This window comes from Pygocentrus nattereri, chromosome 4 (assembly GCF_015220715.1).
Source record: "Pygocentrus nattereri isolate fPygNat1 chromosome 4, fPygNat1.pri, whole genome shotgun sequence".
Classification (NCBI taxonomy): domain Eukaryota; kingdom Metazoa; phylum Chordata; class Actinopteri; order Characiformes; family Serrasalmidae; genus Pygocentrus; species Pygocentrus nattereri.
The window spans coordinates 20,974,397-21,118,575 of NC_051214.1; the positions used below are offsets into that span (position 1 = coordinate 20,974,397).

The 144,179-nt window shown below is 43.0% G+C and overlaps 5 protein-coding genes across 10 annotated transcripts; all 5 read right to left on the reverse strand.

The window, feature by feature from the left end:
- Positions 1 to 15,016: 15,016 nt before the first annotated feature.
- Positions 15,017 to 95,618, reverse strand: LOC108415822 (E-selectin-like). Of its 6 annotated transcripts, none has more exons than XM_037537869.1 (15): positions 95,541 to 95,618; positions 95,366 to 95,417; positions 94,789 to 95,175; positions 93,530 to 93,637; positions 93,182 to 93,373; positions 92,864 to 93,055; positions 92,490 to 92,663; positions 92,198 to 92,389; positions 91,588 to 91,761; positions 89,791 to 89,982; positions 88,020 to 88,199; positions 87,786 to 87,902; positions 87,599 to 87,617; positions 16,596 to 16,682; positions 15,017 to 15,662 (listed from the first exon to the last, which is right to left on the reverse strand). In XM_037537869.1, exons 1-14 carry the CDS (start codon positions 95,598 to 95,600, stop codon positions 16,625 to 16,627), a joined length of 2,097 nt encoding a protein of 698 aa, XP_037393766.1. In that variant the 5' UTR covers positions 95,601 to 95,618; the 3' UTR covers positions 15,017 to 15,662; positions 16,596 to 16,624. The 6 variants fall into 6 exon arrangements, 5 of the variants coding, with proteins under 5 accessions (XP_037393766.1, XP_037393767.1, XP_037393768.1 ...); XM_037537870.1 differs by lacking the exons at positions 15,017 to 15,662; positions 16,596 to 16,682 and adding exons at positions 86,243 to 87,253; positions 87,396 to 87,480 and having other exon boundaries at positions 88,020 to 88,196; XM_037537871.1 differs by lacking the exons at positions 15,017 to 15,662; positions 16,596 to 16,682 and adding exons at positions 86,243 to 87,253; positions 87,453 to 87,480.
- LOC119263235 (E-selectin-like) lies at positions 24,803 to 31,308 on the reverse strand. Its single transcript, XM_037537873.1, has 11 exons — positions 31,170 to 31,308; positions 31,002 to 31,056; positions 30,496 to 30,882; positions 30,112 to 30,219; positions 29,757 to 29,948; positions 29,466 to 29,639; positions 29,171 to 29,356; positions 27,924 to 28,103; positions 27,697 to 27,813; positions 26,937 to 27,055; positions 24,803 to 24,902 (listed from the first exon to the last, which is right to left on the reverse strand). Exons 1-11 carry the CDS (start codon positions 31,170 to 31,172, stop codon positions 24,825 to 24,827), a joined length of 1,599 nt encoding a protein of 532 aa, XP_037393770.1. The 5' UTR covers positions 31,173 to 31,308; the 3' UTR covers positions 24,803 to 24,824.
- On the reverse strand, positions 59,821 to 76,892 carry LOC119263237 (E-selectin-like). The gene is made up of 8 exons (XM_037537881.1): positions 76,785 to 76,892; positions 76,107 to 76,173; positions 67,554 to 67,922; positions 65,470 to 65,577; positions 64,931 to 65,119; positions 62,822 to 62,872; positions 62,206 to 62,319; positions 59,821 to 60,059 (listed from the first exon to the last, which is right to left on the reverse strand). Exons 2-8 carry the CDS (start codon positions 76,171 to 76,173, stop codon positions 59,884 to 59,886), a joined length of 1,074 nt encoding a protein of 357 aa, XP_037393778.1. The 5' UTR covers positions 76,785 to 76,892; the 3' UTR covers positions 59,821 to 59,883.
- Positions 95,619 to 107,708: 12,090 nt separating the features above from the next.
- Positions 107,709 to 117,409, reverse strand: LOC108415823. The gene is made up of 4 exons (XM_037537883.1): positions 110,727 to 117,409; positions 109,646 to 109,664; positions 109,460 to 109,539; positions 107,709 to 107,853 (listed from the first exon to the last, which is right to left on the reverse strand). Exon 1 carries the CDS (start codon positions 114,403 to 114,405, stop codon positions 113,434 to 113,436), a length of 972 nt encoding a protein of 323 aa, XP_037393780.1. The 5' UTR covers positions 114,406 to 117,409; the 3' UTR covers positions 107,709 to 107,853; positions 109,460 to 109,539; positions 109,646 to 109,664; positions 110,727 to 113,433.
- A 211-nt stretch (positions 117,410 to 117,620) lies between these two features.
- On the reverse strand, positions 117,621 to 123,791 carry LOC108415037 (E-selectin-like). Its single transcript, XM_037537872.1, has 11 exons — positions 123,638 to 123,791; positions 123,470 to 123,524; positions 122,964 to 123,350; positions 122,580 to 122,687; positions 122,223 to 122,414; positions 121,932 to 122,105; positions 121,637 to 121,822; positions 120,410 to 120,589; positions 120,176 to 120,292; positions 119,416 to 119,534; positions 117,621 to 117,720 (listed from the first exon to the last, which is right to left on the reverse strand). The coding sequence occupies exons 1-11, from the start codon at positions 123,638 to 123,640 to the stop codon at positions 117,643 to 117,645; spliced, it is 1,599 nt and encodes a 532-aa protein (XP_037393769.1). The 5' UTR covers positions 123,641 to 123,791; the 3' UTR covers positions 117,621 to 117,642.
- Positions 123,792 to 144,179: the final 20,388 nt, after the last annotated feature.

Genomic DNA, 144,179 nt, shown 5'->3' on the forward strand with positions numbered 1-144,179 from the left:
TGCTCTGTGAGGGTCCATGGGGGTCCTGGCCACTGAAGAACAGGGTAAAAGGGGACTAACAAAGTATCAGAGAAACAGATGGACTACAGTCTGTAACTGTAGAACTACAAATGTGACCTATATAGTAAGTGGAGCTGATAAAATGGACAATGAGTGTAGAAACAAGGAGGTGGTCAGAATGTTATGCCTGATCGGTGTGTGTGTGTGTGTGTGTGTGTGAGTGATGATGATGTTGAGGCCTAGACTCTGGGATGGCATAGTTCATGAATTTGCTTTTGATTTTTTTTATGTTTTTGATGTTATTTTATATTTGTATGTAGGGTTTATATATAATATAGTTTTATAACTTTGTCATTAATTGTTGCTTGTTGTCGTATTTCTCTGCAGATGATGGCTCAGTTACCCCCACTGGCCTTTTCTATTCCATTTAATTTATATTTGCAACATAAACACAAGGCATTTTAATATGGCATGCATCATAATACAAACAGTAAGAAGGAGCTCCAGTACTTTGTTATAGCTTTGTTATAACTCTATAAAAATAATCCAGGACTCCAAACCAGAATGTCCACAGCCCTGATTATCAGCACCACTAGTGATTGTATTTTTTGCAGTTCTGCTTTCTGACACCGCCTGACACCAGTTCCCTGTCAAGCTTTAAAACGGTCTCTAGGGGGCGATGGAGCCAGTCTAGGATGTGACACACTACTAGTGATCACTGCACTGGCGCCAGCTCTGCAGTGTCCAGTTGGCAGACAGAATTCCTCCCCCAATGTGGATATCTGTGTTTATTGCCTGCTTTATCAACAATATCATATCTATGATGGGTTTTGTTGCATTTTGAAAAATTACAGCTCACTTTTTTTAGTTAAAAAACAAAGAACCAATCAGAGATTTTATAATTTTATTTGCACAGAATTTATAATACATTATACTGTACAATACAATTAAACATGTGTTTTTGACAGTTAGTGTACTGTTGCACTCAATGTGACCCAGTGTCCTATATTGAGATTCACAGCCAGCTAAACTCTCTCCTACATCACCCCCTCCAAGGAACAGGCATGTGTTGTAGTTGGACAGGATTTAATGTAAAAAAGTGTGAAACTGAAACAATACAAAATACAGAAAAATTACTCAGTATACAAATTATCATATGACCACTTAAATCAAATAAACATCTCCTTTGATATATAAGGCACATTAAAGGGCTCATTTCAATTTGGCGGTCGCACTGCATGAACTCAGATTGGATTCACTAGATTGACACATATAGCACATTAAAACATCTCAAACTTATTTGAATAATCACATGCATAATATCTTACGAACACATACAACTTTGGAACTTACTCATATTGCCACTCAAAGGGATATGAAGGAGCGGATAGCTTTGGATTGGCATAGATGCACCATGCTTTCTCTACCTCCTGAGAAAAACTACTTCCGTTAACTTCTTCTCTTTACAAATCAGCCCAACATAGCGCATTGTGAAAACCTGCGCCCCCCCACAGGCTCGGAGAGACAACAACACAAAAACAGTTCCAACACACATTATCGTAAGAATGCCACTATAATCTATTTAAACATTGAACTAATCTCTTAGAGACAAATGAAGGATACAGTCCGAAATAGGTCTATAGAAGATCTTGGTAGTCTTGTCATGTGTAACCTTCACTTCCACTTTCCTCACAACTCCATCTCTACTCAGAAGGGTCTTCACAATGACTCCCAAGGGCCATTCATTTCTTTTTAGTTGCTTGTCTTTTAGAAGGATCACATCCCCTTGCTTCAAGTTTGGTTTGTTGCGCTGCCATTTCTGATGACTCTGGAGCATGTTGAGGTATTCTTTCTGCCATCTGGCCCAGAATGTGTCAGCAAGGGCTTAAACTTTCTTCCACTGATGCTTATACGTGTCAGCCTTTGTGAAGTCCCCAGGTGGAGTTGGGATTGGACCAAACTTCTGGGTGAGTAGAGTCGAGGGGGTCAGGATCAAAGGGGCCTCTGGATCTGAAGAAACAGGTACCAAGGGCCTCGCATTAACAATAGCCGTGACCTCGGCCATCAATGTTGTCAGGACTTCATGAGGTAGAGTAGGGTTCCCTGCTTGTAGGAGCACTGAGTCTAGGATGCGTCGTGAGATGCCTATCATACACTCCCAGGTGCCACCCATGTGAGATGAGTGGGGAGCGTTGAACACCCAGGAACACCTCTGTTTGTGTAAGTAATTCTCCACACTTGTCTCAGCAGGCTTGGGAGGATCCAGCTTCAGTTCCTTGGAGGCACCAATGAAATTGATTCAGATTCAGATTCCTTAATTGATCCCAGGGGGAAATTGCAGTTGTTACAGTTGCAGCCATTTATGTAAAAATAAACACTTTACTAATAATTTGAGACAATATAGAGAATTTACAGTATGTACACCAGATTTAGGTACTCAAGAATATAGTAAGGTGGCGGTGATTTTGATAGTAATATGAAACATCAGGTATAGAGCAATTACAATTATTTAAATTATTTAAATTAAGTTAGTGTCCCTCTTGAGTTATTGCACATATGACCAGCTTCGTATTGAGTTTTCTGAATCACACACTGAGGGAGGAGTTATAGAGTTTGATGGCCACAGGTAAGAATGACTTCCTGTGGCGCTCTGTGGTGCATTTTGGTACGATGAGTCTTGAGCTGAATGAGCTCTTGTGTCTCTTCACCGTGTCGTAGAGTGGGTGGGAGCCATTGTTCATAACGGCCCGCAGTTTAGACAGCATCCTCCTCTCCGACACTGCCGTCAGCGATTCCAGCTCCACACCCACAACATCACCGGCCTTGCGGATCAATTTGTTGAGTCTGTTGGCATCTGCCACCCTCAGCCTGCTTCCCCAGCATGCAACAGCATAGAGGATAGCACTCGCCACCACAGCCTCATAGAAGATCCTGAGCATAGTTCGGCAGATGTTGAAGGACCTCAGGCGCCTCAGAAAATAGAGACGACTTTGGCCCTTCCTGTAGAGGGCGTCAGTGTTCTTAGCCCAGTCCAGTTTATTGTCAATATACACACCCAGATATTTGTAATCCTCCACAGTGTCCACACTGACCCCGCTGATGGACACAGGGGTCACCGGTGCCTTGTCCCTCCTCAGGTCCACCACCAGTTCCTTTGTCTTTGTCACATTGAGCTGCAGGTGGTTCCGCTCGCACCATGCGACAAAGTCCTTCACCGTTGCCCTGTACTCATCCTCTTCACCCTTGCTGATACATCCAACTATTGCAGAGTCATCAGAAAACTTCTGAAGGTGGCAAGTCTCTGTGCAGTAGCTGAAGTCCGTGGTGTAGAGGGTGAAGAGGAAGGGAGAGAGGACCGTCCCTTGTGGGACTCCAGTGTTGCTGACTACTCTGTCCGACACACAGTGCTGCAGGCGTACATACTGTGGTCTGCCGGTCAGATAGTCAACAATCCAGGACACAAGGGGGGCATCTACCTGCATCACTGTGAGCTTATCGCCCAGAAGAGTGGGCCAGACAGTGTTAAATGCGCTGGAGAAGTAAAAAACATGACCCTCACAGAGCTGGCTGGCTTATCCAGGTGAGCATAAACTCTGTTGAGCAGGTAGATGATGGCGTCTTCAACTCCCAGGCAGGGCTGATAGGCAAACTGGAGGGGATCTAGAAAAGGCTGGACCATGGGTCGGAGCTGATCCAAGATGAGCCTCTCCATGGTCTTCATGACATGAGACGTCAGTGCCACTGGCCTGTAGTCCTTGGCGTCACTGGGTCGTGGCGTCTTTGGGACAGGAACAATGCAAGATGTCTTCCACATCATGGGGACCCTCTGGAGACTCAGGCTCATGTTGAAGACATGTTGAAGTACTCCACAAAGTTGGGTAGCACAGGCTTTAAGCACCCTGGGTGGAACCCCATCAGGGCCTGCAGCCTTGTTTGTGTGGAGTCTCTTCAGTTGTCTTCTCACCTGGTCAGCAGTGAGACACACTGTAGAGGAGGTGGGTGGGGGAGGGATGGAGGTGTGAGATGGGCTGTCACACGAGGGGGGCAGGCTATCAGGAGGGGGGATGAGTGGAATGGTCTGCTGAGGACTGGCAGCAGGGGAGTCAGGCTGGGGGGGGACAGAGCCTGCCGTGTCAAATCTGTTAAAGAACAGATTTAGCTTGTTGGCCCTGTCCACACTGACCTCTACTCCTCTGTTGTTGTTGGACCTGAAGCTGGTGATTGTCCTCATCCCATTCCAGACCTCCCTCATGTTGTTCTGCTGGAGTTTCCACTCCAGCTTCCTCCTGTACTTGTTCTTCGCCTCCTTGATAGCTGTCCTCAGTTCCCTCTGGATCGTTCTCACCTCCACCCTATCTCCAGCTCTGAAGGCCCTCTTCTTCTTGTTGAGGAGAGCCTTAATGTCCTTTGTTACCCATGGCTTGTTGTTTGGGTAACATTTAACAGTCTTGTTTGGGACAGTGGAGTCCACACAGAAGTTAATGTAGTCCGTGATGCACCAATCAGTAGCCTCGAAGCAATCCTGCAGTGCCTCGTAAGTCTCCACAGACCATCTACTCACTATCCACTTGGTCACAGGCTGACTCTTCACCAGCGGCACATAACAGGAGCTGAGGTGAACCAAGTTGTGGTCTGACCTACCCAGAGGGGGAAGGGGGGAGCAGCTGTATGCATCCTTAACATTAGCATACAGCAGGTCCAGTGTTCTTTCCTCTCTGGTGGACAGTCCACATACTGCATGAAGTGTGGTAGTGCCTTGGCCATAGTGACATGGTTAAAGTCACCTGATATGGTGATAAAGGCATTCGGGTGGTTTGCGTCTGGAGACGTGCTGTTGTTGAATAAATGACGTCACTTGCCAACGTCGGGTTGGCAGAGGGGGGAATATAGACAGTCACGATGATGGCATGCGAATACTCGCGTGATAAATAATATGGCCTTAGTCCGACAGCCAACAGCTCAATGTCCGGGCAACAGGTACGTTCCTTGATGGTAATGTGACCAGGGTTACACCAGCGGTTATTGACTAGCACAGCGAGCCCACCTCCTTTGTGCTTACCACTCTCGGTGCATCCCCGGTCGGCCCGAACAGTCTGGAAGCCATTGATGGAAACATGGTCATCCGGGATGTCCTGGTGTAGCCATGTCTCCGAAAAGCACATTAGACTACACTCCCGGTACTCCCTCTGACTCCTGGCTAGTGCTGTCAGCTCGTCCATCTTATTCGCCAGCGACCTCACGTTGCCCATGATGACGGAGGGGAGACACGGCTTATATCCCTTCTTCTCCATAAGCCTCCGCCGTCTCTCCCTCGCTTTCGCAGTGCACTGTTAATTCCCCCTCTGCAACCCCTGTGCGTCCGTCTCCAAAGCTCTTTGGGGATGTTCGTTGTCCTGGTCGCCATGCCGACCGGCTGCAGCGCGATCAGCTGATCCTGGGTGTAAAGAAAGCAGCCATGCTGCATCGCCGTGGCGTACACGGGGAGTGAGTGAAAGTAACGCTTTCACGGCAAAAAAAACAGACCAAAACTCTCTCTACTCGCATTTTTCGAGAGGGCACAGTTTCCCTAAATTGTCTCGTTAAATAAATAAACTATTACAAAGGTAAAGAAAAGTTACGAGCAAAAACGAGAGAACATGAACGGGAGCTGCTGTCACAGGCAGTATGCACGTTCGCGCATGCGCACTACTGCGCAAATTGGTGCCGCAGTCTGATCTTAACTGCTTAGCGGGGCATCTGATTGCAAAAAATCTACGAAGAGCATTGATAAAACTGGATGAGCTCAAAGTTTCAATCACTTAAATATGAATGGCTCTTGTAGACATGCAAGTGAACAAGACTGCCCATCTCTTGCTGTTAGCTTGACCACCTTTAGTGCGGCGTGTTGCAACATCCCACGGATCAAATACATCAAGGCCAACAAAAGAAAATGGCGGACTACTCTGTAAGCATTCAGCAGGCAAGTCTGCCATAATTTGTTGCTCTGTTCTGCCTCGAAGCTTTCTGCAGGTGACACATTTGTGTATTGCACTGCTAATGGATCTCTTTGCACCAACTATCCATACGCCACTTGCTCTCACAGCTCCCTCAGTGAAGTGTCTTCCTTGGTGCTGGTCAGCTTCGTGGTGATGTCGAATGAACAGTGTAGCAATGTGATGCTTTCCTGGTATCAGAAGAGGGTTGGCTTCATGACTTGGCAAGTTGGACTCTGCAAGTCGTCCTCCTACATGCAGTAAGTTTTCATGATCAATCATGGGATTGAGTTTATGAAGGGAACTGTTGCGTGGTATGTCTCGTTTTGCCATGATACACTTTATTTCCTCTGCGTAAACTTCATGCTGGACACACCTGATGATTGTGTGCTCTGCTTGATACCACTGGTCTGGTAGGGAAGACAGCTTGATCTTCTGTACATGATTGTTTGCATATACATGAAATCTTCTGTTTTGATTGTTAATTTATCCCAACACCACTTTACTGTCACTGTAAAATGTTGTCCTGTCAATCTTCATTTTCAGTTCTTCCTTGAGAACCTCCGACATCTCCACAGCAAGCACTGCTGTGCAAAGCTCTAGTCTGGGAATGGTGAGCTCTGATACAGGAGCCAGTTTGGCCTTACCCATGACAAACCCAACTTCGTTGTGCCCATCTTGATGTGTGACCTTCAGGTAGGCCACTGCTGTGATGGCTTTCACTGAAGCATCTGAGAACAGACAAACCTCGATGAAGGTGGCTTGTGAGATGGAGAACGTGACATGGGTATGAGGAATGTGTAGGGTGGTGAGAATCTGCAGTGAATCGTGCCATCTTCTCCAATCAACAAACATGTCTTGTGGCAATGGGCTGTCCCACTCAAGGTTGCTGCTGGAGAGCTCTCTGAGAAGAAGTCTGCCTTTGATGGTTACAGGTGCAAGCAAGCCAAGCTGTTCACGGAAACAAGCTGTTCACGGTCGAGAGTACACCATGGTGAGTGAAGGGTTTCTGCTCCTGTGGAACGTGGAATGTAAACGTGTCTGATACGGGGTTCCAACTCACTCCTAAGCTGCGTTGGACTGGAAGCTCATCAGTTGTTAAATCGAGATCTTTGATATCTTTGGCCCTGTCCTCAGGGGGGAAAGCATTCACAACTTCCACTTTGTTGGAAATAATCTTGTGGAGACGTAGATTTGAGAGGGCAAGCATTTTTGAGCTCTCTGTAAAACATCAATAGCCTCAGCTTCGGTTGAGAAGGACTTTAATGCATCGTCCACATAGAAGTCTTTCTCTATGAAGTTCCGGGCATCAGTTCCGTATTCACTTTCTGCCTCCTTTGCTGCCATTCTCAGCCCATAGATCGCCACTGCCGGGGAGGGACTGTTACCAAAGACGTGCACCCTCATTCGATAGTCTACTACATCCTTGGTGAGGTCGTTGTCTTCGTACCAGAGGAAGCGAAGGTAATCTCTGTGATTTTCCTGGACTACAAAGCAGTAGAACATTTGTTCGATGTCAGCAGTGATGGCGACAAGTTCTTTCCTGAAGCGAAGCAGCACACCCAATAGTGTGTTGTTCAGGTCCGGGCCAGAAAGCAGTATGTCGCTGAGGGACACTCCATCAAACTGCGCGCTCGAATCAAACACCACACGTATCTTTCCTGGCTTTTGTGGATGGTATACACCAAATATCGGGAGATACCAGTTCTCTTTTTCTTTGTTGTGAGGTGGTGCAAGTTCTGCATGTTGGTTGTCGAGCATTTTCTGTATGAATTCAATGAAGTGTGCTTTCATTTCCGGTTTCTTGTCGAGCGTATGTCACAGGGACATGAGCCACTGGTAGGCGTAGGACCGGTTGTCAGGAAGTTTGCGTCTGGGGGTTCGAAATGGAAATGGTGCAACCCAGCTGTTAGTGTCGTCTTTGAAGAATCCCTCCATCTTCTTCAGGAAGATCATGTCTTCAACAGAATGAGCGAGCTGGTTATCTTTATTGGTGCAACAAAACACAGCCTCTCCTAATTTCTCAGCTGTGAGCTTTTCGTGTGGGTGAACAGGTAGCAACTTATTGGAAATGGTTTTGGCTTGGCACAGACTAAAGTCCTCCACACTGAAGCGAGTGCTGCAGGGAGTGAGATAGCTTGGGCGGCCATTGTCCAATACATGTGTTTTCAGAGCGTTCACTTCACTTGGCTTGTGAGCATTGCCAAGACACACCTCCCCGATGATGACCCAACCCAGGTCAAGCTTCTGTGCAAATGGGTCATTGTGTTTGCCATTAATTTGCTCCCTCACCTTGTGAACTCTCAGAAGGTTTCGTCCTATTAGCAACAGTATATCTGCACTTGGGTCAAGAGGCAGTATTTCAGCAGCTATTGCTTTCAAATGGCGGTGGTGTAAAGCAGCTTCTACAGTGGGTATCTCTTCTCTATTGTTGGGGATGGCATTGCACTCTATGAGAGTGGGGAGAGGAAAACTCATTTTTCCATCTAATGACTCAACTATGTAGTCACACGCTCTTCTACCAGTCACTTGCGCTACACCACTACAGGTTTTCAGTGTGTATGGTTCAATTGGGCTTTGTATATCAAATATGTCAAAAAACTCTGTCTTTGCAAGAGACTGGTTGCTTTGATCGTTGATTATTGCATACATTCTTTTGATGTTGTCTCGCTGACCTTTGGGATAGACTTGCACCAAGCAGATCTTAGAACAGGATTTTCCTGCGATTTCGTTTCCACATACCTCTGTACATGTGGCAGTAACATCTGAGTCCTGTGCAGTTGTTTGCTCCCCGCCATGCTCTCTATGGAATAAGGGAGGCTTGGACATCTGTGGAGCAGGGCCAGGGTGAAGAGCTGCCAGGAGTTTCTCACTGTCACACTCTTCACATTTAATCGTGACTGTACAGTCTTTGGCTTGGTGGGTGGTGGAAGCAAGGCAGCGATAGCAGATGTTATTGTCTTTGAGCAGCCTTTTCCTGTCGTCAAGCAGCATAGTTCTGAAGCCCCTGCATCTTTTAAGTGGGTGGGGTTTGTGATGTATAGGACACTGTATTTTAATGTCTTCACCTGCTTCTTTGGTCCTGCATACCTCTGATGCTACGTCTGTCTTGTGCACTGTGACTGATAGCTTTTGGTTGTAGTTACATGTTGATTTCCCCTTTTTGTAGCTGGATGTGTGATTGGCAGGCGAGAGAGTCATTGTGTTGAAAGTTGTGGCAAAGCTTGGGTCATTCCTTGCTTTGGCTTGACCTTTCACAAATTCCACAAAGACTGAGAAGTGTGGGAAGCTAACATGGTGGTCTTCTTTAAACTTTGAACCCACCATTGTCCATTTTTCTTGGAGTTAGAAGGGCAGCTTCTCCACTATTAGGCCTACTCCCCTAGCTGTGTCAAGGTAACTTAACCCTGGTAAATATCCATCTAGTTTCACCACCTGGAGTTCACACAGCAGATCTGACAGATCACGAAGCTTGTGTGGTTCTTTACTGGAGAGCCATGGAAAGCTTTGTATCCTAGCAAACAGGGAGTTTTCTATTGCCTCTGATGAGCCATAACACTCTTCTAGTCTTGACCATATCATGTTCAAACCGGCAGGTGGATGTATTATGTTAACTGCTTTCAGTCTCTTGGCATGTTCAGAAGACTCAGGTCCCAACCACTTTATGAGTAGATTCATTTCTTCACTGGCTGTAAGACCAAGGTCCTTTATGGTGCTCTGAAATGTGGCTTTCCAGCTAAGGTAACTCTCTGGCTTATCATCAAATTCTGACAGTCCTCCAGTTACTAGCTGGCTCTTAGCTAGAAATCTGGCTAGGTCACTTGTTGTGCTGTCAGCATTATTGTGTGGGCTTAGTGCCCATTGTGGCATAAACGGGTATTGCATCAGTTCTTGTTTGGGACTGCGAGGTGTGTACACTACTGGTCGTTCGCATTGTTTACTTTGATAATTGCGGTCATCATGCTGAAATGTATCTCTATCGTCTTGAGCCAGGTCAGTGTAATTTTGCTTATTCACATACTCACTTACTTTTTCTTCTGGGGTCATTTGTTGAGCCAAAAATGGCAACTCCTCCTTCGGTTCCGCTATGCCAAATTGAGCTGCTGCTGCCTCCATCACCTCTGCTTTAGCCACGGCTGCATCAGCTTCTTTTTGGAGATTGAGTACGTCAAGAGACGCTTCCAAACGGGCCTTTTCTATCTTGATGCTCATCTACTTTTCCGCATAGGCTAATCTGGCTTTTGCTGCTTGCGCTTTTGCTTGTGCCCGAGCTGCCTCCATACTAGCTCGGGTCGAGGCTGATGACCTACTTGAACCCCTTGCTGATGACCTGACGGTAAGTTTCCCTGAAGACTTTGCAGATGCCACTGAGTGAGTGGACTTGGTTTCCTCGTTGCCTTGCTCTGCAGCATCTGACTTTTCCATGGTCAAGTCAACTGCCACTCGTGGACCCTTGTTGAGTGCTATGATTTCACTGTACTGTTGCACTCAATGTGACCCCATGTCCTATATTGAGATTCACAGCCAGCTAAACTCTCTCCTACATCACTCCCTCCAAGGAACAGGCACGTGTTGTAGTTGGACAGGATTTAATGTAAAAAAGTGTGAAAATGAAACAATACAAAATACAGAAAAAGTACTCAGTATACAAATTATCATATGACCACTTAAATCAAATAAATATCTCCTTTGATATATAAGGCACATTAAAGGGCTCATTTCAATTTGGCGGTCGCACTGCATGAACTCAGATTGGATTCACTAGATTGACACATATAGCACATTAAAACATCTCAAACTTATTTGAAAAATCACATGCATAATATCTTACGAACACATATAACTTTGGAACTTACTCATATTGCCACTCAAAGGGATATGAAGGAGCGGATAGCTTTGGATTGGCAGAGATGCACCATGCTTTCTCTACCTCCTGAGAAAAACTACTTCCGTTCACTTCTTCTCTTTACAAATCAGCCCAACATAGCGCATTGTGAAAACCTGTGCCCCCCCACAGGCTCGGAGAGACTACAACACAAAACAACACAGTTTCTTTATAAATCTGAAGGACAGTATTATTTTTTTTTCTTAATGGCTGGCCAAGTCAAGTCAAAGTTTATATATATATGGTGCTTTTTACAACAGTTGTCATCACAAAGCAGCTTTACACAAAGATCTGGGTCTGAGCCCTCATGAGCATCGCCAGTGGCGACAGTGGCCAGGAAAAACTCCCTACGAGCAGGAGGAAGAAACCTTGAGAGGAACCAAGACTCAAAAGGGGAACCTATGCTGCTCTGGTCGACACCGGACAGCAAACAATATCAGCAGAATCAGGTTTAAGGTTTGATCATTGGTATAAATATAAGTTATGGAAAAGGGGAAAAGTAAGACAAGCAATATGTGGGATTACAAATGCAGCCATATCATCAGGAGCGTCAGTTCATGCAGGTGAGGTTTGTATTGTGTTGTACATTGAGAAGCTCCATGGTGGTCAAACTGGTCCAGAAGGCTGGTGAGCAGTGGGCACCTGATCAAGCAGAAGAAGCAACAGCATCAGACCCACAGGATGGGCAGCTGTTCATCTCATCAAAGAAAAAGTAACACACAGAGAATCAGTACTGTAAAGAGTGAGTGATGACAGATTACAGGGTTAACAGAGCAGCAGAGACTCCGGCAGGTCTAGATATTACAGCATCACTAAGGAGGAGAGACAGAAAGGTAACAGAGACATGATGCTCCCCGGCATGTCAGTGCCCCTCTGCTCCACCGTCAACAAACCTGAGTGAGTGAGTTAGAGCAGCGGGATGACGGCACCAACACTGCCAGTTTACCATAATACTGTATGACCATGAACCCCCAGATCTGCACCTTTTATCTAACAGGAAACACTAATTACCAAAGGCTCAACTAAACAAGTGGGTTTTTAGTCTAGACTTAAAGTCCCAAACACTGACTGGAAGATTATTCCATAGCTGGGGGGCTTTGTATGAGAAGGCTCCACCCCTGATGTAACTTTATTGATTCTAGGTACTGATAGTAATCCAGCACCTTGTGATCTAAATAGGTGTGAAGGTTGATAGTAGGAGAGAAGTCCACTCAGGTACTGAGGGGCGAGTCAGTTTAGAGCTTTATATGTCAGTAAAAGAATTTGTACTTAATGCAAAATTTAACTGGCAACCAGTGCAGGGTTGATAAAACTGGGCTGATATGGTCAAACTTTCTGGTTCTTGTGAGACTCTGGCTGCAGCGTTCTGGACTAGCTGAAGCTTGATAAGGCTTTTGCTGGAACATCCAGACAGCAAGGCATTACAGTGATCCAGCCTTGAAGTCATAAATGCATGGACTAGCTTTCTGAATCCTGTAGAGATCATGCATTTCTTAATTTAGCAGTATTGCAAAGACGGAGGAAAGCAGTAATAATTGCTTGCATTTTGGGCTACAATCTGTTGCATCTTCAGTAAAAACAGCCCACTTCACTGGCTTTTCCACAAGAGCAGCTGTTTGGTCTCCAGATGTTTCTTTATTTTTTAGAGCTTAAGTGGCTCACTGGATAAGAGTGAAGCTACTCTCTACACCCTGGGCTTTTGGATCAGCATCCTCCCAATGAAATCCAATCAGTCAACCTTTATTTAGCCTCAGAGAACATTGAGGGTGACCCTCTTTAACAGTGTGGCCGAGTTGATACAGGAGAAGGGATTGATAATGTGTAAGATCATATCAAATTATAAAAGTAAATTTTATTTAAAAGTGACTCAAATCAAATTTAATAATAAAAATACAGTAGAAAATTTAACCAACAACTAAAACATAGCTAAAATGTAAAAGTTAATAAAATAAAAATGAAACAAACATAATAAACATAAGAATAAGAATAATAATGAATAAGTAATAAAATAATGAAAATTAGACAATAATAGCATAAAATCAGGTAAAACAGTATCAGTGGAGGTGGAGTGGAGGTGGTTAGAGAGTCTGACTGACCCAACGAACTGAGCAGTAGTGTTTCCTGTAGTGAGGGTCCAGTTCACTGGTGCACTGGGACTAAAGACAGATTTTCCTGTGATCCAGCCTCTGGAGCAAGTCTGATAAACACCATTATTTACAGACGTCATTGAAGTAATATATCGCTGTTGTCTGAAAAAAATGTTGCATCTCCAAAATGGTCATTTTACAGGAGAAGGAAAAAACCTGCATTACTTTTAATGTAAGTCAATGGAACCAGAATTCATTTTGAGCCATTTCTTTTGGTCCATTCATCATGAAATTCACACACAAAAATGAGGTCAAAAACTGAAAAACGACAAAAACAAAGGTTTTGTTCCGACAACAGTGATATGATGGCATACAGCAGGAGAGCGTTCTATAAATAAAAATAAACCAGTGTGTTTTCCGCTGTGTTGATAGTGAGGGCCGTCCAACGTTTTCATCCAGTCTGCAGTGATGAGTGTTATAAGGGTCTCCAGTAATGAACCTCAGCACAGAGCTACTGAGTCCAGTGGCTTGAGGGAACTGGCAGATGCACGTTTGTAAATTACATCACTGTGGTCCATGTAGTTCTTGCATACATGGGGAAACAGATTCATTTCTATATAGGTAACCGAGCTTCTGTTTACATTTACCAATCAGTTTGTTAATATGGGATTTAAAAGTGAGTTTATCATCCAGCCATATATCAAGATACCTATCACTGTTGTCTGAAGAAAACTTCGTATCTGCATTTTTGATGTTTTTCAGTTTTTGACATAATTTGAAAATGCGTGTTACCCTTTACATGGTCTGTAAATCTCATGATAAATGGACTGAAAGAAATGACCCAAAATAACTTGGAAAAAACGTCTGGTTCCATTGACTTATGTTGAAAGTAAAGTAGGTTTTTTCCCTCTCCTGTAAAGTCACCATTTTGGAGATACAAGGTTGTCTTCCAACAACAGCGTTATACTCTGTGACTCTTTCGATGCTGGATCCTGCCAGGGTAGTGATATTTACAGTATTAAAATCAGTATTAGTACATCCACTCAGATTGCTGACAATCAAAACAAAGAAAGCACATGGACAAGACCAAAACAAAACAAAAGCACGTGGAGGACTGGGAGGGGCCAATCGTGACAAGACTCAGTAAAAGAAAACTCTTCTAGGCTGCTGTATACTATACACTCACCAGCCATTTTAATAGGTACACCTTGCTAGTAAAAGGTTGGACCCCATTTTGCCTTCAGAACTGCCTTAATTCTTCACGTCAACACGGCATTTTCGTCCACACAACGGCCGCTCACTGGATATTTTCTCTTTTTCAGACCATTCTCTATAAACCCTAGAGATGGTTGTGCATGAAAATCCCAGTAGATCAGCAGTTTCTGAAATATTCAGACCACCTTTCTTCCCCCATTCTCCATGCTCGGTTTGTACTTCAGCAAGTTGTCTTGACAACTTCTATATGCCTAAATGCACTGAGTTGCAGCCATGTGATTGGCTGATTAGCTATTTGTGTTAACAAGCAATTGAACAGGTGTGGCTGGTGAGTGTACATGCGGTCCTAAGCATAAGAGACACCTGAGGCCAAATTATATAAATTTACATGTTGATTTTCTAAGTGAAAATAAGTTAACATACTCCCCACAGGGAACTAACTTAAATATGTTTAATTAAAGTTTAGTGCACAATAAGTATTTATTTAGTAAGAGGTTAATATTGGAAAATACTGAAACATAGAATATGTTGTGATCTCTGGATTGACGGAGCTCTAAGGAATATCTTTGGGATGAGATGAGTGGTTTTTGCAATCCTGCAGAACTATCCATCCAATATTAGTACCTGACCTGACTAATGCTCTTTTGGCTGAATGCAATCAAATCCTCACAGCAATGTTCCAACAACGTTCCAATATCTAGTGCCTTTCTAGAAGACTAGAGTCTATATCTGCTGCAAGAGGGGGACAAACAGCCTGTTAAGACCTTTAATTTCAGAAGAAACACTGGATGAGCAGGTGACTACAAACATTTGGTTTACATCTTTTATTTGTTTAAAAATAAATTCATACATCGGCATCAACTTCAGGGTTTTTATTTGTCTTAGGAAAGTTCAAACATTCATGTGTAACACAAAAATAAATAAATAAACGCACATGAGGCATATCTGAAACACTAACTCCTATATATATATATATATATATATATATATATATGTAAGCATATATAAAACCATATATAAATAATATTTCACTCGGCCACATTTTAATCATGTCTGATGTGTGTTGTGAGCTGCTTTTCTGCCATTTAGAAAATCACTAGTCAATACGGACAATGTACGCTTGTAAATGGCTGAACAACATTAGCTTAGTTGTTTGAAACAAATAAATAGATTACAGTTCTTAGGATAAGGTACAGTAGTCGTGGTAACCGTTATAAATATATTCAGAAAAATAAAAAGTCCCGAAAACAAATACACAACATGTCATACGTCTCAAGATTCATGTATCTACTCACAAACAATACAGAACAATATGTTCAATAAGTTATGAAAAACTTCCATTAGGAAGAAGACAATATTTTAAATAATCAGTGACGTCCTTTCCAGTCAATTCATTCAAGCATAGTACAGAGAACCAAGGATCAACCTCAATGTGTTCACTCTGTTATTCATTTCTTCATTCACTCTGAAGAGGACTGACCGGGTCATCACAAGTAGGGCCCTCTGTAAAGAAAAGAATGGAAAAACTCTAGTACCAGCTTCATTCAACATCACTGAATCACCAAATAAACAAGAACGCTAGACTGTGTTAAAGTGCAACTCTAAGGCCCAGTCCCATTTCACCCCTCGCCCCTACCACTGAGCCCATAACCCTCTGTTTTGCACGTTCACGTCTAGGGGTAGGGAGTCCTGATTCTTGTTGAGACAGAGGGGTAGGGTGAAGTGTTGGGGCTATATGACCCTCCAAACAGAGAGATATGAGAAAACAATCACTAAGATGGAGCACAAGAGACCAAAGAAACCCACAAATGTGGGAATTTTCTCCGTTAAAAATGACAATAATCACTGTTTTATCATAGTTTATGTTGTTTCAGTGTATTTTGGTCATTTTTCTTCATAACAAGCATAAAAAATCACTAATAGTGCACTAATGTCTCAGTAGCTAGCTGGCTAACTTTCCCGTTCCACCTTAAATAGTCCAGCAGTTCTGACGCCTGAGGCGCAAGAATGTAACTGCTGCTCCATTTAAGGTGGAACGGGAAAATCCGAACAAAAATCTGGTGAATATCTGACTTCAGCTTCATATCACTGAAGAATTAGTGGTGGGTGATAATAAATAATTGCCCCCCTCTTTAAAGGCGTATGATGCCCTAAATGTAACTAAAGCCCAGCAGTGAGGAGCTGAACTTTACCCTCCTCTGCTGTCACTGCAGACGGGCAGGGTCGCCTACAGAGCAGCACTAGTAGCTGTTAATGAAGTGATGTTTTTTAATTTGAGGGTCCCATTTCGTAGGGAAGATTTCAACCACTACCCCTTGTAACTCAGTTCCGTGGGTGACACTCAAAAACAAGGGGTAGGGGTAAAGAGAAGAAATGGGACTGGGCCTAACTGTGTGTTACTACATTTAAGGCTATTATTGTGATCATTATACTCACTTAGTTTGTAGTTTGTAGCCACAGTTTCTCTATATTAAACTGTCGATGCTCTTGTATACTTGGGAGGGCACATCAATGTCCGAGTTACTGTAAAAAAAAAACATAAACATGGATGAGTCCAACTATAGTGGCTGAGACGAATAAAGATTTCAGGTACAATAAAAGTTGAGGTTGTGTAGGAAGCCATAACTTACCTAAGGTCAAACTTTTCAGGTGTAATAGAAAGAAAAATGAATATAATTGTGGTTTCTTTAGTTGCGATGCTGTAAAGGTGTAGGAACAAACTCTTCGGTGACACCCGTCTCTTGCATATAAAGATGTTTATTAGCATTGAGAGGTCGAAGTCACAAAACAAGCCTTCGTGAAACAGCTTGGAGAGAACAGCCAATAGTCTCTGCCACATACATTTCAGCTCCTGGTTTTATACCCGCTGTGGACGTATAGCCCACATCTGGTTTCTGTCAAGATAGCCTCAGTTCGATGTATGGCTGCTCTCAAACCAAATTAGGTATTTAACCTAATGTCTTCTCCAAAATGACCCTGGTCGTCTAACCCCATATGTGACCTTATTAATCATTCAGGGGGCCCCTTTCCTGTCCAGATGCCTCCTTCATCAGCTCGACTGAGACCCTATTGTCCTACTACTATTTCAGTCAGAGGCCCACACGATAACTCAACCAGGATCTTACACAGTATAATAACCAATATGATAAAAATTAATGTTACGACTATAGAATTAATAAGATCAAATTCACCACAGTTCCCCCCTTTTTTGTGACATTTACGTCTCAAAAAAAACAAGGAAGGGTTCTTACTTGCATACTTTAAGTACATGGAGTGCGAGAACGAAAAACCTGTCAGGCAGCTTTCTTTCTTAAATGTCCATCAAACAATCTAGACAGGAAAAAGTCTCTCGTGGTCCTCCTGCCCTGAGCAACCACCTATTGTACTCCAAGTCAGTCTTAAAAGGATGATAACAAATCACTTTGGCAAATACATTTGGAACCTCAGAAAATAAAATAAAAAAATGTCCACCTTCCAGCTGGTCAACCCATCGGACTTTCCAGCAGACCTATCCCTGCCTAGCAACCATATCCCTAGCCATCGAGAAAAGAAAAAAACATCTGAGGTCCCAATGTACTTACCCCATAACAGAAACATCATTCTTCAAACAGGTACAATAAACAGAATATCACCAATTATAATATAATGGAACACAAACAAATACTTGTAAAGGTATACATAAACATGAGAATATGTCACACTGAAGCTCCTCCTTGACTCTGGACAGCATCGTGGTGTCAATGATGTCGTGAATAGGAACATCCTCCAGTCCATTTTATTTTCTCTGTCGGGACAATTTCCTTCAGCATTCCCAGTAGCCTTTCTCCCCTTTTTCTCATACTAGAGGAAAGAAAGAAAGCACCAGCCAGTATCTTTTTTGCAAAACCACAGACATACAGTAATATATTGATTAATACATTAGTTAATATAAATCAAATAAATGGAAATTAATTATCCCATTACATAATGACAAAAGACAAGAATAAATGTCAAGATTATAGTAAGCTCAATACTCAAATTGGATATTTATCCATCAATTTAGGTGTTATCACTTCTTCCTCTTCTATATCAGTCATCTGTAAGACTGACAACTGACCATTTTCCCCTGGCATCACAACTCCTACCCATCTCAATATCATAGCTTTCGCACAGGTCAATATCAGCGTACAAAAACAAAACATTGCACACAATGATATAACCACTGCTATCAAAACCTGAACTATAGCTGACCCCAACGGACCCAACTTCTCTAGTAACCAAGCATTAGCTGACCATCCAGCTCCCTCAGAAGGACCAAATGCATCTCTTATATGTTTCAATGCATCTATAACATTAGTTATGTTATCAGTGCTATCAGGAATTAAAGTAAAACAGTCGTCTCCTGTCAAATTCAAAGCCACACAAAGACCTCCTTGTTTAGCTAAAATGTAATCAAGCACCATATCATGTTTTAACAATGTCAACCTATGACTCTTTTGAGCATTGGACAAATATTCAAAACCTTTTATTGTTTCATTTGCAAAACCTTGTAATGTATAAGTAATATTATCAATATGATCAGCCAAAAACGTCACACCATACCATGGAAATATTCCAATTCCCCACTTCTCTCCAAGACTTATTCTCCAATGATAGGCCTCCAAGTTATGAAATTTTGCCATCTCTCTTTTCCTCCTATTTCCCAAACGACCACTTGATGAGTTCTCACGAGGAGCTTGTCCTATCCCTACAGTAAAAACTTCATACGGTAGCTTTAACGTTGCCATATAACAACAACCTGTCCATCCATATGGCAAAAATATATAAGCTTTATCACCACAAACCCACCAAATATCCTTAAAATTCCCAATAGTTACATTTCCTGGTGAAATATGATTCCTTACCATTAAAGTTACACTCGACTTTCGCTTTGGTAAATGAAAAACCACTTCATATAAGTTTTCCCAAGGATACTTTGTACGATCACCCAAAGTCATCATATATGTCTTACACTCTGATATTCCCATAAACACCCCTGGACCTCCATGAGTATTATTTGAGCAAAAACACTTGTCAGCCTGCACTGGTTTCACCTCTATTGCCTCAGGAATCGCCGTCGTCACATCCTCATGCTGATCACGTAAATTTATGTATGGCAAGTTACTTAACCAAGCACATTCTAACTGAGGTCTAAACAAATTCGATGATATAGCCATCCATATATTATGTGGCGAGTGTTGATGATATAACAACCATGATACTACATAATATTGACATTTGATAGCTAATGGTTCCGGCACTGCTTCTAAAATTAAAGACCATGAACCTGGTGCTGGAATCTTCACTACACATGGACCATCCACTTTACTCACTGATCTCACAGAATGAGTCAACTGCTGAAACTATAAATTTCTCCCCGCAAATGGGTCTGCTATTTTCATTGCTGAGGAATCAAATCCAAATGCTTTCCACTTAACTTCTCTCTTCTGTAATGCACGATAACGGTCAATCATATCTTCTGATATCCAATCAGAATAAAAAAACTCATCATCCACCATTGGTTCTCTAATTTCAAAAGTCTCATTGCTAGTCTTCACACTAGACTCTATCTTTAGCATAGACTTCTGAGTTACATTTACCCCCTCTTTAAATTTTAATGATGTCATATCAAATGTCTGTGTCACATTTACAGAGTTCATAGGCAACAAAGATGTTGTCTCTGTTTCCTTAGCCAAAATTAGCCTTGTCCTAACTTCACTTGTAATGTTTCCTGAAGTGACAATAGTAGAGGCTGTCACCATTGCTGTAGTAACATTCAACCCCTTCAGAGACATATCTAAAGTAGTAGTCTGTGTTGATGTATTAACACTCTTAGTTATTTCCGGAGCTAAAGTAGTAACCCTCATCTGTGTATTATCCACCCTTGGAGTGGTTGCTGTAAGTAATTCCCCCTGAACACTCTTCACAGCTGTAAGTGCTCCAGTAGGACTCACATCTTTTAACACAACTACAACCTCACGAGTTATGTAGCCTTCCCATTACTAAATGGCACAAACTTAAAATGTGGCTTGAAATAAGTACATGTATATTCTCCCTGATCTTCCCATGTGACATTACGCACAAAAAGTGAACAATCATTCTTAACTTTGAACCACCTCATAGCATTATATAAAAGATACTTCCTCTTATTATGAGGAACTGCATCAACTTCAGGTCCCTCTAACAGCACATCTTCACCACGACTATTTCTCCACCGAGGAGGATTACTACCTCCAACATTAAATCTCTCACATCGACAGGGAAGATAAACCCCTCTTCCTATTTTAGCTCTAACTACCGTCTTTAAAGGATCTGGTGTTGTCAAAATTATCTGAGAAGCTGCTGTAGTTGAATATGATTCATCTAGCAGAGTTAAATTATCTAAAATCCTTTCTCAGTCAAATCTCGTACCGTTTGGGTCTAACTCTTTTCTGAACTGGCCTTGGACTCCTCCTTCTAACTGAACCCCCAAATGCTCCTGCAGCTGAGTTACTGCCATTTGTGGCCTTTGACGCTTCCCACTCCATTGAAATAGGTTCTGCTGTTTCTGGGGCATATTGGAAGTCAATGTCACCAAACCTTCTTTCCTGTCCATTAACTGCAGAGTCACTTCTGCCATCATCAGAAATGTACACAACATCATCAACATCTTCCACCCCATGGACAATCTCACCTTCTGAAATTTGACTCTGGAAATCTTTATGCATTTCGACTTCTTCTCTTCGTTCTGCATTCTCTTCTGACTGTTTTGAACCCTCATCATGACTCTGCGAACATGGCAACTCATCGCTTGGTGCTTTAACACAATGTGAGAAATGATACCACGTTGGAGACCCTTTAACATGGACTGCGGTTCCTGTACTGCGAACAACTTCAAACGGTCCTTCACGTCGTTCATTATACCACTTCCTTCTAAACACCTTCACGAACACCTTGTCCCCCGGTTGTATTGTGTCCCTCTTTTGCTCATCAATTCTCTCCTGCACCTCCTCTTTCTTTTGCCTATCAGAAACATACGCAGATATTTTTTTATGCAAGGTCTCCATATATGTAACATATGCTCGCATCTCATCTTCTAAAAGAGATAAGCTTGGACCTTTCCCACTTGTACGTAAACAAGACATTGGCATCCGCCTTCCCGTAAGCAACTCATGTGGTGTCATATGCAAATCACGCAACTCACTTGATCGGCATACAATTAGCGCCAACGGAAGCGCCGCTACCCAATTCAATCCCGTATGCTGACAGATCTTAATAATACGGTTTTTCAGAACTCCATTCATTCTTTCACAAATTCCCTGACTTTGCGGATGATAGACTGCACCAAACCGTTGCTTGATTCCTAATTTTTGCAAAATCAGTTTCATTGTCTTATCCACAAACTTGTCGTCCATTATCCGAAGATATTCGATCTGGAAGTCCACATCTACTTATGACTTCCCTACACAGAAACTTAGCCACCGACTGAGCGTCTTTTCGCTCGGTTGGACATGCCTCAGGCCAACGCGAAAAACGATCAACTACTACCAATAAATATCTCTTACCTTCAATTGGTTTTATCATATCAACAAAGTCCACAACTAACTCACGCATAGGACCCCTCGGAGTTGGAATATGACCAGGAGGAACCACTATTCCTCTCCGAACATTATTCTTTAGACAGATAATACACCTGCCTATAACATAGTCAATCTGCTCTAATAAGCATGGAGCCCAAAATCCATACTCCTTTGTGATTTTTCTCCTCACTTCACCTCTAGCCACATGAGCTAAACCATGTGCTTCATGAATCATCAAACCTAACAAATCTGAGGGTGCTACTATCAACCCCTCATGATTTCTCCAAAGACCAGTAGAATCTTGTGTGGCACCTCTCTCTACCCACAACTGTTTATCTACTGCGGAAGCCGCTTCCTGCATTAGCTGCACATCCTTAAGTGTAATCTTATCTTCCAAATCCACTTCATGAGTAACCAAGAAAACCTTACCCAATTTATCCGCTCCTGTAACTGCTTTTGCTGCTTCATCAGCTGCTTTATTCCCTCGTGTAACCTTTGACATATCTGCTTGATGTGCTGCACATTTTGCTATTGCTATTTCTTTAGGCCTCATCATAGCCTGCAACAACTTCACTATTTGAGCATGATGCTGTATGTGAGATCCATCTGTCTTCTTAAACCCTCGGCTCTTCCTCTTCCTAAGATTCCTCGACCTCTTCCTCTCCAGGTCTGTTCCTGACCAAAGACTGGCTGTGAATTGGGAACAACTGGAACTACTGACGATGGTTGAAACACTTGTGGCTGGCCCTGATTTTGCTGTGGCTGTGATGCTAATTGGTTTCTTGAGAATTGACTCTGCATCACTACCGCTTGATTCTTCTCCTTCTTCTTACTTTCTGTTAATTGAACTTGAGTGAGTTTCCTCAAAGTCTCTTGGTCCTGTTCTTTTTTCTCCTGTTTCTTTTTCCTATACAGTTCCACTTGATGTGCAATATGATCCATATATATACCCTTGGCCATGCTTCCAAGTCCAACAACTTCTGCCAATTTACTTCTCACTGACAGGGGCAAACCCTTCTGTATCTTAGCTCTCAGAATTGACTGTTCCATTTGCTTCAAATCTGGATCATTTCCTGTAACATTTCTCCACACATGATGAGCTCTTGTCACATACGCTCTCTGGTTTTCTTCCTGTCCCAATGGCTCAATAAAGATAATATCGGGATGCACGTTGGTTGGAAACGTTTCCCTCAGCGCTCTCCACATCCGATCTCTAATCGCAGAGAACAATTCTGGATCATTCACAGCAGTCCCCACATATCGATCAAGTCCAGCTTTCTGTAAAATTTCTTCCATAGCTGGAACACCTAGGAGATTAGCTAAAAGTCTCTTAATATCTCCTATGGCAGGCTGTGTCCCCACCATAATCTCCTCCAGCTTCGAAATCCAAGGATATGCTCCATTCTGAAGAGTTGCCAGCTTCTCAAGAATATCTGACATATCTGTATTTTGCCAAGGCTTATACTCCAAACTCTGTCCCCGAATGACCACTGGACACATCTTCTCAGGTTTCTTCCCTTTTCTGGAGCGCAGCACATATTTCATATCAAATTTTTTAGAGCCTTCTTTTTGCAACATTTTCTTCTGCATCTGCAGTCCTTCTAATTGATTCTCCAGTGCTCTTCGGCTTTCAAATCCAGTAGATTTGTCCAAATAAGACAGGCATTGCTCTATACTTCTTTCAACCTCTTTTACGGCTCTCTGTCTGTCCTCCTCCATTCTGGTACTGGATATTGCTGGAAAAAATGCTCTTGACGAAAATCCCTCACTTTCTGGATCCTCATCACTGTCTCCATTCTCACTTTCATCAGAGCTGTCATCTCCTGAATCCTCTTTCCTCCAAGTCTTGTCTCCTCTTTTTTCCGCTCTAGCCAGTATCCGCCTCACTGCTGGGTCATATCCACCTTTGATCTCACAGTCACTCTGATCACCCTCATCTCCAGATTCCATCCTCATGATTCTCAAGTTACCCTTTGTCTCAAAACATCTGTTTTTTCTTGCTTTTGGAGCTCGTCCTGTTTCTATTGTTCGATCATCCACATCTCTAATATGATAGTTTCCCTCTTGACTGATCACTGGAAGCTGGGGATAGATATCCTCAAACTTCACTTCCTTCTCATAAGGTGGAGGCTTCTTTACAGAGTCCACATGTGAAAAAGGTGTATTAACTTCTGCCATTAATTTATCTGTCTCTCTTGTATTTTGCCCTATTTCTTCTTCACCTCCCTTTCTCTTCTCCTGCGCAGCTTTCATCCGCTTCTGTCCCTCATGCTCAAACAGCTGTAGCATACCAAGCTCTTCCTGTCTCTTTTCTTTACGCTTCTCCCCTTTTTTACCCTTCTTTTGATCTGCCTTGTATGTAGACACAAGCACCTGCATTGTTTTAATTACATCTAAATTAATTGTCCCCTCTACTGGCCAAGGTTGGTCAATATCAGGCCAACGCTTATACCATTTCTCTGATACCTTTGTTATGCCTTTAATTAAAGGATTGATTTTCTGTACCACATCAACAGGAGTAATTACCTTTGAAACTTGAGTAACCTGTTTTGACATTGTAACAGCCCCCTTATACTCCTTCTAATTAAAAACTACTTGTTCAGATATATTACTTAAACTATTTTAAACTATTTAACCCTTTTATTTGTGTACCACTTTCACACTACAGAACTTGCCAAACTCAGAAGAATCAAAAAGCCCATCAATAAGTGCCAAGTAGTAACAATACCAATACCTCCAGTGAAATTTCAATCCAATTAAAACCCCAACAAATTAAACAATCAGGCTCACACCAACAACCTTGAACCAAACAATTCCTCAAATAGGATAGCTCAGTCTGTTGCCAAGTCTTTATTTTCTCCCTTTTTTGTAATAATTACTACAACATCATTACTACTACAGCATACATTAAGTTACTCATATGTGAACAAATTAATGTGCAATTTAAACCCAAACTAAAAAATGCTATTATTATTTTCCACAAAAGCTAGTAAAATGTGTATCAGAAACAGCAATTATCATTTAGCATGCATTCAAACAAAGAGTCTGTGGATGAATAAAAAAACTGGCCTTTTTTATCCGTGTGGAATCAAGGGCTGGAGTCAGAATTCCATCCGTAAGTCTCCACGTCACACACTCTCCGCACTGCCTCCTCCTCTTGTGGCTCCTCCCCCCATATAAGGCAGAGAACAAGCAAAAACATCAGTACATTTCACAGAACAGAACCAACCACTTCACTCTCATCAGCACAAACCTCCCAATTCATGCACAGCAAGCACACTCCCACAGTTAACTCCACAGTTAAACAATTCTACACCACTCATAAAACAGGAGCTTAGCATATCTCATGCACCCACAGTTTCTCATGCACATCACTTCCACACTGCTCCTCTTTTCCAAACTCTCAAGAACAAAACTTTTCACACAACCCTAATAATTCTCAAATCTCAGGGGCTTATAGGGATCACTTAACTTACGTGTCTTTTCAAAAAGGCAAATTTTCTATCAAATCCCCCTTGAAAGCTCATGGTTTTTATTCCTAATTTATTAACAAATACTCTCCTCATTTACCCTAAACAATAAAAGTCCTCCTTAGGGCTCATGAAAACTCCTAATTCATCCTTTGTGGGGCTTATAAACTTTAATCTCACTATGTCCTCCTTATAAGAGGCTCATAAATTTATTTCTATCAAGTCCCCTACAAAGGCTCATCATCCATCCATCCATTTTCTAAGCCGCTTCTCCGTTAGGGTCGCGGGGGGAAGCTGGAGCCTATCCCAGGAGTCTTCGGGCGGAAGGCAGGATACACCCTGGACAGGTCGCCAGTCCATCGCAGGGCAGACAGACAGACACAGACTCACACACTCACACCCAGGGGCAATTTAGCACGCCCAATTGGCCTGACTGCATGTCTTTGGACTGTGGGAGGAAACCGGAGAACCCGGAGGAAACCCACGCAGACACGGGGAGAACATGCAAACTCCACACAGAGAGGACCCTGGCCACCCGACTGGGGAATCGAACCCAGGCCCTCCTCGCTCCCACAAAGGCTCATAGATTTATTCATAAAGTACACATTAACAAATTCTAAACTGTCCCCTTGGAGGCTCATAAAATTTCAACAATACAAGCAGTGCACACACTGAGAAAGAAGCAGAGGAGGGGCACTCAGCACACACAGAGTCCTGCTCTGAACACACACACACAAGTTAACTGGCCCCCCTTTTTTCACAGAAAGAGAGAGAAAAAGAATAACTAGATTTTTCACAACACACACAAACTATTTCAACAAAACACATACAAATTCAACATAAAAATTCTCACACACAGGGATTGATCATTTCCCATTCATTCATACAACCTAGAAGCATATGCTTTATGGCCGCATTCCCTTTATTTTCCATATCCTTTTTTATAGCCTAAATTTATGCTACCTTTGAGACAAAGTTATCCTTACGACAAGACAGCATCAATCCCGAGTGGCCAACAACAGGCGAGTTGCTTCTTTCTACACCGGATTTGCAACTTTAAACTCCAGTTTTATAAACTCATTATAAAACTGACCTTGGAATCAACTAATAATAATCAAGGTTTTTATCGGCCTGCCTATTGCAGCCTCTTACAAGAGGGCTTTTTTTCCCCATTTGCGGCCCCTTTTCCCTTTACTCTTTTCCTTTCCTTATTTCTCTTTACACTTTACTTATGTCCTCATTTTCCTTTTTACACTTCACTTTACTTCTTCTTTTTGTTCCTTCACTTTGCTCTATTACCTTTAACTACCGAATTCCCTAGGCCCAGTTCTCCCCCAAATTTAGACTATTACATTTCTCAAGGCCCAAGTTTCACACTGTGGCGAATGGAAAACACATGACTTACTGTTAATGAGATAAAAGTACCCTAATCTGCGTTACACTTGCATGGTGTCAATCAATCCCACTTCTAGTGTTACTCCTAGGGTATTAACTTTTTCTTAACTCTATTTACTCTTTTCTGCTCTTTTTTCCCTTTATTCTACCATACTCCCCCCTGTTGCGGCGTATTACAACGCAACAAAACAAAATTTAGAACGAAGAGGCAAACCCACAACCAAGACAGCATGGCACACCCACACAAAGCTCTTTAACGGTGCGACCAAACAGCACAACAGAACAGCACAGCCTCACCGAATGGACCAGCGCTCACACATGTGAGAAAAACTCACCCTGTTCTGCTGGCAACAGGAGCAGAGGTAGATGCATCGAGGCAGTCGTCTGCACCTGCAGGCCACAGCAAGTCCGAGGTTCATGACGCCAAATTCTTGTGCTTTCTTTAGTAGCGATGCTGTGAAGGTGTAGGAACAAACTCTTCGCTGACACCCGTCTCTTGCATATAAAGATGTTTATTAGCATTGAGAGGTCGAAGTCACAAAACAAGCCTTCGCGAAACAGCTTGGAGAGAACAGCCAATAGTCTCTGCCACATACATTTCAGCTCCTGGTTTTATACCCGCTGTGGACGTATAGCCCACATCTGGTTTCTGTCAAGATAGCCTCAGTTCGATGTATGGCTGCTCTCAAACCAAATTAGGTATTTAACCTAATTTCTTCTCCAAAATGACCTTGGTCGTCTAACCCCATATGTGACCTTATTAATCATTCAGGGGGCCCCTTTCCTGTCCAGATGCCTCCTTCATCAGCTCGACTGAGACCCTATTGTTCTACTACTATTTCAGTCAGAGGCCCACACGATAACTCAACCAGTATCTTACACAGTATAATAACCAATATGATAAAAATTAATGTTATGACTATAGAATTAATAAGATCAAATTCACCACAATAATTAACACCAGTTTTTAGTTATTTCACATTAATACACTATTACAAACATTATTTACATATTTTTGCCTAAGATTAACCCCACCTTCATATCACTGGGTTACCAAAAGAACCAAAAATTTATGAATACATTTAAACTGCTCACCTTTCTGCCTGAGTTTCTTCATTATCCAGAGAGCCAGAGCGAGGCTGGACAAACTAACACCTCCTGCTACGGTCAGGCCGGTCACCAAGAGTGGGCTCAACTGGGGCTCAGGAGGAACTGGACCAGAATAAAAGGAGAATTAAAGAGAATTAATATGGGCTCTTTATTTTGCTTCATTCTTTATCTCTTTTTAATCAGGCAGCTCAAGCGTGGTTTGACTGCCTTACCTTGACACTCAGCTGCTGCTCCAGACCAGTCACCGGTGAAGTTACATGTCACCACCTCATCGCCGAGAAGAGTGTAGCCATCTAAACAGCTGAAGGAACAGGAAGTACCAACGGTGGCCTCCTCAGAGGAACAGTTCATGAGGCCATTGTCCGGCTTCTGGAGGTACAGACATGTCACTGCTGTGGAGGGACAGTAGAGAGGGGGAGAACTTTAATGAAACTCAGAGAAGCTCTCAGCATATTAGTTTACTTGCAATAATCAATAACCAGCCTGTTACACTGTATCAGTGTAATTTTCATTCATGTGGAAACGATGTAAACATTTTAATCCAATAAATGAAATCGAGTCACCGACAATGGCTCATTATAACGAGCTAATATCCTAAACTGTCTTTGCATTTTATTTTTGTCCTCGGAGATGCACTTTTGACTTTAATGTACCAAAAGAGGCATAATTTATTTTGTATTACCATTTTCCAATCTATCAATTCTCTAGAACGAACCAGTTTTTTTCTACCATGCGTTTAGATTAAATTAAGATTAAGAGACCCTTATTAGTCCCACAACGGGGAAATTTCACCTCTGCATTTAACCCATCCGTGCAGTGAAACACCACATACACTCTAGTGAACGCACACAAACTAGAGGGCAGTGAGCACACTTGGCAGGAGTGGTGGACAGCCCTATCTGCAGGTCCCCGGGAGCAGTTGGGGTTAGGTGTCTTGCTCAAGGGCACCTCAGTCACGTATTGTCGGCTCTGGGGATCGAACCGGTGACCGGGTCAGTTCCCTAACCTTCAACCCATGATTCCCCTTTAAAGTGTGTATATGTAAATCTTCTCTTGTCTCTTTTGATTGCCTCTGTTGTGAATTATTCAAAAAGCAGTTCAGACTGAAACACTCTGTGTAACATCTACTTCAGCGGACGGGGCTGAACTGCTATAGGCTGTATGAGTGGATGTATGACTGTGATGTCACAAAAATGAATTCTAAACAGGCTGGTTTTGCAGATTGGACTCTATCTATGGACCATAGTTTCCCTGTTTCCTTGGTTATGGGCCTTTAAATGCCCATACACAGTACATCAGCAGCAAAACCAATAGTTGTATGCAGGAAGAGGCTCTAGAAAGCTGTTTATTTTTTTCTAAATGTACTTTATTAGCCTAGAAATACTTCAGGGTTAAACATTCCACTGTCAACTATAAGTTGTGTAAGATTTTGTTGTGTAAGAGTGATATTCTACCGTACCTGTGCAGCTTGGGATGGCTGTGCTCCATTCTCCTGTCACTGTGCACTCAGTACTCGCTGGCCCCTGGAGCTCAAAGCCTTCGTCACAGCTGAAGTAGCAGGTTAAGTTGACTGTGTGGTTGTCCGAACTTCCGCTGCATCCAAAGTTTAGGGGAGCCTGCACATCTGGCAGCTGGCATCTGATAGCTGGGAAAACAAATGTACACATTAGTGATGGTTCAGTTAGTAGAAAAGATTTTGGGCACGTTGGCTTATGTATATATAAACTTATTAGAGGGCAGGTTCTGCTTCTTACCTTCACAGTAAGGTTTCTCCTGGCTCCACACTGGAGACTCAGTGCAGGTAATTTCTGGCGCCCCCTGAAGGTTGAACCCATAATTACAGCTGAAGCTGCAGCTGCTGCCAAAACTACCACCACTGCATTTCATCCTGCCATTCACAGGGTCCTCAAGAGTTGGGCATCGAAAAGCTGTGGGACAGAAATTATAGACTATATCAAGCTGATGTGCATGTGCATTGTGAAGAAATGTCAGGGTAAAAAATTTTTATAAAAAAAAATATTATTATTTAAATGAAGTCTACTCACGTTCACATGTCGGTGGTTTGGTTGACCAAGCTGCTGAGGCTTTGCACTGTGTTCTTTGTGAGCCGACGACCTGGTAGCCCTCATTGCAGGTGTACTCGCACTGAGAATCGTACGAGAAATTGCCATTAGGGTGGACGCAGTTGACGCTGCCATGATCAGGAGCAGATATTTCCTCCGCTTGACATTTCACAACTGCAGAAAAGAAATAACTAGTTAAAAGATTCCCTTCCAGATAATAATGAAAAATCAGTGATCGTAGAAGTTGGCTATGGTTTGGGCCCTCATAGGTGGGAACTGTCCCTTTAGGTGGGTAATAGAAGTTACTCTGGACAGTGTTCTGACCGCTGCCACATACCGTGCTGGCACTCTTCTCCATAGAAGCCCTCAAAGCATTTACACGTGTGGTTGTTGATGGTCTCCACACATTCTCCATGGTGGCTGCAGGAGTCTTTCTTGCAGGATGCTGAGAGAAGAAAGGACGTTTTATTCACCACTTATTTTTCTTTACTAAAGCAGTTTTTCTTACTCCTGGTGACCCACAGCAACTATTCCCCACCCCAGTACACCTGATTTAGCTCATGAAGGGCTCAATAATGAGTTTATGAGCTGGATTAGGTGTATTTTTGTTAAGGACTAATTGAAAATATGCCTTTCTTGAAATCTTAAAGCTTACTGGAAGTAAGTTCAATCAAAAATGCTTCTTTTATGGTGTTGTTTCTAAAATAACCAGCGCACTTACCAGTGTAGCAAAGTGCAGTCTTCTTCTTTGTGCAGGACTCATCGTTCCATTTACCCTCATCCATTTCCCTCTTAATGTAGATCTCCACACAGTCTTCGTTGTTCAGTCCATTATTGGGCTCCCCTTTGGCCCAGTTCTTGGCCTCCTCCGTCAGATTCTTGTTAGTGCCCACCCAGGTCCAGCTGTTGTTGATCTTGCGGAGGCCGATCCAGTAGTATCCGTCTACTCGAGGAAGGTTGGTGTTGAGGTGGCTGATTTCGCCGTGGTTCTGGATGGCCACCATGTCCGTGAAGCGGTCCCTACACCACTGACGAGCAGTATTCCAGTCCATGGTGGTGTTAGAGTAATGGTAGGACCAGCCTGCTACTGGGGTCCACTGAGGTAGCACTGTGTGAGGAAGCAAAAGGAGAGGAGTTTGCTAAAGCTTTCATTCAGACACATCATTGTATTACAAATTACATCCAATACACTCAACACATGACATTCAGTGGGTGAGTATTTCTTACTTATTAAGAGGATGAAGGAGCTCAAAAACCGTAAGGTGCTTGTCTTGTCAAAGTCCTGTAAAAATGAAGCAGAGTTATCATGAAATTAATGGTCCGTTGACCTTCAATGTTCTAAATGTCCAGCAAAATGGATTAGAACTTCATAAGAGCTGCTTTCCATGTACTTACCATTGTCAGCGATGTAATCCTTTGAACTGTGAACAGAATACAGGTGATGCGTCTCAGTCAAAGAACTGTCTGGTTCTGAGCTCAGAGCTGCTGTGATGCTGTGTTTAAATAGATGAATCACCTCCAACCAGGCGTGCGTCCATTCTTCCTGGAATGTGTGTGACATTGACCTGCAAGAGCTCAGGAATTCTACTCATGAGAAAAACCCTCCTCTTTTCCTCAAGAGGAGGAGACTTTCTCCTCTTCTCACTTTCCTTTTTTCTCTGTGGAAGAGAGGAAGCAAACAGCCTGTCAGGAAGCTTGCCTCTGTTTTGCACATTCACATCGAGGGGTAGGGTGTCCCAATTCTTGTTGAGATAGAGGGGTGGGGTGAAGTGTTGGAGCTACATGACCCTCCAAACAGAGGTTTTTCAGAGACTCCAAACAGAGAGATATGAGAAAGAAAAGAAAAACAGGCAAGATGGAGCACAAGAGACCAGAGAAATCCACAAATGTGAGAATTTTCTCCATTAAGAAATGACGATAATCACTGTTTCATCTTAGTTTAATGTCATTTCACTGTATTTTGGTCGTTTTTCTTCACAACAAGCATAAAAAATCACTAATAGCATGCAAATGTCTCGGTAGCTAGCTAACTAACTTTCCAGTTCCACCTTAAATAGTCCAGCAGTTCTAACGCCTGAAGCACGAGAATGTAACTGCTGCACCATTTAAGGCGGAACGGGAAAATTTGAACAAGAGTCTGGTGAATATCTGACTTCAGCTTCATATCACTGAAGAATTAGTGGTGGGTGATAATAAATAAATGCCCCCCTCTTTGAAGACAGATGATGCCCTTAATGTAACTAAAGCCCAGCAGTGAGGAGCTGAACTTTACCCTCCTCTGCTGTCAGGGCAGATGGGTAGGGTCTCCTACAGAGCAGCGCTAGTAGCTGTTAATGAAATAATTTTGTAGGGCAAGATTTCTACTACTTCCCCTTGCAACTCAGTTCCAAGGAGTTAAGGTGACACTCAAAAACAAGCAGTAAAAAGAAGAAATGGGATTGGGCCAAAATATTAAGCATCCATTCTTTTCAGCTTTCTGTTTTTTTCAAAGAAATCTGCAGCGATTTTTTTCATACCTCTAAAGTTCAGTTTTAGTAGTTGGTTGTACTTTTTGCATTTTCAAGTAATCAAAGAAACATGTTGAGGTCAGGACTCTGGAGAGGTCAGTTCACTGTTGTAAAAATACCAGCAGCTTTGTTTGATTCTCAAATTTCCTTTTTTGGCTATTTTCTTTTCTCAGTGAGTTTCTTCTTAAACGGCTACACATCCTTTCAGACCCACAGCGCTGAGTGGTCTTCTCACAGTGGAAGGACGGACAGAAACACCTGTGGATGTTTTCAGATCTGAAGCAGCCTGATTTTCTCCTCTCTCTGAAAGATGAAAGCTGTAAGTCCTGTTTATCTGATGGGGGCAGTTTTGGGGTTGGTCTTCCAGGTGGTTGTTAGGAAAACTTTCTCTGTAGCTTTTAACCATTTTTTTAAACTCCAGCTTTGCAAACTGAATTAATACCATAATTGATAGACTATTTCATAAATTAGTTTTTGGGAATTCAATATTTTTTATGTTATTTTATGATCATATATAGAATATATCATATAATACATACAGACACAATACAGACACAAATCATATTTAATACAGCACTCATCATACTTACAGTAAAAAGAAAGTACACAATCTTAAAGAAAATATCTCCAGGATATTGTCATTCACGTGTAATGAATTACTCTAAAAATAAAAATGAACAACTCTATAAAAAAAGTCCAGGACTCCCAGAATTGCAACATCCCTGATTTTCTGCACCACTTGTGACTGCATTTTTGCAGTTCTGCCTGTTGACACTGCCTGACACCAGTTTCCTGTCAAGCTGTAAACTAAACGGTCTCTAGGGGAGATGGAGCCAGTCTAGGATGTGACACACTACTATTGACCACTGTATCGGCGCCAGCTCGGGAGCGTCGAACTGGCAGACGGAATTCCTCGTCCTATTTCACACAGAAATAATTAAAAATGAATGTTAAGTAAGAATATCTGTGTTTTTCTATGCATTTTCAGAAACATAGACATAAGAAAGCTGAGGCAGCTGTATTAGGAATTATATATAATAATTATATATAATAACTGCTGCTGTCATTATGTCCATTTTTGTCATTTTTCTCCGTCAGGGTCATGGGGGGGTGCTGGAGCCTATCCCAGCAGTCTTCGGGCGGAAGGCAGGATACACCCTGTACAGGTCGCCAGTCCATCGCAGGGCAAACAGACAGACACAGACAGTCACACCCAGGGGTAATTTAGCATGTCCAATTGGCCTGACTGCATGTCTTTGGACTGTGGGAGGAAACCGGAGAACCCGGAGGAAACCCACGCAGACACGGGGAGAACATGCAAACTCCACACAGAGAGGACCCTGATCATCCACCCTCCTCGCTGTGAGGCGACAGCGCTACCCACCGCGCCACCGTGCCGCCTGGGCACTGGGGACTGGGGAAGCCATGGCAAAAAAATCTGTAGTCAGTAAACCATTTTTGTGTTGATTCTGAGGCGAGTTTTGGATCATTGTCCCGCTGGAAGATCCACACTATGGCCCTGTTTAAGCTTCCTGGCTGAGACAGTGAGGTTCTGACTTTATTTCTGCTAGTACTTGATTGTGTCTTTGATACCATGTGTCCAAATAAATTGTTGAGGGTCTTTGGAAGAAAAGCAGCTACAGAGTATCACAGACCCACCACTGTACTTCACAATGGGGATGGGGTGCTTTTCTGCATGGCTATCTGTGTCCATGTCAAACTCACCTCTGCTGTTTGTTGCCAAAGACTTCTGTTTGGTCTAATCTGATCATGTAACTCGGTCCCACTGAAAGTTCAAGTAACATTTGACAAACTGTAGGAGCTTGTGTTTGTTTGTTCTTGACAGCAGAGCTTTTCTTCTGGCAACCCCCCAAAACCACCTGTGGTTAAATAGGTGGTGTTTGATTCTAGTTTGAGAGACATTCTGACCCCAAGACCTAACTAATGTCAGCAAATCCCCATCTGTGACCCTTGGAGATTCTTTGTCTACGCGATCTACCCTTTTCCTGGGGTCAGTAAGGAAAAACGTCCTCTTCCTGGCAGATTCTTAACACCTCCAGTCATTTTAATCTTCTTCACTATTGACCTGGTAGTGGAAATAAACGGTTTTAACTGTTTAGCTATTTTCTTGTAGTCATTTCCTGATTTGTGCAGCTCAACAACCTTTTGGCGTACATCGTTGCTGTTTTCTCTGGTCTTTCTCACTCTGATGGACGACTCAGGGAATTTAGCCTGTGTTTCATCTCATATATATTCCACAGTGGATCAGGAAGTCATGGCTGACCGTTTAAGTGATCCTGATCATTCAGGCAAACTTTAAAACATTAAATATGAATGGAAATATACTTCAGCTAGATTCTTCAAAAGTTGTAACACGTGTAGAATTTCACTCCAGCCATCACAGTGTCACGATTGGCCCCTCCATGTCCTGTCCATGTGCTTTTTTACTTTTTTCATCCATGTGCTTCTTAGTTCAGCCCCCTTGTTTCATGACTCCCCCCTGATTGTTGCCACCTGTTTTCCGCCTGTCCCTCGTTATCCCTGTATTTTATAAGCCCCGTGTTTGCCCTGGTCTGTGTTGGTCTTTGTATGTCTTACTAGTCTTTGTTTGCTTTGTATGCTTATTTGAATTGTTTGTATGTCCTGTTGGAGGTGTTTTGGTTTGTGTATTTCTTTATGTCTGCCTATTGATCTCTCAGTGTTGGTTATATGAACCTGGACTGTCATAAACACGACCCTGGATTTGCCCTCAATCAAAGTCGCTTATCTCAGCATATGCGTCCACCTCCTCGCTCCCCAACGTTACACACAGAGATTAATTTAATTCCACCAACAGCACACTTGATTGAATTAAAGGGAGCACTGATTAGCCCAGGGGTGGCCAACCTTTCAGACACCAAGAGCCAGAACAACATGCTCATTACTTCTAGAAGCCACAGGTTATATTTAGACAAACATTTATAGTATTTAAACCCATTTTCGTACCTGTCATATAGATAAGTTTAGTGGGACTTCTGACATTTTTTGTTTTCCACAATCCATTTCAAATCTGGCTTTCACATGTAAGAAAAGAGCAATGGTTTGATTTCACATTTCAGGCTGGAAAATACTGATTCACAAACATAGGTTGAGCTGAATATTGACAGGAGCTTTAGTGCAGCTTGTTTTACATTGGGATACTTCTCCACAGGCACGATTTTCCAAAATTCAAGGGTTCCCTCACTCAGAACAGACCTGAGCCTGTCATCTTCAAAAAGTTCAATCATCTCCATTTGAGATGTAGCTTCATCTGTCACCAATGGGGCTTTCAAACAGTCTGAATCAGCAGTAAAAGGGTTAACAAGGAATGTAATGTGGTATTTTCAGCTGTAGATCATGGAATCTGTCCTCAAAGCTCTGTTGCAGACTTTCAAGAAGTGTTGCATAGTGTGCAGTCCTCCCTTTTAGGACCTTCGCTGCTTGGGCACTTGCATTTGACACAGACTGGAAATGTGTTAGTTCTCCCTTTTTAAGATGAGTTTTAAACCACGTTGGCGTGCAGTGAGGTAAAGTGGCGCTGAAGATTGTAAGCTTTAAAATTGGATAACGATGTTTGGCATATCAAACAGAACGGCTTCCCTTTCTGCTCAATAAAAAATACAAATCCTCCCACTCTGGTAAGAAGGTTTTGTGTTCATCTTCATATTTTCGTTTGGCTTTACATTTCCCTGACGCTGCCATGTTTCGGCGATTGGATAGCTAGTAGCCTGGCTCAGCGCGTGGTTCTGCTGCGACGTTCTCAATGCAGGGGGAGGGGCGGGGGTGTAGCATCACCGTGGCAACAGACTTTGGCTTCTTCCAGCGCGGAAAATATGCCAACGTATGCTACAAGCGTGCAACATAATATATATATATATATATATATATATATATATATATATATATATATAGTCACAAGAAAAGTTTTAGACCATGATCGGATGCCACCTGTGCAACAAGTCCAGTTGTGAAATTTCCTCACTACTAAGCATTCCACAGTCAACTGTCAGTGGGATTATAACAAACTTTATATTATATTATATAATATTAATTGGGAATGACAGCAGCTCATGTAAAATAACAGCGCGGGGTCAGTGGATGCTGAGGCGTATAGTGGGGATTCTGGTGTGGGGTTGTTTTTCAGGAGTTGGGCTCGGCCCCTTAGTTACAGTGAAAGGAACTCCTTAATGCTTCAGCATCAAGAGATTTTGGGAACGGCCCCTTCCTGTTCCAACCTGACTGCGCACCAGAGCAAGTTTGGTGTGGAAGAACTTGACTGGCCTGCACAGAGTCCTGACCTCAACCCAATAGAACACCTTTAGGATGAATCAGAGCGGAGACTGAGAGCCAGGCCTTCTCGTCCAACATCAGTGTCTGACCTCACAAATATGCTTCTGGAAGAACGGTCAAAAATTCCCATGAACACACTCCTAATCCTTATGGAAAGCCTTCCCAGAAGAGTTGAAGCTGTTGTAGCTGCAAAGGGTGGCCAACATATTAAACCCTATGGATTAAGAATGGGATCTCACTCAAGATTATATGCGTGTGAAGGCAGATGACTGAATACTTTTGGAAATACTTTCCCTTTGAAAGGAAAATTCCATTCAGAGAATTAAACATGATTTCACTGACATTCACTGATTTCAACGTCACTGACATTGAGCTTTGTTCATAAACAGGCCAACCACTGTGTTGTTCTCTGGCTGCAGCTTTAAGACAGGAAGCTTTGTTCTGAAGGTGTGTTACATGCTGAGGAGAATAGCAGGATATCAGTGCTATTAGTGGAGTACAGGTACTGCTGCTACTGGAGGGACCCCCTTTGGGATTTCTACATGTAGTGTGGCACGTCAAGCACATCAAGCACGTCAAGCACGTCAAGCACGTCAAATAACATGACTGTAAAGTGACTTTATATTCTCCCCTTATTTATAGCTGGAGTTCTCACTGTCCGATTTGTGTCCCCCTACTTTCAGAGTTAGCTAGAGGGTCTGCTAAATAGGAATATCCTGGTGAACTTTTACCGCTGTACCATTGAGAGCATACTCACCAACTGCATCTCTGTATGGTACGGCAGTTGCTGCGCTGCTGACCGCAAAGCACTCCAGCGGGTAGTAAAAACGGCGAAGCGCATCACAGGCACCGATTTACCCACCATCGAGGACATATACTACAAACGCTGCATGGGCAGGGCAAGAAACATCATCAAAGATGTTACCCACCCAAATCATAGACTTTTCAGCATCTTACCATCTGGCAGGCGTTACAGGTGCCTCCGCTCCCGCACCAGCAGGCTTAGGAAAAGCTTTTTTCCTGAGGCGGTTATCCTGACGAACGCTACACAGTCACTTTAAAAAAACTGCACTTCCTACACCTTCTGCACTGATGACTTCATTCATACAACTTTCATTTGTATTGCTGCTCCCTGATCTGTACAGTATCTACTACATCTACATGTCTATATTTGTATACGTATGTGTATATAATAACCTACATTCATATTACTGCATATCTCACTTTATGTATGTTATGTATATATGTATATTATATACTATACATTCAATATGTACACTCCTGTATATAAACTTAATACACAGATATATAGATACATATAACACTGCATATATAACACTGTATATTTTGTATTGTATGTTTCATATTTTATATTACATATTTCACATTTCACTTGTACACACATGTATATAACAGTTATATTTATGCACTGGTCACTGTTACCACCGCACTTTATGTAAATAATGTTATATATTGCACTTCTGGTTAGATGCTAACTACATTTCATTGGCCCTGTACTTGTACTCTGCACAATGACAATAAAGTTGAATCTAATCTAATCTAATCTAATCTAATTTAATCTAATCTAATCTAATCTAATATTCTTAATTTTAACATATGGATCAGTGGGCTGTAACCACTGCTGTGCTTACGTAACACTGTTCAACGCAATTACGGTGAAGAAGCAGAGGCAAAGAAATTTGTAAGACATATTCAGAACTCCTCTCCATGGATCACCACCTTATCGTGGTGGAGAGGTTTGTGTGCTTGAAGGACCCTTGGAGCTATGTTGTCTGGAGCAAAAGCTCCTGGTAGGGTCTCCCATGGCAAACTGGTCCTAGGTGACAGGCCAGACAAAGTGTGATCCATAACCACCCCTATGAGGACAACAAAACAGGACTTGTGTACCCTGCCCGGATCACCCTGGAGCCAGGCCTGGGGGAGGGGCTCGCCAGCGAGCGTATGGTGGCCGGGCATTCACTCATGGTGCCCGGCCGGGCCCAGCCCGAAGGAGCTACATGAGTCCCCCCTCCCATCGACCCACCACCGATGGGAGGGGCAGTAGTAGGGGTGCGGTGCATTGTGGATCGGGCAGTGTCCGAAGGCGTGGGCCTTGGCGTTCTGATCCTCGGTTGCTGAAACTGGCTTTTGGAACTTGGAACGTTACCTCACTGGCGGGGAAGGAGCCTGAGTTGGTGCGCGAGGTTGAGAGATACCGGCTAGATATAGTCGGGCTTACCTCAACACACAGCTTGGGCTCTGGGTCCAATCTCCTTGAGAGGGGCTGGACTTTTTTCTTTTCTGGAGTTGCCCATGGTGAGAGGCGGCAGGCAGGTGTGGGCTTTCTCATAGCCCCTCGACTCGGCGCCTGTATGTTGGGGTTTTCCCCGGTGGACAAGAGGGTAGCTTCCCTACGCCTTCGGGTTGGGGAATGAGTCCTGACTGTTCTCTGTGCTTATGCACCGAACAGCAGTTCAGAATACCCAGCCTTCATAGAGTCCTTGGAAGGGGTGCTTGAAAGTGCTCCTCCTGGAGACTCGATTGTCCTACTGGGGGACTTCAACGCTCACGTGGGCAATGACAGTAAGACCTGGAGGGGTGTGATTGGGAGGAATGGCCTCTCTGATCTGAACCCGAGTGGTGTTCAGTTTTTGGACTTCTGTGCAAACCACAGTTTGTCCATAACGAACACCATGTTTGAACACAAGGATGTCCATAAGTGCACATGGCACCAGGACACCCTAGGCCGCAGTTCAATGATTGACTTTGTAGTCGTGTCATCGGACTTGCGGCCATGTGTACTGGACACTCGGGTAAAGAGAGAAGCTGAGCTGTCAACTGATCACCACCTGGTGGTGAGTTGGATCAGGTGGTGGGGGAAGATGCCAGTCAGACCAGGCCAACCCAAACGTATAGTGAGGGTTTGCTGGGAACGTCTGGCAGAAGAACCTGTCAGATTGATCTTCAACTCACACCTCTGTCAGAACTTTGACCAGATATCGGGGGAGGTGGGGGACATTGACTCAGAATGGGCCATGTTCCGCTCCTCCATTGTTGAAGCGGCTGACTGTAGCTGTGGTCGCAAGGTAGTTGGTGCCTGTCGGGGCGGTAATCCTCGAACCCGGTGGTGGACACCCCAGGTGAGAGATGCCGTCAAGCTGAAGAAGGAGTCCTACTGGACATGGTTGGCCTGTGGGACACCAGAGGCAGCTGGCAGGTATCGACAGGCCAAGCGATCTGCGGCTTCAGTCGTTGCCAAGGCAAAAACCCGGGTGTGGGGAGAGTTCGGTGAGGCCTTGGAAAGTGACTAAGTCGGCTCCGAAAAGATTCTGGCAAACAGTCAGGCGACTCAGAAGGGGAAAGCAGTGTGCCACTAGCACTGTATATAGTGGAGATGGTGTGCTGCTGACTTCGACTGAAGACGTCATTGGGCGGTGGAAGGAATACTTTGAGGACTTTCTCAATCCCACCAACACGTTCTCCAGTGAGGAGGCAGAGCCTGGGGACACGGGAATAGGCTTGTCCATTACTGAGGCCGAAGTCGCTAAGGTAGTTAAAAAGCTCCTTCGCGGCAGGGCTGCAGGGGTGGATGAGATCCGTCCCGAGTTCCTCAAGGCTCTGGGTGTTGTGGGGCTGTCTTGGCTGACATGCCTTTTCAACATTGCGTGGACATCGGGGGTGGTGCCACTGGATTGGCAGACTGGGGTGGTGGTGCCTGTTTTTAAAAAGGGGGACCGGAGGGTGTGTTCCAACTACAGGGGAATCACACTTCTCAGCCTCCCTGGTAAGGTCTATGCAAGGGTACTGGAGAAGAGAGTCCGGCTTATAGTCGAACCTCGGATTCAGGAGGAGCAGTGCGGGTTCCGCCCTGGTCGTGGAACACTGGACCAACTCTTTACCCTCTCCAGGATTCTGGAGGGTTCATGGGAGTTTGCCCAACCAGTCCACATGTGCTTTGTGGATTTGGAGAAGGCATTCGACTATGTTCCCCGGGGTATTCTTTGCTACGAGCCATTCAGGCCCTGTACAAACAAAGCAGGAGTTTGGTTCGCATGGCCGGCAGTGAGTCAGACTTTTTCCCAGTGAGAGTTGGACTCCGTCAGGGCTGCCCTTTGTCACCAATTCTATTCATAATTTTTATGGATAGAATTTCTAGGTGCAGTCAGGGGATGGAGGGTGTCCGGTTTGGTGACCTCAAGGTCACATCTCTGCTGTTTGCAGATGATGTGGTCCTATTGGGGACATCAGGCCGTGAACTTCAGCTTTCACTGGATCGGTTTGCAGCCGAGTGTGAAGCGGCCAGGATGAGGATCAGTACCTCCAAATCCGAGGCCATGGTTCTCACGCGGGAAAGGGTGGAGAGCCCTCTCTGGGTCGGGGATGAGCTCTTGCCTCAAGTGGAGGAGTTTAAGTATCTCGGGGTCTTGTTCACGAGTGATGGTACAAGGGAGCGGGAGATTGACAGGCGGATTGGTGCTGGGTCAGTAGTGATGCGGGCTCTTTACCGGTCTGTTGTGGTAAAGAAAGAGCTGAGCCATAAGGCAAGGCTCTCGATTTACTGGTCGATCTACGTTCCCACCCTCACCTATGGTCATGAGCTTTGGGTAATGACCGAAAGAACGAGATCGCAAATACAAGCGGCCGAAATGAGTTTCCTCCGCAGGGTGGCTGGACTCTCCCTTAGAGATAGGGTGAGAAGTTCGGTCATGCGGGAGGGACTCGGAGTAGAGCCGCTGCTTCTTCACGTCAGGAGCCAGTTGAGGTGGTTCGGGCATCTTGTTAGGATGCCTCCTGGACGCCTCCCTTGGGAGGTGTCACAGGCAAGTCCACCGGGGAGGAGATCCTGGGGAAGACCCAGGACACGCTGGCGTGACTATATCGCCCAGCTGGCATGGTAGCGCCTCGGAATCACTCCCAGGGAGCTAGTGGAAGTGGCTGGGGAAAGGGAGGTCTGGGCTTCATTGCTCAGGATGCTGCCCCCGCGACCCGAACCCTGGAGAAGCGGAAGATGATGGATGGATGGATGGATGGATATTCAGAACTATCATAAAGCAAAAGAATATACATTTGTAGGTCATTTATTGATTAATAATCCATTCTATCAGCCATAACTTCAATAACCTTACAGTTTTACAGATCTAAGTCCAAGCTATAGATGCCTGTAGACACCTGCTCTGCCAACGTTTATTCTCAAATGAAGAATATTAATAAGGGGTTTGTCCTCCTGCAGTAACAGCCTCTACTCTTCTGGGAAGGCTTTACTCTAGATCTTAAAACATTCCTGTGAGGATTTGATTGAATTCTGGCACAAGGTACTCAGAACCCCTCAGGTATTCAGAACTAATCATCTAACTCCAGGTACTGATGTGGATGATTAGTTCTGGATAACAAGCAACTCTACAATCCTGAAGAAAGGTTCTACAATCCTGAAGAAAGTTTTATTTTAGCTTGAAAGCTGTAGGAGGGTTAAATCTTTGATTTTTGACCCTAATATAAGAGGAACTCAAGGAACTGTAAGTTGACTTTTTCATGCACTTTGTGATGCAAGTTTTCTTTCTGAACACACTGACACTGAATCATACACCTGAAATGTCTTATGCAACTACTCTATGTTCAGTACACTGGGGTCACATCCCGTCCATCAGTGCTGGCAGTAATTGCAGGAAAAGGCCAGGCCAGAGCAGCCTGGAAATCAAAACAGTGTTTCAATGCATTCAACAGACTGCTGGCTTTAGTGATACGTATACTAGGGAAAGAAGGACAATACAGTAAATCCCCCTCGCACGATCGTTTTAAACCCAATCAAAATGCACTGCCAGTATGTGAATGAATTAACTAATTTTGGCTATATATATATGTGAATTGTCTCTCTCTCTCTCTCTCTCTCTCTCTCTCTCTCTCGTTCTTTCAATTACAATGAAGTTGGGAAGTTGTGTAAAACATAAATAAAAACAGAATACGATGATTTGCAAATCCTTTTCAACCTATATTCAATTTAATACACTACAAAAACAAGATATTTGATTTTCAAACAGATAAACTTTATTGTTTTTTGCAAATATTCAATCATTTTGAATTTGATGCCTGCAACACGTTCCAAAGAAGTTGGGACAGGGGCGTGTTTACCACTGTGTTACTTCACCTTTCCTTTTAACAACACTCAATAAGCATTTGGGAACTGAGGACATTAATTGTTGAAGCTTTGTAGGTGGAATTCTTTCCCATTCTTGCTTGATGTACAACTTGAGTTGCTCAACAGTCCGGGGGCTCCATTGTCGTATTTTGGGCTTCATAATGTGCCACACATTTTCAATTGGAGACAGCTCTGGACTGCAGGCAGGCCAGTCTAGTACCCGCACTTTTACTACGAAGCCACGCTGTTGTAACACGTGAAGAATGTGGCTTGGCATTGTCTTGCTGAAATAAGCTGGGATGTCCCTGAAAAAGACGTTGCTTGGATGGCAGCATATGTTGCTCCAAAACCTGTATGTACCTTTCAGCATTAATGGTGCCTTCACAGATGTGCAAGTTACCCATGCCATGGGCACTAACACACCCCGATACCATCAGAGATGCTGGCTTTTGAACTTTACGCTGATAACAATCCAGACAGTCCTTTTCCTCTTTGGCCCGGAGGACACGACGTCCATAATTTCCAAAAACAATTTGAAACGTGGACTCATCAGACCACAGGACACTTTTCCACTTTGCGTCAGTCCATCCGAGATGAGCTCAGGCCCAGAGAAGCCGGCGGTGTTTCTGGGTGTTGTTGATATGTGGCTTTCGCTTTGCATGGCAGAGTTTTAACTTGCACTTTTAGATGGAGCGACGAACTGTGTTCACTGACACTGGTTTTCTGAAGTGTTCCTGAGCCCATGTGGTAATATCTGTTACAGAATGATGTAGGATTTTAATGCAGTGCCGCCTGAGGGATCGAAGGTCACGGCATTCAATGGTTCTCTGCCTTGCTGCGTACTTGCAGAAATTTCTCCAGATTCTCTGAATCTTTTGATGATATTATGGACTGTAGATGATGAAATCCCTAAATTCCTTGCAATTGCATGTTGAGAAACGTTGTTCTTAAACTGTTGGACATTTGCTCACGCAGATGTTCACAAAGTGGTGAACCTCGCCCCATCCTTACTTGTGAATGACTGAGCCTTTCATTGATGCTCCCTTTATAGCCAGTCATGACACTCACCTGTTTCCAATTAACCTGTTCACCTGTGGAATGATCCAAACAAGTGTTTTTTGAGCATTCCTCAACTTTCCCAGTCTTTTGTTGCCCCTGTCCCAATTCCTTTGGAACGTGTTGCAGGCACCAAATTCAAAATGAGTGAACATTTGCAAAAAACAATAAAGTTTATCCGTTTGAACATTAAATATCTTGTCTTTGTAGTGTATTCAATTTAATGTAGATTGTAAAGGATTTGCAAATCATTGTATTCTGTTTTTATTTACGTTTTACACATCCCAACTTCATTGGAATTGGCGTTGTATATATATATATATATATATATATATATATATATTCAGATTCAGATTCAGATTCCTTTATTGATCCCAGGGGGAAATTGCAGTTGTTACAGTTGCAGCCATTTATGTAAAAATAAACACTTTACTAATAATTTAAAACAATATATAGAATTTACAGTATGTATAATTTAAAACAATATATAGAATTTAAAGTATGTATGTGCACCAGATTTAAGTACTCTACACACACAATTGTTATTGCACATATGAACAGTTTTTTGAATCACACACTGAGGGAGGAGTTATAGAGTTTGGTGGCCACAGGTAAGAATGACTTCCTGTGGCGCTCTGTGGTGCATTTTGGTATGATGAGTCTTGAGCTGAATGAGCTCTTGTGTCTCATCACCGTATCGTAGAGTGGGTGGGAGCCATTGTCCATAATGGCCCGGAGCTTAGACAGCATCCTCCTCTCCAACACTGCCGTCAGCGAGTCCAGCTCCACACCCACAACATCACCGGCCTTGCGGCATCTGCCACCCTCAGCCTGCTTCCCCAGCATGCAACAGCATAGAGGATAGCACTCGCCACCACAGATTCATAGAAGATCCTGAGCATAGTCCGGCAGATGTTGAAGGACCTCAGGCGCCTCAGAAAATAGAGACGGCTTTGGCCCTTCCTGTAGAGGGCGTCAGTGTTCTTAGCCCAGTCCAGTTTATTGTCAATATACACACCCAGATATTTGTAATCCTCCACAGTGTCCACACTGACCCCGCTGATGGACACAGGGGTCACCGGTGCCTTGTCCCTCCTCAGGTCCACCACCAGTTCCTTTGTCTTTGTCACATTGAGCTGCAGGTGGTTCCGCTCGCACCATGCGACAAAGTCCTTCACCGTTGCCCTGTACTCATCCTCTTCACCCTTGCTGATACATCCAACTATTGCAGAGTCATCAGAAAACTTCTGAAGGTGGCAAGTCTCTGTGCAGTAGCTGAAGTCCGTGGTGTAGAGGGTGAAGAGGAAGAGAGAGAGGACAGTACCTTGTGGAACTCCAGTGTTGCTGACCACTCTGTCCGACACACAGTGCTGCAGGCGTACATACTGTGGTCTGCCGGTCAGATAGTCAACAATCCAGGACACAAGGGGGGCATCTACCTGCATCACTGTGAGCTTATCGCCCAGAAGAGCGGGCCAGACGGTGTTAAATGCGCTGGAGAAGTCAAAAAACATAACCCTCACACAGCTGGCTGGCTTATCCAGGTGAGCATAAACTCTGTTGAGCAGGTAGATGATGGCGTCTTCAACTCCCAGGCGGGGCTGATAGGCAAACTGGAGGGGATCTAAAAAAGGCTGGACTATGGGTTGGAGCTGATCCAAGACGAGCCTCTCCATGGTCTTCATGACATGAGACGTCAGTGCCACTGGCCTGTAGTCCTTTGCGTCACTGGGTCGTGGCGTCTTTGGGACAGGAACAATGCAAGATGTCTTCCACATCATGGGGACCCTCTGGAGACTCAGGCTCAAGTTGAAGACACGTTGAAGTACTCCACAAAGCTGGGTAGCACAGGCTTTAAGCACCCTGGGTGGAACCCCATCAGGGCCTGCAGCCTTGTTTGTGTGGAGTCTCTTCAGTTGTCTTCTCACCTGGTCAGCAGTGAGACACACTGTAGAGGAGGTGGGTGGGGGAGGGATGGAGGTGTGAGATGGGCTATCACACGAGGGGGGCAGGCTATTAGGAGGGGGAGGGGGGATGAGTGGTATGGTCTGCTGAGGACTGGCAGCAGAGGAGTCAGGCTGGGGGGGGGCAGAGCCTGCCGTGTCAAATCTGTTAAAGAACAGATTTAGCATATTGGCCCTGTCCACACTGACCTCTATTCCTCTGTTGTTGTTGGACCTGAAGCTGGTGATGGTCCTCATCCCATTCCAGACCTCCCTTATGTTGTTCTGCTGGAGTTTCCACTCCAGCTTCCTTCTGTACTTGTTCTTCGCCTCCTTGATAGCTGTCCTCAGTTCCCTCTGGATCGTTCTCACCTCCTCCCTATCTCCAGCTCTGAAGGCCCTCTTCTTCCTGTTGAGGAGAGCCTTAATGTCCTTCGTTACCCACGGCTTGTTGTTTGGGTAACATTTAACAGTCCTGGTTGGGACAGTGGAGTCCACACAGAAGTTAATGTAGTCCGTGATGCACTCTGTGAGCCCGTCGATGTCCTCTCCGTGCGGCTCACAGAGTGCAGACCAATCAGTAGCCTCAAAGCAATCCTGCAGTGCCTCGTAAGTCTCCACAGACCAACTACTCACTATCTGCTTGGTCACAGGCTGACTCTTCACCAGCGGCACATAACAGGAGCTGAGGTGAACCAAGTTGTGGTCTGACCTACCCAGCGGGGGAAGGGGGGAGCAGCTGTATGCGTCCTTAACATTAGCATACAGCAGGTCCAGTGTTCTTTCCTCTCTGGTGGGACAGTCCACATACTGCGTGAAGTGTGGTAGTGCCTTGGCCATAGCGACATGGTTAAAGTCACCTGATATGGCGATGAAGGCACTCGGGTGTTGCGTCTGGAGACGTGCTGTTGTTGAATAAATGACGTCACTTGCCGACGTCGGGTTGGCAGAGGGGGGAATGTAGACAGTCACAATGATGGCATGCGAATACTCGCGTGGTAAATAATATGGCCTGAGTCCGACAGCCAACAGCTCAATATCCAGGCAACAGGTATGTTCCTTGATGGTAATGTGACCAGGGTTACACCAGCGGTTATTAACTAGCACAGCGACCCCACCTCCTTTGCGCTTACCGCTCTCGGTGCAGCCCTGGTCAGCCCGAACAGTCTGGAAGCCATCGATGGAAACATGGTCATCCGGGATGTCCTGGTGTAGCCATGTCTCCGAAAAGCACATTAAGCTACACTCCCGGTACTCCCTCTGACTCCTGGCTAGTGCTGTCAGCTCGTCCATCTTATTCGCCAGCGATCTCACGTTGCCCATGATGACGGAGGGGAGACGCGGCTTATATCCTTTCTTCTCCATAAGCCTCCGCTGTCTCTCCCTCGCTTTCCCCGTGCGCTGGTTAATTCCCCCTCTGCAACCCCTGTGCGTCCGTCTCCAAAGCTCTTTGGGGATGTTCTTTGTCCTGGTCGCCATGCCGACCGGCTGCAGCGCGATCAGCTGATCCCGGGTGTAAACAAAGCGGCCATGCTGCATCGCCGCGGCGGACATGGGGAGTGCGTGAAAGTAGCGCTTTCACGGCGAAAAAACAGACCAAAACACTCTCTACTCGCATGTTTCGAGAGGGCACAGCTTCCCTAAATTGCCTCGTCAAATACATAAACTATTACAAAGGTAAAGAAAAGTTGAACATATGAACATACGTATATATATGTGTGTGTGTGTGTGTGTGTGTGTGTGTATGTATGCATATATGTATGCATATATATATATATATGTGTATATATATATATATATATGTACACACACACACACACACACAAACACACACATATATACGTATGTTCATATGTTCATTCCATTCACACCTGGAACCTTGTAACTCTAACAAGTCACATGACACCAGGGAGGGACAACGACACAATTTGGCACAATTTGGACATCTTCACAGTGAAGTGACTCACTTGTTTTGCCAGCTGTTTAGACATTAATGGCAATGAGTTCTTTTCAGAGGACAGTACTATATATATATATATATATATGTATATATATATATATATATATATATATATATATATATATATATATATATATATATATATTGTGGACGAAACCAGTCCTGCGTGTTCGTTGATGCAAAATAAATGAGACGAGTAGATCAGACTGCCCTCCCATCGACCCACCACCAATGGGAGGGGCAGTAGTAGGGGTTCGGTGCGTTGTGGATCGGGCAGTGTCCGAAGGCGTGGGCCTTGGCGTTCTGATCCTCGGTTGCTGAAACTGGCTTTTGGAACTTGGAACGTTACCTCACTGGCGGGGAAGGAGCCTGAGTTGGTGCGCGAGGTTGAGAGATAGATATAGTCGGGCTCACCTCAACACACAGCTTGGGCTCTGGGTCCAATCTCCTTGAGAGGGGCTGGACTTTATTCTTTTCTGGAGTTGCCCATGGTGAGAGGCGGCGGGCAGGTGTGGGCTTTCTCATAGCCCCTCGACTCGGTGACTGTATGTTGGGGTTTTCTCCGGTGGACGAGAGGGTAGCTTCCCTACGCCTTCGGGTTGGGGAACGGGTCCTGACTGTTGTCTGTGCTTATGCACCGAACAGCAGTTCAGAGTACCCAGCATTCTTAGAGTCCTTGGGAAGGGTGCTTGAAAGTGCTCCTCCTGGAGACTCTGTTGTCCTACTGGGGGACTTCAACGCTCACGTGGGCAATGACAGTTAGACCTGGAGGGGTGTGATTGGGAGGAATGGCCTCTGATCTGAACCCGAGTGGTGTTCAGTTTTTGGACTTCTGTGCAAACCACAGTTTGTCCATCACGAACACCATGTTTGAACACAAGGATGTCCATAAGTGCACATGGCACCAGGACACCCTAGGCCGCAGTTCAATGATTGACTTTGTAGTCGTGTCATCGGACTTGCGGCCATGTGTTTTGGACACTCGGGTAAAGAGAGGAGCTGAGCTGTCAACTGATCACCACCTGGTGGTGAGTTGGATCAGGTGGTGGGGGAAGATGCCGGTCAGACCAGGCAAGCCCAAACGCATAGTGAGGGTTTGCTGGGAACGTCTAGCAGAAGAACCTGTCAGATTGATCTTCAACTCACACCTCCGTCAGAACTTTGACCAGATATCGGGGGAGGTGGGGGACATTGACTCAGAATGGGCCATGTTCCGTTCCTCCATTGCTGAAGCGGCTGACTGTAGCTGTGGCCGTAAGGTAGTTGGTGCCTGTCGGGGCGGTAATCCTCGAACCCGGTGGTGGACACCCCAGGTGAGAGATGCCGTCAAGCTGAAGAAGGAGTCCTACCGGGCATGGTTGGCCTGTGGGACACCAGAGGCAGCTGGCAGGTATCGACAGGCCAAGCGATCTGCGGCTTCAGTTGTTGCCAAGGCAAAAACCCGTGTATGGGAGGAGTTTGGTGAGGCCTTGGAAACTGACTTTAAGTCGGCTCCGAAAAGATTCTGGCAAACCGTGAGGCGACTCAGAAGGGGAAAGCAGTGTGCCACTAGCACTGTATATAGTGGAGATGGTGTGCTGCTGACTTCGACTGAAGATGTCATTGGGCGGTGGAAGGAATACTTTGAGGACCTTCTCAATCCCACCGACACGTTCTCCAGTGAGGAGGCTGAGTCTGGGGTCATGGGAATAGGCTTGTCCATTACTGAGGCCGAAGTCGCTAAGGTAGTTAAGAAGCTCCTTGGTGGCAAGGCTCCAGGGGTGGATGAGATCCGCCCTGAGTTCCTCAAGGCTCTGGATGTTGTGGGGCTGTCTTGGCTGACACGCCTTTTCAACATTGCGTGGACATCGGGGGCGGTGCCACTGGATTGGCAGACTGGGGTGGTGGTGCCTCTTTTTAAAAAAGGGGACCGGAGGGTGTGTTCCAACTACAGTGGAATCACACTCCTCAGCCTCCCTGGCAAGGTCTATGCAGGGGTACTGGAGAAGAGAGTCCGGCTTATAGTCGAACCTCGGATCCAGGAGGAACAGTGCGGGTTCCGCCCTGGTCGTGGAACACTGGACCAACTCTTCACCCTCTCCAGGATTCTGGAGGGTTCATGGGAGTTTGCCCAACCAGTCCACATGTGCTTTGTGGATCTGGAGAAGGCATTCGACTGTGTTCCCCGGGGTATTCTGTGGGAGGTGCTTCGGGAGTACGGGGTACATGGCTCTTTGCTACGAGCCATTCAGGCCCTGTACAAACAAAGCTGGAGTTTGGTTCGCATAGCCGGCAGTAAGTCAGACTCGTTCCCAGTGAGAGTTGGACTCCGTCAGGGCTGCCCTTTGTCACCGATTCTATTCATAATTTTTATGGATAGAATTTCTAGGCGCAGTCAAGGGATGGAGGGTGTCCGGTTTGGTGACCTCAGGGTCACATCACTGCTGTTTGCAGATGATGTGGTCCTATTGGGGACATCAGGCCGCGAACTTCAGCTTTCGCTGGATCGGTTTGCAGCCGAGTGTGAAGCGGCTGGGATGAGAATCAGTACCTCTAAATCCGAGACCATGGTTCTCAGGCGGAAAAGGGTGGAGAGCCCTCTCTGGGTCGGGGATAGGCTCTTGCCTCAAGTGGAGGAGTTTAAGTATCTCGGGGTCTTGTTCACGAGTGATGGTACAAGGGAGCGGGAGATTGACAGGCGGATTGGTGCTGGGTCAGCAGTGATGCAGGCTCTTTACCGGTCTGTTGTGGTAAAGAAAGAGCTGAGCCATAAGGCAAGGCTCTCGATTTACCGGTCGATCTACGTTCCCACCCTCACCTATGGTCATGAGCTTTGGGTAATGACCGAAAGAATAAGATCGCGAATACAAGCGGCCGAAATGAGTTTCCTCCGCAGGGTGTCTGGACTATCCCTTAGAGATAGGGTGAGAAGTTCAGTCATCCAGGAAGGACTCGGAGTAGAGCCGCTGCTTCTTCACGTCGAGAGGAGCCAGCTGAGGTGGTTCGGGCATCTGGTTAGGATGCCTCCTGGACGCCTCCCTCGGGAGGTGTCACAGGCGAGTCCACCTGGGAGGAGACCCCGGGGAAGACCCAGGACACGCTGGCACGACTATATCGCCCAGCTGGCCTGGGAGCGCCTCGGAATCCCCCTTGGAGAGCTGGTGGAAGTGGCTGGGGAAAGGGAGGTCTGGGCTTCATTGCTTAGGATGCTGCCCCCGCGACCCGAACCCCAGACAAGCGGAAGATAATGGATGGATGGATGGATGGATGGATAGATCAGACTGAAGTGAAACAAACGGTTTTATTACAGAATTCTGGAGAGGTTACAAACAGAGAACATGCATCATGTATCTCCCAAGTAAGCTCTGACCCCTTCTCATCTGACTCCCTTTTTATAGTCGCATGACCGCTCCTTCCTTACCACAGCCTCCAATGTGTGCGTTAGGCCATCTCACTAATCCACATCATAAAAGTTTAAGGGTGCGCTCGAGACGTGAGTGCATCTGCAAGGTCAGCTTAAGGTATTCCCTGTGTTTACCAACTCCCCCCGTTTTCCAGACAATGGCTCTGCTTATCTGACCAGATGAACCACATGTGTGGTGTGCTAATCCCAGGGTCTACTACTATTAGCTTCGAGGTATTTCCTGTTATCTGACATCTTTGTGTATTCCAACATTAGTCAGCACACAGCCTTATGTGCTGACTCTTAGCTCTTAGAATTGTACAATATAACCATTAAGCTTTCAATGCTAAACATAATACATCTTAAAAGAGTAATATGAACAATACTAAGGCTAATAATTCCACAATTCCCCCTTTTGACCTTTCACCCGAAAGGTCAACATTCAGACATAACATCGTAACCTCTATATGTTGAGTTCTGACGTGCGCAGTAAATGACAAATCAAATATCCATGCTGTGGAGCTGCCTAAGGTGTAGTCTAATTGTATTCCCCCATATCTACTAATACAACGGTCTTTGTTCGTAGTTGATCGTCTATACACCTCATATTCCCCCCTTCGTGGCTATACAGGGCCTCAAAAAACAAAAGATGAACATGAGTGTGACTACACATATAACACATTACATTTGCTTAACAACTGCACATTGTCTGGAGTGTGAGAGCGAAAAAACCTGTCAGGCAGCCAACTTTCCTGAAATATCCATCAAACAATTTGGACAGGAAAAATTCTCTCACGGTTCTCCTGCCACAAGCAACCTCCTTTATGGAACTCCAGTCCAACGTTAAAAGAAAAATTCAATATGTATGAAATTGACTTAAGCTAATACATATGGAACCCCAAAAATAAACAAATTAAAATAATGTTCGTTAGCGGGCTAGTCGACCTATCGGACCCGATAACAAACCTAAAACCCATTTCCCTCACTCGTGAAAAAAAGAAAACACATCTGAGGTCCCAACGTATTCAAGCAAAGACATATAAACACATCAGTGTATCAGACTGAAACTCTTCCACATGTCGACTCCCCAGTGGTGTTGATGGTGTTGGGTGTAGACCTTCTTGTTCAGAGTCTCTCAGTCCTTTTTTTTATCATCCATCCATGAAGGTGTGCACCCCTTCAACGCATCCCGATCTCCAAACATTAAACCTCCCCCCTTTCTTTCTAAAAGGGAAAGAAAACAACAGCGAGTCCTTGGGAAAAACAACAGACACATCATATGCGAATCACAACTCCATAAGATAATGCCAGATCCACTAAGAATGAATATAAAATGATTAAATATCCAAAAAGAATATTCTTCCACCAGTTCACCTTCTTCCACCTCATCCTCGTCTTCGTCATTAATGTTAATGGGAGTGCTGCTACCCAATTTACACCTGTCTGCTGACAGATTTTGGCAATGCGATTTTTCAAACTCGCATTCATTTTTTCACAATTCCCTTGACTTTATGGGTGGTAAACTGCTCCAAGATGTTGTCTAATCCCCAATTTTGCAAAATCATTCTTACTATCTTATCCACAAACTCTTTCTCATTATCTGAGGAGATCTGGAAGTCCCTATCTACCTATGACTTCTTTACACAAAATTTAGGTACTGATAAAGCTACTACCACTAATAAATATCTTTTCCCTTCAACTGGTTTTATGATGCCAACAGAAATCCACAACAACTCATGCATAGGACCCCTTGGAGTCGGAATGTGACCAGGAGGAACTATCATACCCTTCCGAACATTATTTCTCCAACAGATTGTGCACCTGCCTATGACATAATCAATCTACTCAAGTAAGTATGGTGCCCAAAACCCATACACCTTTGTGATTTTACTTCTAACTTTCCCTCTTGCAACATAAGCTAACCCATGTGCTTCATCAGAGCATGCAACAGCTGGAGGTATCAATGATAGCTGCGATAGTTAGAGCTGAACCTGACTCAGCTATTGTTGTGATGATAGCTGATTTAGCAGAGACTGACTCTATTTGACCAAAGCCTGCTTCTTCTCCTTCTTCTTGTCATCCCCACCTGGTGGGCTATATGATCTGTATTCACACCTTTTGCCATACTTCCAAGGCCAACCACCTCTGCCAGTTTGCTCCTCACTGGTAGGGGCAACCTCTTCTGTATTTTGGCTCGCAAAATGGACTGTTCCATTTGATTCAAATCCGGATCATTTCCTGTAACATTTCTCCACACTTGAAGGGCTCTTGAAACATAAGCTCTCGGGTTTTCTTTCAGTCCGAGTGGCTCAATCAGAATATTGTCAGGATGCGCATTTGTCGGAAATGTATCACTCAATGCTCTCTACATTCGACCTCAAACTGCAGAAAACAGCTCTGGATCATTCACAGCAGTCCCCACATATCACTTTAGTCCAGCTTTCTGTAGAATCTCGTCCATAGCTGGAATCCCTAGGAGATTAGCTAAAAGTCTCCTGATACCTCCTATGGCAGGCTGTGTTCCCACCATAAACTCTTCTGCACAACATCAACCGGAATAATTACATTTAACACCTTAGTTTGCTTTTTTGTCTTTTTAACAGTTCCCTTATTATCCCTTACTGTTAATTACAAATTTCTTTGTTCATCAATAAATGAACACACACTGAAGACTTATAAACAGTGCTAGCTAGAATTAAATGCACTTACATCTAAATACTAATTTCTAAGTTTGTGAAAGAGTTTGTGGATAAAACAGTAGCCTCTTAGTCACCCACAGATGTCTTCACTGGAGCTCAGGTTACGTAATGCACTGGCTCTCCGCCCACAGTCATCTGGCTCTCTCCTGCTCATTCAAACAAAAGTGAATATGACACAACAAAGAGTTAATCCCAATCCATTCTTTTAACAATGCACACATTTATACACTTATCTGTCAGCACAGTGGTTATTTACTTCCTCAACTATTCTGTCCTTTCTTGGGAGCTCATCTCATTTATATATATTTTATCGACGTCTCTGAAAAGAGGTTCATAGATTTTACTTAACTCTTAGATGTCCACGATATAATCAAAGGTCCTCTTTTGTCTCCCAAAGAAGACTCATTGTTGTTTATAACCATATAAAGGTAAAACAAAACATAGGACTTCTTATCCATATGACTTTTCCTCCTCACATTAATAATATTCAAATTTAATAAACATTACTCACTTTAACTAGTGATTCTAAGTTTAATTGTCCTCCATATAAGAGACTCATAAATCTATTTATTTATTTATTTTAATTTTTCAGCAAAGTCCCCTACAAAGGCTCCTTAAGTTTTAACTAAATAAAGCAAATATCATTCCTTGTCAATCCTCAACTCTCATAAAGTTACTCTATAGACACACAGCAGGTCAGAGAACATAAACGCTTCACCCCCAGAAAGAGAAGAGGGAGGGGTGGCGCTCAGACACACACACAGACCCAAATTTGCGCACACACACGTCTTACTCAGAAAAGGAGGGGCTGACACACAGACGAAGTCCAGCTTCGTGTACACACACACACACACACACACACACACACAACGCACAGAGAGGGAGAGAGAAAAAGAGAGAGAGACCAATCCCCCTTTCTCTTCCTTTTTTCTCTAAGAACGAAAAACTATACAACACACACAGAACGAGCTCAGCATTTTCCTTAAAGTCGACTCATTCATACATTACTATAGCATGCTTTTGCCACCATTCACTTTTCTTTAACTTTATCTACCAAATTCCCTGGGCCCGGGGTGTTCCCCAAATTTTATCAAGCCAAATCCGACTATTTCTCAAAGCCAATTTTCACACAGTGACTAATCTACAGATATCTTACCATTTAAGAAGCTATAGGCCTAGTACTTGTTCTACCCATGCCAAGGCGTTACTTATTAAGTGAGTACCATTATCTGAGTGAATTCTTTTGGGAAAACCGTGTTGGGGAATCCAGTGATTGATCAACATTTTACAGACTGATTTGCTATCTTTCCTCATAGTGGGGAACGCTTCCACCCAATCCAAAAATACATCCACGAACATTAACAGATACCTGTACTTCCTGACTGTCTGAATCATATCTGTATAATCTATCTGAATGTGTTCCCCTGGGCGATTGGGCTTAGGGAATTTTCCTACCCCTGGTTTGCAAGTTTTTTGCCACATTATTTACATTACATACTTCACATTCTTTTACATGTGTGGCTATCATAGCGGTTAGAAATGGATGCCACCATCCTTTCAAGTTTTCCCTCATCTGTACCTTTCCTACTTGTGCCAACCCGTGAGCTTCTCCCAGCCCTGCTTTTACCAAAGTCCATTGGGACCTTCCCAGACTAATTCACTCTTTCTACCACCTTTATCCAGCCAAATAGTCTTTTCTTCTGGGCTAGCCTGGTCCTGCACTTGCCTGAGCTTTTCTCCTGTCGGAATTGGTTCCCATGGTTCACCTTCCTTCAACACCATCTGCCAACTTCGTTCTTTTATAACCTGCTGCTTCCTTTGCTGCCTTGTCTGCTGCCTCATTACCTCTTTCCACCAATGAGTCCCCTTTCTGATGTCCCTTGCACTTTATGATGGCAACCTGTTTTGGTAGTTGTGTCGCTTTCTCTAGTGCTAAGAACTCTTCCTTGTGTTTTATGGGTTTGCCCGCACTGGTGAGATAACCTGTCTCCTTTCATGGTGTAGTCTGGTCTAGCAAGGTCAGCCGCATGCGCTAGTTCCTGTTTTAGTTCAGTGAACACCTGCTCTAGCTCAGGTGTCTATGTCAAAATGCCTGGCGTTAGGTTATCATAGGAGGGTGGGGATACTTGGGGATACTTACCATTCTATCCAGGTTGCCATTATATGTGCACTTCAACCTTCTGACCTTAGCTATTTCCTGTTCTGCATCTGATAACCTCTTCCTGGCTTTTCCCTTCTTAGACATTCCTGCCTTTTCATGTTCTGCCTTAGCCTCGTCTAATTCCTTTATTGCTCTAGCTGTAAAATCATTTAACGCCTGTCCCAAGGAAATCTGGTCATGGGGAGACAGTTCTTTATCCAACATCCATTTTCTCAACAGTTTCTCCATTTCTGCCTTCACTTTTTTCCACTTTTTTTTGGGTCTATCTCTAAGTCATCAACCGCTTTAGCCAAAATGATTATCTGTCTCTCCAATGTTTTCCATTGCCAATTCCCCACTCCAACTGTATTATCCAATTCTTTTCTAAATCTCTTTTACTGTATTCAGCCATGTTGATCAAAAACTGGTACTCACCAAGACGTCTTCGAAGTTTTACTTGCTCAACTCACAATGCTCAGTTGTCACCGTTAGGTTTGCTGCATGTGAGGAACTTCAAACTTATCACGAATGGGCGCTTTAGAGGACCACCCTCAGGGACTCCAACCCTGTTTTAGGGAGAGCCAATCCCAGGGACTTTCAACCCAGTCCTTATCCCATTCACTCGTCAGATGACGGGAGGGGTTCACCAATTCCCGGCAAAAAACCACAGACCCAATACCTTATTAATCACTCAGTATATTTTTACCTTATGTTTGTTCCAATTCAGTCCTTTAAATTTAATCACCTGATCCAACCTCTTTTTACCCATCCATAATTTAACAGTTGTCAATATGCGGAATTTATTTAAATCGGTTTCTGCCAACCTGAGTAAATGGCGCGCCTGTGATGAGTAATGGAGGAAGATCAAGCCTGTTTTTCCAATGGTCTCCTTTGCATCACGTCGGGGTCACCAAATTGTGGACGAAACCAGTCCTGCGTGTTCGTTGATGCAAAATAAATGAGACGAGTAGATCAGACTGAAGTGAAACAAACGGTTTTATTACAGAATTCTGGAGAGGTTACAAACAGAGAACATGCATCATGTATCTCCCAAGTAAGCTCTGACCCCTTCTCATCTGACTCCCTTTTTATAGTCGCATGACCGCTCCTTCCTTACCACAGCCTCCAATGTGTGCGTTAGGCCATCTCACTAATCCACATCATAAAAGTTTAAGGGTGCGCTCGAGACGTGAGTGCATCTGCAAGGTCAGCTTAAGGTATTCCCTGTGTTTACCAACTCCCCCCGTTTTCCAGACAATGGCTCTGCTTATCTGACCAGATGAACCACATGTGTGGTGTGCTAATCCCAGGGTCTACTACTATTAGCTTCGAGGTATTTCCTGTTATCTGACATCTTTGTGTATTCCAACATTAGTCAGCACACAGCCTTATGTGCTGACTCTTAGCTCTTAGAATTGTACAATATAACCATTAAACTTTCAATGCTAAACATAATTCATCTTAAAAGAGTAATATGAACAATACTAAGGCTAATAATTCCACAATTTATATATATATATATATATATATATATATATGTTGAAATGCTCATTTCTTTAGAGCTTTCATTGAAGTATATTTTTGGAGCGATTCTTCCCCTTATAACTGTTTTTGCCACAGTATCTGTTCTTTCACTAAGAGTTATTATACTGTTTTTTTTTTATTTCTGTATAAATATTTGTTCATAATAATCATTAAAATGTAAACAAAATCATTCAAAGTGATCTAATGTGAAATGCTTCATTCTAGAAAGACTAGAATTGTCGGTTTTTCTGTTTTTTTTTTTCTGGAAGGCACTGTGAAAGTTGAATCCATCAGCACCTTATATAACACATAACAAGCAGGGCCTTATAATGGAGCTAGCTTTGTTTACAGCAGGCTGCTGTAAGCACTTGACTTCTTTTTGAAGTGTTGCCAGTAGTTAGAATCAAAACTACAAACATTAAACTCCAGGCATAAAGCAGAAGCATCTACAGAAATTGTCTGCTCTCTGAAATGTAACAGAGATGGTTCACCAGTCAGAGGATGTTAATTAGTCTGTCTGAATTTATAAACCCACACATTTTTGTCAAGTGGGAAACACCAGGGGAAATTAGCAACGGAAAAAGACAAATGACTTTCTCAACAGAACCAAAACCGAACAGTTTTTTTAGGAAACAGAGTTGAGAAGGAAACCTTGAAAGGAGGCCAGAGAAACTCGAAACGTGAGGGGAACTGCAAAACTCTCAGCCCTCTTACCCAAATCACTGGCCGTTTCTGTTGACTCACGATGAGACTAAGACACAACAATGTGTGTCTTATGAAGACCTCTGCCCTTGTATAGGATGTTGGGCTTGATTGGATCTGGGAGGTGTGTGTCATCTCCCTCTGGTGGCCGGGAGTGCCACAGCTCCAGTGCCATCCCTTACAGGACCCCCTTCCAGGGCAGAAAGATGCCTTCTTGGGTTGCCTTCTTCAGTCTGCTGCCCACTTGTGAGTTGTGGTGGCAGGCTGGAGGGCTCTACATGCCCATTGCCAGGCTTGACAGCAGCAGGCCACAAGATGTCCTGCTGCTGGGGTTCCTACATCCTTTTCCTGTTCTGCAAACATGGGTGGAGCACACATGAACTGGCACTCAAATGGGGACATGCCCAGGGAGTGCTGTGCGCATATTCCACCCACATTAGGTGGTCCAACCAGGAGGAAGGGTTAGAGGAGGCCAGACACTGGAGAGTGTGTTCTAGACCCTAATTAGCCCTGTTATACAGCAGCTTCCACCCCCAATGGATGGGAGCTCCCTCCCGCCAGTGCCTCCACTCCTCTAAGACCAGCTTGACAGCCAACAACTCACAATCACCCACATCATAGTTTCACTCTGAGGGGGAGAGGCAATGTGAGAAGAAGGTGCAGGAGCGCAGGTCCAGGGAGAGGCAATGTGAGAAGAAGGCACAGGGGCACAGGACCAGACCACTGAGACAACATTGTCCTATGCCTTTCTCAGAAGCATCCATCTCTACCACAAAGGGGACCTCTGGGTTCAGAAGTTGGAACACTGGGGCGAACATCAGATGCAGCTTCATTTCCTAGAAGGCTTCCTGGGCTGCTGGACTCCACTTAAACTGTCCCAAGCTCTTTTTTGTGACAGTCAGTGGTGGAACTATAGTGCTACAATTCTTCATGAATTGGTGGAAGAAGTTAGCAAAGCCCAGGAAGTACTGTACCAGGCAAAGGCATGTGGGTTGTGGCCATTGGGCCACCACCTGATCCTTGGCTCAATCCATGCTCAGGTGGTTCTTTGACATCACAAATCCCAGAAAGATACTGTCTGAACATAGAACAGTGATTTCTCCAACTTCATGAACAAGTTGTTCGGTAACACTTTCTATGAATCTGGTATCTATAATGCATTATAAGTGCATTTATAAACATCTATAAAGCATTCATAAGGCTTTATAATGTTTGACATAAGCATTTGTAACTGTACATAAGTGTTCATAATTACACACATAACATGCTATAAGAGCACATTACAAGGCTTTATAGAACTATAATGCTATAAAGTGCTATAATGCCCTGTAATATATACATGTTCCTGTTCTCTGGAATATTGGTGAGACCAGCATCATAAAGTTTTATAACTGCTTTGTTTATTCTCATAATGCTTTATAAAGATTCACAGTGAGAACCCCATTCTCACTGGCGTACTCTAATGCTCATCAGTATCTTTAAAATAAAAATGACTTTATAAGTGCACATAACAATTAATGAACATTTATAAGCGCTCCTTACAAATTGTAGGTAAAGTGATGTTGTTGAACAGCTCCATATGAACTTATAACAACTTATAAAGCACTATAAGCGCTCCTTACAGACTTTAAGTAAAGTAGGATTGCCATATGTAAGAATGCCTAAACAGAACAGTAAAAAATCACACGTTTGTACGGTGAACAGGTCATCATTTATTGATGATTTACATTAAAAATGATTTACATCAAACAGGCACTAAAGGGCCTGAAAGACACCAGGTGCTGCTATCGCAAGCTCAGGAATTGGTGATGTCCTGGAGATGGTATTGCGATCCACCCCCACTTTTTGGAAAGCCTTCTTCATCGAGCCACCTTGGTTAAAGGCATGTACGGCACGCTTGTATCGTATTATTGCTCCGCCAACAGTTTTTGCTAAAAAAAAAAAAAAGAATATCTTTATTCAGATATGCCACAGAACCACTGCAAAAGTATATTATAATCAGTGTTGTGCGTGAACGAGTTCAAAAGAACGCGTTCATCGAACACGCTCATTTTTTCATGAACGTTGAACTGAACGCAACACATTTTTTGATAAAGAACTTGAACGTGAATTAGTTCACATTATGTGTCATGAACGGCAGACATCACTGTAAATGAACGTTGGAATTAGTTTTCCATTGAAAACTGAGTGACATCTGTTTTCTCTTTTGAAACGCAGCGAGAGAAAGTTCCTCCCTCCTGTCTTCTCGCTGCTGCCGCTTAAATCATGCATCACCACACAGAAATGGTTTCGACATTGTGTGCGCAATGCATTGCGGGCAACGTAGTGTCGGGCTGAGTTGCCGGCGTAGCAGGCAACGACGAGAGCGCGGAGGGCTGGAGGAGCGAGAGAGAGAGGGAGAGAGAGAGAGAGAGAGAGAGAGAGAGTAGAGGAGAGAGAGAGATAGAGAGAGAAGAGAGAAGAGAGAGAGAGAGAGAGAGAGAGTAGAGGAGAGAGAGAGAGAAGAGAGAAGAGAGAGACAGAGAGTAGAGGAGAGAGAGAGAGAGAGAAGAGAGAGAGAAGAGAGAAGAGAGAGAGAGAGAGTAGAGGAGAGAGAGAGAGAGAGAGAAGAGAGAGAAGAGAGAGAGAGAGAGTAGAGGAGAGAGAGAGAGAGAGAGAGAGAGAGAGAGAGAGAGAGTAGAGGAGAGAGAGAGATAGAGAGAGAAGAGAGAAGAGAGAGAGAGAGAGTAGAGGAGAGAGAGAGAAGAGAGAAGAGAGAGACAGAGAGTAGAGGAGAGAGAGAGAGAGAGAGAGAAGAGAGAGAGAAGAGAGAGAGAGAGAGTAGAGGAGAGAGAGAGAGAGTAGAGGAGAGAGAGAGAGAGAGAAGAGAGAGAGAAGAGAGAGAGAGAGAGTAGAGGAGAGAGAGAGAGAGTAGAGGAGAGAGAGAGAAGAGAGAAGAGAGAGACAGAGAGTAGAGGAGAGAGAGAGAGAGAGAGAGAAGAGAGAGAGAAGAGAGAGAGAGAGAGTAGAGGAGAGAGAGAGAGAGTAGAGGAGAGAGAGAAGAGAGAGAGAGAGAAGAGAGAGAGAGAGAGTAGAGGAGAGAGAGAGAGAGCGCTGCAATTTAAAAAAAAATGGCTAGTGGAAGTGATGGCACAGAGACAGACACTGATTCTCCTTATGAACGTTTAAAACAATTTTACACTCTTGCAAACCAAGACCCCGACGGCAAAAATCTTACCTTTCTGTGTAAGATATCTCCACCTGCGCAGCAATAACAAGTTAGGACATCAACAACGTCCTTCTCGAATTTGAAATGGCACATTGAGTTAAAACATCCATCCAGTGTGAATGCATATATGCACGCCCTCGAGGGTCATAAGGGAGGAAAGGGAAAAAAGACCCCCTGCTAACCCCAAACGCAAATGACACTGCCAGCAGCCTGTTCCTGTAGATCATGTCCTCAGCACTGAATTGAAAAGGTCACCAAATACTGTATGAAAGTTGAAGTTACCTACCTAAAGTTGCATAAAGTTCCATCTTACACAAAGTTACATGTTAAAAATCACTGTATCAACCATGAAGATACGCAGTTTCCTTAAAAATAAAGTTTTTTGTGCCTTTGAGTTTTGCCTTCATTACCTTCATTCAAGAGTTTTGCTCATTTCATACACACACATATGTATATATAATATCATATATATCAAATAATATATACATATTTCATATTATATATTCTTTTTTTAATTAAATGCTGGTAGATTTCATTGCACTAAGTATAGAACTGGTCTACCTTGTCTGTACTGCTGCAAGTTTCATCACCTGGTAAGAAACCCACAATTGCAGTGTCATGAGCAAATGTCTACAATGAGCAGTTTCAAAGAACGTATAGTGATTTCTAGCTTGTAGTGTGAAAAAAAGTATTTATTTGAATATCTCACGAAAAAAGTAAAATGAACTGAACTTTGAACTAGTTCAGAATTAAAATTGTGAACTTTGAACGTGAACTGTTCACTTTGAGCATGTATGAATTGAACTTGAACTAGTTCAGAAAAGCTGTGAACTGGCACAACACTGATTATAATCACTATTAGTTATTACCTCGAGGTCGACCCAGGTCATCTTGCTTTGTTGATCTTGCTTTCTTTCCTTTTGAAGGAGGTTTCATCTCCTCATCATCTGAGTCATCAATAGTTGATGATTCTGTGGAGAGAACTTGGCAAAACAAGACATTTGGATTTACTAGTCGTCTTTAATTAGGTTATTCCAAATTCAATTTAATCCATACTCAAACCGAAATTAAATAAGAAAATAATAATAATGATAGTAAGCTGTATAATTATTTTTGATAGTTAGAAATGTATTGGTAAAAAAATGCAATACCACTATTTAACTGACCAAAATAATCAATTGTTGTTATACTGTTAAAATCTACTGAAAAAGTACAACCAGACATACTGAAATCATTTATCCAAGTTGAACCACAGTTGAATGATCATACCAAAGATGTGTATGTCATTAGTAGAGCATAATTACCTTTTGAGAGTTTTAAAGGGTACATTTTTTTTCATTCATCTCATCTGATAAAATTGGGACATTTCTCAGCTATTGTTTTATTACACATGACCGCTTAAATCATTTTTCACAGAAAAAGAAAAACATTTATTGGCACTTGTGATATATTCTACATGTATTATTGAGTAATAGTTTATCTTACCTGCTATGTCATCCCTTGTCTCTTCCTCTTCTGTTTCGATAGCCTTCTTTCCTGGGTAGAACAAATCACATTTAAGTATTATAATTAGATCAATGACACTAAAAATTGTTGCATTCAATGTACTTAATGTCAAATGTGCACATTGGTAATAGATTAATAAAGTATATACCACCAGCAAAAATACTGTTAATCGATGACTTTTTTTTTGCAATAACATTATATGGAACTTTTTCATGCTGAACCAATATATAGTGTCAGATCTGTGGCAAAACTGAATATCACATTCAAACTGATAAGTACATTTGTGTGTCTTTGTTCTGCAGTACAATGACAAACTTAAAGTCACAGGACTGCAGTGGTGTTACCTCAGGGGGACAGCTTGGGAAGACAAGTTCGGTATTGTGCTGGACTCATGACATCATGTTACATACAAGTACTTTTTTTTGGTTTTATGTTTAGCTATTGTGCTTTATTATGATCATGTATACTGGGATTGAGAAGTTGCTAACTGGACCTTAGAAGAGGACTAGCAACATTTAATGATGAGAAACAATACCAATTGTTTTGTGTGGACAGTATAGTGTACCACAGACCCCATGAAACCATGGACCCTAGTTGTCAACATACCATTGTACAAGCTGTTGGTGGTTAAATACTGGTATGCGATGTGCATTGCCTTGCCATGCATACACTGCCCAGTGTTTAGCCTCACTCACAGAATAAAACCCTATAAATACGTGGGTGTTTCAAAACTACACCCTGAGAAAATGCTATTTCATATTCAATTTACATACTGCTATGCCATGATTTTCAGGATGTGAATGTATTATAGCTTGAACTGTACACTGCAATACATATTTGTAAATAGACATGTGATTCTGCATCACAGTTAGCATCTGTGCAGATTGTAACTGTATACTGCAATCTATCAGTTGTTGTTACAGTGGCTGTAATTACAGGGATATGCCCAGTTTTTACAGGATATCCTGTTTTGAAAATTACAACATGCTCATTTTGATAGACCTTTAAACTCTTTCAGGGTAAACTAAGTGATTGTCCTGATTGCTTCCTTTACTGTGAAGGAGGATTTACTTTAACTTGGAAAAAATACATGATAGTGGTGCTTATAGCCAATTTTCAAAATGTTGACTGATTGTTTTTTTTCTCTCCTTTACACATTTTTAGGATTTATAAAACAAAAACAGCATCAATTTGTAACTGGGTCTAATGCTATTACCTTAGATCTTATAAGATCAAGAAATTATTGCACACTTAATCATTTTAATTATTGCAATACAACTTTATGTGAACAAGCCATGCATTAAGCATCACTTCATCAAAGTGGTTTTACATCTGTAGCCCACATAGGTGAGGTGATTCTGCACAAACATTACAAAAAATAGACATTTATCCCCTTTAATATTTTTATATAGGGATATTTGTTGCAAACACCTGCAGTGGGAGAATGGGGTTCTCACTGTGAATCTTTATAATTATGAGAATAAACAAAGCAGTTGTTATAAAACTTTATGATGCTGGTCTCACCAATATTCCAGAGAACAGGAACATGTATATATTATAGGGCATTATAGCACTTTATAGCATTATAGTTCTATAAAGCCTTATAATGTGCTCTTATAGCATGTTATGTGTGTAATTATGAACACTTATGTACAGTTACAAATGCTTATGTCAAACATTATAAAGCCTTATGAATGCTTTATAGATGTTTATAAATGCACTTATAATGCATTATAGGTACCAGATTCATAGAAAGTGTTACCAGTTGTTCTTCAGGAGCAGCTAGAGAGCACATTTGATGTCGGCTATGTGTTCATCTTGATGTTTGCTGTAGATGAGAATGTCATGCAAATAGACAAATATGTAACGGTCAAGCCCCTCCCTTAAAATTTTGTTAATGTGGTGCAGGAAGGTGGCTGGGGCATTCATCAGCCCAAAGGGCATGACTAAGTATTCACAGTTGCCCGATGGGGTGATGAAGGCCATCTTCCATTCATCCCTCTCCTTAACCCTGATTCGGTAATCCCTTTAATATTTTTATATAGGGATATTTGTTGCAAACACCTGCAGTGGGAGTTGTATTAGTACCTGTGTAGGTGGGGTTCTTGTGTGTCCACTGTCCAGTGTGATCACACTTGGTTGTGTATGGGCCTCTCAGCTCAAAGCCCTCCTCACAGCTGAATGTGCAGGTGGAGTTGTAGCTGTTTGTGGAGATGGGGTGGCTGCAGTTCATACTCAACCCACTGGAGTTCCCAGAGATTGGAGAACATTGTACAGCTGTGGATACACAGAGAAATATAGGAAAGATTGACATAACAGGTTCAAGGGCTGTAATGCGTCAGAGTAGAAATTGATAGTAACATGTAAAGGATTGTGTTTGCACTAATTCATTCTTCAGACATGCCACAAATGCCCTACATTAAAGAGCCTGTATACTGTATTTTTCTCCCCCACTGCCTCAATCAAAAAGCAGTCTGGACTGAAACACCACAAGTGTGTTTAGTGGGTGGTACTAAATTGCTGTAGTTTCATATAGGAAAATATTTTATACAAAAACAGTGAATAAGAAACGAGCAGCTTTTGCAGTGTAGATTTTAGCTTATTCAGTATTAATGCCACTGCTGTACCTTTCTCACAGCGGGGACCAGAGAAGCCCGGCTCACACTTGCATGTGTAGTTGTTGATGGCTTCCACACACTCAGCATGTTCACTGCAGGACGTATTTAAACAGGACACTGCACACACACACACACACACACACACACACACACACATACACACACACAATAAATAAATGCAATCATCATTAAAAAAAGGGAAGTTTGTGTTTACTTGGGTGGTCTTTGTCTAATATTAAAATTAATTTGATATTGAAATTTGGAAGGGGCTAATACTTTTTCACAGCACTGTACATCAATATATGCAACGTCATAGCAAAATGACAAATGTAGAAAAATGTCTGCACATATATTTCTTTACATTCAAAATATATGGCGATATATATTTGCCACAGATTTTGAATGTAAAGAAATATACGTGTACCGTGTCTTGACTGAGTGACAATAAAATGTAATTTAGGTAATCAGTCAAGATTTTATGTTATTCATGTTATGATTGAATAGTGGTTAACATTCATGTTCCTTATGTTCCTTATGTGAAAGTGTTCACACCCCACTCACATGAGACCATGTCCCCCTTTTCAGCTCTTGCACACAGTAGATGCCAATATATCAACATATTGTGACGCATGCCTTTAGCCATGACTCTCAGGACTACAATGGGAATGGGAATGGGTTTCCATGGCTGAGCAGCTGCATCCAAGCCTTACATCAATGCAAAGCGTGGAATGCAGTGGTGTAAAGCGCCGCCACTGGACTCTAGAGCAGTGGAGACGTGTTCTCTGGAGTGACCAATCACGCTTCTCCATCTGGCAATCTAATGGACAAGTCTGGGTTTTTTGGTGGTTGCCAGGGGAACAGTACTTGTCTGACTGCATTGTGCCAAGTGTAAAGTTTGGTGGATGGGGGATTATGGTGTGGGGTCATTTTTCAGGAGTTGGGCTCGGCCCCTTAGTTCCAGTGAAAGGAACTCTTAATGCTTCAGCACCAAGAGATTTTGAACAATTTCATGCTCCCAACTTTGTGGGAACAGTTTGGGCACGGCCCCTTCCTGTTCCAACGTGATTGTGCACCAGTGCACAAAGCAAGGTCCATAAAGACATGGATGAACCAGCTTGGTGTGGAAGAACTTGACTGGCCTGCACAGAGTTCTGACCTCAACCTGATAGAACAACTTTGGGATGAATTAGAGCAGAGACTGCAAGCCAGAAGAGCTGAAGCTATTATAGCTGTAAAGGGTGGGCTGACATCATATTAAACCCTATGGATTAAGAGTGGGATCTCACTCAAGTTCATATGCGTGTGAAGGCAGAAGAGCAAATATTTTTGGAAATAGTGTATCATGTGACTAGATCCAGTTAGGTATAGGTTGGTGGTGAATATATGCACATATATGTAGATTAAATATACATTTACTGGCCACTTCATTAGGTACACCTGTTCAGTTGCTTGTCAACACAAATAGCTAATCAGCCAATCACATGGCCGCAACTCAATGCATTTAGGCATGTAGAAGTGGTCAAGACAACTTGCTGAAGTGCAGACCGAGCATCAGAATGGGGGAAGAAATGTGATTTAAGTGACTTTGAACGTGGCGTGGTTGTTGGTGCCAGACGGGCTGGTTTGAGTATTTCAGAATCTACTGATCTCCTGGGATTTTCACACAAAACCATCTCTAGGGTTTACAGAGAATGGTCCGAAAAAGAGAAAATATCCAGTGAGGCGCAGTTATGTGGATGAAAATACCTTGTTGATGTGAGAGGTCAGAGGAGAATGGGCAGACTGGTTCGAGATGAAAGGCAGCCGTAACTCAAATAACCAACCAAAATCTCTGAGGAAAGTTTCCAACAGCTTGTTGAAAGTATGCCACGAAGAATTAAGGCACTTCTGAAGGCAAAAGGGGGTCCAACCTTTTACTAGGTGTACCTAATAAAGTGGCTGGTGAGTGTATATAATGGTGTCCGTTTTTAATATGTACATATCTGTCAGAAATATGCATATTTTGGAATTATATAAAATAAAAATTAACTAAATATATTTCTTTTGCATATGGTTTAATGAAGATTGAGGGTTTTTTAACCTGAAAGTTTTACCTTTATAACAGAGAGGAGCTTTCGGTCTGCTGCAACTCACGTCGTTCCACATGGCTTTGTCCTTAACCCTCTTGATGTAGATCTCCACGCAGTCCTCATTACTTTGCTTATTATTGGGCTCTCCTTGTGCCCAGTGTGCTGCCTCCTCAGTCAGGGGCTTGTTGGTCCCCACCCAGGTCCACTGTCCCTCCACCTTCCTGAGGCCGATCCAGTAGTGCTTGTGGTGGGGCAGCGTGTTGTTCAGGTAGGCGATCTCCTCCTGGTTCTGGATGGCCACCATGTCTGTGTAATTCTGCTGGCACCACCGGCGAGCTGTCTCCCAGTCCATATTGCTGTCTGTCCGGTAATGATACGTCCAGGCCTCGACTTCTGTTTGACACGTGATTGACTGTGTTAGAGCTTTCTCAGGACATTGTTTCAGTGTCTGCTGAATTATCTCCATTCCTGGGTGTTCCTGCCACTGCAGGCAGTTTTTAAATCACAGTAGTTATAAAATCTTTGGGAAGAACATGCAGAAAAGACTGAAGATGAAAAGATGATGTTTACTTTGCTTGTCTGTAAATCCAGAGACATCTGGATTAGACTTTCCACACTTTTGTCCATGAACTGTTTCAATAACTAATATTCAATTGAATATTATTTAATTGAATATTACTAAAATTCAATTGAATGTCTGTGTTATTTAAGGCTATTTGGTCAGTGTCACTGAGGATGTTTAGAGATATAAAAAAATGACTGATAATATACATTTAATAATATTTATACAGTGCAGTGGCACTGAATAAAACTGGTATTTTGACCCAAATCATGCTTCATAAATTACAGTGAAGGTGAAACTGATACTGTACAGTAACACTTTATTTGAAGGCTACCTACATGGGTACTACACAACATGCATAAGCACTGAATAGCATATTTCTGAAGTAATATTTGATATTTGATATCACCAGCTTTTGTCTGTGGTTGGAAGAAAACTTCGTATCTCAAAAATGGTAACTTTACAGGAGAAGGAAAAAACCTACTTTACTTGTAATGCAAGTCAATGGAACCAGAATTTTTCACGTCATTTTGGGCTGTTTCTTTTGGTTCAGTCATCATGAAATCTCCAGGCAATGTTAAAGGCATTATGTATTTTCAAATTTTGTCAAAAACTGAAAAAAGTCAAAAATGGAGATACGACAACAGCGATATGCTGATAAAAGCAAGATGACAGAAATTAAGTAAATGACATCGCATTGTACAATGTACAAAGTGATGGATATTTGTTCCTTTTATAACAATGTTATGAAGCATCATTTCCAAGTAATGGAACTTAGAAGAACATAGTGTAGAAGGTATATCAGTTCTAAATGAAGCACAAATCCTTTACGTCAATACAATCTCTTGCATTTTCTGGCAGAATATGTTAATAAACATTCAAGTATTGCTTTGTAAATATGTTATTCAATGCTTATGCTTGTGTTATAATGTCCTTATATAGGTAGCCTCCAAAAGCAGTATTGCTCTGTCCTCTATGCCTTAAGTTAAATGTTTACAAATCAAAAATGAACTGCTGGGACCTAAAATTGCCTGAAATTGCAGAAACACCCATCTACTGTTTCAGTGTCTGAGCAATTATTTGCTTTATTTCAGTCGATGTATTCTTTGAACCCTCATACTTCAGTTCTTCATGCTCATACATAGCTTAAGTATAATGTGAATAGAGGTATAGGATGTTTGAGGAATAGTTCAGCCAAAAAAATTAAGTGTACTCAAATTATTTCTTACCCAAAATGTATTCAGTCAGCCACTGAAGACAGTCTTTGATGTCCAAATGTTTTTTTTTTTCATTTTGAGCTGGAGCAACAAGGTTAATGTAGCTAAAATTTGCGTAGATAAATAGCTAAATAAGTGTAGCAGTATTCGAGTCTGAAGACCGTAAATTTACAGTGTTGGTCTTGTTTCAGCCTAAATATTATTTGGACACAGGCTTCTCTTGGTCTTGGATTAAGGTGGATACCGGTTGAGAATCAAATTGATCTTTCCATGATACCTAACTGAGTTTTATTTATTTATGATTAATATTTTTTATAAATATTACATGTAATATATCACTGCTGTGGGAAAAAAACCTCGCATCTCCATTTTTGTCATTTTTCAGTTTTTGAGATAATTTGAAAATGTCTTTGGTTCTATATATTGTGTGCAAATTTCATGATGAAAGGACCAACAGAAATTGCCCAAATTTGCCTGGAAATAAGTCTGGTTCCATAGACTTACATTAAAAGTAGAGTAGGTTTTTTCCTTCTCCTCTAAAGTTCTCCTTTTGGAGATACAAGGTTTTGATCCCACAACAGCGATATAATGAATCATAATGAATGTAAAATGAATTCTTTTGGACTTCCGGTTGGACATGGAGCGTACTGGCTGCGTTTGTGTGTAGCTCCAGGCGGTCGTGACATTTTTTTGTTTAAACTGGCATGCCTCTGTATTTTTTTTCTAAAACGAAGAGGGAAATCCCCATTCGAGACCTCTAACCCTGAAACGACGGCTTGCTCGGACCGCGAGCAGCTGAGCCTTGGGGCATTTACGGACGCCATTTCCATCCTCAAGGAGGACATTTGTACAAAAATCGACGCAGTGGCGACAAATCTGAAGGCCGAAATCTCTGCTGTTCGGGAAGAAATGAGGACCAGCGTCGCTTCGTTGCAAGCAGTCTCAGACAAGCATGGCGTCCAGCTGGCGGAGCTGGAGAAAGCCGCCGGTTTTATCGGTGATATCATACCAGAGCTGCAAGTCAGAGTCAACAAACTGACGGACTTAGTTACAAGCCTTCAAGATAAATGTGAGGACCTAGAATCCAGGTCGCGGAGGAACAACATACGCCTGGTCAATATACCAGAGGGCCTGGAAGGTAACCGGGCGGCTGAGTTCGTCTCCGAACTGCTCAGAGAGTTGCTTCAGCTCGACGAACCGCCCCTGATTGACCGAGCACACCGCACGCTACGAGCTAAACCCAAGGATGAGGAGCCCCCTCGTCCATTTGTGGTTAGACTTCACTACTTCCAGACGAGAGAACGAATTTTACAGCAAGCTGCACGTCTTGGGCCACTATGTTACCGGGAAAAGAGGGTTTCCATATTCCCTGATTTCACCATGGCAGTCTCCAAGAAGCGCGTTGCATTTGCGGGAGTAAAGCGACTGCTTCGAAACATCCCCAGAGTAAAGTATGGCATGTTTTACCCAGCGCAGTTGCGAGTAACGCTCTCCGATGGAAAAAGGCACTCGTTTGATAACCCAGATGATGCTACAACATTTATCAAGCGCTATCTTTCTCCGTCAAAGTAACGACTGAACCTGGGTTATGTTCCGTGTTTAAGTGGATCTACCATGTTATGTCGAAATGGATAAACTGTAAGACTGTCTCTTGACTGGGACAGCCTCCTTTACAGCAGCTGGTAGGCTATATCTAACATTCTCTAGTAGTCTTTAGCAACACACTGAGTTGCTGCTCATCTTTAATTCTAGTTAAGTAAGCACAATAATATTTGATTTTCTGCATCTTTTAGTGTCCGTGATGTTTATAACTGTTCACTGCTAACATTGTTGTTAATGTTATGTTCTTTAAATGCTCTGTTCTTATGGAAAATGCCCACTATTGGGTTGGAGTTTATTTGCAGTGAATTCCGTATTTGGTATGCTCTCTCACACTATTTGCCAGTGTCACTTGACCCCGAGTGATAGGTCGTAAGTGTTCGTTAGAAGTTTAGTGTAACAAAGGGTGTTATGCACTTATTTTGGGGAAGTGCTTTTGGGGTAAAAACTCTTACTGTTTGTTGTTCTTTTTCTTTTTACTGTGTACTGTATTTGGTGGTTTATCATGTTTGTGTTGGATGTGCAGGAGGCAGAAAAGGTCTTATTATTCTAATGCTGTCGCTGGAAAGTGATTATGGCTAGCCATAGTAGGCCACATGATTCTGGAGGTTCGCTAACATTTACAAGTTGGAATGTAAAAGGTTTGAATGCATCAGTAAAGCTAAACAAAGTTCTCAGTCATTTAAAGCAGTTGGATAGCAAAATAGCTTTTCTCCAAGAAACACATCTTACTGTTACTGATCATCGTAAACTTTGTAGGGGATGGGTAGGACAAATGTATCACTCAAGCTTTGGTGGGAGATCCAGGGGGGCAGCTATTCTGATTCACAAATCAGTGCCATTCACAGCCACTAAAACAATTTCTGATCCTTATGGACGTTATATCATTGTTTTGGGGCAAATTCATAATACCTCACTAATTCTGGCTAATGTGTATGGTCCTAATTGGGACAACGACGCTTTTTTTCGCAAGTTTCTGTTCTCTCTGCCAGATTTGGACTCGCATTGTCTTATCTTAGGCGGCGACTTTAACTGTTGTTTGGATCCAGTACTTGATCGCTCCTCCTTAACTGCAGTCCCTTTATCCAAATCTGGCAAGATTATTAAAGTATTTCTTGAACAGTATGCACTGTTAGATCCATGGCGCCTTTTAAACCCCAACAAAAGAGAATACTCCTTTTTCTCACCCGTCCATCAGACATATTCACGTATTGATTATTTTATTATAGATAAGAGGCTTGTGCCCTCTGTTCGTTCCTGCTCATATGCCAGCATCACAATCTCAGATCACGCTCCAGTCAATTTAAGCATCTCTCTGCTAGATACACCTGTGTCTCGAGCTCCCTGGCGTTTCAACTCTCTCCTCTTGTCGGATGAGGAGTTTGTGCAATACCTGTCATCTCAGATAGATTTTTTTTGCTGACACTAACGTTACACCTGAGGCCTCGCCCTTACTCATCTGGGAAACCATGAAAGTATATTTAAGGGGGCAAATAATCTCATACAGTGCATATAAAAGAAAGCAGCGTTTATTGCGACTCTCTGAGCTATCAGCTCTCATTAAGGATCTAGATAACAAACACTCATCTTCCCCAAAACCAGACTCCTATAAACAACTACTTGTTCTGAGATCTGAGTTTAATACTCTGTCTACATCCCAGGCTGAGGAAACGTTATTAAAATCTAGATGCCGTTATTACGATATTGGGGACAAGGCAAATAAAATACTGGCATATCAACTCCGTCAATCAGCGACAACTCATTTTATTCCACAGATTATTACAGTAGATGGTGTGACATCTGACCCTTCTAAGATTAATACAGAATTTAAAAAATTTTACTCAACATTATATGAATCTGATACAGTCACTGACTCAGCTCAGTTAAACTCATTTTTTGATACATTACATTTACCCACTCTCGATTCAGAACAGCAAGATCTACTGGAAAGCCCATTAACAGCTGAAGAACTTACTACAGCTATAACTGCCATGCAGAGTGGGAAATGCCCTGGGCCAGACGGATTCCCAATAGAGTTTTATAGAAAATTTTCTTGTAAGATTGTACCTCTTCTCCTTAAAATGCTTAACGCAGCCCTGGCCTCAGATCAGTTACCATACACGTTACGTCAGGCCACCATAACGCTTATCCTTAAAAAAAATAAGGACCCTATGTCCTGTGGTTCTTATCGCCCCATATCTTTGCTTAATACTGATGTCAAATTGTTAGCCAAAGTATTAGCATTGAGGTTAGACTCTGTTCTCCCTTCTATTATTTGCCCTGACCAGACAGGCTTTGTTAAAAATAGACAGGCCTTCTCTAATATACAGAGGCTTCTCAATATCATATATAACCCCCCATCCTCACCCCTTTCAGAAATTGTGATTTCATTAGACGCAGAGAAAGCTTTTGACAGGATCGAGTGGAGCTAACTTTTTGAAGCTCTACGCAGATTTGGTTTTGGCAGGAACTTTCTATCTTGGATTAATTTGTTGTACTCATCACCATTGGCATCTGTTCGAACAAATAATAAGTATTCAGACCACTTCCCTCTCTATAGAGGTACCAGACAAGGGTGCCCTCTTTCCCCACAGCTTTTTTTAATTGCAATTGAACCACTCGCTGTAGCACTACGGATGGACCAACAGTTTATGGGCATCTTTAGGAGTGGCACAGAGCACAAGGTTTCACTCTTTGCAGATGACCTGTTATTATATATGTCTAATCCTATTCAGTCTCTGCCTTCTGTCCTGGTAATCCTGGATGACTTCAGGAAAATATCAGGTTATAAATTGAACTTGGAAAAAAGTGAACTTTTTCCTATAACTCCTACAGCTTGCCATTCCATCATGTCTGGGCTGCCCTTCAGGATCTCTTACCATGGCTTTACCTATCTAGGGGTATTTATCACAAATAAGTTTGAAAAACTGTTTAGATATAATATCCTCCCTCTTTTTTCACGTACTAAACAAGACCTCCAACGTTGGACATTGCTACCCCTATCATTAGCAGGGCGCATTAATGTTATCAAAATGAATATACTCCCTAGATTTTTGTACCTCTTCCAATGCATTCCAATTTTCATCACCAAATCTTTTTTTAATAACCTTGACAATATAGTTGCAGAATTTATCTGGAATAGGAAGGTCCCCAGGCTTCGTAAATCGGCTTTGCAAAAACCTAAACCTTTAGGGAGTATGGCGCTACCTAACTTCCTTTTCTATTACTGGGCTGCTAACTTCCAACCTATTGCTTACTGGCTGCACTTAGATGACTCTGCCTCTGTGCCGGCCTGGTTATCTCTTGAATCTTCCTCCTTAGCTCCCACCTCTTTAGCTTCTCTTTTAATCTCCACGATACAGCCATTTAAATCAAATTGTAACAATATTATTGTCAGGTCTACAATTAAGATTTGGACACAGTTCAGGCGTCATTTTGGCATACAGTCACTCCCACTTTTTACACCACTCAGTGCAAACCCACTATTCCCCCCCTCTTTACAAGACCGAGCCTTTAAGATCTGGCATGACCATGGTCTTAAATCTGTCACCGACTTGTATATCGAAGGTGTTTTTGGCTCCTTCCAGCAACTCTCTGATAAATATAAACTACCTCGTTCTCATCTCTTTCGCTACTTGCAGATCCGTGACTTTGTTAAGAAAAAATTCCCTAACTTTCCAGATCCACCGCCTCAGTCACCTCTAGATACACTTTTCTCATCTCTCCCTTCTACTCTCAAGGGGGTTGTATCTATATTTTATACAAGGATTTTTGCTCTCCACCCCTCTGACCATACAATCAAAACTCTATGGGCTCAAGATCTTGGGGAAGATATTTCGGAGGAGACCTGGCGGGCAATATTGTCACGCGTTCATACTTCCTCTGTGAGTGCTAAACACGGGGTAATACAATGTAAACTATTGCATAGGGTATACTGGACCAAAACCAGACTGTCTAGAATTTACAGCAATATTGACCCCAACTGTGACAGATGCCATCAAGGCCCGGCTAATCTATATCACATGTTCTGGACTTGTCCTTTATTACAAACATACTGGAACTCGATATTCAGTTCACTCTCAGGCATTTTGCAAGTGCCTGTTGCTCCCTCTCCAGTTATCGCAATGTTTGGTGTTCTTCCAGCTACTCTCACATTATCTAAACGCAAATCCAATTTGGTAGCTTTTCTGACTCTTTTAGCAAGGCGGCTCATTCTGACCCATTGGAAAAAAGCATATCCTCCCTCTCACACACACTGGATAAAAGACGCGCTGTACTTCATGAAACTAGAAAAAATGAACTACACCAATAAAGGATCTATAGGTAATTACTACAAAGCATGGGGACCCTTCTTAACACATCTAGATGATGTGGAGCTCTTGGATCATCAAGATTCCAATTAGTTATATTCAAAAAGTGACTCCCTCCAATTTTGTCTTGGGCCGTTGCCTCCTGCCTCCTTTTGTGTCTCTGTTTGCATGATTAAGATGCTATCAACCACTGATTTGTGGTGTTCAAATATTTCACTTTTAATTTAACTGTTTTTTGTCTTTTTTTTTTCTTTTTTTCCCCCATTATTTATTTATTTTTTTTTGTTTTATTATTTGTTTCTTTGTCTGTGTAGGTGTGCAAGTGTATGTTTTTGATGCATATCTTAAACCAACAAATAAAACAATGATTAAAATGAATTCTTTTTATATTCTGAGAAAAGAAAATCACAATCTGGTCTCAGTCTTGACTCGGACTCGCATCTAGTGGTCTTCACTACAACACCACCTAAAACATGATGAAGTTTAAACTTCACCAATTGACAATATTGCAAGACTGCCTGTAGAACTCTTCACACAACTGATTCAACTCAAACCAAGTTCAGTGTGATCTGAAATAGAGGTCATACAACTTGACATGGTTTGAGGGAAAACTGTGATCGTTTCTGCATGCTCTTATATCTATTATTTTTTATTAATTATATATTTATAGCCTTATATCTCCTGTGTAAAATTAAAGGAAAAAACCAAACATGTCTTGGCTGATGGAATTTGTGTAAATTAGACATTCGCTAGACTGTTTCTTTAAGTCTTAAGATTAATGACTAAATAAGTCATTAATAAAGACCCGCCTGAAGGTCTTTATCAAACTGCTCGTCTTCAAGTAACTACAGCCAGAAAATCCAACAGGTAATAATCAAACATACTGTACCATTATGAACCATGATCGCAACAGCCAGCCATCCAAAACACAGCCGTATATGCTTCATAAAAGCCATCTGATGGACAAGAAGCAAGTCAGAAGAACTGCATGTGAGTCTGGGTGTAAATATATAATTAACACTGATTGAATATTAGCTATTATTATCATTATTTTATTATTTATTGTTATTATTATTATTGTTATTAACAAATATTTACAGGTGTAAATACATGATGTAACATCTGTGAAGAAAGAAAAAGCAGCAAAAAATGCAAATTACAGCTGTTGACTGTTTACAGTAATGGAACATTGTTGGGCAATTTACAGCAGAGCTTTCAAAAAATACAGTACATTTATTGTATGCTGTATTTTTATGATATAAATGATTTACAATATCAGTTACAGCTTTGCCACCTGTATTATTCTGTAATTTTACAGTGTCAGTCATTCACAGTACTGTGCTGATAAGGTCTTTACATTAAAATACTATCCATATTTCATTCAAATGACCTTAAAGTGGAGTTGCCAGGTTTTCTTTACTGCAAAGATCTACAAGATTTTCCTGACAGGGAAATCTTTTATCATAAAACTGACCATTTTTACAGTGTAAATCTGTCACAGTGCAATCAAAACCAAAAGAGCCGGTGTTAAAATGAAACACAGCCTGTGTTGAGATGCATGGCTTACCTTAACAGCATCCCCCAAGTAAGACTTCTGAGAAAGAGCCTCTCTCTGTGAATGGTATTGCAACTATTTGATGCAGTTCTGTATTGTAGCCACACTGTGCTGCTCCTACTAGGAAATTATGCAACACATGACATGAGAGTGCTGTGTCACCAACTCTGAACTTGTCTTTGCACATACTGAAGTAAGTAGAACTTAAATAGAACCTGCCTGGCAATGTGAATCAGCTACAAGATCTCAAAAGCAGCACATGATGCCACGTTCTAAAGAGAATAAAATACAGATGTGAAACAAAATCTACCGGAGTGCGAAAGGATTACAAGGCCTTCATTATAGCTGAGGGACTCCAGACCACAGTGACAGCCAAACCAAAACTACAAAAGCATTTAGACGACCCCCAAAACTTTTAGAGTAATATTCTGTGGAATTTTTTGAAAGATATGGGTCCCGTTACATCTGGCGCAAAGCTAACACCACATTCCACAGCAAAAACCGTCACACCCGAAGTCAGACATGGTGGTGGTAGTGTGATGGTCTGGGCTGCTTTGCTTCTGCACCCTCTCAGAAATAAAGGCACAAAATTGTCACTGGGGCAGTTCTCCTCTTGTCTCTGGGGTGGTACCCTCCAAGGTACATCTCAGTAGCTTTAGTCAGGGAACATAACTGAACCATAATCTACTGAAATATGTTCTAAGCTGTACTGACTCCACACACCCCGCCTCACCTCCAGGCTTTTATTCTACTGTTCTGTTTTAAAACATTCGGTTATGAAAAGGTGTGTTAATGTACTTTTCCACTGGGAGAAACTGAAACAGGGTTCAATATTGGACCTTAAAACCTCTGTTGTACCTTTCAGGGAGCAGTTACATTGTTTGTACCTTGATTAATAAAAAATGTACCTGCAAAGTACCTTTATTTCTAACAGTGCAGGACCTGGATGACTTGTCATAATTAATGGAACCATTAATTCTGCTCTCTATCAGAAATCCCTGAAGGAGAACATCCACCCATCAGTTTATGATCTAAATCTCAAGTGCAGTTGGGTTATGGAGCCGGTCAGTGAGCCAAAGCACACAAGGAAGTCCATATCTGATTAAACGATTCAAAGACCTGACTTGAATCTTAATGGGATAGACCTTAAATGGGTGGGAGCCCTCCAATGTAGCCAAATGAAAACACTTCTGCAAAGAAGACTTGGCCAGAATTCCTCTACAGCGATATAAAGGACTCATCGCAAGTTATTGGATACATTTGATTGCAGTTGTTACTAGCAAAGTTGGCACAACCAGCTATTAGGTTTAGGGGGGCCATTAGTAGGATTTTGGAATTTATTGTGTTTTTAATGAAACTCTTTATGTAACTTTAAGACTTTAAGGTTTTTGTTGTAATGTGAAACAAAATAATCCTGAATAAAGTTAAAATGCGAAAGCTTAAAGTGGCGTTTTAAGTACTAACCAGGGAGTATCAACCAGGCCTATTGGGCACATGCCCAGGGACACTCAAGTTAATATAAAGGAGTTAAAGTGCGGTCAAAAATGAGAAATTGGCTTCAGTATTGAGAAGCAAACTCCAAGAACCACCTTTTGTTTGTGAACATATTTGCTTGCCCTGCAGTTTTCCTATGTGCACCATCTTTCCAAGGAACGGGTCATTCGTGTAAAATGGCAGGATGTGTTTTTATGATATTTTTGTAAACGACCACAATGTTATCAAATGACCTCTGGTCTTGTGATAAATGCTACTTCCCGGCAGGGCTGCATTACATTTTATTTTAAGTATTTCTGAAATTTCCTGTAAGGCAAGAATGATGTGCGCAGTGAAGTTACAGGTGAGAGGTGTCACATTACCTTGGCTTTCTGTTCTTGAGTGTTACTGGTGGTTTGCATATTGAGGTAAACCCTCTGTATTTACCTTCATGAAGGAGGCATCTCTTGATTGTAGACAATGATATACCAGCCTCCTCTAGAATGTTCTTGTCTCGACTTGGTGTTGTGAAGAGTGGTGGACAGTAACTGAGTAAATGTAATTAGTTTCTGTACTTAAGTACTTTTTTCGTGTATCTGTACTGAAGTTTTTCTGGGCGACTTTTTACTTTCACTCCACTACATTTCAAAGTCTAATATCTGACTTTTTCCTCCACTACATTTTGAGAAATCTGTCGTTCCTTTTGGTTTCTGTGTGTATAAAAACGTAAAATGTCAAAACGAAAGAAGCGCAAAGCAAGAGCACCAATCAGGGCACAGCGGTCACTTTGTTTAGAGCTGGTTTTGACCTGTTGCTCATACCGACCCAGTGCAGCACACGGTTCAACATCTGAGCAGCAGCGTAAAATTTTGGGAGAGTCTGTTCAACATAAATGATGAACTAACCTAACTTTGTGTAAATAGAGCACAATATAGAAATATGTCCACATATGCAGTCGAGACTGACGCGGCTTTTTTCTGAATTTATACAAACACCATTTCATTTTATAGTAAATTAGTTTGGGCTGGTTTATGTTTATGAACAGAGACCTACAGATCAATATAGTAAAGGAGCTCATTTGTGATCCTGAGTTTAAAGCCAGTTTTTATTAAACTTAAACTTGGAACTAAGTTGTAAATAAATCTGAAACTGAAACTTTGCTTGTGTGTAAAAAGTGATTTCAGAGCCACTTGGTTCTCCCTGATGGAAACTGTTTACCTTCAGTGTTTTGTGCTTCTGATCATTTTAATAGACGTCAGCGTCACTAATTAATGACGTTCTATTAAAAGACTGGTTTACCAAGAGAGACGCTGGAGGATTTTTACCTAAAATGAGTTCATGAAGTCAGTCTTGTTATAACAGGACATCAGAGCCATAATTACTCTTTTAGTACTTTTACTTTATACTTAAGTACATTTGAAGGCAAATACTTTAGTACTTTTACTCAAGTGGAGGTCTAAAGGGAGGAACTTCTACTTTTACTGGAGTAATATTTTACCTTTGGTGTCTCTACTTTAACTCAAGTACATGGTTTGTGTACTTCGTCCAGCACTGGTTGTGAAGGGGTCTTGGTTCACCACAGAAAGAATTCTGGAGTCATCTACTTTAGTTGCCTTCATTGATTTTCCAGGTCTTTTGGTGTGGCTGAGTTCAGAAGTGTATTCTTTCTTTTAAAGAATGTATCACGTTGTTGATTCATCAGATTCATTTATCAGCTCATCGGTTAACTGTCCGATTACTTTTGAGCATGTACAAATGGAGGGATTATGTAAAACATCGCTGTAATTTCTAAAAGGTGAATGCAGTATCCTTTAAACCCCTTAAATTAAAGCTGAAAGTCTACACTTCAGCAAATTAATGACCACTGAAGAACAGGGTAAAAGGGGGTAACAAAGTATCAGAGAAACAGATGGACTACAGTCTGTAACTGTAGAACTACAAAGTTCACCTATACAGTAAGTGGAGCTTATAAAATGGACAATGAGCGTAGAAACAAGGAGGTGGTCATAGTGTTATGCCTAATTGGTGTATAAGACTATATTGTGACATCAAGTCACGCCTGAGTTTACTTTAGTTATTCTGCTCTATAGCTCAGCCTTTTTGTTCTGGGCACTCTGTATTTTATGGAGAGCAGTGAGAGCTAGCCAACACTTAAAAATGATGGTTCTTCAAAGAATTCTTTAGTAAAGAAAATGTTTTTTTATAGATCCATGAACACTCAAAGAATCTTTTGCATGATTGAAGGGTTCTTCAGACTGATGAATGTGCTGTAGATCTAGTTCTATGTAGAACCTTTTTTATAGGGTTCTGTATAGTACCAAAAGGTGTTCTGCTTTTGTTATGAAGTCAAGCTTGTAATAATAGAAGAATCCTTTTTGGTGCTATGTAGAGCCATTTTCTTTACTGAAGAACCCTTGAAGAACCATCATTAACCTGAAGACAGGGTTTTTCTCTTTTCTGTGCACTGTTCTCACAGATATACATACATTTTAGGGAGGTCAACATCACTGCTGGACTGCATTCAGTACCATTACAGGGCAGCAGTTTAAGAAAGATACTGTCCAAAAATGTAAGGGGGAGCGAGGAGGCGGTCGCATATGCTGAGATAAGCAAGATTTATTATGGGCAAATCCAGGGTCGTGGTCAAAACAGTCCAGGTTCATATAGCCAATGCGGAAGGAACGGGAAACAGACATGACAAATCCAGAGCAACCAGCAAACAGACATTAAACAAAGACCAATACAATGATACAAAGACTGGCAAACGCAAGGGGCAAACACAGGGCTTAAATACACGGAACAATGAGGGACAGGTGAATACAATCAGGGGCGGAGTTACAAAACCAAAACAAGAACACATGGACAGGACTGGGAGGGGCCAACCGTGACAGTACCCCCCCCAAAGGCACGCACACCAAGGCATGCCACACAGAACCGAAAAAAAACCAACAAGAAAGCAAAACCCAGAAAAAGAAAACCAAACTAGACAAGAACAGGCACAGACACCGAAGCCAGAGCAGAGGCAGAAACGGGCACAGAGGCAGAAACGGGAACAAAGGTGATGTAATGTCCACGGAGGCAGGCGGGCCTGCTACAATGTCCACGGAGGCAGGCGGGCATGCTACGACGTCCACGGAGGCAGGCGGGCCTGCTACGACGTCCACGGAGGTGTGGCGACTGGCGGCGGGTCCAGAGGCGCAGGCTTGCCGCGGGGTGCGACCACGGGATCAGAAGTGCCGCGGGGTGCGGCCACGGGATCAGAAGTGCCACGGGGTGCGGCCATGGGATCAGGCTTTCGGGCTGGGGACCTCTGCTCCAACCTGGAGGAACAGACAGACACTGGACCCACTCGGCCGTTCCCAAAGCTCACTCGAGCGATAGGGAGCTCGCAGTGATGCTTGCGAACGAGCCGAGTCCCACAAAACGGGTCATCTGAATGCTCCTTCCGTCTGACCTCGTCTTGCACTGCAGGTCGCTCCTCCCTGCAGTGACGCTCAAGACGGGCAGACCCAAGGCGCTTACCTGAGCTCTCGTTGCCCGGACACAAGGTGGGAAGGTCCTCCGCTTTCTTGCGGGACCGACGAGACGCTCGTGTTCCCTCAGCGCCAGGGGATTTGCTGTCTCCGGCTTGGTGGCGTTGGGACACGGTGAACTTGTGCTGCTTTGAAACAGCCGGAGTTTCGTCCCAACGGAACAACCACATGCCGGAGTCTCGCTTACCTGCTGCGTCCTGTGGTGGCCAGTCTTTCTGTAAGGGGGAGCGAGGAGGGGGACACATACACTGAGATAAGCGAGATTTATTATGGGCAAATCCAGGGTCGTGGTCAAAAGAGTCCAGGTTCATATAGCCGATGCGGACGGAACGGGAAACAGACATGACAAAAACCAGAGCAACCAGCAAACAGACATCAAACAAAGACCAATACAATGATACAAAGACTGGCAAATGCAAGGCTTAAATACACGGAACAATGAGGGACAGGTGAATACAATCAGGGGCGGAGTTACAAAACCAAAACAAGAACACATGGACAGGACTGGGAGGGGCCAACCGTGACAAAAAATAAACTATTTCAGGAATATTGCTCTCAGAAAGTGGGATAACATCATATAATGGAGGGAACGCAGTGATCCACTCTCATGCCTGGGTGATGCGTATTGTTTGTGTGATGTTTGTGAAGATGTGGCCGAGTGGTTAATGAGGCCCAGAGAACCTGTTGATATGATTGTTTTTCCTCTGGTTTTATATTAAGCTTATTTCATTTAATAGTCAATTCAGGGGATCTTAACTTTATGTGGTATTTATTTTTATCCAATTCCACCTTAAATGCTGCAGCGTCAGGCACCAGAAAGTGACTGCTGCACCATTTAAGGAGGAACGGGAAAACTCGAACAACAAGCTGGCGAATTGGAAGCCAACTGTAGCTTTTTTTGTTCTGTGTATAAAGATTAGAAGTGATTCACACACTGATAAAAGCCACCGAGAGCAGTCCGTACCACTTAGATTGATTATGACAAAACAATTTTGGTGAAAATTCATTGAGTAATAAGGAAGTTGTGGCTGATTTAATCCTGAGACTCATCGTCTCTGAAGTGAATTTGTGCACAAGCGGATCTTGACCTCCCCAACATGGCGGACGCACAGACGTATCGCCTCAGATAGAGAACAACAGACAATGCGGCATCTAGGTATGGATATCTATGGCTGTTCTGTCCTGAGTTGAATAAAGCCGGGTTATGAACTGATATTTTGGTGTCTTGGACTTTCTCTTGAGAGCACCCTCACTACAATAGTAAAAGGTAAACATTTCATAGCATTTCGTAGACCCAAATTGTCATAAAGAGTCCGGGACCCACTACAGTTAAGTCTTTTTGCATACATTTGTTTTGGAGCAATAACAAAGCATTTAACCAGACACAAACCCATGTGGAGCTCAACCCGGCCCATTTGGGGTCAAGTCCTTCCTATTTGGAGATGGTCCAGCCTGCAGGAATACATACTTGAAAATAGGGGACCAAGCATCAGGTTGGCTTGACAATGCAGGTTGTTTATTACACTATTTATTTATTTATTTATTTGTGTTAATGCAGTAATTTCAAGTAGTTGCCATGGTATCCCAAGTGGTTGCTAAGGTGTTGCTAGGTCGCCTCTATGCTATGCCAGGTGGTTCCTAGGCAGCTGCTATGGTACTACAGGAGGTTGCTACAGTGTTGCTAGGTCGTTGCTATGGCAGAAGGGTGGTTGCTTAGGTGCTGATAGGCTGCTGTTATTATATCCCAGGTGATTGTTGTTGTGTTGCTATGCTCTCTCAGTTGATTGTTGCTAATACTTGTATGATGATGACTTGAAAAGGGTGTTCAGAAACGTTAAGATTTTTACTTGTGGCTGGCATTTAAAAAATTTCCAGTATGAACACGAGGCTTTGGTGAGAGGAATTTTGGAAGTGTTGTAGGAACAGTGCGTAGCAGGGCTTCATTACTTTAATTTTGATACTGATACGCTTCCATAGAATACTACACCTGAAACATCTTATGCAACACTGCTCTGAGTTTAGTACGCTGGGGTCACATCCTGTCCATCAGTGCCCGCAACAGTTGCAGGAAAAGGCCAGACCTGAGCAGCCTGGTCATCAAAACAGTGTTTCTGTTTTGACTTGGGGAAGCAGGACAATGCAGTAAAACTCTTCCTACGTTTTGTTTTGATCCCAATCAAAATGCATTCTTAGTCATTGCCAGTATTTCCTTTCATTTGCCAAAGCATTGAAGCAGGAAAAATGAGCCCGGTTCTGAATGCAGATACAGTTTTAAGGGTCCCTTTTTCTACTGCTTAATGGTTCTGATACTGTTTTCTTAAATGCATGAAGAATTAAGGCTATACATTTACAGGTTTATGAAAACTAAAAAATATTGGGGACATTCGGTGTGGAGCTGGACTAAGGTGGAACTGGACAAATCTGTCAGTTGAGCAGCTCTGAGGCAGGTTACTACCACAGAGCTGCTCAACTGACAGACTCAGGAGATCCTTTGTCCACAGAAACATTAGACTCTTCAGCTCTTCCCAGTGGGACCAGAAGAGAAGAGGGAAGAGGAGAAATGAGGACTGAGTCTCTTTTTCTAAATCATAGGTTTATTTTATATATGTGCACATCTGGACACCTTACTGTACCATAGCACTTTCTGCACACCTCATTGCACATCTTGCACATCTGGACACTCCACACCTGGACACTTTCAGTACTGTCATTATATGCTGCTACCGGAACCTCTTTGTACAGTCATTATTGCACTGGCTGTCTATCTCAGAATAGATCTTACAACATATTTTTGTAGTTTTAGTTGTTTATATGCCTGTACAGTTTTTTTGTATATATTTGTAGCTCTTTGCAACCATCAGGATTGGTTTATCTATAGTTGACAGTTTTACTTATAGTTGACAATTCTCTGTCCATCCAAACATCTATCCCTCCATCCATCCATCCATTCCTCCATCCATCCCTCTATCCATTCCTCCATCCATCCCTCCATCCAAACATCCATCCATTCTTCTATCCAAACATCCCTTCATCCATCCATCTATCACTCCCTCCATCCATGCATCCCCCATCCATTCCTCCATCCATCCCTCCCTCTGTGCATCCAAACATCTATCCCTCCATCCATCCCTCCTTCCATCCATTCCTCCATACCTCCCTCCAACGATCCCTCCATCCAAACACCCATCCCTCCATCCATCCATTCATCCATCCAAATATTCCTTCATCCATCCCTCCTTCCCTCCATCCATCCATCTATCCCTCCCTCCCTCCTTCCTTCCAACCATTCATCCATCCATTCATTTATCCAAACATCCATCCATCCATTTATCCCTCCCTCTCTCCATCCATTCATCTATCTATCCCTCCCTCCATCCATCCCTCTTTCCATCCATCCATCCATCCATCCAAACATCCATCTATCCATCCATCCCTCCATACATCCATCCAAACATCCATCCATCCAAACATCCATCCATCCATCCATCTATCCCATCAGGGATGTGTAATGTTGTACACAACTGTCAATGTACTTCTATCTAGTTATATTTCTATTTGATTCTAACTTGTGAATTCAGCTAACTTAATCCATCACTGCATGTTTAATCTCTGTACAAGTGCACTGTTAATAAAATGGGATGCTTTAGAGCAGTTGCACATGATTCAAGCTTCACCTTGAGGGGTATAAAGCCCCCCAGCACTCAGGTGTAGAGCAGAGGAACTGTGTTTTGGAGTGATGGAGTGATGAGGATCAGATCCTCACAGTAATGTTCCATCCTGTAGTGCAGGGGTATTTAATTAAAATTCTGTAACGTCTATTTGGAGAAAATTTCCTCAAGCAAAGGTCCGAACATCAATGTCTAACCGGCATCATGACTCAGTGCCATATACTGTTTACTGATGTAGCCGAGTAGGAATATTAACATCTTATACAACTGAGTATCAAATCAGATAAAGTCCAGTTCAATCACATTTCAACAACATTTACTGACCATTTTCTCTTTTTAGAGCACGACATGTAAAATAACTTCCCTCTGACTCACTTTCTTCTCTGACTGCTGTTACTCGCCTCGTCCCTCCCCTGTGTGCCATCATTCACTCGAGTCTCAGTGCTCATCGTAATGCACAGATCTGATCGGCTGAATAGTGTCACGTGATATTTACAATGCATGCGATTGGTCTGTGAGTTTCCGGCTGCTACAGTTAATGTAAAGTCTAGAAAAGATACGCTGATTAAAACAGGACCACCCCATCAAAATGAATAATTCTCCATAGTTTATCGGTTATACGTCCAAGTCCGCATAGGACAGAGTCTGGGTCCGGACTCGGACTGCGATCCGTCCTCTGCTCTAGCGTAAGGCCTTCCCAGAAGACAAGAGTCTGTTTCTGCTGCAAAGTGGGACAAACTCCCTATTAATGACCTTGATTTCAGAGAAAACACTGGTTAAGCAGGTGACTGCAAACTTTTGCTGTACGCACATTTTATTTCATGTTTTGTTTTTCGTACATAGGCATCAGCTTCAATATTTATATTTGACAGAGAAACAAAGTTTAAGATTAAAGCACAACTCTGGATATACCATTATACATTCAATCAGACACGTCTGAACTTCTGTCTGCTGCTTTAGTGCACTTTCCCATGTTTCCCAAGTGTTTGATACATGTTGTGAACTACAATTTTGCCATTTGCAACCACACAAGTATCATGGTTTCCTTCTTGTGTGTCTGTTTCTTCCCCTCTGTTGTAGCCATGTGCTTTTGTTTTCTTGTGCCATGTGCTTTTGTTGTTTTGTTCTGTCTCCTCCCTGGTCCTGCCCCCTTATCTTCTCCACCTGCCTGTAGCTCCGCCCCTCATTAATCCCAGCTGTTTCTCATTTCTCCTCAAAGTATTTATACCCTCAGTCTTGCATTGTGTATGTGACAGTCATCCTCTCATCTCTTTTATTTTATCTTCTAGTTTGGTTTTGTTTTGTTTTTGGATTTTTCTGTTCTTCAAACCTCCGCTTCTCAGTTTCTGGACTCATTTGTATCCCACTTCCTTGCCTTCAGCGTTACAGCAAACCATATTATAACACACAAAAAAGCACGGACAAAGCATGCTTTTGAATGGTTGAGCCACTTCTGCTCAGTCCTTTAAAAACGACTGGGATAAGTTACAATATAAATTGTAGAAAATCTATTCAGAAAAATAAAAGTCTTAAATACAAAATTTTAAAATACAGACAATATCACACATCTATTTTCAAGATTCAAAAGTCTGCAAACAACACAGAACAATATGTTCAATACATTATGAAAAACTTCCATTAGGAAGAAGAATTTTAAATAATCAGTGACGTCCTGTCTAGTCCATTCATTCAAACGTAGTACAGAGGATCAAGGATCAACCTCAATGTGTTCACTCTGTTGTTCATTTCTTCATTCACTCTGAAGAGGAACGTCCACGCAGGACTGACCATGTCAATGCAGGTTCCTCTGTAAAGAGAAGTATGTAAAAGGTCAGCTTAATTTTTTTAGTAGCAGCTTCATTCAACATTAAAATGAATCACTGAATAAACTTTAACATTACATTCCAGCTGTGTCACTAGGTTTATGGTCATTATGCATGTATTCTTACTTAGAGACAGTATGTAGTCATGTTTCTCTATATTAGACTGTCGATGCTCTTGTATACCTGGGGAGGCATGTCAATGTCTGATTTACTGCAAAAAACAAAAAAACAAAACAGACATCGGTCAGCCCAACTGTAGTAGTCAACACAAATAAATGAATAAATATCATAAAACAAAAGTTTAGGATGTATAAGAAGCCATAACTCACCTTAGGTCAAACTTTTCAGCTGTAAGAAAAATAAAAATGAATATAATTAACATTAGTTTTTAGTTATTTCACATTAATACACTATTACAAACATTATTTACATATGTTTGCCTAAGATTAACCCCACCTTCATATCACTGGGTTACCAAAAGAACCAAAAATTTACGAATACATTTAATCTGCTCACCTTTCTGCCTGAGTTTCTTCATTATCCAGAGAGCCAGAGCGAGGCTGGACAAACTAACACCTCCTGCTACGGTCAGGCCAGTCACCAAGGGTGGGCTCAACTGAGGCTCAGGAGGAGCTGGACCAGAATAAAAGGAGAATTAAAGAGAATTAATATGGGCTCTTTATTTTGCGCTCTACTTCATTCTTTATCTCTTTTTAATCAGGCAGCTCAAGCGTGGTTTGACTGCCTTACCTTGACACTCAGCTGCTGCTCCAGACCAGTCGCCGGTGAAGTTACACGTCACCACCTCATCGCCGAGAAGAATGTAGCCATCTAAACAGCTGAAGGAACAGGAAGTCCCGACAGTGGCCTCCTCAGAGGAACAGTTCATGAGGCCATTGTCCGGCTTCTGGAGGTACGGACATGTCACTGCTTTGGAGGGACAGTAGAGAAGGGGAGAACTTTAATGAAACTCAGAGAAGCTCTGGATTTTTACCTGAACAGATAAAATGGATGCAGCATATTTGTTACAAATAAACACACTTATCATACGTTGTACTATAGGCCCTGAAAAACATGATGATATTTATATGACTGATGTCATCAGCACAGCTTTGTCCTTCAGTTTGCTTACTTAAATGCAATATAGACATTTTTATCCAATAAATTCAGCTCATCCCTTCCATTAAAACATCTATTATTCAGTGCTGTGGGCTGCTGTCAACTAGACAAGGACTTATAACAGACACATATCCTCCATTGTCCTTGAATTTGGTTGGATAGTGTAGTGGGTAACACCTCTGCCTTCTACGCTGTAAACTGGGGTTCTATCCCCCACCTGAGTAAACACCCTGCACTATACCAATAAGAGTCCTAGGGCAAGATTCCTAACACCGCCTTGGCCTACCTGTGTAACAATGATCAAATTGTAAGTTGCTCTGGATGAGAGCATCTACCAAATTAAAGCATCACACAAGTTAAACATGAGCTACAACGCCACCTAAAGGTTGTAGATAGTTAACCAATCCCATTAACCAATCCCATAGTTCCCACTCAGGTCTGGTAAGAGAATTTGGTGGATTACCAATCGTGAATTACAAAAATGATGACTATTTCACACAATATTATTTATTAAAAAATCTCAATATTCATAAAATTTACAACACAGTAGAAGCAGGCCAAAGCCAGAATTGACTGTTACAGCATGACACCTTTAAGGATCAATGGCCATATAACTGGAAAATACGGAAAATCAGCAGTACAACCATACAATAAAATAAAAACGATTCACAAGGATTAAGGGCTCAAAGCAAACAAAACACTAAAACAAAAAATAAATAAAATAAATAAACACTACAGTTCAAAAGACAACCCTCAAAGCTTGCTTCTCAGCTAAATTGAATTACTATGGTAACAGTAAACTACTGCTTTCCAGTAAACTCCACTGCTACCAGCCTCCCAGGGTCAGAACTACTAATGAACAAAGAGATATAACACTGGCCTAAAAATAAAGGTTGGCACTCGACTCATTCAATTCTTAATTCAATAAAAACCCATCTTTAATAAATCTTGCTTCTAAAAGAAACAAATAAATAAATAAAATGACTGGGGAAGGAAAGAACAGTGATTAATTTTCACTGGCCAAGGATACCACTCCTGTATCCTCTAAAAAGTTCTGACACGTCTGCCTTAATAAGGGCTTTTCTGTTAGTTGCAGGATGGAAATAGAAAGACTGGCAGCAGTGAATTTTCAGAAAGCCCATGTTTGAAATGACAATTGTGGTACACTAGTACTGCTACCATCATAGTGGTAGATTAAGACTAATTAAATACTTTTTTGATAACCTCCCTCCCCAAGGCCACATGCTTGCACAACAAGACTGTAGACAGAAATCAACTTATTATACAGCTGAGGGACAGGAATTATAGACTAAGTCAGGCTGATGTGCATCTAGCATGAAGAAATGTCAGGGTAAACACTGTTTAAGGAGTTTTAAGGTTTTTGCTAATTGCAGCTTCTTACGTTCACAGGTGGGCCGAGAGTCATTCCAATGTCCAGTGCCTTCACACACCAGCTGGCCAGAGCTTGAGCCTGTTAGTGTGTATCCGTCTTCACAGCTAAACTCACAGGAGGACTGATGGCTGAAACGTCCTACTGGATGCTGACACTGCATGAAGCCATGAAGAGGCTCAGTCAGATCAGAGCACTGGACGACTGTGATATTAACGAGGGAATAACAAAGAGGCTTATGAGTCAAATATTCAATATCAAAATATTAAATGAAGCTTATTAAAGATCATGTTCTGCTTCTTACCTTCACAGTAAGGCTTCTCCTGGCTCCACTCTGCAGATTGGGTGCAGGTAATTTCTGGCGCCCCCTGAAGGTGGAACCCATCATTACAGCTGAAGCTGCAGCTGCTGCCAAAACTTTCACCACTGCAGATGATTCTGCCGTTTGCAGGGTCCTCAAGAGTCGGGCAGCGAAAAGCGGTGGGACAGTAATGGTAAATTAAGTCAGGTTGATGTGCACCTAACTAAAAAATGTATTCATCAGGTAGATTTCTCAAAGTCCCACTGTATAATTTGTAACGTATTTAATTTACAATCGAGCATGGAATGTGTTTCTTTCATGCTTTAAGAGTTTCATCTAAAAATTAAAGGGGGCACTATACTGCAGCCCGACCGCAAAATAGGTCTAATGGTCCCCTTTGACATTGTAAAATCACAGTATACCTTTACGTTTTTGTTAATTACAGCTTCTTACCTTCACAGATGGGCTGAGAATCATTCCAGTGTCCACTGGCTTCACACACCAGCTGGCCAGAGCTTGAACCTGTTAGTGTGTATCCGTCTTCACAGCTAAACTCACAGGAGGACTGATAGCCAAAGCTTTCTAGAGGATGCTGACACTGCATGGAGCCGTGAAGAGGCTCAGTCAGATCAGAGCACTGGACAACTGTGAAAGCAAGAACAGCACAACAAAGAGGCTTTTTAGTCAAGTATTCAGTCTCAAAGTGTAAAATAAATTGTGTAAATATTCTGCTTTCTTACCTTCACAGTAAGGAACCTCCTGGCTCCACCCTGCAGACTCTGTGCAGGTGATGTGTGACGCCCCCTGAAGGTGGAACCCATTGTTACAGCTGAAGCTGCAGCTGCTGCCAAAACTTTCACCACTGCAGATGATTCTACCGTTCGTAGGGTCCTGAAGGACTGGACATTGAACAGCTGTGGGACAGGAATTATCGACTAAGTCATGTTGATTTGCTTATATTTAAACACAACAGTGCCTTGCAAACTAGCAACTTCGTCAACATGTAGATTTCTCAAACACTCCTATAATTTAACACCCAAAGTAATTATATTCCAGCATGAACTGTGTTGAGTTCTTTTAAGCTTTAAGAGTTTCATCTAAAAATTTTAAGGCAGCAACAAACTGTAGCTTTATAGCAAAACATGGGTAATGGTCCATTTTTCCTTTGTAAAATCACAGTGTACCTTTAAGGTTTTTGCTAATTGCAGCTTCTTACCTTCACAGGTGGGTTCAAAACCATTCCAGTGTCCACTGGCTTCACACATCAGCCGACTAGAGTTTGAGCCTGTTAGTGTGTATCCTTCCTCACAGCTAAACTCACAGGAGGACTGATAGCTGAAGTGTCCTACTAAATGCTCGCACTGCATGGAGCCGTGAAGAGGCTCAGTCAGATCAGAGCACTGGACGACTGTGATATTAAGGAGGGAATAACAAAGAGGCTTACGAGTCAAATATTCAATCTCAAAATATTAAAAGAAACTTATAAAAGATCATGTTCTGCTTCTTACCTTCACAGTAAGGCTTCTCCTGGCTCCACTCTGCCGACTCAGTGCAGGTAATTTCTGGCGCCCCCTGAAGGTGGAACCCATTATTACAGCTGAAGCTGCAGCTGCTGCCAAAACTACCACCACTGCAGTTCATCCTGCCGTTCGTAGGGTCCACAAGAGCTGGACATCGAACAGCTGTGGGACAGGAATTATATATTAAGTCAGACTGATGTGCAAATAGCTAAAAACAACAGTGCCTTGGGAGCTAGCAATTTCTTCAACATATAGTTTTCTCAAAGGCCAACTTTATCATTTTAAACCCAAATTATTTACAGTCAAGCACAGAATATGTTACGTTTTTTGGCTTTAAGAGTTTTGTCTTCGCAGGGGCCTGAAGGACTGGACATTGAACAGCTGTGGGACAGAAATGGTAAATGAAGTCAGGTTATGTGGATCAAGCTAAAAACAATTGTCCTTTGGAAATTATCAATGTGCTCATAATGTAGATTTCTCAAGGGTTTGAGGGTTTGAAAAGAGTTTGTACTGCAGCTTTATAGCAAAATAAGTGTACATTTTGCTGTTGTAAAACCACAGTGCACCTTTTACGGTTTTTGCCAGTTCAGCTTCTTACCTTCACAGGTGGGCCGAGAATCATTCCAGAGTCCTGTGGCTTCACACATCAGCTTGCTGGATCTTGAGCCTGTTAGTGTGTATCCTTCCTCACAGCTAAATTCACAGGAGGACTGATGGCTGAAACGTCCTACTGGATGCTGACACTGCATGAAGCCATGAAGAGGCTCAGTCAGATCAGAGCACTGGACGACTGTGATATTAACGAGGGAATAACAAAGAGGCTTATGAGTCAAAAATTCAATCTCACAATATTAAATGAAGCTTATAAAAGATCATGTTCTGCTTCTTACCTTCACAGTAAGGTATCTCCTGGCTCCACTCTGCAGATTGGGTGCAGGTAATTTCTGGCGCCCCCTCAAGGTGGAACCCATCATTACAGCTGAAGTTGCAGCTGCTGCCCAAACTTTCACCACTGCAGATGATTCTACCATTAGCAGGGTCCTCAAGAGTTGAGCAGCGAACAGCTGAGGGACAGAAATTGTTGGTTGTGTTGATGTGCACATAGCTAAGAGCAACTTCTTCATCATGTAGCTTTCTCAAAGCTTTCAGCCTACGATTGAAAACCCAATTTATTTAGTTTGTGGCATGGAATGTGTTGACTTCTTCTATGCTTTAGGGATCATCCCAGTGGGTTTGATGGTATGTGATAATTGCAGCTTCTTACCTTCACAGATGGGCAGAAAATCGTTCCAGTGCCCACTGGCTTCACACATCAGCTTGCTGGAGCATGAGTCTGCTAGTATGTATCCTTCCTCACAGCTAAACTCACAGGAGGACTGATAGCTGAAGCTTCCAAGCAGATGATCACACTGCATGGTGCCGTGAAGAGGCTCAGTCAGATCAGAGCACTGGAAGACTATGAAAACAATGAGAAAGTAACAAAGAGGCTTATGGATTAATTACATCATGAAAAGCAAACATCTATGTCAAACAAGTCTGCAATTTTTATTATTTAAACCAGGTCCACACTAAATCTGCTCACGTTCACAGGTCGGTGGTTTGGTTGACCAAGCTGCGGAGGCTTCGCACCGTGTTGTTTGTGAGCCGACGACCTGGTAGCCCTCATTGCAGGTGTACTCGCACTGAGAATCGTACAAGAAATTGCCATTAGGGTGGACGCAGTAGACGCTGCCGTGATCAGGAGCAGATATTTCTTCTGCTTGGCATTTCACAACTGCAGATATAACAGAAATAATCAGCTAAAAGTTAATAGTTTCAAGGTAATAATGCAAAAAATCTGTGGTCAATTGAATTGTAACTCGGTTACTGTTTGGGCCACCAAAGTTGGTAATAGACGTTATTTAACAATGTTCTGACTGCTGCCACATACCGTGCTCACACTCTTCTCCATAGAAGCCCTCAAAGCATTCACACGTGTGGTTGTTGATGGTCTCCACACATTCTCCATGGTGGCTGCAAGAGTCTTTCTTGCAGGATGCTGAGAGAAGAAAGGATGTTTTATTCATCATTTTCTGTTTATTGTTCTGTGGGTGCTAAAGTATTCCTATTATTGGTGACCCACAGCAACTATTCCCAACCCTACAACACCTGAACCAGCCCGTGAAGGCTTTAGAATGAGCTGTATTAGGTGCACTGAGTAAGGCAAGACTTAAAAATATATCCTAATTTTGCCTCCATGTGTACATATCAAAGACAGCAATTTACTGGAAATATCAGTATGCTTACAAAAGAAGTACATTCAAACTTAATTTTATTAAGTAAACCTAAGTAAAGCTCAAGTATATTTTCCAAGTATATTTTATGTAGTAAGTACACAAATATCAATGTATTAGTAGTATACTTGTAAATATGCTATTTTTCAGTACTACTTGTGACTAAATTGGCCCTTTTTAGCTTATAAATGTATACTTTCAAGTATACCACAAGTAAAATTATACTATATAAAACCATTGACCTTCTTGTCTTTGGGCTGTGGGAGGAAAGCAACACAGACACAAGGAGAACATGCAGACTCCACACATGGAGGACCCTGGTTGCCCGGCTGGGGAACCGAACACCGGCCCTTCTTTCTATGAGCCAACAGGGCTACCATGCCCCCTGATACTTTTTAGACTGTCACTTTATACTTACTTATACTTTTCCTAAGTACATTTTGATCAAATCATTAAGTTCAGGTACAGGCTGAATATACTTCAATTTTATTTTATAAGCCAAGTACACTTAAGTATAATTTTGTCTACTATAGCTCTGATACATAAAAGTAGGTTGAAAACATACTCACTTATTTTTTAGTTTAAAAGAAGTATACTAATAGCACACAGTGAATAAACTTCTTTATTGTAAGGGTATTTCGTAAATCACTCAACACATCTGATATTCTTTTACTAGAAAACCACCAAAAAGGGTTCTTTGCAGCAATGCAAACCTTAGAAGAGCCACTTTTCATTTTCAGTTTCAGTGGAAAAAATGCTCAGTTGAAACCACTGAATTGAACGGCCAGCCAAACATATGGACCGTCCGATGTTCCCCGAGGATTGTTCTGTTGTATGGCATCACTCAGGACCCTTTCCTCTCACCTTTACATCTAAGAGTGTAGCGTAAGAGTGGGCATAAAATGAGTCCACTTACCAGTGTAGCAAAGTGCAGTCTTCTTCTTTTTGCAGGACTCATCGTTCCATTTGCCCTCATCCTTTTCCCTCTTAATGTAGATCTCCACACAGTCTTCGTTGTTCCGTCCGTTATTGGGCTCCCCTTTGGCCCAGTTCTTGGCCTCCTCCGTCAGCTTCTTGTTAGTGCCCACCCAGGTCCAGCTGTTGTTGATCTTGCGGAGGCCGATCCAGTAGTATCCGCTCACTCGGGGAAGGTTGGTGTTGAGGTGGTCGATTTCGCCGTGGTTCTGGATGGCCACCATGTCCGTGAAGCGGTCCCTACACCACTGACGAGCAGTATTCCAGTTCATGGTGGTGTTAGAGTAATGGTAGGACCAGCCTGCTACTGGGGTCCACTGAGATAACACTGTGCGAGGAAGCAAAAGGAGAGGAGTTTGCTAAAGCTTTCATTCAGACACATCATTGTATTACAAATTACATCCAACATTTTGTTTGTCGTTTTCAAATTATGCCAAAAACGGACAAAAATGGAGATACAAGGTTTGTTCCTGACAGCAGCAATATGCCATGACTTTCAATGGATGAGTGTTTCTTACTTAAAAAGAGGAGGATAAAGGAGAACATTGATCTGTGAGTCTTGTCAAAGTCCTGTGAAATGAAGCAGAGTTGTCATGAAATGAATGTTCTGTTGACCTTCAGTGTTCTTAAAGCCCAGCAAATAAGAGGCTAAATGGATTAGAACATTATAAGAGCTGCTTTCCATGTACTTACCATTGTCAGTGATGTAATCCTTTCATCTGTGTTTAATATATCAGAATACAGGTGATGCATCTCAGTCAGAGAACTTTCTAGTTCTGAGCTCAGAGCTGCTGTGATGCTGTGTTTAAATAAGTGCTCCACCTCCATCCTGGCTCATGCCTATTTTTCCTGGAATCTTAAGTTACATTGATCCATAAGAGCTTCAGAATTCTGCTCACTGGAAATACCCTTCTCTGAGCACAAGAGGATGAGGATTTCTCTTCTTTTCAGTTTCGTTTTTTCTCCTCTCTGGCCTATGGAGAGGAAACAACCAGACTGTCAGGAAACTTCTCACATGTTTTTTATGCCGATACGGCAAAGGGCACAAAGGTCTCTGGAAGGTTCTTTTCTCGTTTATCTTAATAAAAACTTTACTTCTGTGGCCCTTCTATATCAGTGTTTCTCAGCCCTGGTCCTGGAGACCCACTGCCCTGCACACTTTTCCTGCTTTAACACACCCACTTTGACCCAGTAATATGGGCTGTCAATGAGCTGATTAATGAGCCGGTGTGTTGAGAGCAGAGAAAACACTAGAAAGTGCAGGGCAGTGCAGGATTGAGAAACTCTGGTCTATATAAAACATATATATATACACACACACACACACTCACCGGCCACTTTATTAGGTACACTTGCTAGTAAAAGGTTGGACCCCCTTTTGCTTTCAGAACTAAATAGTACCTGCTCTGTGAGGGTCCATGGGGGTCCTGGCCACTGAAGAACAGGGTAAAAGGGGACTAACAAAGTATCAGAGAAACAGATGGACAACAGTCTGTAACTGTAGAACTACAAAGTGACCTATACAGTAAGTGGAGCTGATAAAATGGACAATGAGTGTAGAAACAAGGAGGTGGTCAGAATGTTATTCCTGATCGGTGTGTGTGTGTGTGTGAGTGATGATGATGTTGAGGCCTAGACTCTGGGATGGCATAGTTCATGAATTTGCTTTTGATTTTTTTTATGTTTTTGATGTTATTTTATATTTGTGTGTAGGGTTTATATATAATATAGTTTTATAACTTTGTCATTAATTGTTGCTTGTTGTCGTATTTCTCTGCAGATGATGGCTCAGTTACCCCCACTGGCCTTTTCTATTCCATTTAATTTATATTTGCAACATAAACACAAGGCATTTTAATATGGCATGCATCATAATACAAACAGTAAGTAGGAGCTCCAGTACTTTGTTATAGCTTTGTTATAATAACTCTATAAAAATAATCCAGGACTCCAAACCAGAATGTCCACAGCCCTGATTATCAGCACCACTAGTGATTGTATTTATTGCAGTTCTGCTTTCTGACACCGCCTGACACCAGTTTCCTGTCAAGCTTTAAAACGGTCTCTAGGGGGCGATGGAGCCAGTCTAGGATGTGACACACTACTAGTGATCACTGCACTGGTGCCAGCTCTGCAATGTCCAGTTGGCAGACAGAATTCCTCCCCCAATGTGAATATCTGTGTTTATTGCATTCTTTAGCAACAATATCATATCTACGATGGGTTTTGTTGCATTTTGAAAAATTACAGCTCACTTTTTTTCAGAAAATATGATGATATCTTGTGAGTTAAAAAACAAAGAACCAATCAGAGATTTTAGAATTTTATTTGCACAGAATTTATAATACATTATACTGTACAATACAATTAAACATGTGTTTTTGACAGTTAGTGTACTGTTGCACTCAATGTGACCCCGTGTCCTATATTGAGATTCACAGCCAGCTAAACTCTCTCCTACATCACTCCCTCCAAGGAACAGGCACGTGTTGTAGTTGGACAGGATTTAATGTAAAAAAGTGTGAAACTGAAACAATACAAAATACAGAAAAGGTACTGAGTATACAAATTATCATATGACCACTTAAATCAAATAAACATCTCCTTTGGTATATAAGGCACATTAAAGGGCTCATTTCAATTTGGCGGTCGCACTGCATGAACTCAGATTGGATTCACTAGATTGACACATATAGCACATTAAAACATCTCAAACTTATTTGAATAATCACATGCATAATATCTTACGAACACATACAACTTTGGAACTTACTCATATTGCCACTCAAAGGGATATGAAGAAGCAGATAGCTTTGGATTGGCAGAGATGCACAATGCTTTCTCTACCTCCTGAGAAAAACTACTTCCGTTAACTTCTTCTCTTTACAAATCAGCCCAACATAGCGCATTGTGAAAACCTGCGCCCCCCACAGGCTCGGAGAGACAACAACACAAAAACAGTTCCAACACACCTGCCTGGCATTATCGTAAGAATGCCACTATAATCTATTTAAACATTTAACTAATCTCTTAGAGACAAATGAAGGATACAGTCCGAAATAGGTCTATAGAAGATCTTGGTAGTCTTGTCATGTGTAACCTTCACTTCCACTTTCCTCACAACTCCATCTCTACTCAGAAGGGTCTTCACAATGACTCCCAAGGGCCATTCATTTCTTTTTAGTTGCTTGTCTTTTAGAAGGATCACATCCCCTTGCTTCAAGTTTGGTTTGTTGCGCTGCCATTTCTGACGACTCTGGAGCATGTTGAGGTATTCTTTCTGCCATCTGGCCCAGAATGTGTCAGCAAGGGCTTAAACTTTCTTCCACTGACGCTTGTACGTGTCAGCCTTTGTGAAGTCCCCAGGTGGAGTTGGGATTGGACCAAACTTCTGGGTGAGTAGAGTCGAGGGGGTCAGGATCAAAGGGGCCTCTGGATCTGAAGAAACAGGTACCAAGGGCCTCGCATTAACAATAGCCGTGACCTCGGCCATCAATGTTGTCAGGACTTCATGAGGTAGAGTAGGGTTCCCTGCTTGTAGGAGCATTGAGTCTAGGATGCGTCGTGAGATGCCTATCATACGCTCCCAGGTGCCACCCATGTGAGATGAGTGGGGAGCGTTGAACACCCAGGGACACCTCTGTTTGTGTAAGTAGTTCTCCACACTTGTCTCACCAGGCTTGGGAGGATCCAGCTTCAGTTCCTTGGAGGCACCAATGAAATTGATTCAGATTCAGATTCCTTTACTGATCCCAGGGGGAAATTGCAGTTGTTACAGTTGCAGCCATTTATGTAAAAATAAACACTTTACTAATAATTTAAGACAATATAGAGAATTTACAGTATGTACACCAGATTTAAGTACTCAAGAATATAGTAAGGTGGCGGTGATTTTGATAGTAATATGAAACATCAGGTATAGAGCAATTACAATTATTTAAATTATTTAAATTAAGTTAGTGTCCCTCTTGAGTTATTGCACACACAATTGTTGTTATTGCACATATGACCAGCTTCGTATTGAGTTTTGTGAATCACACACTGAGGGAGGAGTTATAGAGTTTGATGGCCACAGGCGCTCTGTGGTGCATTTTGGTACGATGAGTCTTGAGCTGAATGAGCTCTTGTGTCTCATCACCGTGTCGTAGAGTGGGTGGGAGCCATTGTTCATAATGGCCCGCAGTTTAGACAGCATCCTCCTCTCCGACACTGCCGTCAGCGATTCCAGCTCCACACCCACAACATCACCGGCCTTGCGGATCAATTTGTTGAGTCTGTTGGCATCTGCCACCCTCAGCCTGCTTCCCCAGCATGCAAAAGCATAGAGGATAGCACTCGCCACCACAGACTCATAGAAGATCCTGAGCATAGTCCGGCAGATGTTGAAGGTCCTCAGGCGCCTCAGAAAATAGAGACGACTTTGGCCCTTCCTGTAGAGGGCGTCAGATTTCTTAGCCCAGTCCAGTTTATTGTCAATATACACACCCAGATATTTGTAATCCTCCACAGTGTCCACACTGACCCCGCTGATGGACACAGGGGTCACCGGTGCCTTGTCCCTCCTCAGGTCCACCACCAGTTCCTTTGTCTTTGTCACATTGAGCTGCAGGTGGTTCCGCTCGCACCATGCGACAAAGTCCTTCACCGTTGCCCTGTACTCATCCTCTTCACCCTTGCTGATACATCCAACTATTGCAGAGTCATCAGAAAACAGAAAAAAGGGGCATCTACCTGCATCACTGTGAGCTTATCGCCCAGAAGAGCGGGCCAGACAGTGTTAAATGCGCTGGAGAAGTCAAAAAACATGACCCTCACAGAGCTGACTGGCTTATCCAGGTGAGCATAAACTCTGTTGAGCAGGTAGATGATGGCGTCTTCAACTCCCAGGCGGGGCTGATAGGCAAATTGGAGGGGATCTAGAAAAGGCTGGACCATGGGTCGGAGCTGATCCAAGACGAGCCTCTCCATGGTCTTCATGACATGAGACGTCAGTGCCACTGGCCTGTAGTCCTTGGCATCACTCGGTCGTGGCGTCTTTGGGACAGGAACAATGCAAGATGTCTTCCACATTATGGGGACCCTCTGGAGACTCAAGCTCATGTTGAAGACATGTTGAAGTACTCGACAAAGTTGGGTAGCACAGGCTTTAAGCACCCTGGGTGGAACCCCATCAGGGCCTGCAGCCTTGTTTGTGTGGAGTCTCTTCAGTTGTCTTCTCACCTGGTCAGCAGTGAGACACACTGTAGAGGAGGTGGGTGGGGGAGGGATGGAGGTGTGAGATGGGCTGTCACACGAGGGGGGCAGGCTATCAGGAGGGGGAGGGGGGATGAGTGGAATGGTCTGCTGAGGACTAGCAGCAGGGGAGTCAGGTTGGGGGGGGGACAGAGCCTGCCGTGTCAAATCTGTTAAAGAACAGATTTAGCTTGTTGGCCCTGTCCACACTGACCTCTACTCCTCTGTTGTTGTTGGACCTGAAGCTGGTGATGGTCCTCATCCCATTCCAGGCCTCCCTCGTGTTGTTCTGCTGGAGTTTCCACTCCAGCTTCCTCCTGTACTTGTTCTTCGCCTCCTTGATAGCTGTCCTCAGTTCCCTCTGGATCTCCAGCTCTGAAGGCCCTCTTCTTCTTGTTGAGGAGAGCCTTAATGTCCTTTGTTACCCACGGCTTGTTGTTTGGGTAACATTTAACAGTCTTGTTTGGGACAGTGGAGTCCACACAGAAGTTAATGTAGTCCGTGATGCACTCTGTGAGCCCGTCGATGTCCTCTCCGTGCGGCTCACAGAGTGCAGACCAATCAGTAGCCTTGAAGCAATCCTGCAGTGCCTCGTAAGTCTCCACAGACCATCTACTCACTATCCGGTTGGTCACAGGCTGACTCTTCACCAACGGCACATAACAGGAGCTGAGGTGAACCAAGTTGTGGTCTGACCTACCCAGAGGGGGAAGGGGGGAGCAGCTGTATGCGTCCTTAACATTAGCATACAGCAGGTCCAGTGTTCTTTCCTCTCTGGTGGGACAGTCCACATACTGCGTGAAGTGTGGTAGTGCCTTGGCCATAGTGACATGGTTAAAGTCACCTGATATGGCGATAAAGGCACTTGGGTGTTGCGTCTGGAGACGTGCTGTTGTTGAATAAATGACGTCACTTGCCAACGTCGGCAATGTAGACAGTCACGATGATGGCATGCGAATACTCGCGTGGTAAATAATATGGCCTGAGTCTGACAGCCAACAGCTCAATGTCTGGGCAACAGGTACGTTCCTTGATGGTAATGTGACCAGGGTTACACCAGCGGTTATTGACTAGCACAGCGAGCCCACCTCCTTTGCGCTTACCGCTCTCGGTGCAGCCCCGGTCGGCCCGAACAGTCTGGAAGCCATCGATGGAAACATGGTCATCCGGGATGTCCTGGTGTAGCCATGTCTCCGAAAAGCACATTAGACTACACTCCCGGTACTCCCTCTGACTCCTGGCTAGTGCTGTCAGCTCGTCCATCTTATTCGCCAGCGACCTCACGTTGCCCATGATGACGGAGGGGAGACACGGCTTATATCCCTTCTTCTCCATAAGCCTCCGCCGTCTCTCCCTCGCTTTCGCCGTGCACTGGTTAATTCCCCCTCTGCAACCCCTGTGCGTCCTTCTCCAAAGCTCTTCGGGGATGTTCGTTGTCCTGGTCGCCATGCCGATCAGCTGATCCCGGGTGTAAAGAAAGCGACCATGCTGCATCGCCGTGGCGTATACGGGGAGTGAGTGAAAGTAGCGCTTTCACGGCAAAAAAACAGACCAAAACTCTGTACTCGCATGTTTCGAGAGGGCACAGTTTCCCTAAATTGTCTCGACAAAATAAATAAACTATTACAAAGGTAAAGAAAAGTTACGAGCAAAAACGAGAGAACATGAACGGGAGCTGCTGTAACAGGCAGCATGCACCTTCGCGCATGCGCACTACTGCGCAAATTGGTGCCGCAGTCTGATCTTAACTGCTTAGCGGGGCATCTGATTGCAAAAAATCTACGAAGAGCATTGATAAAACTGGATGAGCTCAAAGTTTCAATCAATATGAATGGCTCTTGTAGACATGCAAGTGAACAAGACTGCCCATCTCTTGCTGTTAGCTTGACCACCTTTAGTGCGGCATGTTGCAACATCCCATGGACCAAATACATCAAGGCCAACAAAAGAAAATGGCGGACTACTCTGTAAGCATTCAGCAGGCAAGTCTGCCATAATTTGTTGCTCTGTTCTGCCTCGAAGATTTCTGCAGGTGATACATTTGTGTATTGCACTGCTGATGGATCTCTTTGCACCAACTATCCATAAGCCACTTGCTCTCACAGCTCCCTCAGTGAAGTGTCTTCCTTGGTGCTGGTCGGCTTCGTGGTGATGTCGAATGAACAGTGTAGCAATGTGATGCTTTCCTGGTATCAGAAGAGGGTTGGCTTCATGACTTGGCAAGTTGGACTCTGCAAGTCGTCCTCCTACCTAAGTTGATCAATCACGGGATTGAGTTTATGAAGGGAACTGTTGCGTGGTATGTCTCGTTTTGCCATGATACATTTTATTTCCTCTGCGTAAACTTCATGCTGGACACACCTGATGATTGTGTGCTCTGCTTGAGTTAAAGCTTTACCTTTGAGACTCGCCTTACAAAGGTGCCAGCCGTTACAACCACCACCATCTTTGGACTTGAAACTGTGAGAGATGTGATGGAGGTAGGCCACTGCTTTGACGAGGGAAATCCATTTTGAAAACCTTTCAAAGCGGGATAAACCTAAGGCACCTGGAGCAGTTGTGGTCACAAGCACAGTGACATTCTGTCGAATTTCAACATCCAACTCTGGATCAACAAGTTCAAATGGACATTTTTCTAGGGAAATGCTCTCATGGCTGAGAAGAAATGCTGGGCCGAGCAACCACGAGGTACTAGCAAGTTTCTCTGCAGCTACAGACCGGGAGCCATGATCAGCGGGATTGTGCTCTGTTGGTACATATCTCCACTGGTCTGGTAGGGAAGACAGCTTGATCCTCTGTACATGATTGTTTACATATACATGAAATCTTCTGTTTTGATTGTTAATGTATCCCAACACCACTTTACTGTCACTGTAAAACGTTGTCCTGTCAATCTTCATTTTCAGTTCTTCCTTGAGAACCTCCGACATCTCCACAGCAAGCACTGCTGTGCAAAGCTCTAGTCTGGGAATGGTGAGCTCTAATACAAGAGCCAGTTTGGCCTTACCCATGACAAACCCAACTTTGTTGTGCCCATCTTGATGTGTGACCTTCAGGTAGGCCACTGCTGTGATGGCTTTCACCGAAGCATCTGAGAACAGACAAAGCTCGATGAAGGTGGCTTGTGAGATGGAGAACGTGACATGGGTACGAGGAATGTGTAGGGTGGTGAGAATCTGCAGTGAATCGTGCCATCTTCTCCAATCAACAAACATGTCTTGTGGCAATGGGCTGTCCCACTCAAGGTTGCTGCTGGAGAGCTCTCTGAGAAGAAGTCTGCCTTTGATGGTTACAGGTGCAAGCAAGCCAAGAAGATCGAACAAGCTGTTCACGGTCGAGAGTACACCACGGCGAGTGAAGGGTTTCTGCTCCTGTGGAACGTGGAATGTAAACGTGTCCGATACGGGGTTTCAACTCACTCCTAAGCTGCGTTGGACTGGAAGCTCATCAGTTGTTAAATCGAGATCTTTGATATCTTTGGCCCTTTCCTCAGGGGGGAAAGCATTCACAACTTCCACTTTGTTGGAAACAATCTTGTGGAGATGTAGATTTGAGAGGGCAAGCATTTTTGAGCTCTCTGTAAAACATCAATAGCCTCAGCTTCGGTTGAGAAGGACTTTAATGCATCGTCCACATAGAAGTCTTTCTCTATGAAGTTCCGGGCATCAGTTCCGTATTCACTTTCTGCCTCCTTTGCTGCCATTCTCAGCCCATAGATCGCCACTGCCGGGGGGGGGACTGTTACCAAAGACGTGCACCCTCATTTGATAGTCTACTACATCCTTGGTGAGGTCGTTGTCTTCGTATCATATCAGAGGAAGTGAAGGTAATCTCTGTGATTTTCCTGGACTACAAAGCAGTAGAACATTTGTTCGATGTCAGCAGTGATGGCGACAAGTTCTTTCCTGAAGCGAAGCAGCACACCCAATAGTGTGTTGTTCAGGTCCGGGCCAGAAAGCAGTATGTTGTTGAGGGACACTCCATCAAACTGCGCGCTCGAATCAAACACCACACGTATCTTTCCTGGCTTTTGTGGATGGTATACACCAAATATCGGGAGATACCAGTTCTCTTTTTCTTTGTTGTGAGGTGGTGCAAGTTCTGCATGTTGGTTGTCGAGCATTTTCTGTATTAATTCAATGAAGTGTGCTTTCATTTCCAGTTTCTTGTCGAGCGTATGTCACAGGGACATGAGCCGCTGGTAGGCGTAGGACCGGTTGTCAGGAAGTTTGCGTCTGGGGGTTGGAAATGGAAGTGGTGCAACCCAGCTGTTAGTGTCGTCTTTGAAGAATCCCTCCATCTTCTTCAGGAAGATCATGTCTTCAACAGAATGAGCGAGCTGGTTATCTTTATTGGTGCAACAAAACACAGCCTCTCCTAATTTCTCAGCTGTGAGCTTTTCGTGTGGGTGAACAGGTAGCAACTTATTGGAAATGGTTTTGGCTTGGCACAGACCTCCCCGATGATGACCCAACCCAGGTCAAGCTTCTGTGCAAATGGGTCATTGTGTTTGCCATTAATTTGCTCCCTCACCTTGTGAACTCTCAGAAGGTTTCGTCCTATTAGCAACAGTATATCTGCACTTGGGTCGAGAGGCGGTATTTCAGCAGCTATTGCTTTCAAATGGCGGTGGTGTAAAGCAGCTTCTACAGTGGGTATCTCTTCTCTATTGTTGGGGATGGCATTGCACTCTATGAGAGTGGGGAGAGGAAAACTCATTTTTCCATCTAATGACTCAACTATGTAGTCACACGCTCTTCTACCAGTCACTTGCGCTACACCACTACAGGTTTTCAGTGTGTATGGTTCAATTGGGCTTTGTATATCAAATATGTCAAAAAACTCTGTCTTTGCAAGAGACTGGTTGCTTTGATCGTTGATTATTGCATACATTCTTTTGATGTTGTCTCGCTGACCTTTGGGATAGACTTGCACCAAGCAGATCTTAGAACAGGATTTTCCTGCGATTTCGTTTCCACATACCTCTGTACATGTGGCAGTAACATCTGAGTCCTGTGCAGTTGTTTGCTCCCCGCCATGCTCTCTATGGAATAAGGGAGGCTTGGACATCTGTGGAGCAGGGCCAGGGTGAAGAGCTGCCAGGTGTTTCTCACTGTCACACTCTTCACATTTAATCGTGACTGTACAGTCTTTGGCTTGGTGGGTGGTGGAAGCAAGGCAGCGATAGCAGATGTTATTGTCTTTGAGCAGCCTTTTCCTGTCGTCAAGCAGCATAGTTCTGAAGCCCCTGCATCTTTTAAGTGGGTGGGGTTTGTGATGTATAGGACACTGTATTTTAATGTCTTCACCTGCTTCTTTGGTCCTGCATACCTCTGATGCTACGTCTGTCTTGTGCACTGTGACTGATAGCTTTTGGTTGTAGTTACATGTTGATTTCCCCTTTTTGTAGCTGGATGTGTGATTGGCAGGCGAGAGAGTCATTGTGTTGAAAGTTGTGGCAAAGCTTGGGTCATTCCTTGCTTTGGCTTGACCTTTCACAAATTCCACAAAGACTGAGAAGTGTGGGAAGCTAACATGGTGGTCTTCTTTAAACTTTGAACCCACCATTGTCCATTTTTCTTGGAGTTAGAAGGGCAGCTTCTCCACTATTAGGCCTACTCCCCTAGCTGTGTCAAGGTAACTTAACCCTGGTAAATATCCATCTAGTTTCACCACCTGGAGTTCACACAGCAGATCTGACAGATCACGAAGCTTGTGTGGTTCTTTACTGGAGAGCCATGGAAAGCTTTGTATCCTAGCAAACAGGGAGTTTTCTATTGCCTCTGATGAGCCATAACACTCTTCTAGTCTTGACCATATCATGTTCAAACCGGCAGGGGGATGCATTATGTTAACTGCTTTCAGTCTCTTGGCATGTTCAGAAGACTCAGGTCCCAACCACTTTATGAGTAGATTCATTTCTTCACTGGCTGTAAGACCAAGGTCCTTTATGGTGCTCTGAAATGTGGCTTTCCAGCTAAGGTAACTCTCTGGCTTATCATCAAATTCTGACAGTCCTCCAGTTACTAGCTGGCTCTTAGCTAGAAATCTGGCTAGGTCACTTGTTGTGCTGTCAGCATTATTGTGTGGGCTTAGTGCCCGTTGTGGCATAAACGGGTATTGCATCAGTTCTTGTTTGGGACTGCGAGGTGTGTACACTACTGGTCGTTCGCATTGTTTACTTTGATAATTGCGGTCATCATGCTGAAATGTATCTCTATCGTCTTGAGCCAGGTCAGTGTAATTTTGCTTATTCACATACTCACTCACTTTTTCTTCTGGGGTCATTTGTTGAGCCAAAAATGGCAACTCCTCCTTCGGTTCCGCTATGCCAAATTGAGCTGCTGCTGCCTCCATCACCTCTGCTTTAGCCACGGCTGTATCAGCTTCTTTTTGGAGATTGAGTACGTCAATAGACGCTTCCAAACGGGCCTTTTCTATCTTGATGCTCATCTCCTTTTCCGCATAGGCTAATCTGGCTTTTGCTGCTTGCGCTTCTGCTTGTGCCCGAGCCTCCATACTAGCTCGGGTTGAGGCTGATGACCTACTTGAACACCCTGCTGATGACCTGATGGTAAGTTTCCCCGAAGACTTTGCAGATGCCACTGAGTGAGTGGACTTTGTTTCCTCGTTGCCTTGCTCTGCAGCATCTGACTTTTCCATGGTCAAGTCGACTGCCGCTCGTGGAATCTTGTTGAGTGCTATGATTTCACTGTACTGTTGCACTCAATGTGACCCCGTGTCCTATATTGAGATTCACAGCCAGCTAAACTCTCTCCTACATCACTCCCTCCAAGGAACAGGCACGTGTTGTAGTTGGACAGGAATTAATGTAAAAAAGTGTGAAAATGAAACAATACAAAATACAGAAAAAGTACTCAGTATACAAATTATCATATGACCACTTATATCAAATAAACATCTCCTTTGATATATAAGGCACATTAAAGGGCTCATTTCAATTTGGCGGTCGCACTGCATGAACTCAGATTGGATTCACTAGATTGACACATATAGCACATTAAAACATCTCAAACTTATTTGAATAATCACATGCATAATATCTTACGAACACATACAATTTTGGAACTTACTCATATTGCCACTCAAAGGGATATGAAGGAGCGGATAGCTTTGGATTGGCAGAGATGCACGATGCTTTCTCTACCTCTGAGAAAAACTACTTCCGTTCACTTCTTCTCTTTACAAATCAGCCCAACATAGCGCATTGTGAAAACCTGCGCCCCCCACAGGCTCAGAGAGACAACAACACAAAAACGGTTCCAAAACAGTTAGCTTTCTTTATAAATCTGAAGGACAGTATTATTTTTTTTTCTTAATGGCTGGCCAAGTCAAGTCAAAGTTTATATATATATATGGTGCTTTTTACAACAGTTGTCATCACAAAGCAGCTTTACACAAAGATCTGGGTCCGAGCCCCCATGAGCATCACCAGTGGCGACAGTGGCCAGGAAAAACTCCCTACGAGCAGGAGGAAGAAACCTTGAGAGGAACCAAGACTCAAAAGAGGAACCTATGCTGCTCTGGTCGACACCGGACAGCAAACAATATCAGCAGAATCAGGTTTAAGGTTTGATTGGTATAAATATAAGTTATGGAAAAGGGGAAAAGTAAGACAAGCAATATGTGGGATTACAAATGCACCCATATCATCAGGAGCGTCAGTTCATGCAGGTGAGGTTTGTATTGTGTTGTACATTGAGAAGCTCCATGGTGGTTAAACTGGTCCAGAAGGCTGGTGAGCAGTGGGCACCTGATCAAGCAGAAGAAGCAACAGCATCAGACCCACAAAATGGGCAGCTGTTCATCTCATCAAAGAAAAAGTAACACACAGAGAGTCAGTACTGTAAAGAGTGAGTGATGACAGATTACAGGGTTAACAGAGCAGCAGAGACTCCGGCAGGTCTAGATATTACAGCATCACTAAGAAGGAGAGACAGAAAGGTAACAGAGACATGAGGCTCCCTGGGATGTCAGTGCCCCTCTGCTCCACCGTCAACAAACCTGAGTGAGTGAGTTAGAGCAGCGGGACGACTGCACCAACACTGCCAGTTTACCATAATACTGTATGACCATGACCCCCCAGATCTGCACCTTTTATCTAACAGGAAACACTAATTACCAAAGGCTCAACTAAACAAGTCGGTTTTTAGCCTAGACTTAAAGCCTGAGGCTGAGTCCCAAACACTGTGTGGGGAATTTGATCTTATTAATTCTATAGTCGTAACATTATTTTCTATCATATTGGTTATTACTGTGTAGATTCTGGTTGAGTTTATCCTATGGCCCTTTATTTCATCTCTTATCTGCTTCTTTATGATTGGTTTACCAATTTGAGTTTAGTCAATCAATCAGTCAACCTTTATTTAGCCTCAGAGAACATTGAGGGTGACCCTCGTTAACAGTGTGGCCGAGTTGATACAGGAGAAGGGATTGATAATGTGTAAGACCATATCAAATAATAAAAGTAAATTTTATTTAAAAGTGACTCAAATCAAATTTAATAATAAAAATACAGTAGAAAATATAAACCAATAACTAAAACATAGCTAAAATGTAAAAGTTAATAAAATCAAAATAAAACAAATAGAGGATAGATTTTAAAATGAAATTAAAATGAATTAAAATGACTAAAATAATAATATAATAAATATAATAAACATAAGAATAAGAATAAGAATAAATAAGTAATAAAATAATGAAAATTAGACAATAATAGCATAAAACCAGGTAAAACAGTATCAGTGGAGGTGGAGTGGAGGTGGTTAGAGAGTCTGACTGACCCAACGAGCTGAGCAGTAGTGTTTCCTGTAGTGAGGGTCCAGTTCACTGGTGCACTGGGACTAAAGGCAGATTTTCCCGTGATCCAGCCGCTGGAGCAAGTCTGATAAACACCATTATTTACAGACATCATTGAAGTAATTGATTTGAGTCACTTTTAAATAAAATTTACTTTTATTATTTGATATGCTCTTACACATTATCAATCCCTTCTCCTGTATCAACTCGGCCACACTGTTAACGAGGGTCACCCTCAATGTTCTCTGAGGCTAAATAAAGGTTGACTGATTGATTAAATGTAACTAAAGCCCAGCAGTGAGGAGCTGAACTTCACCCTCCTCTGCTGTCACTGCAGACGGGCAGGGTCGCCTACGGAGCAGCGCTAGTAGCTGTTAATGAAGTGATGTTTTTTAATTTGAGGGTCCCATTTCGTAGGGAAGATTTCAACCACTACCCCTTGTAACTCAGTTCCGTGGGTGACACTCAAAAACAAGGGGTAGGGGTAAAGAGAAGAAATGGGACTGGGCCTAACTGTGTGTTACTACATTTAAGGCTATTATTGTGTTCATTATACTCACTTAGTTTGTAGCCACAGTTTCTCTATATTAAACTGTCGATGCTCTTGTATACTTGGGAGGGCACATCAATATCCGAGTTACTGTAAAAATAAACATAAACATGGATGAGTCCAACTATAGTGGCTGAGACGAATAAGGATTTCAGGTACAATAAAAGTTGAAGTTGTGTAGGAAGCCATAACTTACCTTAGGTCAAACTTTTCAGCTGTAATAGAAAGAAAAATGAATATAATTGTGGTTTCTTTAGTAGCGATGCTGTGAAGGTGTAGGAACAAACTCTTCGCTGACACCCGTCTCTTGCATATAAAGATGTTTATTAGCATTGAGAGGTCAAAGTCACAAAACAAGTCTTCGCGAAACAGCTTGGAGAGAACAGCCAATAGTCTCTGCCACATACATTTCAGCTCCTGGTTTTACACCCACTGTGGACGTATAGCCCACATCTGGTTTCTGTCAAGATAGCCTCAGTTCGATGTATGGCTCCTCTCAAACCAAATTAGGTATTTAACCTAATTTCTTCTCCAAAATGACCCTGGTCGTCTAACCCCATATGTGACCTTATTAATCATTCAGGGGGCCCCTTTCCTGTCCAGATGCCTCCTTCATCAGCTCGACTGAGACCCTATTGTCCTACTACTATTTCAGTCAGAGGCTCACATGATAACTCAACCAGGATCTTACACAGTATAATAACCAATATGATAAAAATTAATGTTACGACTATAGTTATTATTAAGATCAAATTCACCACAGTTCCCCCCTTTTTTGTGACATTTACATCTCAAAAAAAACAAGGAAGGGCTCTTACTTGCATACTTTAAGTACATGGAGTGCGAGAATGAAAAACCTGTCAGGCAGCTTTCTTTCTTAAATGTCCATCAAACAATCTAGACAGGAAAAGTCTCTCGCGGTCCTCCTGCCCTGAGCAACCACCTATTGTACTCCATGTCAATCTTAAAAGGATGATAACGAATTACTTAGAATGTAATTAGTAAATACATATGAAACCTCAGAAAATAAAATAAAAAAATGTCCACCTTCCAGCTGGTCAACCCATCGGACTTTCCAGCAGACCTATCCCTGCCTAGCAACCATATCCCTAGCCATCGAGAAAAGAAAAAAACATCTGAGGTCCCAATGTACTTACCCCATAATAGAAACATCATTCTTCAAACAGGTACAATAAACAGAATATCACCAATTATAACATAATGGAACACAAACAAATACGTGTAAAGGTATATATAAACATAAAAATATGTCACACTGAAGCTCCTCCTTGACTCTGGACAGTCCATCACAGCATCGTGGTGTCAATGATGTCGTGAATAGGAACATCCTCCAGTCCATTTTATTTCTCTGTCAGGACAAGTTCCTTCAGCATTCCCAGTAGCCTTTCTCCCCTTTTTCTCATACTAGAGGAAAGAAAGAAAGCACCAGCCAGTATCTTTTTTGCAAAACCACAGACATACAGTAATATATTGATTAATACATTAGTTAATATAAATCAAATAAATGGAAATTAATTATCCCATTACATAATGACAAAAGACAATAATAAATGTCAAGATTATAGTAAACTCAATAATCAAATTGGATATTTATCCATCAATTTAGGTGTTATCACTTCTTCCTCTTCTATATCAGTCATCTGTAAGACTGACAACTGACCATTTTCCCCTGGCATCACAACTCCTACCCATCTCAATATCATAGCTTTCGCACAGGTCAATATCAGCGTACAAAAACAAAAACATTGCACACAATGATATAACCACTGCTATCAAAACCTGAACTATAGCTGACCCCAACGGACCCAACTTCTCTAGCAACCAAGCATTAGCTGACCATCTAGCTCCCTCAGAAGGACCAAATGCATCTCTTATATGTTTCAATGCATCTATAACATTAGTTACGTTATCAGTGCTATCAGGAAGTAAAGTATAACAATCGTCTCCTGTCAAATTCAAAGCCACACAAAGACCTCCTTGTTTAGCTAAAATGTAATCAAGCGCCATATCATGTTTTAACAATGTCAACCTATGAGTCTTTTGAGCATTGGACAAATATTCAAAACCTTTTATTGTCTCATTTGCAAAACCTTGTAATGTATAAGTAATATTATCAATATGATCAGCCAAAAACGTCACACCATACCATGGAAATATTCCAATTCCCCACTTCTCTCCAAGACTTATTCTCCAATGATAGGCCTCCAAGTTATGAAATTTTGCCATCTCTCTTTTCCTCCTATTTCCCAAACGACCACTTGATGAGTTCTCACGTGGAGCTTGTGCTATCCCTACAGTAAAAACTTTAGCTTTAACGTTGCCATATAACAACAACCTGTCCATCCATATGGCAAAAATATATAAGCTTTATCACCACAAACCCACCAAATATCCTTAAAATTCCCAATAGTTACATTTCCTGGTGAAATATGACTCCTTACCATTAAAGTTACACTCGACTTTCGCTTTGGTAAATGAAAAACCACTTCATATAAGTTTTCCCAAGGATACTCTGTACGATCACCCAAAGTCATCATATAAGTCTTACACTCTGATATTCCCATAAACACCCCTGGACCTCCATGAGTATTATTTGAGCAAAAACACTTGTCAGCCTGCACTGGTTTCACCTCTATTGCATCAGGAATCGCCGTCGTCACATCCTCATGCTGATCACGTAAATTTATGTATGGCAAGTTACTTAACCAAGCACATTCTAACTGAGGTCTAAACAAATTCGATGATATAGCCATCCATCTATTATGTGGCGAGTGTTGATGGTATAACAACCACGATACTACATAATATTGACATTTGATAGCTAAAGCACCGCTTCTAAAATTAAAGACCATGAACCTGGTGCTGGAATCTTCACTACACATGGACCATCCACTTTACTCACTGATCTCACAGAATGAGTCAACTGCTGAAACCATAAATTTCTCCCCGCAAATGAGTCTGCTATTTTCATTGCTGAGGAATCAAATCCATATGCTTTCCACTTAGCTTCTCTCTTCTGTAATGTATGATAATGGTCAATCATATCTTCTGATATCCAATCAGAATAAAAAAACTCATCATCCACCATTGGTTCTCTAATTTCAAAAGTCTCATTACTAGTCTTCACACTAGACTCTAACTTTAGCATAGACTTCTGAGTTACATTTACCCCCTCTTTAAATTTTAATGATGTCATATCAAATGTCTGTGTCACATTTACAGAGTTCATAGGCAACAAAGATGTTGTCTCTGTTTCCTTAGCCAAAATTAGCCTTGTCCTAACTTCACTTGTAATGTTTCCTGAAGTGACAATAGTAGAGGCTGTCACCATTGCTGTAGTAACATTCAACCCCTTCAGAGACATATCTAAAGTAGTAGCCTGTATTGATGTATTAACACTCTTAGTTATTTCCGGAGCTAAAGTAGTAACCCTCATCTGTGTATTATCCACCCTTGGAGTGGTTGCTGTAAGTAATTCCCCCTGAACACTCTTCACAGCTGTAAGTGCTCCAGTAGGACTCACATCTTTTAACACAACTACAACCTCACGAGTTATGTAGCCTTCCCATTACTAAATGGCACAAACTTAAAATGTGGCTTGAAATAAGTACATGTATATTCTCCCTGATCTTCCCATGTGACATTACGCACAAAAAGCGAACAATCATTCTTAACTTTGAACCACCTCATAGCATTATATAAAAGATACTTCCTCTTATTATGAGGAACTGCATCAACTTCAGGTCCCTCTAACAGCACATCTTCACCACGACTATTTCTCCACCGAGGAGGGTTATTACCACCAACATTAAATCTCTCACATCAACAGGGAAGATAAACCCCTCTTCCTATTTTAGCTCTAACTACTGTCTTTAAAGGATCTGGTGTTGTCAAAATTATCTGAGAAGCTGCTGTAGTTGAATATGATTCATCTAGCAGAGTTAAATGATCTAAAATCCTTTCTCAGTCAATTCTCGTACCGTTTGGGTCTAACTCTTTTCCGAACTGGCCTTGGACTCCTCCTTCTAACTGAACCCCCAAATGCTCCTGCAGCTGAGTTACTGCCATTTGTGGCCTTTGACGCTTCACACTCCATTGAAATATGTTCTGCTGTTTCTGGGACATATTGGAAGTCAATGTCACCAAACCTTCTTTCCTGTCCATTAACTGCAGAGTCTCTTCTGGCATCATCAGAAATGTACACAACATTATCAACATCTTCCACCCCATGGACAATCTCACCTTCTGAAATTGACTCTGGAAATCTTTATGCATTTTGATTTCTTCTCTTCGTTCTGCATTCTCTTCTGACTGTCTTGAACCCTTATCATGACTCTGCGAACATGGCAACTCATCGCTTGGTGCTTTAACACAATGTGAGAAATGATACCACGTTGGAGACCCTTTAACCTGGACTGCGGTTCCTGTACTGCGAACAACTTCAAACGGTCCTTCACGTCGTTCATTATACCACTTCCTTCTAAACACCTTCACGAACACCTTGTCCCCCGGTTGTATTGTGTCCCTCTTTTGCTCATCAAGTCTCTCCTGCACCTCCTCTTTCTTTTGCCTATCAGAAACATACGCAGATATTTTTTTATGCAAGGTCTCCATATATGTGACATATGCTCGCATCTCATCTTCTAAAAGAGATAAGCTTGGACCTTTCCCACTTGTACGTAAACAAGACATTGGCATCCGCCTTCCCGTAAGCAACTCATGTGGTGTCATATGCAAATCACGCAACTCACTTGATCGGCATACCATTAGCGCCAACGGAAGCGCCGCTACCCAATTCAATCCCGTATGCTGACAGATCTTAATAATACGGTTTTTCAGAACTCCATTCATTCTTTCACAAATTCCCTGCCTTTGCGGATGATAGACTGCACCAAACCGCTGCTTGATTCCTAATTTTTGCAAAATCAGTTTCATTGTCTTATCCACAAACTCTCGTCCATTATCCGAAGATATTCGATCTGGAAGTCCCCATCTACTTATGACTTCCCTACACAGAAACTTAGCCACCGACTGAGTGTCTTTTCGTTTGGTTGGACATGTCTCAGGCCAATGCCAAAAAATGATCAACTACTACCAATAAATATCTCTTACCTTCAATTGGTTTTATCATATCAACAAAGTCCACAACTAACTCACGCATAGAACCCCTCAGAGTTGGAATATGACCAGGAGGAACCACTATTCCTCTCGGAACATTATTCTTTAGACAGATAATACACCTGCCTATAACATAGTCAATCTGCTCTAATAAGCATGGAGCCCAAAATCCATACTCCTTTGTGATTTTTCTCCTCATTTCACCTCTAGCCACATGAGCTAAACCATGTGCTTCATGAATCATCAAACCTAACAAATCTGAGGGTGCTACTATCAACCCCTCATGATTTCTCCAAAGACCAGTAGAATCTTGTGTGGCACCTCTCTCTACCCACAACTGTTTATCTACTGCGGAAGCCGCTTCCTGCATTAGCTGCACATCCTTAAGTGTAATCTTATCTTCCAAAACCACTTCATGAGTAACCAAGAAAACCTTACCCAATTTATCCGCTCCTGTAACTGCTTTTGCTGCTTCATCAGCTGCTTTATTCCCTCGTGTAACCTTTGACATATCTGCTTGATGTGCTGCACATTTTGCTATTGCTATTTCTTTAGGCCTCATCATAGCCTGCAACAACGTCACTATTTGAGCATGATGCTGTATGGGAGATCCATCTGTCTTCTTAAACCCTCGGCTCTTCCTCTTCCTAAGATTCCTCGACCTCTTCCTCTCCAGGTCTGTTTACCAAAGACTGGCTGTGAATTGGGAACAACTGGAACTACTGACGATGGTTGAAACACTTGTGGCTGGCCCTGATTTGGCTGTGGCTGTGATGCCATTTGGTTTCTTGAAAATTGACTCTGCATCACTACCGCTTGATTCTTCTCCTTCTTCTTACTGTCTGTTAATTGAACTTGAGTGAGTTTCCTCAAAGTCTCTTGGTCCTGTTCTTTTTTCTCCTGTTCCTTTTTCCTATACAGTTCCACTTGATGTGCAATATGATCCGTATATCCGTATATCTTAGCTCTCAGAATTGACTGTTCCATTTGATTCAAATCTGGATCATTTCCTGTAACATTTCTCCACACATGATGAGCTCTTGTCACATACGCTCTCAGGTTTTCTTCCTGTCCCAATGGCTCAATAAAGATATTATCGGGATGCACGTTGGTTGGAAACGTTTCCCTCAGCGCTCTCCACATCCGACCTCTAATCGCAGAGAACAATTCTGGATCATTCACAGCAGTCCCCACATATCGATCAAGTCCAGCTTTCTGTAAAATTTCTTCCATAGCTGGAACACCTAGGAGATTAGCTAAAAGTCTCTTAATATGGCAGGCTGTGTCCCCACCATAATCTCCTCCAGCTTCGAAATCCAAGGATATGCTCCATTCTGAAGAGTTGCCAGCTTCTCAAGAATATCTGACATATCTGTATTTTGCCAAGGCTTATACTCCAAACTCTGTCCCCGAATGACCACTGGACACATCTTCTCAGGTTTCTTCCCTTTTCTGGAGCGCAGCACATATTTCATATCAAATTTTTTAGAGCCTTCTTTTTGCAACTTTTTCTTCTGCATCTGCAGTCCTTCTAATTGATTCTCCAGTGCTCTTCGGCTTTCAAATCCAGTAGATTTGTCCAAATAAGACAGGCATTGCTCTATACTTCTTTCAACCTCTTTTACGGCTCTCTGTCTGTCCTCCTCCATTCTGGTACTGGATATTGCTGGAAAAAATGCTCTTGACGAAAATCCCTCACTTTCTGGATCCTCATCACTGTCTCCATTCTCACTTTCATCAGAGCTGTCATCTCCTGAATCCTCTTTCCTCCAAGTCTTGTCTCCTCTTTTTTCCGCTCTAGCCAGTATCCGCCTCACTGCTGGGTCATATCCACCTTTGATCTCACAGTCACTCTGATCACCCTCATCTCCAGATTCCATCCTCATGATTCTCAAGTTACCCTTTGTCTCAAAACGTCTGTTTTTTCTTGCTTTTGGAGGTTGGATACATCTTTATAGTTGTTTCTGCTCGTCCTGTTTCTATTGTTCGATCATCCACATCTCTAATATGATAGTTGCCCTCTTGACTGATCACTGGAAGCTGGGGATAGATATCCTCAAACTTCACTTCCTTCTCATAAGGTGGAGGCTTCTTTACAGAGTCCACATGTGAAAAAGGTGTATTAACTTCTGCCATTAATTTATCTGTCTCTCTTGTATTTTGCCCTATTTCTTCTTCACCTCCCTTTCTCTTCTCCTGCGCAGCTTTCATCCGCTTCTGTCCCTCATGCTCAAACAGCTGTAGCATACCAAGCTCTTCCTGTCTCTTTTCTTTACGCTTCTCCCCTTTTTTACCCTTCTTTTAATCTGCCTTGTATGTAGACACAAGCACCTGCATTGTTTTAATTACATCTAAATTAATTGTCCCCTCTACTGGTCAAGGTTGGTCAATATCAGGTCAACACTTATACCATTTCTCTGATACCTTTGTTATGCCTTTAATTAAAGGATTGTTTTTCTGTAGCACATCAACAGGAGTAATTACCTTTGAAACTTGAGTAACCTGTTTTGACATTGTAACAGCCCCCTTATACTCCTTCTAATTAAAAACTACTTGTTCAGATATATTACTTAAACTATTTTAAACTATTTAACCCTTCTATTTGTGTACCACTTTCACACTACAGAACTTGCCAAACTCAGAAGAATCAAAAAGCCCATCAATAAGTGCCAAGTAGTAACAATACCAATACCTCCAGTGAAATTTCAATCCAATTAAAACCCCAACAAATTAAACAATCAGGCTCACACCAACAACCTTGAACCAAACAATTCCTCAAATAGGATAGCTCAGTCTGTTGCCAAGTCTCTGTGTTTTATTTTCTCCCTTTTTTTGTAATAAGTACTACAACATAATTACTACTACAGCATACATTAACTTACTCATATGTGAACAAATGAATGTGCAATTTAAACCCAAACTAAAAAATGCTATTATTATTTTCCACAAAAGCTAGTAAAATGTGTATCAGAAACAGCAATTATCATTTAGCATGCATTCAAACAAAGAGTCTGTGGATGAATCAAAAAACTGGCCTTTTTTATCCGTGTGGAATCAAGGGCTGGAGTCAGAATTCCATCCGTAAGTCTCCACGTCACACACTCTCCGCACTGCCTCCTCCTCTTGTGGCTCCTCCCCCCATATAAGGCAGAGAACAAGCAAAAACATCAGTACATTTCACAGAACAGAACCAACCACTTCACTCTCATCAGCACAAACCTCCCAATTCATGCACAGCAAGCACACTCCCCTAACTCCACAGTTAAACAATTCTATACCACTCATAAAACAGGAGCTTAGCATACCTCATGCACCCACAGTTTCTCACGCACATCACTTCCACATTGCCCTTCTTTCCAAACTTTCAAGAACAAAACTTTTCACACAACCCTAACAATTCTCAAATCTCAGGGGCTTATAGGGATCACTTAACTTACGTGTCCTTTCAAAAAGGCTCATTTTCTCTCAAATCCCCCTTGAAAGCTCATGGTTTTTATTCCTAATTTATTAACAAATACTCTCCTCATTTACCCTAAACAATAAAAGTCCCCCTTAGGGCTCATGAAAACTCCTAATTCGTTCTTTGTGGGGCTTATAAACTTTAATCTCACTATGTCCTCCTTATAAGAGGCTCATAAATTTATTTCTATCAAGTCCCCTACAAAGGCTCATAGATTTATTCATATTCATAAAGTACACATTAACAAATTCTAAACTGTCCCCTTGGAGGCTCATAAAGTTTCAACAATACAAGCAGCGCACACACTGAGAAAGAAGCAGAGGAGGGGCACTCAGCACACACAGAGTCCTGCTCTGAACACACACACACAAATTAACTGGCCCCCCTTTTTTCACAGAAAGAGAGAGAAAAAGAATAACTAGATTTTTCACAACACACACAAACTATTTCAACAAAACACATACAAATTCAACATAAAAATTCTCTCACACAGGGATTGATCATTTCCCATTCATTCATACAACCTAGAAGCATATGCTTTATGGCCGCATTCCCTTTATTTTCCATATCCTTTAAAACTCTAAATTTATGCTACCTTTGAGACAAAGTTATCCTTACGACAAGACAGCATCAATCCCGAGTGGCCAACAACAGGCGAGTTGCTTCTTTCTACGCCGGATTTGGAACTTTAACCTCCAGTTTTATAAACTCATTATAAAACTGACCTTGGAATCAACTAATAATAATCAAGGTTTTTATCGGCCTGCCTATTGCAGCCTCTTACAAGAGGGCTTTTTTTCCCCATTTGAGGCCCCTTTTCCTTTTATTCTTTTCCTTTCCTTATTTCTCTTTACACTTTACTTATGTCCTCATTTTCCTTTTTACACTTCACTTTACTTCTTCTCTTTGTTCCTTCACTTTTCTCTATTACCTTTAACTACCGAATTCCCTAGGCCCAGTTCTCCCCCAAATTTAGACTATTACACTTATTTCTCAAGGCCCAAGTTTCACACTGTGGCGAATGGAAAACACATGACTTACTGTTAACGAGATAAAAGTACCCTAATCTGCGTTACACTTGCATGGTGTCAATCAATCCCACTTCTAGTGTTACTCCTAGGATATTAACTTCTTCTTAACTCTATTTACTCTTTTCTGCTCTTTTTTCCCTTTATTCTACCATACTTCCCCCCTGTTGCGGCGTATTACAACGCAACAAAACAAAATTTAGAACGAAGAGGCAAACCCACAACCAAGACAGCATGGCACACCCACACAAAGCTCTTTAACGGTGCGACCAAACAGCACAACAGAACAGCACAGCCTCACCGAATGGACCAGCGCTCACACATGTGAGAAAAACTCACCCTTTTCTGCCGGCAACAGGAGCAGAGGTAGATGCATCGAGGCAGTCGTCTGCACCTGCAGGCCACAGCACGTCCGAGGTTCATGACGCCAAATTCTTGTGCTTTCTTTAGTAGCGATGCTGTGAAGGTGTAGGAACAAACTCTTCGCTGACACCCGTCTCTTGCATATAAAGATGTTTATTAGCATTGAGAGGTCAAAGTCACAAAACAAGCCTTCGCGAAACAGCTTGGAGAGAACAGCCAATAGTCTCTGCCACATACATTTCAGCTCCTGGTTTTATACCCGCTGTGGACGTATAGCCCACATCTGGTTTCTGTCAAGATAGCCTCAGTTCGATGTATGGCTGCTCTCAAACCAAATTAGGTATTTAACCTAATTTCTTCTCCAAAATGACCTTGGTCGTCTAACCCCATATGTGACCTTATTAATCATTCAGGGGGCCCCTTTCCTGTCCAGATGCCTCCTTCATCAGCTCGACTGAGACCCTATTGTCCTACTACTATATCAGTCAGAGGCCCACACGATAACTCAACCAGTATTTTACACAGTATAATAACCAATATGATAAAAATTAATGTTATGACTATAGAATTAATAAGATCAAATTCACCACAATAATTAACACCAGTTTTTAGTTATTTCACATTAATACACTATTACAAACATTATTTACATATTTTTGCCTAAGATTAACCCCACCTTCATATCACTGGGTTACCAAAAGAACCAAAAATTTACGAATACATTTAATCTGCTCACCTTTCTGCCTGAGTTTCTTTATTATCCAGAGAGCCAGAGCGAGGCTGGACAAACTAACACCTCCTGCTACGGTCAGGCCGGTCACCAAGAGTGGGCTCAACTGGGGCTCAGGAGGAGCTGGACCAGAATAAAAGGAGAATTAAAGAGAATTAATATGGGCTCTTTATTTTGCGCTCTACTTCATTCTTTATCTCTTTTTAATCAGGCAGCTCAAGCGTGGTTTGACTGCCTTACCTTGACACTCAGCTGCTGCTCCAGACCAGTCACCGGTGAAGATACACGTCACCACCTCATCGCCGAGAAGAGTGTAGCCATCTAAACAGCTGAAGGAACAGGAAGTACCAACGGTGGCCTCCTCAGAGGAACAGTTCATGAGGCCATTGTCTGGCTTCTGGAGGTACAGACATGTCACTGCTGTGGAGGGACAGTAGAGAGGGGGAGAACTTTAATGAAACTCAGAGAAGCTCTCAGCATATTAGTTTACTTGCAATAATAAATAACCAGCCTGTTACACTGTATCAGTGTAATTTTCATTCATGTGGAAACGATGTAAACATTTTAATCCAATAAATGAAATCGAGTCACGGACAATGGCTCATTATAATGAGCTAATATCCTAAACTGTCTTTGCATTTTATTTTTGTCCTCGGAGATGCACTTTTGACTTTAATGTACCAAAAGAGGCATAATTTATTTTGTCTTACCATTTTCCAATCTATCAATTCTCTTGAACGAACCAGTTTTTTTCTACCATGCGTTTAGATTAAATTAAGATTAAGAGACCCTTATTAGTCCCACAACGGGGAAATTTCACCTCTGCATTCAACCCATCCGTGCAGTGAAACACCACATACACTCTAGTGAACGCACACAAACTAGAGGGCAGTGAGCACACTTGGCCGGAGTGGTGGACAGGAGCAGTTGGGGTTAGGTGTCTTGCTCAAGGGCACCTCAGTCACGTATTGTCGGCTCTGGGGATCGAACCGGTGACCGGGTCAGTTCCCTAAACTTCAACCCATGATTCCCCTTTAAAGTGTGTATATGTAAATCTTCTCTTGTCTCTTTTGATTGCCTCTGTTGTGAATCATTCAAAAAGCAGTTCAGACTGAAACACTCTGTGTAACATCTACTTCAGCGGACGGGGCTGAACTGCTATAGGCTGTATGAGCGGATGTATGACTGTGATGTCACAAAAATGAATTCTAAACAGGCTGGTTTTGCAGATTGGACTCTATCTATGGACCATAGTTTCCCTGTTTCCTTGGTTATGGGCCTTTAAATGCCCATACACAGTACATCAGCAGCAAAACCAATAGTTGTATGCAGGAAGAGGCTCTAGAAAGCTGTTTATTTTTTTCTAAATGTACTTTATTAGCCTAGAAATACTTCAGGATTAAAAATTCCACTGTCAACTATAAGTTGTGTAAGATTTTGTTGTGTAAGAGTGATATTCTACCGTACCTGTGCAGCTTGGGATGGCTGTGCTCCATTCTCCTGTCACTGTGCACTCAGTACTCGCTGGCCCCTGGAGCTCAAAGCCTTCGTCACAGCTGAAGTAGCAGGTTAAGTTGACTGTGTGGTTGTCCGAACTTCCGCTGCATCCAAAGTTTAGGGGAGCCTTCACATCTGGCAGCTGGCATCTGATAGCTGGGAAAACAAATGTACACATTAGTGATGGTTCAGTTAGTAGAAAAGATTTTGGGCACGTTGGCTTATGTATATATAAACTTATTAGAGGGCAGGTTCTGCTTCTTACCTTCACAGTAAGGTTTCTCCTGGCTCAACTTTGCAGACTCAGTGCAGGTAATGTCTGGCGCCCCCTGAAGGTTGAACCCATCATTACAGCTGAAGCTGCAGCTGCTGCCAAAACTACCACCACTGCATTTCATCCTGCCATTCACAGGGTCCTCAAGAGTTGGGCATCGAAAAGCTGTGGGACAGAAATTATAGACTATATCAAGCTGATGTGCATGTGCATTGTGAAGAAATGTCAGGGTAAAAAATTTGTATAAAAATTTTTTTAATTATTTAAATGAAGTCTACTCACGTTCACAGGTCAGTGGTTTGGTTGACCAAGCTGCTGAGGCTTTGCACTGTGTTCTTTGTGAGCCGACGACCTGGTAGCCCTCATTGCAGGTGTACTCGCACTGAGAATCGTATGAGAAATTGCCATTAGGGTGGACGCAGTTGACGCTGCCGTGATCAGGAGCAGATATTTCCTCCGCTTGACATTTCACAACTGCAGAAAAGAAATAACTAGTTAAAAGATTATACCTTCCAGATAATAATGAAAAATCAGTGATCGTAGAAGTTGGCTATGGTTTGGGCCCTCATAGGTGGGAACTGTCCCTTTAGGTGGGTAATAGAAGTTACTCTGGACAGTGTTCTGACCGCTGCCACATACCGTGCTGGCACTCTTCTCCATAGAAGCCCTCAAAGCATTTACACGTGTGGTTGTTGATGGTCTCCACACATTCTCCATGGTGGCTGCAGGAGTCTTTCTTGCAGGATGCTGAGAGAAGAAAGGACGTTTTATTCACCACTTATTTTTCTTTACTAAAGCAGTTTTTCTTACTCCTGGTGACCCACAGCAACTATTCCCCACCCCAGTACACCTGATTTAGCTCATGAAGGGCTCAATAATAAGTTTATGAGCTGGATTAGGTGTATTTTTGTTAAGGACTAATTGAAATGATGCCTTTCTTGAAATCCTAAAGCTTACTGGAAGTAAGTTCAATCAAAAATGCTTCTTTTATGGTGTTGTTTCTAAAATAACCAGCGCACTTACCAGTGTAGCAAAGTGCAGTCTTCTTCTTTGTGCAGGACTCATCGTTCCATTTGCCCTCATCCATTTCCCTCTTAATGTAGATCTCCACACAGTCTTCGTTGTTCTGTCCGTTATTGGGCTCATCTTTGGCCCAGTTCTTGGCCTCCTGAGTCAGCTTCTTGTTAGTGCCCACCCAGGTCCAGCTGTTGTTGATCTTGCGGATGCCGATCCAGTAGTATCCGTCTACTCGAGGAAGGTTGGTGTTGAGGTGGCTGATTTCGCCGTGGTTCTGGATGGCCACCATGTCCGTGAAGCGGTCCCTACACCACTGACGAGCAGTATTCCAGTCCATGGTGGTGTTAGAGTAATGGTAGGACCAGCCTGCTACTGGGGTCCACTGAGGTAGCACTGTGTGAGGAAGCAAAAGGAGAGGAGTTTGCTAAAGCTTTCATTCAGACACATCATTGTATTACAAATTACATCCAATACACTCAACACATGACATTCAGTGGGTGAGTATTTCTTACTTATTAAGAGGATGAAGGAGCTCAAAAACCGTAAGCTGCTTGTCTTGTCAAAGTCCTGTAAAAATGAAGCAGAGTTATCATGAAATTAATGTTCCGTTGACCTTCAATGTTCTAAATGTCCAGCAAAATGCATTAGAACGTCATAAGAGCTGCTTTCCATGTACTTACCATTGTCAGCGATGTAATCCTTTGAGCTGTGTTTAATATATCAGAATACAGGTGATGCGTCTCAGTCAAAGAACTGTCTGGTTCTGAGCTCAGAGCTGCTGTGATGCTGTGTTTAAATAGACGAATCACCTCCAACCAGGCGTGCGTCCATTCTTCCTGGAACATTGACCTGCAAGAGCTCAGGAATTCTACTCATGAGAAAAACCCTCCTCTTTTCCTCAAGAGGAGGAGACTTTCTCCTCTTCTCACTTTCCCTTTTTCTCTGTGGAAGAGAGGAAGCAAACAGCCTGTCAGGAAGCTTGTCCCCCATCAGCCCCCCCCCCCCCCCCCCCCCCCCCCCCCACCCTTCCACCCTTTCTCCCATTTTTATATGGCAAAGGGCAAATCGGCTTCCGGATGGTTTTACAGTCACATATGTTAACAACAGCTACCAGGGAACTGTTTGCCTCTGCAGCTGCAGTTAGATAAACCCACGATGGTCCATATAAAAGCCCACACAGTAAACGTTTTTTAATGATAGTGGTTATCAGTAAATGTCTGGGTCATAATAAATTGTGCTGTTTCATTGTCTGAGGGGAGAGAGTTTCATTCAGTTTCATTCAATTATTTTAGTTCCAATCAAGAAAGGACAGAAAACATATTTCAAGGAAATTATATAGAAACCTTATAAACTAAGCCCCAGTCCCATTTCACGCCTCGCCCCTACCACTGAGCCCTTAGCCCTCTGTTTTGCACATTCACATCTAGGGGTAGGGTGTCTCAATTCTTGTTGAGATAGAGGGGTGGGGTGAAGTGTTGGAGCTACGTGACCCTCCAAACAGAGGTTTTTCAGAGACTCAAAACAGAGAGATATGAGAAAGAAAAGAAAAACAGGCAAGATGGAGCACAAGAGACCAGAGAAATCCACAAATGTGAGAATTTTCTCCATTAAAAAATGACGATAATCACTGTTTCATCTTAGTTTAATGTCATTTCAGTGTATTTTGGTCGTTTTTCTTCACAACAAGCATAAAAAATCACTAATAGCATGCAAATGTCTCGGTAGCTAGCTAACTAACTTTCCAGTTCCACCTTAAATAGTCCAGCAGTTCTAACGCCTGAAGCACGAGAATGTAACTGCTGCACCATTTAAGGCGGAACGGGAAAATTTGAACAAGAATCTGGTGAATATCTGACTTCAGCTTCATATCACTGAAGAATTAGTGGTGGGTGATAATAAATAAATGCCCCCCTCTTTGAAGACAGATGATGCCCTTAATGTAACTAAAGCCCAGCAGTGAGGAGCTGAACTTTACCCTCCTCTGCTGTCAGGGCAGATGGGTAGGGTCTCCTACAGAGCAGCGCTAGTAGCTGTTAATGAAATAATTTTGTAGGGCAAGATTTCTACTACTACCCCTTGCAACTCAGTTCCAAGGAGTTGAGGTGACACTCAAAAACAAGCAGTAAAAAGAAGAAATGGGATTGGGCCAAAATATTAAGCATCCATTCTTTTCAGCTTTCTGTTTTTTTCAAAGAAATCTGCAGCGATTTTTTTCATACCTCTAAAGTTCAGTTTTAGTAGTTGGTTGTACTTTTTGGATTTTCAAGTAATCAAAGAAACATGTTGAGGTCAGGACTCTGGAGAGGTCAGTTCACTGTTATAAAAATACCAGCAGCTTTGTTTGATTCTCAAATTTCCTTTTTTGGCTATTTTCTTTTCTCAGTGAGTTTCTTCTTAAACGGCTACACATCCTTTCAGACCCACAGCGCCGAGTGGTCTTCTCACAGTGGAAGGACGGACAGAAACACCTGTGGATGTTTTCAGATCTGAAGCAGCCTGATTTTCTCCTCTCTCTGAAAGATGAAAGCTGTAAGTCCTGTTTATCTGATGGGGGCAGTTTTGGGGTTGGTCTTCCAGGTGGTTGTTAGGAAAACTTTCTCTGTAGCTTTTAACCATTTTTTTAAACTCCAGCTTTGCAAACTGAATTAATACCATAATTGATAGACTATTTCATAAATTAGTTTTTGGGAATTCAATATTTTTTATGTTATTTTATAATCATATATAGAATATATCATATAATATATAACCCTGTCATTAATTGTTGCTCGTAGTCATATTTCTCTGCAAATGAGTTACCCCAACTGACCTTTTCTGATAAAACATACCATTTAATATATATTTGCAATACAGACACAAATCATATTTAATACAGCACCCATCATACTTACAATAAAAAGAAAGTACACAATCTTAAAGAAAATATCTCCAGGATATTGTCATTCACGTGTAATGAATTACTCTAAAAATAAAAATGAACAACTCTATAAAAAAATTCCAGGACTCCCAGAATTGCCACATCCCTGATTTTCTGCACCACTTGTGACTGCATTTTTTGCAGTTCTGCCTGCTGACACTGCCTGACACCAGTTTCCTGTCAAGCTGTAAACTAAACGGTCTCTAGGGGAGATGGAGCCAGTCTAGGATGTGACACACTACTATTGACCACTGTATCGGCGCCAGCTCGGGAGCGTCGAACTGGCAGACGGAATTCCTCGTCCTATTTCACACAGAAATAATTAAAAATTAATGTTAAGTAGGAATATCTGTGTTTTTCTATGCATTTTCAGAAACATAGACATAAGAAAGCATAAGTAAGCTGAGGCAGCTGTATTAGGAATTATATATAATAATTATATATAATAACCGCTGCTGTCATTATGTCCATTTTTGTCATTTTTCTCCGTCAGGGTCATGGGGGGGGTGCTGGAGCCTATCCCAGCAGTCTTCGGGCGGAAGGCAGGATACACCCTGTACAGGTCGCCAGTCCATCGCAGGGCAAACAGACAGACACAGACAGTCACACCCAGGGGTAATTTAGCATGTCCAATTGGCCTGACTGCATGTCTTTGGACTGTGGGAGGAAACCGGAGAACCCGGAGGAAACCCACACAGACACGGGGAGAACATGCAAACTCCACACAGAGAGGACCCTGATCACCCACCCTCCTCGCTGTGAGGCGACAGCGCTACCCACCGTGCCGCCTGGGCACTAGGGACTGGGGAAGCCATGGCAAAAAAATCTGTAGTCAGTAAACCATTTTTGTGTTGATTCTGAGGCGAGTTTTGGATCATTGTCCCGCTGGAAGATCCACACTATGGCCCTGTTTAAGCTTCCTGGCTGAGACAGTGAGGTTCTGACTTTATTTCTGCTAGTACTTGATTGTGTCTTTGATACCATGTGTCCAAATAAATTGTTGAGGGTCTTTGGAAGAAAAGCAGCTACAGAGTATCACAGACCCACCACTGTACTTCACAATGGGGATGGGGTGCTTTTCTGCATGGCTATCTGTGTCCATGTCAAACTCACCTCTGCTGTTTGTTGCCAAAGACTTCTGTTTGGTCTAATCTGATCACGTCACTCGGTCCCACTGAAAGTTCCAGTAACATTTGACAAACTGTAGGAGCTTGAGTTTGTTTGTTCTTGACAGCAGAGCTTTTCTTCTGGCAACCCCCCAAAACCACCTGTGGTTAAATAGGTGGTGTTTGATTCTAGCTTGAGAGACATTCTGACCCCAAGACCTAACTAATGTCTGCAAATCCCCATCTGTGACCCTTGGAGATTCTTTATCTATGCGATCTACCCTTCTCCTGGGGTCAGTAAGGAAAATCTCCTCTTCCTGGCAGATTCTTAACATCTCCAGTCATTTTAATCTTCTTCACTATTGGCCTGGTAGTGGAAATAAACGGTTTTAACTGTTTAGCTATTTTCTTGTAGTCATTTCCTGATTTGTGCCCTGCGATGGACTGGCGACCTGTCCAGGGTGTATCCTGCCTTCCGCCCGAAGACTGCTGGGATAGGCTCCAGCATCCCCCCGCGACCCTGACAGAGAAGCGGCTTAGATAATGGATGGATGGATTTCCTGATTTGTGCAGCTCAACAACCTTTTGGCGTACATCGTTGCTGTTTTCTCTGGTCTTTCTCACTCTGATGGACGACTCAGGGAATTTAGCCTGTGTTTCATCTCATATATATTCTACAGTGGAACAGGAAGTCATGGCTGACCGTTTAAGTGATCCTGATCATTCAGGTAAACTTTAAAACATTAAATATGAATGGAAATATACTTCAGCTGGATTCTTCAAAAGTTGTAACACGTGTAGAATTTCACTCCAGCCATCACAGTGTCACGATTGGCCCCTCCCTGTCCTGTCCATGTGCTTTTTTACTTTTTTCATCCATGTGCTTCTTAGTTCAGCCCCCTTGTTTCATGACTCCGCCCCTGATTGTTGCCACCTGTTTTCCGCCTGTCCCTCGTTATCCCTGTATTTTATAAGCCCCGTGTTTGCCCTGGTCTGTGTTGGTCTTTGTATGACTTACTAGTCTTTGTTTGCTTTGTATGCTTATTTGAATTGTTTGTATGTCCTGTTGCCTATTGATCTCTCCGTGTTGGTTGTATGAACCTGGACTGTCATGAACACGACCCTGGATTTGCCCTCAATCAAAGTCGCTTATCTCAGCATATGCATCCACCTCCTCGCTCCCCAACGTTACACACATTGGAACATTCCGGTCTGAGTGTACGCTGTGCGCGTTTGGCTGCCGCTACTCGCCGGTGTTTTGTTTTTCTTTGGTTGCATTTTCTTTCCCTTTGCGATACTTTTTGGTGCATATACTCTCCAGTATCGGTGGACTCGTCTCTCTATGTTCAACAAAGTTTGGGAATTTAGTGCTGTCTCATCAACACGTTATCTATCTGGTGCTCTACAATGTGGGCGAGCCGGATTTTCCGTGTTGAAAATAGCTCTACTGAAATTCCATCATTCTGGTCCACCACCCGTCGCCCTCGCAGGAATACCGGACGGCGTGTTAACCACAGCGTGCTTGCTAGCTTAGCCAGATCAGCTAATGCTATGGCCAAACACCACTACACTACCGTCAACTTCGGTCTTCTCAACATCCGCTCACTCACGAACAAGGGACATCTCATTCAAGATCTCCTCACTGAGCGCAAGTTTGACTTTCTCTGTCTAACTGAAACCTGGCAACAACCTAACGACTTTTCACAACTCAACGACTCTGCTCCTCCAGGGTTTGTTTATGTTTGTCAACCCCGTGGAGTAGGTCGCCGAGGAGGTTGCGATACTTCACCGCAAGAATTGGAAAGTCCTCCCTGTATCTGTGCCTGTTTTCAGTTCTCTGGAATGTTTAGCATGTGAAGTGCCTGGACCCTCTCCTACCATCATCGCTACAGTCTACCGTCCTCCTAAGCCACATAATGACTTCCTAACTGATTTTGCCTCTCTACTCACTCATTTATCTACTCTCTCACCTAATGTAATATTGCTGGGGGATTTCAATATCCACATGGACTGCAGTAATCTCCCTCTCACCAAAGACTTCTCATCCTGCCTGGAGAATTTTGGATTTAATCAATTCATCAATTTTCCTACCCACATAAAAGGACATACACTGGACTTAATCTGTTGTTCCGGTCTCACTCCGTCTAATTGTGCAGCTGATGAAGTTCATGTTACTGATCATTTCCTCCTCTCATTTAACATTACACTATGTCTCTTCATAACCAAGCCATCATGTCTCATCTCATTTAGGAACATCAAAGACATTGATAAGGATGTCCTCACCTCTAGCCTGGACAATATTCTGAAACTGGACAGCTCACTGGACAGATCCACAGCCTCTCTCCTTCTCTCTACCCCTTTCACATAGTCAGTCTCTCTCCTGTTTTCAGCTTCCAGATGCTTCTGTCATTTCTGATCTCATTAGCAAATCAAAACCTTCTACATGTCAGCTTGATCCTTTCCCTACAGTCTTAGTTAAATATGATCTTTCCTCTCTGCTCCCCCTCATAACTGCCATTATTCATACCTCACTCACTAGTGGAATTGTTCCGACGCCCCTCAAAACGGCTGCTATCACTCCTATTCTGAAAAAACCTGGCTCATACCCCAACAACTTTAATAAACTTCGCCCGATTTCTAACCTCCCTTTCATTTCCAAAATACTTGAAAAAGTTATTGCTACTCAAATTCATTCCTACCTATCCGAAAATTGTCACTATGAACAATTCCAGTCTGGTTTTCGCCCCCTACATAGCACAGAAACGGCTCTTCTTAAGATCACCAATGACCTTCTCATGGCAGCTGACTCTGGTTTATTTTCCATTTTCATTCTTCTAGATCTGAGCGCAGCCTTCGACACTATTTCTCATACTATCCTCCTTAACAGACTGTCTGACTGGTTTCATTCCTATCTCTCAGGCCGCACTCAGTTCATTCAACTCAAATCTTTCAGGTCTCAGTCTTCCCCTGTTTCTTCTGGTGTACCCCAGCGCTCTTTCCTGGGGCCCCTACTTTTCATCATTTACCTTCTGCCCCTTGGCAATATTTTTCACTCTTGCAACATCCATTTCCACTGCTATGTAGATGACACCCAGCTCTATCTATCTAGTCAACTAAGTACTTTGTTCCCGCCCTCTTCCCCTTCCAACTGTTTATCTGAAATAAAATCCTGGTTCACCTCTAATTTCCTAAAACTTAACAGTGATAAAACTGAAATTTTGCTTTGTGGTTCCAAATCCACATTATCAAAAGTGGATATTTCCTCTATCCAAATTGACACTACATTAGTCTCCCCCTCACCTCAGGTTAAGAGCTTGGGTGTCATCTTAGATAACTGTTTATCTTTCCGCTCTCACATTAGTAATGTAACCCGGTATTTCCATCTGCGTAACATCAGTCGTCTACGCCCTTCCCTCACCCCCCATACTGCATCTATTCTAGTTCATAGTCTTGTTACATCCCGCATTGACTACTGTAATTCTCTTCTCTTTGGCCTTCCTCATAAATCCCTCCATAAGTTTCAGCTGGTTCAGAATGCAGCTGCCCGTATTATCACTAAAACTCCTTCATTCCATCACATTACACCTGTCCTTCAACAGCTCCACTGGCTCCCTGTTAAATATAGGATTGAATACAAAATTCTCCTCCACACATTTAAGGCCATACATAATCTTGCCCCCCCTTATCTGTCAAATCTTCTCCAAATCACAACTTCTACTCGCTCGCTCAGATCCTCCTCTTCCATTCATCTGTCTGTACCTTCTGCTCGTCTGATTACCATGGGGTGCAGAGCTTTCAGCTGCTCTGCTCCCAAACTCTGGAACTCCCTCCCACCTGACATCCATATCATTGACTCTTTTCCTCTTTTCAAATCCAGTCTTAAAACTCACCTGTTCAAATTAGCCTACTCTCTCTGTTGATGTTTTTTTTTTTCTTATATCCCTACATTTTGTACAGTGTCCTTGAGTGTCGAGAAAGGTGCTTTTAAATTAAATTTATTATTATTATTATTATTATTATTATTACAAAGATTTATTTAATTCCACCAACAGCACACTTGATTGAATTAAAGGGAGCACTGATTAGCCCAGGGGTGGCCAACCTTTCAGACACCAAGAGCCAGAACAAAATGCTCATTACTTCTAGGAGCCACAGGTTATATTTAGACAAACATTTATAGTATTTAAACCCATTTTCCTACCTGTCATATAGATGTGTTTAGTGGGACTTCTGACATTTTTGGTTTTCCACAATCCATTTCAAATCTGGCTTGTATTCAGTTGTTGCTACTCGAAGCAGTTCTTTCACATGTAAGAACAGAGCAATGCTTTGATATCACATTTCAGGCTGGAAAATACTGATTCACAAACATAGGTTGAGCTGAACATTGACAGGAGCTTTAGTGCAGCTTGTTTTACATTGGGATACTTCTCCATAGGCATAATTTTCCAAAATTCAAGGGTTCCCTCACTCAGAACAGACCTGAGCCTGTCATCTTCAAAAAGTTCAATCATCTCCATTTGAGATGTAGCTTCATCTGTCACCAATGGGTCTTTCAAACAGTCTGAATCAGCAGTAAAAGGGTTAACAAGGAATGTAATGTGGTATTTTCAGCTGTAGCTCATGGAATCTGTCCTCAAAGCTCTGTTGCAGACTTTCAAGAAGTGTTGCATAGTGTGCAGTTCTCCCTTTTAGGACCTTCACTGCTTGGGCACTTGCATTTGACACAGAATGCAAATGTGTTAGTTCTCCCTTTTTAAGATGAGTTTTAAACCACGTTGGCGTGCAGTGAGGTAAAGTGGCGCTGAAGACTGTAAGCTTTAAAATTGGATAACGATGTTTGGCATATCAAACAGAACGGCTTCCCTTTCTGCTCAATGAAAAATACAAATCCTCCCACTCTGGTAAGAAGGTTTTGTGTTCATCTTCATATTTTCGTTTGGCAGGGGGAGGGGCGGGGGTGTAGCATCACCGTGGCAACAGACTTTGGCTTCTTCCAGCGCGGAAAATATGCCAACGTATGCTACAAGTGTGCAACATAAATATATATATATATATATATATATATATATATATATATATATAGTCACAAGAAAATGTTTAAACCATGATCGGACGCCTCCTGTGCAACAAGTCCAGTCGTGAAATTTCCTCACTACTAAACATTCCACAGGCAACTGTCAGTGGTATTATAACAAACTGGAAGCAGTTTGTGCACAGTGCACAGAGGTCACCGACTTTCTGCAGAGTCAATCACTACAGACCTCCAAACTTCATGTGGCCTTCAGATGAGCTCAAGAACAGCATAGAGTGCTTCATGGAATGGGTTTACATGGCCGAGCAGCTGCATCCAAGCCTTACATCACCAAGCGCAAGCAAAGCATGGAATGCAGTGGTGTAAAGCGCCGCCACTGGACTCTAGAGTTTAGACGTGTTCTCTGGAGTGACCAATCACGCTTCTCTGTCTGACAGTCTGATGGATGAGTCTGGCTTTGGTGGTTGCCAAGAGAACAGTACCTGCCTGACTGCATTGTGCCGAGTGTAAAATTTGGTAGAGGGGGATTATGGTGTGGAGGTGTTTTTCAGGAGTTGGGCTCGGCCCCTTAGTTACAGTGAAAGGGACTCCTTAATGCTTCAGCACCAAGAGATTTTGGGGACGGCCCCTTCCTGTTCCACCATGACTGTGCACCAGTGCACAAAGCAAGGTCCATAAAGACATGGATGAGCGAGTTTGGTGTGGAAGAACTTGACTGGCCTGCACAGAGTCCTGACCTCAACCCAATAGAACACCTTTAGGATGAATCAGAGCGGAGACTGTGAGCCAGGCCTTCTCGTCCAACATCAGTGTCTGACCTCACAAATGCGCTTCTGGAAGAACGGTCAAAAATTCCCATGAACACACTCCTAATGCTTATGGAAAGCCTTCCCCGAAGAGTTGAAGCTGTTGTAGCTGCAAAGGGTGGGCCGCCATCATATTAAACTCTATGGATTAAGAATGGGATGTCACTCAAGCTTATATGGGACTGAGAAGGCTCTTTGTGGCCTGCGGTTGTCTTGACTGAGAGCGACAGAGACCGCGTCACTGCGAGCGACTGAGAGCGACAGAGAGCGCGTCACTGCGAGTGACTGAGAGCGACAGAGAGCGCGTCACTGCGGTAAAGTTTGTTGTGCTATCAGCATTTAAATCAACAAGAAGCGGTAAGTGGCTAAATATCATGGCTTCTGCTGGTTGCTTCGTCTGCGCAGAGTGTGGCATGTTTAGCTTAACGCCCTTTTCGACCTCTAGTGATAGCGATAGCGTTTGTACTAAGTGCCAGCTAGTTAGCTGTTTGGTGGAGAAGGTCGACCAGTTAGAAGTGCGTATCCGGGGATTATTAAGGGATAGGCAGCCAGAGGCAGCGTTAGCAGCCCCCAGTACCCTAGGGAGAGTTAGCACCCCCTCGACTCCGGCGTCAGAGCCCTCACAGCGGGGCGAATGGGTGACGACTCAGCGGTCTAGCCGGAAAGCTAAGGCTAATGCTAACGCTGAGGCCAAAGCTAGCCCACCGGAACACCACGCTCCTCCCATTCGCGTGTCAAACAGGTTTGCCCCGCTCAGTGAAGCACCCACTGTGAAGCCTGTTAAAAGCACTCTGGTCATAGGAGACTCGATTGTTCGACACGTGAAGTTAGCTACTCCGTTAGGGGCGCCATTAAAACAAACAGCCCGGAAATTAGAGCGGAAATGGCGTCATACCAAACTAGAAGTGTTCCACACTGCCTGGAAGGACAGCCTTATAGAGTATAGAAATGCTCTCACTGAAGCTCGCTCAGCATATCTGGCCTCGCTGATCGAGAATAATAAGTATAATCCTAGAGTTCTGTTTAATGTGATTTCCCAAATCACACAAAATCAGGCAGGTAATGAACCAGAAATCCCAGCAACTCTCACCAGTGAAGTTTTTATGGACTTCTTTAATAATAAAATTGATAATATTAGACAACAAATTCAACCCACAGTATCCAATTCTAATCCAGCTTGGCTGTCATCTGACTTGGCTGATATAGAACAAAACACAGCTGTAGAAAAGAGTCTGGAAACCTTTTACCCCCTCCCACAGCTGGAGCTAGAGAAGATGATCTCTTCTGCAAATTGCACAACCTGCACACTCGATGCAATTCCATCAAAATTACTCAAAGAAGTACTGCCAGTTATTATAAACCCTCTCTCAACTATTGTAAACTCGTCCCTTAGTCTGGGCCATGTACCCAAAGCTTTTAAACTTGCTGTTATCAAACCTCTGATCAAGAAACCAAATCTTGATGTCACCGTTTTGTCCAATTACAGGCCTGTTTCTAACTTACCGTTTATATCTAAGATCTTAGAAAAAGCTGTGGCCCAACAACTTAATTCATATCTACACAAGAACCATATATATGAAAAATTTCAGTCTGGATTCAGGCCACACCACAGCACTGAGACGGCTCTAGTTAAGATAACTAATGATCTTCTTCTTGCCTCTGATCAAGGCTACATATCTCTCTTAGTGCTACTTGACCTTAGCGCGGCTTTTGATACAATAGACCACAATATTCTCCTAGAAAGGTTAGAAAACATGGTTGGAGTCACAGGGACGGCCCTATCATGGTTCAGATCTTACCTATCAGAATGTTATCAGTTTGTTAGGGTAAACAATTTAGCTTCCAATTATTCAAAAGTGAGATTTGGAATTCCGCAGGGGTCTATATTAGGACCATTACTATTTACACTATACAGTGGGTTGCAAAAGTATTCAGCCCCCTTGAACTTTTCAACCTTTTGCCACATTTCAGGCTTCAAACATAAAGATATGAAATTGTAATTTTTTGTGAAGAATCAACAACAAGTGGGACACAATTGTGAAGTGGAACGAAATTTATTGGATATTTTAAACTTTTTTTAGAAATAAAAAACTGAAAAGTGGGGCGTGCAATATTATTCGGCCCCTTTACTTTCAGTGCAGCAAACTCACTCCAGAAGTTCAGTGAGGATCTCTGAATGATCCAATGTTGACCTAAATGACTGATGATGATAAATAGAATCCACCTGTGTGTAATCAAGTCTCCGTATAAATGCACCTGCTCTGTGATAGTCTCAGAGTTCTGTTTAAAGCGCAGAGAGCATCATGAAGACCAAGGAACACACCAGGCAGGTCCGAGATACTGTTGTGGAGAGGTTTAAAGCCGGATTTGGATAGAAAAAGATTTCCCAAGCTTTAAACATCTCAAGGAGCACTGTGCAAGCGATCATATTGAAATGGAAGGAGCATCAGACCACTGCAAATCTACCAAGACCCGGCCGTCCCTCTAAACTTTCAGCTCAAACAAGGAGAAGACTGATCATAGATGCAGCCAAGAGGCCCATGATCACTCTGGATGAACTGCAGAGATCTACAGCTGAGGTGGGAGACTTTGTCCATAGGACAACGATCAGGGGTACACTGCACAAATCTGGGCTTTATGGAAGAGTGGCAAGAAAAAGCCATTTCTCAAAGATATCCATAAAAAGTCTCATTTAATGTTTGCCACAAGCCACCTGGGAGACACACCAAACATGTGGAAGAAGGTGCTCTGGTCAGATGAAACCAAAATCGAACTTATGTTTGGCGTAAAAGCAATACAGCTCATCACCCTGAACACACCATCCCCACTGTCAAACATGGTGGTGGCAGCATCATGGTTTGGGCCTGCTTTTCTTCAGCAGGGACAGGGAAGATGGTTAATATTGATGGGAAGATGGATGGAGCCAAATACAGGACCATTCTGGAAGAAAACCTGTTGGAGTCTGCAAAAGACCTGAGACTGGGACGGAGATTTATCTTCCAACAAGACAATGATCCAAAACATAAAGCAACATCTACAATGGAATGGTTCACAAATAAACGTATCCAGGTGTTAGAATGGCCAAGTCAATGTCCAGACCTGAATCCAATCGAGAATCTGTGGAAAGAGCTGAAAACTGCTGTTCACAAACGCTCTCCATCCAACTTCACTGAGCTCGAGCTGTTTTGCAAGGAAGAATGGGCAAATTTCAGTCTCTCGATGTGCAAGACTGACAGAGACGTACCCCAAGCCACTTGCAGCTGTAATCACAGCAAAAGGTGGCGCTACAAAGTATTAAAGCAAGGGGGCTGAATAATATTGCACGCCCCACTTTTCAGTTTTTTATTTCTAAAAAAAGTTTAAAATATCCAACAAATTTCGTTCCACTTCACGATTGTGTCCCACTTGTTGTTGACTCTTCACAAAAAATGTCAATTTCATATCTTTATGTTTGAAGCCTGAAATGTGGCAAAAGGTTGAAAAGTTCAAGGGGGCTGAATACTTTTGCAACCCACTGTACATGTTACCGTTAGGCACAGTTATAAGTAAGCATGGCGTAAACTTTCATTGTTATGCAGACGATACTCAACTGTACATATCAGCCAAGCCTGATGACCAACACAGGTTAAAGAAAATGGAGGACTGTGTAAAAGACGTGAAAGGCTGGATGTCACGCAACTTCCTCCTATTAAACAGTAACAAAACAGAGGTTCTCCTTCTGGGTCCAAAATTAGCAAGAAGTAAATCATCAGATTTAATCCTAAATCTCGCCGACTTTCCAGCCGCACCTGGATTAGCAGCAAAAAATCTTGGCATTATAATGGATTCAGATTTATCATTCGATCAACACATAGGCAGCATCACTAGGACAGCTTTTCTACATCTTCGCAACATTGCCAAGATCAGAAATGCCCTATCCCTGCGTGATGCAGAAACACTAGTACACGCCTTTATTACTTCTAGGCTAGACTATTGTAATGCGCTACTGTCAGGATGTACAAGCAGGAATTTAAACAAACTCCAACTAGTCCAAAACGCCGCAGCTAGGGTCCTCACTAAAACTAGAAAATTTGAGCATATTAGTCCAGTGCTATCATCACTTCATTGGCTACCTATTAAATTCCGTATTGATTATAAAATCCTTTTATTGACGTATAAAGCCCTACATGGTCTTGCTCCTGAATACCTGCAAGACCTTATTTCCCATTATGAGCCATCACGACCACTCAGATCCCAGAGCGCTGGCTTATTAATAGTTCCTAGAATTCAGAAGGTTTCATCTGGGGGAAGGGCTTTTTCTTATAAAGCCCCCAAACTCTGGAATGATCTTCCAGAAACTGTTCGGGACTCAGACACAGTCTCAATCTTTAAGACTAGGCTGAAAACTCACTTGTTCAGTTTAGCTTTTGGTAGGTAATGTTCCCCCTTAGATAAAGGCAGCAGATCCAGGGGTTCATGGACACAGGGAATTATAGTAAACTGAGACGCTTGTGCTGTCGTCCCGCTGCTCGCACGCGGTCACTCAAGTTTGTGGACGGTGGAGTGGAGGGATGCCGAACTGTTTCAGAGTGCTGCCGTGTCTGTGTGTCCTTCTGGTTCTCTCCTTTTAGTTAAGCTGTCATAGTCAGATCTGCCGGAGTCGTTAGCCACACTCTGTAAATGTTTACATTCCCTGATTATGTACAAACGGATAGAACAAAACTAATTCCATTTACCTGCTTTTTTTCCGAGTACACAACCGCCCACATGTCCGGCTGGACACTGAAGGACGACTGACTGCCGAGACCCCCTGCTAACCACTTCAGACCAGCTGCCCACGCCCCAGCTACCACCAACTACCTTGGATGAGCTGCCCACCCTACGCTGATGTTCTCATAGACTCCTAGTTATTCCTAATATCAATATTACTGCTGATAATATTAGTAGTATAATCACTTGTAGGTAGTTTGACCAGAGGAGGATGGGTCCCCCCTGGTGAGCCTGATTCCTCCCAAGGTTTCTTCCTCAGTTCTGAGGGAGTTTTTCCTGGCCACTGTTGCCCCCGGCTTGCCCACTGGGGGGTTTCTGTACATTCTGTACATTCTTACAGTCCTGTTGAAACTTTGTCTTTTCTAAAATTCTGTAAAGCTGCTTTGTGACAACATCCGTTGTAAAAAGCGCTATACAAATAAATTTGATTTGATTTGATATGCGTGTGAAGGCAGACGGGCAAATACATTTGGAAATAGTGTATATTGTATCATGTAACACATTCAAGCAAAAAATTTAAGCCCTTTGAAAGGAAAATTCCATTCAGAGAATTAAACATGATTTCTACGTCACTGACATTGAGCTTTGCTCATAAACAGGCCAACCACTGTGTTGTTCTCTGGCTGCAGCTTTAAGACAGGCAGCTTTGTTCTGAAGGTGTGTTACATGCTGAGGAGAAAAGCAGGATATCAGTGCTATTAGTGGAGTACAGGTACTGCTGCTACTGGAGGGACCTCCTTTGGGATTTCTACACGTAATGTGGCACGTCAAGCACGTCAAGCACATCAAGCACGTCAAATAACATGACTGCAAAGTGACTTTATATTCTCCCCTTATTTATAGGTGGAGTTCAGAGTTAGCTAGAGGGTCAGCTAAATAGGAATATTCTTAATTTTAACATATGGATCAGTGGGCTGTAACCACTGCTGTGCTTACGTAACACTGTTCAATGCAATTACGGTGAAGAAGGAGAGGCAAAGAAATTTGTAAGACATATTCAGAACTCCTCTCCATGGATCACCACCTTATCGTGGTGGAGAGGTTTGTGTGCTTGAAGGACCCTAGGAGCTATGTTGTCTGGAGCAAAAGCTCCTGGTAGGGTCTCCCATGGCAAACTGGTCCTAGGTGACAGGCCAGACAAAGTGTGATCCATAACCACCCCTATGAGGATAACAAAACAGGACTTGTGTACCCTGCCTGGATCAGGGTTACCGGGGCCCCACCCTGGAGCCAGGCCTGGGGGAGGGGCTCGCCAGCGAACGTCTGGTGGCCGGGCATTCACTCATGGTGCCCGGCCGGGCCCAGCCCGAAGGAGCTACATGAGTCCCCCCTCCCATCGACCCACCACCGATGGGAGGGGCAGTAGTAGGGGTGCGGTGCATTGTGGATCGGGCAGTGTCCGAAGGCGTGGGCCTTGGCGTTCTGATCCTCGGTTGCTGAAACTGGCTTTTGGAACTTGGAACGTTACCTCACTGGCGGGGAAGGAGCCTGAGTTGGTGCGCAAGGTTGAGAGATACCGGCTAGATATAGTCGGGCTCACCTCAACACACAGCTTGGGCTCTGGGTCCAATCTCCTTGAGAGGGGCTGGACTTTTTTTCTTTTCTGGAGTTGCCCATGGTGAGAGGCGGCGGGCAGGTGTGGGCTTTCTCATAGCCCCTTGCCTCGGCGCCTGTATGTTGGGGTTTTCCCCGGTGGACAAGAGGGTAGCTTCCCTACGCCTTCGGGTTGGGGAACGGGTCCTGACTGTTCTCTGTGCTTATGCACCGAACAGCAGTTCAGAATACCCAGCCTTCATAGAGTCCTTGGAAGGGGTGCTTGAAAGTGCTCCTCCTGGAGACTCAATTGTCCTACTGGGGGACTTCAACGCTCACGTGGGCAATGACAGTAAGACCTGGAGGGGTGTGATTGGGAGGAATGGCCTCTCTGATCTGAACCGAGTGGTGTTCAGTTTTTGGACTTCTGTGCAAACCACAGTTTGTCCATAACGAACACCATGTTTGAACACAAGGATGTCCATAAGTGCAGATGGCACCAGGACACCCTAGGCCGCAGTTCAATGATTGACTTTGTAGTCATGTCAGCGGACTTCCAGCCATGTGTACTGGACACTCTGGTAAAGAGAGGAGCTGAGCTGTCAACTGATCACCACCTGGTGGTGAGTTGGATCAGGTGGTGGGGGAAGATGCCAGTCAGACCAGGCAAACCCAAACGTATAGTGAGGGTTTGCTGGGAACGTCTGGCAGAAGAACCTGTCAGATTGATCTTCAACTCACACCTCTGTCAGAACTTTGACCAGATATCGGGGGAGGTGGGGGACATTGACTCAGAATGGGCCATGTTCCGCTCCTCCATTGTTGAAGCGGCTGACTGTAGCTGTGGTCGCAAGGTAGTTGGTGCCTGTCGGGGCGGTAATCCTCGAACCCGGTGGTGGACACCCCAGGTGAGAGATGCCGTCAAGCTGAAGAAGGAGTCCTACCGGACATGGTTGGCCTGTAGGACACCAGAGGCAGCTGGCAGGTATCGACAGGCCAAGTGATCTGCGGCTTCAGTTGTTGCCAAGGCGAAAACCCGGGTGTGGGAAGAGTTCGGTGAGGCCTTGGAAAGTGACTTTAAGTCGGCTCCGAAAAGATTCTGGTAAACGGTCAGGCGACTCAGAAGGGGAAAGCAGTGTGCCACTAGCACTGTATATAGTGGAGATGGTGTGCTGCTGACTTCGACTGAAGACGTCATTGGGCGGTGGAAGGAATACTTTGAGGACTTTCTCAATCCCACCAACACGTTCTCCAGTGAGGAGGCAGAGTCTGGGGACACGGGAATAGGCTTGTCCATTACTGAGGCCGAAGTCGCTAAGGTAGTTAAAAAGCTCCTTGGCGGCAGGGCTGCAGGGGTGGATGAGATCCGTCCCGAGTTCCTCAAGGCTCTGGATGTTGTGGGGCTGTCTTGGCTGACATGCCTTTTCAACATTGCGTGGACATCGGGGGTGGTGCCACTGGATTGGCAGACTGGGGTGGTGGTGCCTCTTTTTAAAAAGGGGGACCGGAGGGTGTGTTCCAACTACAGGGGAATCACACTCCCCAGCCTCCCTGGTAAGGTCTATGCAAGGGTACTGGAGAAGAGAGTCCGGCTTATAGTCGAACCTCAGATTCAGGAGGAGCAGTGCGGGTTCCGCCCTGGTCGTGGAACACTGGACCAACTCTTTACCCTCTCCAGGATTCTGGAGGGTTCATGGGAGTTTGCCCAACCAGTCCACATGTGCTTTATGGATTTGGAGAAGGCATTCGACTATGTTCCCCGGGGTGTTCTTTGCTACGAGCCATTCAGGCCCTGTACAAACAAAGCAGGAGTTTGGTTCGCATGGCCGGCAGTGAGTCAGACTTTTTCCCAGTGAGAGTTGGACTCCATCAGGGCTGCCCTTTGTCACCAATTCTATTCATAATTTTTATGGATAGAATTTCTAGGTGCAGTCAGGGGATGGAGGGTGTCCGGTTTGGTGACCTCAGGGTCACATCTCTGCTGTTTGCAGATGATGTGGTCCTATTGGGGACATCAGGCCGTGAACTTCAGCTTTCACTGGATCGGTTTGCAGCCCAGAGTGAAGCGGCCGGGATGAGGATCAGTACCTCCAAATCCGAGGCCATGGTTCTCACGCGGGAAAGGGTGGAGAGCCCTCTCTGGGTCGGGGATGAGCTCTTGCCTCAAGTGGAGGAGTTTAAGTATCTTGGGGTCTTGTTCACGAGTGATGGTACAAGGGAGCGGGAGATTGACAGGCGGATTGGTGCTGGGTCAGCAGTGATGCGGGCTCTTTACCGGTCTGTTGTGGTAAAGAAAGAGCTGAGCCATAAGGCAAGGCTTTCGATTTACTGGTCGATCTACGTTCCCACCCTCACCTATGGTCATGAGCTTTGGGTAATGACCGAAAGAACGAGATCGCGAATACAAGCGGCCGAAATGAGTTTCCTCCGCAGGGTGGCTGGACTCTCCCTTAGAGATAGGGTGAGAAGTTCGGTCATCCGGGAGGGACTCGGAGTAGAGCCGCTGCTTCTTCACGTCGAGAGGAGCCAGTTGAGGTGGTTCAGGCATCTTGTTAGGATGCCTCCTGGACGCCTCCCTTGGGAGGTGTCACAGGCAAGTCCACCGGGGAGGAGATCCCGGGGAAGACCCAGGACACGCTGGCGTGACTATATCGCCCAGCTGGCCTGGTAGCACCTCGGAATCCCTCCCAGGGAGCTAGTGGAAGTGGCTGGGGAAAGGGAGGTCTGGGCTTCATTGCTCAGGATGCTGCCCCCGCGACCCGAACCCCGGAGAAGCGGAAGATGATAGATGGATGGATGGATGGATATTCAGAGCTATCATAAAGCAAAAGAATATACATTTGTAGGTCATTTATTGATTAATAATCCATTCTATCAGCCATAACTTTACAGTTTTACAGATCTAAGTCCAAGCTGTAGATGCCTGTAGACACCTGCTCTGCCAACGTTTATTCTCAAATGAAGGATATTAATAAGGGGTTTGTCCTCCTGCAGTACCAGCCTCTACTCTTCTGGGAAGGCTTTACTCTAGATCTTAAAACATTACTGTGATGTGGATGATTAGTTCTGGATAACAAGCAACTCTACAATCCTGAAGAAAGGTTCTACAATCCTGAAGAAAGTTTTATTTTAGCTTGAAAGCTGTAGGAGGGGTAAATCTTTGATTTTTGACCCTAATATAAGAAGAACTCAAGGAACTGTAAGTTGACTTTTTCATGCAAACTTTGTGATGCAAGTTTTCTTTCTAAACACACTGACACTGAATCATACACCTGAAATGTCTTATGCAACTATTCTATGTTCAGTACACTGGGGTCACATCCCGTCCATCAGTGCTGGCAGTAATTGCAGGAAAAGGCCAGGCCAGAGCAGCCTGGAAATCAAAACAGTGTTTCAATGCATTCAACAGACTGCTGGCTTTAGTGATACGTATACTAGGGAAAGAAGGACAATACAGTAAATCCCCCTCGCAGGATCGTTTTAAACCCAATCAAAATGCACTGCCAGTATGTGAATGAATTAACTAATTTTGGCTATATATATATCCATCCATCCATCCATCCATTTTCTAAGCCGCTTCTCCGTCAGGGTCGCGGGGGGATGCTGGAGCCTATCCCAGCAGTCTTCGGGCGGAAGGCAGGATACACCCTGGACAGGTCGCAGGGCAGCTATATATATATATATATATATGAATTGTCTCTCTCTCTCTCTCTCTCTCTCTCGTTCTTTCAATTCCAATGAAGTTGGGACGTTGTGTAAAGCATAAATAAAAACAGAATACGATGATTAGCAAATCTTTTTCAACCTATATTCAATTTAATACACTACAAAATCAAGATATTTGATGTTCAAACAGATAAACTTTATTGTTTTTTGCAAATATTCACTCATTTTGAATTTGATGCCTGCAACACGTTCCAAAGAAGTTGGGACAGGGGCGTGTTTACCACTGTGTTACTTCACCTTTCCTTTTAACAACACTCAATAAGCATTTGGGAACTGAGGACATTAATTGTTGAAGCTTTGTAGGTGGAATTCTTTCCCATTCTTGCTTGATGTACAACTTGAGTTGCTCAACAGTCCGGGGTCTCCGTTGTCATATTTTGGGCTTCATAATGTGCCACACATTTTCAATTGGAGACAGCTCTGGACTGCAGGCAGGCCAGTCTAGTACCCGCACTTTTACTACGAAGCCACGCTGTTGTAACACGTGAAGAATGTGGCTTGGCATTGTCTTGCTGAAATAAGCTGGGATGTCCCTGAAAAAGACGTTGCTTGGATGGCAGCATATGTTGCTCCAAAACCTGTATGTACCTTTCAGCAATAATGGTGCCTTCACAGATGTGCAAGTTACCCATGCCATGGGCACTAACACACCCCCATACCATCAGAGATGCTGGCTTTTGAACTTTGCGCTGATAACAATCCAGACAGTCCTTTTCCTCTTTGGCCTGGCGGACACGACGTCCATAATTTCCAAAAACAATTTGAAACGTGGACTCGTCAGACCACAGGACACTTTTCCACTTTGCGTCAGTCCATCCCAGATGAGCTCAGGCCCAGAGAAGCCGGCGGTGTTTCTGGGTGTTGCTGATATGTGGCTTTCGCTTTGCATGGCAGAGTTTTAACTTGCACTTTTAGATGGAGCGACGAACTGTGTTCACTGACACTGGTTTTCTGAAGTGTTCCTGAGCCCATGTGGTAATATCTGTTACAGAATGATGTAGGATTTTAATGCAGTGCCGCCTGAGGGATCGAAGGTCACGGCATTCAATGGTTCTCTGCCTTGCTGCGTACTTGCAGAGATTTCTCCAGATTCTCTGAATCTTTTGATGATATTATGGACTGTAGATGATGAAATCCCTAAATTCCTTGCAATTGCATGTTGAGAAACGTTGTTCTTAAATTGTTGGACATTTGCTCACGCAGTTGTTCACAAAGTGGTGAACCTCGCCCCATCCTTACTTGTGAATGACTAAGCCTTTCATTGATGCTCCCTTTATACCCAGTCATGACACTCACCTGTTTCCAATTAACCTGTTCACCTGTGGAATGATCCAAACAGGTGTTTTTTCA

Excerpts from the sequence above, each read along its gene's own strand:
- LOC108415037 (XM_037537872.1), bottom strand. Across the intron at positions 120,590-121,636 it reads AGCCATCCCAAGCTGCACAG|CAGTGACATGTCTGTACCTC; the intron begins GTACGGTAGAAT and ends GTCCCTCCACAG. Across the intron at positions 117,721-119,415 it reads CCTGTTGCCGGCAGAAAAGG|GAGCCACAAGAGGAGGAGGC; the intron begins GTGAGTTTTTCT and ends ATATGGGGGGAG.
- LOC108415823 (XM_037537883.1), bottom strand. The coding sequence starts at position 114,405 with ATGAAACTGATTTTGCAAAAATTAGGAATCAAGCAGCGGTTTGGTGCA.
- LOC108415822 (XM_037537867.1), bottom strand. The coding sequence starts at position 95,600 with ATGCATCACCTGTATTCTGATATATTAAACACAGATGAAAGGATTACA. Across the intron at positions 91,488-91,587 it reads GGAGAAGCCTTACTGTGAAG|TCGTCCAGTGCTCTGATCTG; the intron begins GTAAGAAGCAGA and ends TTAATATCACAG. Across the intron at positions 90,725-90,819 it reads GGAGGTTCCTTACTGTGAAG|TTGTCCAGTGCTCTGATCTG; the intron begins GTAAGAAAGCAG and ends TTGCTTTCACAG.
- LOC119263235 (XM_037537873.1), bottom strand. Across the intron at positions 30,883-31,001 it reads CTCCTTCATCCTCTTAATAA|TGCTACCTCAGTGGACCCCA; the intron begins GTAAGAAATACT and ends TTCCTCACACAG. Across the intron at positions 29,640-29,756 it reads CAAACCACCGACATGTGAAC|CTTTTCGATGCCCAACTCTT; the intron begins GTGAGTAGACTT and ends TCTGTCCCACAG.
- LOC119263237 (XM_037537881.1), bottom strand. The coding sequence starts at position 76,173 with ATGGCTTTTATGAAGCATATACGGCTGTGTTTTGGATGGCTGGCTGTT. Across the intron at positions 67,923-76,106 it reads TGCGATCATGGTTCATAATG|AAGTCGAGGCCTGGACGTAT; the intron begins GTACAGTATGTT and ends CGTGTCAAACAG. Across the intron at positions 62,873-64,930 it reads CAAGAACCCCACCTACACAG|GAAAGAAGGCTATCGAAACA; the intron begins GTACTAATACAA and ends TGTTCTACCCAG.